Raw genomic sequence first — 144,179 nt, 5'->3', positions numbered from 1 at the left:
ATATATATATATATATATATATATATATATATATATATATATGGGATCGGTACTGATCACCAAACGGCAACATAACCGAAACAGATTCGGAAGGGCATACTTGCGCAAAAGTGCTTTTCACGAAAGGCACTTTCACGTAAGTATGCCTGTTGCAGAGATCGCACTGCAGTGGGGCTAAGGCAAAATTCCCTTTTCACCACTGTAGTGCGGCCTCAGAGTGAGAACATTTAAGTAGGGGGGTGTGGGGGTGCAGGGGGACTTGCCCCCTGCAAAAACGTCAAAGTAATGTTTTATTTATTTTTTTAAACACACTTTAATGAAAGCACTTTTTCAGTGAAAGTGCTTTCGTTAAAGTGTGTTCAGTGATTGTGGATTCGGACTATTGAACTTTCATTCAATAGTCCTAGATCCATATATATATATATATATATATATATATATATATATATGTGTGTGTGTGTGTGTGTGTGTATGTCTATATACAGCACACGAATGATTCCACAAAGCTTTCGCCCTAATGTTGTATGTCTCTCTTGCATGATATTCAAAAACTGAAGAAAAACAAACTGCCAAAAAACAAACCAAAAGGTTCCGAACCAGCAGGTGTAAAACTCCAAAGGTTTATTAGAAAATGTAAAAGTAAAGTGCTTTTCCTCTCCCTTAGTAGGAAGACTTCTTCAGACAAAGGAAAAAAATCATCAAACACAATTTAAAACCCCCCAAAAAAAACACATACACCTTTTTGCATAAGCAACGAGACCTTAATGTTTAGACCCACGGTATTTTTATTTATTTATTTATGTATTTATTTATTTCCAGTTTGATTACCGGGGAAGTCCACTGGGCCAAAACGTACCCATTTTCAGTGGAGGCCCGGGGAGAAAAGCTCCAAAAACAAAGCAAATTCAATCTAAGTTACATGGTGTAAAAGGTAGTAATAAAATATATACATTTGAAATTACATTACATTGATACAGTTAGTAAAAAAAGCAAATACACACAGTATACTTCAAAAAACATCATTCAGGAAGGTAGATAATAGATTTAGTAGTTTCCTTTAAGTAGCAGGTTAAACTGTATGAGAAGAAGGTCTAAGGTTACATGCTATTTACAATATTTACATATGAGGAGAAGAGAGAGAGAGAAAGTACATAGACTGAGAGTAGATTAAGGTTTGATCAAGCTGTGAGCGAGAGAAAAAAAGAGAAGTGAGAAAAAAAAAAGAGAATTAGGATAGAGTAGAGAGAAAGGATATAGAGGGATTCAAGGGGAATTTATTTAAATTTAAGTAGGATGTAAGCAGGTACACTTATGTTTAGTGGACAAGTAAGAGAAAAGTTGGGTTTTGAAGGCTTCAGTGTTAGATGTTTTTCTAAGAGTAGAAGGGAGAGAGTTCAAGTATTTTGAAGTGCTATGTTTACTTATTGTCAATGTCATTGAACACCAACAGCTGTGGATTTACTTAGGTGTTGCGTTTCTTTCTTTTTTTGTCTTCTGCTACTTTATTTATTACCTTTTTCACACACAGTACAAACTCATTTGCAGAACAATGTGCCATATTCATGGGCACGATTGTGAACTGATTTTTCATTTGTTTGGCTATACGCCCTTTTCACATGTTTAGTACCTGCACGGTCCTTGAATGAAGTACCGTCTTGTGAATCCGGCGGTTTGTTTGTTTTGATTTAGACGTGCCTTTCACGCAATGCCTTGCCATATTTTTTCTGAAACAGCTGCATTTTGACTTGTTTTGGCTGCTACAACTGTGCATACTAAAGCTTAGAAAGTGTTCTCATCGCAGCTTGGTGCTTTACCCGTTGCTCAAGGAACATTTAAAAAAAAAAAATTATTTTTCATATACTGTTGTTTGCATTCTGTTGGCGTTGAAATGACAAGCAATTTCTGTGTTAGATTTTAAACACAGAAATAAACATATTCAGTTATTTAATATTAGAAATAACATTTCTTTTATTAGAAACGCCTTTGAAATTCTGCTTATTGCAGACTCCTAGTTGAGTTTCACTGTTTATTTATTCATTTATTATTGATTCTTCATTATGCATTAGAGATGTGTACTCCTTACTACCTTTTCTGTTAAGGAATGGATATTATATTTGGTTGCAAGCATTACTTCATTTTATTTTATTTTTAATCACAAGATTCTGTATGAGTTTTGTTTTACCCTATGAAAAGTTGTTTGCTAAAATGTATTTTAAGGGAAACAAACAGTATTTACACTTGATTAGGTTCATGAATCTTCACTAAGACATTCTTGGTTACTTTTATCAAGTTCATGTTTCTTTTTTAAAAACTTTTTTATGTTTGACACCCTGTCTACACTAAGTGGACATTTATTTATGCTTTTAATTTAATACAACTTTAAATGTGAAGGTATGTCAGTGGGTTCAATTAAGGCAGCTGTTTGTAATTTTGTAACACACACCCCTTTTTTGGGGTTTTAAATTGTGTTTGATGATTTTTTTTCCTGTGTCTGAATAAGTCTTCCTACTAAGGGTGATGAAAAGCGCTTTACTTTTACATTTTCTAATAAACCTTTGGAGTTTTACACCTGCTGGTTCAGAACCTTTTGGTTTGTCTCTTGCATGATATGTTTGAAAAGATAGCATTAATTCTTACAGCTCAGATGGTGTAGTTGTACATTCCTCTAACTGTAGTGTTCAGGGTCAAGGGTTCAACAGTTGGGACTCTTGTTTTTTTTTTTTTTCATTACTGTTAAATGATCAGAATTCATGATATGTTTGTTAAAGCATTAGATGTTTGCATAGCTCAGATGGTGTTGTGGTATTTTGCTGTGATTGTAAAGGAGACTATCCTGGGTTCTAGACTTGGCAGGGCTGACTATTTTGTTGCTGGGCAGAACAAGGTCTGATGGATGCAGAGTGATTAAGGCATGTTTAAGCATATTATACTTATAATTTTATATTTAAAGAAATTGTTTATATACACATTATAATTTTACATTTACCTTCCATGACATCACCCTATGAGCTTTCATTACATTATATCCTTGTGTGACTATACTGTATGGGGCTCTTGTGTTTATATGGGGGTTTCACATCTTTTCTACACTGACATCTCACTTTTCGAACTGCTTCGCTACCCTGATTGACAAAAAGTTGCTACATAACTTAAGTTTACTAAAAATATTTTAACACTACTTTCACATAGGAAAAGAAGTTGTCTGTCTGGGGACTCAAACTGTGAATACCTACATGTAAAGCCATGATACTAGCCACTCTACTACCTCAGCTTGGAAATTTCACCTGTCTATTTGCATTTAGCTCCTATGGGATGTTTAAGCTATGCTAAGCGGACAGCCATAATGTGCATGCCCACTTAGCTGCACTTAAAAATTTCTCCTTAAGCTAGTGAAGGAAACTTGTATATTTTTATTATATTATTAGGTTATATGGGTGTGTATTGTGATGTTCTAACAGCTACTTGGGACTGCAATCATGAAATACTGGCACTGATTTGGCTTTCAGGCTTCAATCCTTAAGGGATTCCTGCTAATACATACATGTTACCTATCAACTTTCTAAGTGTATGAGGGCAATTTTTTTAGGCATGTCCCTAATGTAATATTTATTCCCCCATCATGTGTGCCTTTGTTAACATGCACTCCTGTAAGGGTATATTGGCATACATTTGCTTTCTCACTTCTACCCTTACGTAATCCATGGTAATGCATGACCTGTTCTGTATCAACATACTATGTTTGTGGGCGGGTGTTTGTGCTTTTTCACTTTTGGGGGATTTATTCCCCATTATGTGTGCATTTGCACACATTTCCTGCTTTAGCAGGTTACAAAAGTGTTGTACGGCACTTCAGAAATCCATGGGGTGTGTCACAGAACCTGTCACACACCCCCAGCATTGCTTTCTTGTTGCCATTTAGTGTCCGTGGACACTGAAATGATAATTTTTTCATTTTAGTGCCTGCGGACACTGAAATGCTGGCATAATATTAGAGCAAAACGCTAACATTATGCCAGTTCACTTACAAAGTGCCGTACAGCACTTTTTGAGTACAGGGGGCATGCTTAGTGTCCATGCACTACTCGGACACACTCCCTGCACTCGATCATGGTTCATGTCCATGTAGATTAAACAGCAGCATGCCTTCATTAATATGCAAGGCATGCTACTGTTTTAAATGGACACAAACCACTCCGTGCAAAAATAGTCTTATTCTTGCACGGAGCTTCGTGAATCCGGGGGATTATTTTTGCATTCATACAATTTCTCATTCAAAACCTGCCACATTCCTTCTGCAGTTTTTCCACTGAACACATCACTCCAGTTACATAGTGATTGTTTTACTTCTATATAGTCTTTTATTAAAGTTTTGTGTACTACTTTAGATTTCAGATTGGCAGAATTATGTAGCAGGAATTTAATCTTTATAACTACATGATCACTGCACATTAGTGGTGGTAAAACTTGTCATGAAGTAACAATCATTTCCTGAGGAACACAAACATTGTCTTGTAAGTTCTATTCCCTGGTAGGCTTTCTATAATTTCAAGCAATTATTGTTCCTGAACATATATTGCTAATAATTTCCTTATTAATGTTGTTGCATCAATATTATTCCAGTGTGTTTCTGGTAAATTCAAGTCCCCTGCCACTATTATTGTTCTCTCCTGTGTTTCTGCAAGAAATGTATTATTTTTTCTAGGTCATTAGCATTTGGCTTTGGTGGTCTATACACTCCACCAATTGTTATATGTTCCAAAAATGAAAACACAGGTAGCACTTGAAAACAAGTACTAACACAAAACAGACATCTGTTTATAAAGCACTTTTGTCTTTTCTTTAGATAATGATATTCACAGTCATGTGAGCAAGTTAGATAAACCACTAACACATTGCTATATATCTTCTTCAAAATGTATTAAAACATTGAAATAACTTACTTTAAACATGTATCTTCATGAATTATTAAACTAATTAATAATGAACACACAAAAAAGGCACTAATTAATGTGCTGCACCATAAGTACTCGAAACTAAAATTATGTGGTTATACAAACTATTGTAATCATTAATGTACACTTTCTAGCTTTCAAAAACATTTAATATTAATTGCAGCACTCTGGCCCAGACTTGTACCTGCCCATAGCCTAAGCTGCCATAAAGTTTCCTTTTGTTCCTCGTTGCTTTTAAAATACCCAACTATATGATCTAAATCTAATTCCTCTAAAGCAAAAAAAGAAAATTTCTGTGTTTTTCACTTTCTTCCCAGTCTTTAAATGAAACATTTTTACATGCTTAACCTTGATGCAATACCTATTACAGGTCTCCAGACCAAACAATTCTGCTGGCAAATCATTAATCTTCCACCATCTCATTAAATCTTACGACAAGAACACACCCAAAAATCATTTAAAACTTAACTAAAGTCTTACCTATTCACTTGCCAGCTCTGTAGGTGTGATGTTCCTGGATATTTTTTATATCCTTACTGTTGCAACTCTTTTATGTAAGTTGCCATAATACAGCGACTTCTTCACAATCTCTAACTATCTGACTATCATCTATCCCTCTCCACTACTATCTCTATATTGCTTTTATCTGGATCTCCTCAACGCTCCTTCTTAATTTGCAATAATTTACATCCTATAATTACTTCACTGTCTCCTACTCAATACCTGTTTTAAGCTGATTCCATTTGAAAATAACTAGACTCCTATAAGCTTGATATTTTAATATACTCTTCATTTAACTATTATGTTTTTGCTAACTGTCATATCATTACAATTATGTGTGTGTTCATTTACTATTGTATTTATGTACATTTATTATTTTTAACTGTCAAATCATTACTAGTCTATGTATGTATGTATTTAAATTTATTATATAAATATTGTGTAACTGTTCATTCAATAAAATGGAGCATTTCTCCCTGGGCCTCCTCTGAAAATGGGACTTGTACCCAGTCGGATTTTCCCAGTTAACAAAAGCAATAAATAAATAAATGTCATAATCATGCTTATAAATTCTTTTTCCTAAATTTCTGGTCATCATATCCACATAAAATACATTACACCCATTACATAAAGCAGTATACAACAACCCTATAGCATTACAAATAAATCCTGACCTGGGATATATTGTTTTATTTAAATGAAACAGAAATACATGTTTACCTTCGTAAACATAAGAACAAATTTTGCATCTCCCTTAAGGATAAATTCCCAATGGTACAATGACCTGGAAACACAAGAAGTTTCATCATTCTTCAATTTGCTAAGAAATCTCTTCCATAAAACTTGGGGAAAATACCATATCTGTCAGCAGTAACTTCATTTACAGTGTGCAGCAAAAACTTTTTCATATAACCTATATCTATAAATAAACTGATAATATGATCTATTGCAATAAACTAATAATATCATCTGTTTCTTTCTGAAATGTCTTACTGTCTGTCGTATGTCTCAATGCTTTTATATACTGTCCCCTGGGAATGCTATTCTTAATAAATTTAGGATGCATGTTGGAATATAATAAATATATTATTTTCTGCAGAATCTTTATGACATAGAGTACTACCAAAAATCTTATCCTTAGCATTGTTTTTTTATCATAATGTCTAAAAATCTAACCTTCAAACCACAAGTACCCATTTCAACATTCAGGAAAACAGCAGTATTGCTGATATTGTGAACAAAATGTAAACATTCATCACTTGTACCATTCCATATAAAAATAAGTCAACAACCATGAATAATATGAAACCTTTTCAAAACGTAATGTGAATAGTAAGATTGTGTTTTCCTACCAACCCATAACCAGGTTGCTGAAACCTGGTGCCACAGTGGCACCCATAGCCACTCCCTTTATCTACTTGTAATATTTCCCATTTAAAATAAAAAAAAATATTGTTCAGAGCTTTTTCCATTAACATATAGATTAGGACAGATTCCATAAAGTTCATTAAAGCTATTTGCGGACAGAGCAGAATGCAGAAGGAAGACTTCAGTGCACCTGCTATGTACACGATTTCAGAAGACACGCTGAAAGCAGACCAACTACTTAAGTATTCATTGTAGGCTAATTCAGGATTCTGCACATACCGGTGTGATTCCAGAGCACATCATGCTCACACAATGCAACAAAAATGTGACAAACAGCCTCAATGACTCTGTGTCTGAAATCCTTGGTACGTACATTTCTGATCCCAAAGAATTCATGTAATTACTATGGATTATGGTGAAATCCATGGCAAATTTGAAAAAAAAAACATATAATAATGCAACCTACTGTTAATATACTGCAACAGGCAGCAATGATGCAAGCCAGAAATGAAGATGTGGCTGTGTGCCCTAGAAGGCAGACAGCTAGAGTCACAGCAAGATTGCAACTAAACCAGTTGTCAGACCAAGAAATAATTAACAGATACCGTTTAGACAGGCAAATGGTGCAGGCTGTCTGTGACATGTGTGCCCTACACATATCTGTGCAGACCCCATCTCTCTTGAAATTAAAGTGTGTCCCAGCCTGGGTGTACTTGCATCTGGAACATTCCAGATACTCATGGGGGATGCTGTGGGAGTATCACAGACTGATGCAAGTCATATCCTGGCAACATTCCTGGAAGCAATGTGCAGCAAGGTGGATGACTACTCATGGAGTGGAGAAATGTAATGCACCAGTTCTACAACATCACAAACTTCCCCCATGTACCTGGTACAATAAGTTGCACACACAAACCTATTAAGGCACTAGTACATCCAGAAGCAGACAGATATATAAACAGAAAGGGCTGACCATACATCAAATGCCAAGCTGTATGTGCAGCTGATGGCAGCATAACAAACATCATGGCAACACACCTTGGAAGTGTCCATGATGCTACCATTTGGAAGGAAAGTGGACTCGGGGCTACAATAGAGCACATGCAACAGCCAGAAACATTACAGAGCATGTGTTTGGTGTACTGAAAGCTAGGTAGAGATGTCTGGACACATCCAAGGTTGCACTGCAATACAAACCCGAGAAGGCAGAACAGACAATAATGGTATATGCAATGCTGTACAACATGCTAACCCATGCACACGGCAGTCTTCCATCTGCAGGTGTGGGTGAGCTACCCCAAGAACCACAGACATCTGAAGAGGACATATCACATGTATCAGAGGAGGAGTAGGAGGATGCAGGGGACAGAAGTCACAGGTGTAGACAATGTAGGGTGCGACCCCAAGTGCAGACCAAGGCTATACGGCAGCATCTGACCCAGACATTTGAGACATGGCAAGCCACATGTTCATGAGTACACAGATTGAACATTGATGTTCAGGTGTTGCCCTACCACAGCAACACACATTGCATCTAATGGCAAGTATCCACTAGAGGTACACACCGAGCATCACACATAACATATTCCATCATGAACATATGCAAATGTGTCAAAAAAAAAACAAACAACTCAGGGCGCAACTGACACAGGCATGCATACACACTCAGTTTGTTTTATCGCTGTATGGTAAACAAAAAGGGACACAGGGACACACATCAGTGCTTCACTTACTTATATGTGCAATACCATAACACGAAGAAAGAGAAATTATGCACAACATCATGCAGGCATTTTTACTTCAGAAATATATATCACAATACATTGGTATTGAAATAATATGAGAAATAATATGAGTCAGCTATGTGTATTACACTGTTGGATACACTCTAACAGATTTTTGATTGACCTTGCTGATGTCTCACACCATGCTCCACCCTGCCATGACCATGTGCAGATATATGTTGCCCTGGTTGCTCCACAGAGGAGATGGATGGGGTTATAACACCATGTTGAGATGAAGTAGCATGACTGTGGGTTGAAGGCCTTGTGACTGGCGGGACAACAGCAGATGGGCCACCAGTTGAACTCTGTGCAAGTTGGACCACAGACAGTGATTCTCATTGACTGCTGGTGGTTCTGCAGACAGCCGGCCTGCCTCTCACAGGTTGCAATCTGCTGAGCAGAGAAAGGGAACACAGAATCCTGTGGGTAATATGACACGGCTGCAGTACTGTACAGGCCAGAGTTTCCACTGACCGTGCCACAGCTAATAGACTCTCATTCTGAGAGACCAATGCACTCTTGTCTTCATGCATGATACATAGCTGGTGTGTCACATGATCTGTGACATGGGCAAGTGCATGGATGTCTGAGCAATGTTGTTGCTGTGCCCCTTCATTATCCAGCAGCAGGACATGAACACCCTCTGGCATATGGCCATACATACCATTTGTTCACCTATATCTACCATGATGCCCTGTTTTAGGCTGTTTTGTAGAAATGTCATCAGTAGTGCTCCCAACTGTGGTGTGTTGGTCAACATCCTCACCCTGTTCAACATCCACAGTGGCAGCATTCTCTGAATGGCTAGACAAGTGGACCTCCACATCTGAGGCTACATCTGCTGCAACATCACTGTCAACCTCATGGATGGACTCTTCAAACAACTCAAGGTCCTCTGTGCCAGGAGCCATAATGCTATGCTGAAACACATCATAAACACAGTCTTGATCACTGGATGGGCTGATTAACAATACAGATAGTTGATGTGCTACAAGATACAAAGACAAAAATCAGGGCAATGTGCTTACATCACATGATGGACATCTTTAAAATCATATGGCATATATATCTCACTGTAATGTTACAAATGGTAATGACTTTAGATGCAGTCTACTGTATGCATGTTTTACAGAATCTACATAAATGACGTATATAATCTGTTTACATGGCCAAAATACATGGCATATGTGATGAGTAAAAAGAGCACACACCTGGCAAAAACTCATGGGAAGATGGTGGTGTTGAAGAGGGATGAATTTCAACTAATGCAGGGAAAAAACAGTATTAGTGATTACATCATTTACACCATTAACCAGGTGAACAGAGTTTAAACATACAGAAGGTGTGATGTACACATACCACTCATATTTCACTTAAGGACATTGATGCAGACTGGAGTAGGAATGGTAAGAAGGAAACTGCATTAATGGAGGTCAACTAGAGGATTAACAGCAAGGACAGGTATGAAACATAATTAATAGCATACCACTGACAGACTCCTGCTGTGTAGAGGTTGTGGGCTGTACTGTGAATCCTGCAGCTGGAAAGTAAAGAGAAAGACAGCACAGTCATGCATTTAGCAAAATGAGTACTGACAACATCATATATACAACTTAGCAAGAAGGGCTGCAAATACTAACATGACAGACATTACAACTGTGCACCAGATGGTCCTGTACTGACAAATACTGACAGAAATATCAGGTTTTACACATACTACACCTTGTTGAAAGCTCTGACAATATTTCACGTAACACGCTTTATCTGTCTCCACTTGAAAGTGCATTGCTTGGCCCTCCACTGGATGTACCTGTAGTGTACAATGGTAAGGAAACAACAATATAACAGTAAACAGTAGTGGCATGAAATAAGGTTGAGACATTAGCAAGGTAGTTTTCAGAGTAACAGTATAAAGGCACTCACCTACCGATCCCTGTTTTAGTCCCAAAGCAGGTGGACCTGTGCATATTAATGCAAATAGCATTACAAGGGTTGTTTGGACTGGTCTGTCTGTACTTCATTTGTATGAATACATATCATTCGACTTACGTTCATCATCCTTACCCTGTGTGGATGTGTGTATGCATGGTTCAACTCTGCTGCTGTAAATCAAAAACAGCAATACATGAATATGCATACTGCAGCAATATGCAGTGATTCACTCAATACACAGCCGTGTAATGGAAAGAAAGAAATTCATGTTCATCTTGGAACTCCAGCTTCAAGCCCACCACCAGAGATACACTGCTCTCCTCTTTCTGGATGCAGTGAGGCCAAAAATATTATGATGTCATCAGGGGGTGTCAGTGGTGGTCCACCACTGGTGGCATCCCTCAGTCTCTCATAATGTGTCACACTGTTGGCTGCATGAAGAATCATGTCTGAATCATCTACAGGCCTCATGGGATTGGATTTGGCCTCCGACTGCATTGATCATGTTGATGAGGTCCATCCAGCTTTCATTTCTTCAAACAGTGTCTTCTTCCATGTTACTGGACAGCATCAATTATGATGAAATTTTCTTGGGGGGAGAAGTTGTCATCCCTAGCACAATTGGCTATCTGAAGGACAATGATACACATATGATCATATTCGTGATTGAGCCCATTAATGCATTTCATTCTATGAACAGCATGTGACAATGTAAACAGTATACATTCCTGTGCAATGAAAATATTTGCATAACACTGTGTGTGATAAATAGTAATATGATATATTACAAGTAACAATGATGCCTTCATGCATAACATTGGTAAAATCAACATAACTTATAATATCCTTACAGATTATGAGTGAGACTAGAACCCCTGAAAATACACTTAGGTTGCATGGAGGTCCAAAGACAACATCATGCCATAGGAATCTGTTTGCATGGTTAATTCAAATACTACAAGTAGCAATTTGAAGAACTTACGGAAACCTTATGATTCATAGCCAGGCCACAGACAGTACAGATCCTTAGTATATTGAGCCAGTATTGATAATACCTATGTTAAGAAACATCATTGAAGACATATCCATAACAGCAAAAACACAGTTTTGTTAGGAGACATGAATTAAGAAATATCCATAATATCAACATCACATACTAAATACTGATAGTGTTGGAATCCATATGTTTCCATAATTACACCACAGAATGCAAGGAATTACAAGTAAGAATTGTGGATGATCCATAAATCAGCCTTCATTTATTTTATTTATTTATTTATTTAACATTTGTTTACTGGGTAAGTCCGACTGGACACAGGTTCTTTTTCAGCAGAGGCCCGGGGAGAAAAGCTCCTTGAGTAACAGTATATTTTCATGCACACATTACAATAATCAATAAAGTATAAAGTAAACAAAATATAGTATACATAAGAACGTACAAATTTGTTACATCTTGACAACAAAACCTGGGCTTTGAACATAGCTAGAAATATTTGTAGGTATGACTAATGTCAAGATATAAGGTTAAGATAGGTCGGTAGGAACAAAGGATATATATCATAATGGATTCATATACTGTTAACATCTGCAGTGGAATTCAGTCTATACAACTGCATATGGTACTGAATCAATTATTTAAAATAACATCTGTATGCATAAAGTTCTACACAACATCACTCCAGAAACTTATAACAACTTCTGTTAAAGATAACATTTTGAGTAACAAGTAATTTAAACATATACCTTTCGAAATTACTAACTTTAAGCGATTTACTAATCACCTAATCAGAAATTCACCTTTAGTACCATTTGCACCATACTAATTAATGAGGTTCATTAAAATTCAAGTTTTTGGAATCCCATTCTCACACATCCACATAAATTGGATTCATGCACCAACTATGTCTACTGCATAAACACCCAATAGGTATTTATAAATGGTAACATGTGCGACATGTCCTTATTATCTTCCAGTGATCTGATAACATGACATCAGTGTCACTTTCAAATATTGATTTTGAAACATTTACTGATCAGATCATTGCTAACTTTGAACTGAGTGGTGCTTTAGAGAGCATTTCTCTGTGTTTGTATTTTTCAGACTCCTTCAACTTGAGGATCATGATGACTAATTCATGGATGGTGAGACATGTCTGTGTGCCTAACTGGATCGATGAAAAGAAAACCCAGATGTTGAACATGTGTGCCAGACTGGAGCAGAGGATGACAGCCAGACCCAGTAACTTTGCCATGATTGACGTATGGAACTGGATCGTGAAGGAGCATCAAAGGAGGATGGAGATCTACTATACTGGAGTGCAGGTTCATCACCATTATGATGAACTGCATCAGACTGACACGGAGGAACTTCAAAGGAGGGTTGCCAAGTTGTGGAGGCAGCTCTTAGATCCTTACAGTAAGTGACAATATTCTATGCATACCAAGCCATTGCTAGTGATTTTACAAATATTTTTCTGTCCCAGATATATCAGATAGATGTTTTTATAAACATTTAGTAGCAGCTGTGACAATTAGCTCATGGGAATAATTAAGTGGAGTTGGTAAAAACTGTCCTATTAATTGTGGTTTCAATTCCTATGTTGTTAATTTTTTAACAATGTGTATAATATCCATAATTATGTCCTTTGTAGATATACATATGATTTACAACATCTAACTCCATAATTTCCCATAGCCATTGTCCTAGTGCATCACAGATGTTTATAGTGCCTAGGCCGCAGATAACTGTGCACTTCATAGTTTTCTGTTATAGTCCCACAGTATCACCTACTGCACTATTATATGTTACAATAAAAATACATATATAACTTCATTAATCATTCCTCCTAAAAAATTACAGACATGTTTATTTAAGCTGAAAAGTAACGTCTGTCTCACTGCTTACACATATGTTTTCAGTTATGTGTTGATAACTGTTAATTATTTACAGTAAAATGTCAAATAATTGTTGGCAGCTTCTGCATTCATCCATTCTCTGTAGAACTTCCAATAAACACCTTCAGCACCTGTTTTCTAAAATGAAGCCCTTGTTGAATGCTAGCTTGGCCTGTAAAGCAATCAGGTGGCATGTCTAAATTTTGGTATATCGTCAGTTCCAATCCTCATAGGGGAAACATGCATCTGTACCTGTTATCTTGGTTAAATTCACCCACAACTTTTTTTGGAGGATCCATATTCCTATACTTGATATTACTGTTTATGTTTTGCATGGTTAAAACTCACTGAGTTAGTCTTCAAATTCTTACAAATAGGGCTATAATCCATAATGCTCTGATAACATCAGCTGTTGAACAATGGGGTTTGTAGAGTAGTACCTGTTTGTTTAGAGATCACATGTGCTAGCTGTTAACACAGATCCTAAGGAAGCAGGCCAGCATGTCTACATGTTGACTTGCTGTGATCTCAAATCCAGAGAGGGGGCTTATATCTAAAAATGTTTTCTTGCTTTAATATACTGATAGCATTTATTTACAGAAGCATATTAGATTTATTGATATTAAAGTATATTTTGAGCATGGTTGTGAATAACTCAGTTATTTGTCAAATTCCTACCAACATATCTGTAATCCATATTGTTCCATTAACATCAGTTATTTAACAGCAGGGGCAGTAAAGCCTGTTAAATCCTGTTATATATTTTATATATCTGAGCAATTCTTTGGTTAATATTGTATACTTTGTAAATGTGTTATGAAGGTCTGTTTTCTCATGAAATATTAAAGTCAATTCTCGAACAACATCTTTGATGCTCCTGCACTGGCCCAGTAATCAAGGAGTCTCAGTCCTCACCACTAGCAACAGTGAGGGATGTGCACATTGCGAGGATGACAAGTACACACACAATAGAGTACAATTTCCCTTAAGAGTACACAGAGATCACAGTCAGTCTGGGGCTGATTTCTCCCTCTTTCTCCAGATCCCCAGTAAGGCTCCCCACTGGCACAGCTATAGGGTTAAGATCTCAGCCGAGTAGCCAAGCTAAGACCTCAAGCACCCTCTCTGTCCAACCAGTGCTTTGTGTCCCTGCCCATGTAGTTGACACACACACACACTTTGAGATTTGATTGATATACAAACATACACACACCTGGAAAAGGCTGACACAGGTTTATTAGCTATGCCCCCCTTCTGCCCAGACTATAAAGTAGTACCAGCTGCCACCAGCCACCCTTACTTATCAGCTCTATCAGTTCTTCTATCTATCAGTTCTTTTTAACATTATAATTTAAACAGTCAACATCAGACAGTTTGGAAAGAACAGTTACAGCTTTACCATGTAGTAAGGGGGTCAGGAACCATACCCAGAGCCCTTGGTCAACATTATACTGTTTACGTACCCTCTCAAACATATGAATGAAACTATCAAAAATATCCTCATTTGTAAATTGTAGAAATGTACTGACCTTTGTTGCTTCTGGGGTTCAGTTTCTCCCTTCGCCATTACCTCCATGACTCTGGTGAAGAGCCAGCATCTCCTTTTCATGTTGCCTCTGCCTCTCATTCTCCTCAGCCTGCTGAAATCACAGTTTCTCATTTTCCTCAGCCTCCAGATGTCACAGTCTCTCTGCTGCTTCTATTTCTAAATGTTTGGCCTCTAGCTTGAGTCTCTTTAACTCCACATGGATTTTTAAGTTCTCTGTGTAAAGGTTGAGCTGTCCATACTCTGAGAGTTGTACATCTCCAAGGCCAGTCTGATTGTCCTCCTGGTTGTTATTCTGTGATGCAGCTGTGACTAAAGCTGCAATCATGTCTCCTTTAGTCAGGTTGGCATGCACCAGTCCTTTAGCAAGTCACATTTCAGCCAACTGGCTCCTTGTCAGCTTGGCATACTCCTCTGCTGACATACTTGCCTGCTCTCCCTGACTACCTAAGCTAACAAACAAAATAAAACAATTGTGATATGGACTCTGAATGTTCACTGCATGGCTGATTGAGAGTACAAACACCTTCAGTGACCACTGTACACAGGCTACAAGAATTCAATATCCAAACCACTACAAGCCAATTAATATGTGATGTGGCTATCTCACCACTATCAACCAATTAATATGTGATGTGGCTATCCCACCACTGCCAAACAATTAATATGTGATGCCCCTGCACTGGCTCAGTAATCAAGGAGCCTCACTCCTCACCACTAGCACCAGTGAGGGGCATACACATTGCGAGGATGACAAGTACACACATAGTAAAGTACAATTTCCCTTAAGAGTGCACAGAGATCACAGTCAGTCTGGGGCTGGTTTCTCCCTCTTTCTCCAGATCCCCAATAAGACTCCTCACTGGCACAACTATAGGGTTAAGATCTCAGCTGAATGGCCAAGCTAAGACCTCCAGCATTCTCTCTGTGCAACCAGTGCTTTGTGTCCCTGCCCAAGTAGCTGACATGCACACACTGAGATTTGATTGATACACACACACACACACACACACACACACACACCTGGGAAAGGCTTACTAGCTATGCCCTGCTCTGCCCAGACTATAAGGTAGTACCAGATGCCACCAGCCAGCCTTACTTATCAGATACTATAAGCCCCTTACCAAAGGGAGATCAAACCTACTGTGTAATGTTACTATTATCCAAATGGTAAGTGTGACCAAGGCCAAAGCTATTTAGGAGAAGCCTATACAGTGTCACCAAATACATATGCAAGTACTCTAAGAGCTCAAATATCACTAAACAAACCAGCCACAATTAAAAGGTTTAAATATATTTAATAATAAATAATAAAAGAACAAGACAATAGTCAATAACTCAACACATTGACTACAGAGTTCAAAATCACAGGAAATATTTTAAAACAACATTTCAGGACAGTCTCAAATAAATACAGAAAACATCTAAACTAATTTTTACTATATTCCTAACTATCTCTAAAAGAAATACTATACCTAAATCTTACATACAGAGCAAGGCAAATGCAGATGAGAAGTGTTGAATGGATGTTTGTAGATCTAAGACTGGATACAAAATGCACAGTCTCTAAGAGAGTTCCTAAATTAATATCAAAACATTACTGCTGGGTCAGCTTTGGATGACATCACTCTTTGTCACCTGCCCCCAGTTCCCAGGCTAAACAGATACTTCAAATTTACCACCTCAGTGTCAAAAATACTTCTCTCTCAGATGTGCAGCTGCTAGGAAGTCACAGAGCAATAAACATACTTTACATTTTAAACCTAGTAATTATTTCTGTTTCAAGACAATAGGAAACCCTGTAGCTCTAGACATTGTGTCTGCTTGCTGCACTGAAACAGTCGCAAAACACTTTACTTTTCAACTTATTTTTTGAGGGTTTGCAAGTTAACTCTGTATGTTCCAACTATAGTTTATATACATTTCTGTTCTTTTCCAGTAGGTTACAGTGTGGTTACATTTGTGAAGCTCAGTACATAACATACAGTTCAACATACACTTCTGCACCAGTAGGTTAATATCCACATAACATATATTTCTCTTACATTTGTAAGACAAGCATATGGATCATATTAATATTCACAAATGCCATATGATTATTTACAAAATTCCAGCTAGCTGGGATGGCAGCCTCACAACATCATCCTCAAATTTTGAGGGAGTGGGATGGACAGACTAACAGCTGAAGTGCAGAACAGGAAAGTTGTATGTATTCTTCTAGTGAGGTGCACTTTTGCAAGGTACATCATGATCCTCATACATACTTTACTGTATCCATTATGTACAGCAACATGTATGGTTCTGTTCACAGAAGTTGTATGCTACATGACACTGTCTTACTATCTGAGGAGTGAATGGTCTTCATTCCTGTTAATGTGTCTGAACACACTGATGACATGAATGTAATTTCCAAACTGTTTAGCTACATGAGCAGCACATTTTCAGTCTTTGCAATCCTAACCCAAGATCCTTATTAGTTGACCATCCCCATCAGATGATGTCATAACATAAAGTTGTTTAAGAACTTCTTGTCAGGTGAAAGTGGGGCATCGTCAGTCGAGGAAGATGAGAGAGATGTGGAAAATTTTCCGGACTTACCAAGAGCCGCTAATTCGGAAACATTTCGGAAAACATACTCTGAGTATAATGGACAATATTCTAACTCCAGAAAAAGAGGATGGCAGAATTCAGAACGCCAAAGAGACTCGGGCGATGGACGCTACAAAAAAGGTAGATGGACATGATTTATCTACAGGGACTTTAATTACTGATTATGTAGTTAATTTGTCTGACTATAATTTTGATAGCATAGAGCAATCTGTTCTTATGAAAGGACTTAAATTTATTCCCACTTGTCTCCCTCGAAGACATGAGTTAAAAATTGAACTGTTTAATTTGTATCGTAAAATGAACTTAAAGGAATATTTTTTTAGGAAAACTGAAGAAACATCTAACCAATATGGCAATGTTAATAATGAATTGTTTTCAGTTAGTGATATTGACAGTGATGACACATATTACTCCTGTATTTCAGAGGATGATAGTGAAAGCAATGCTTATAGCTGGTTAAATACCAGCAGTCTTAAAACAATAGTTTATTTTTGCCTCCATGTAAAAATGCTAATATTCAAAAATTTGATAATATGCTCAATATTATATTAGAAAAAGAACTGGAAGAATTTTTAAGTAAAAAACAATGTTTCAATCTAACAAAGGAACAATGGAATAAGTTACAACTATTAAGCAGAAATAATGACATCATTTTTAAACCTTCCGATAAGGGAGGTAAGTTAGTTGTTCCTAATTCATGTGACTATTTTGATATGTGCATGAAACACCTTAATAATAATGAAGTATACCTTAAAGTAGATGTTCCTTTCCTTATGAAAGCTGAACAGCAATTTTTAGCCTTATTAAATAAAGGCGTTAGACTACATTATTTTACTAAATTTGATGTAGATCGTAAAATTGTTATTAAAAATAGTAAGGTAGCAAAATTTTTTTGTCTACCTAAGATACATAAAAACTTAGAACGACCGCCTGGTCGTCCGATCGTATCTGCTTATGGATTTTTTACTTCTAATTTGTGCAGTTTGTTACATGAGTATTTGTTGAAAAGAAGTCATTGCATTACCTTCATATATTAAAGATTCATTTGATTTTCTGTATAAAACCCAAGATATCTGTTGGGTAGAAGGCATGTATTTCATTACTATAGATGTGGTGAGTCTTTATACGAATATTGCCCATAATTTTGGTTTAGAAGCAATAATGTTTTTTATGGGTGATAGTCCCAAAACACAGTACTTATTAGAACTTGTTGAATTTTACTTAACCCACAATATTTTTGAATTTAATGGTGTTTTGTATAAGCAATTAATGGGAACAGCTATGGGGGCTGCATTTGCCCCTGCTTATGCAAATTTATTTATGGGTTTTTTTGAAAATAAATATGTATATAGACATCAATTTTTTAGAAAATATGTAAAAAGTTATTATAGATTTATTGATGATTTAATATTTATTTGTTATGGTGGTTATGATTTGAATACTCAATTCATTAATGAATTAAATAATAACAATTTAGGTATTAAATTTGATGACATACAAATAGGGTCACAAGTTAACTTTTTGGACATTGCTTTGAGTGGAGTTAATGGTAAAAAAATACAAACTAACATACATAGAAAATTTAACCAGATTAACTGGAAAATGTGTGGTAGTAGCTGTCATCCTGTCCACACTTTAACAGCTGTTCCATATGGTGAATTCCTTAGAATTAAAAGACTAAGTACTGACAATAAATTAGCTTTTGAAGAAGCCTCTAAAGTGGCTGCTATGTTTATTGAGAGGGGTTATAATGAGTCTCATGTCATTAATAGTCTTAATGAAATATTTAATAAAAAGAGTAAAATAAAAAATTCTATAGATAAATATAGGCATATTAATTATAATAATGATCAATTGAATAAGGAGAAATTATTTTTTGTAACTAAATATATTAATTTTTCTCATATCACTAATGGTATAATAAGAAAGTATTGGGACTTTGTAAAAAAAGAAATCAGTTCCCTTAAGGATGTGGATTTGGTTATATCTTACAAATGAGGTAAGAATATTCAAGATTTTTTAGTACACAGTGTATATAAGGAACCAAGAAAAATTATGTTAACTAACATTATTGAGATAGGAACTTTTCCTTGTAATAATTGTTCTATTTGTAAATATATAACCACTGAAGTGAAGGAAATTAATGGAAAGAAATTTACTAACAGAGCTAAATACTCTTGTTCAAGTTTGGGAATAATTTATATTATTTTTTGCTCTTGCAAAACGTATTATATTGGTGAAACCAAGAGAGCTTTGTCTGACCAAATAAAAGAACATATCAGGGATGTTAAAAATAAGAAAATGAATAGCCCTATTGCAGAACATTTCAATAATGAACATCATGGGAAAATGGATTGTATGAAAGTGTCTGTATTGGAACATGTACCATTACAATTTAATAATGTTGGACTTCAAAAAAATGTATTGAGACAGAAAGAATCTGTTTTGATTATGAAGTATAATACTTTGTTTCCACATGGACTGAATAAGGAATGCAACTGGCAGAGTTTTATTTGATTATTGTCCCTTTAAATATTTTAAATTGTGTATAATTGATTCATTATTTAAGTGCGTTAATTAATAGATTTCTATATATACTGTTTTTTGCTAGTTAACATTTTTTACTCTGTAAAGGCTGTGGCCGAGGCGCTAGAGAAGTTGGATTGTGCTTATTAAATTTTTAAGTAAGAAAGTAGAGCTGTTACTCACTGATTTTTTGGTCGTTGCTTCATTATTTGCTTCTACAGTTGTTGGTATCTAATAAAGTTGTTTCACTGTATGAAAAACATGTCTTTTTTCAGTCAAAATGCATTAGCTAGACAGGTAGTTATCAAAGTTAAGGCTTGGATGTAAATTGTGGTTGTAGGTTTGAATCAAATGTCTTCCAATCTGTGTTCAAAGATGATAACACTTGAATATAAACAATGCCAACTGTGTATTGTGATTTTTTAATGTTCGTCAGAAATAAATGTCTATAAATTGTGTTGAGAAATATGTATCAGTGTTACTTGAGGAGTACATTATTCATACATTCTATTTTTTAATTTCAGGTGAAAGGGAGTGCAGCCAGAACAGAGCCATGTGCACTGAGCATATGTATAGGCTTGAAGAGCAGCAGAGGGAGAAAGTTATATTGATCATTTTACCTGTTTTATGAACTGAAATACATCTTCTCCTGTTTACAGGCCTGTATTTTTCACAATAACATGCATATTGACAGGAATTCAGGAATAGCTATCAAGCATTAGTAAGGTAAGTGAAATCATTACACTGCAGCTATGTTTATAACTGTGATTAAAACTAAAAGTATTGATCTTTTGTTTAGCATTGTGCCATTGTTTCAGCAGAGAGTTTTTGAATTGTACTCCATAACCTAAATAACAGTTGGGTTGGTATATCTGTCACACATCTGTTTATGTGCTAGCTTTGCATATGAGTCAAAGTGCTTTAACTGGTGCTTATGGTGTATGGTATGTCACACTTGTATGTCTGGCTGTGTTTTCCAGTGATTGATCTGTTGTGCATAGCTTGCCTAGTCACAGAGTGAATTGACATCTGCTGTGTTAGTGTTTGCATGGATGTTTGGAGACTGTGTGGCATGCCCTTCAGTTCAACATTGGTATTGTATCTATCTATAAATCTTTGAGTGTTTGTGTGAAACAGTTATAACCTAGGTTTAATGATACTTGAGCATATACCCATTTGCTTGCAGTAGTTTACATTCAACACACCTTGCAGGTCAACACTGGAACTGCATATGTCTCCAACCCCTTGGTTCTTTTTGTAGAAACAGAGTTATAGCCTAAGGTTACTGACACTTGAGCAGATACACATTTGGTTACAGTAGTTCAGTACTGGCAAGCATATTCACAATTATTTAATTTTTCAGGCTACTGATTGCTAATTGTTTTGGTAGATAATGCATACAGTTGTACACATTCAATATCGTTACAGATTTATTAGATTCTCATATGTCACAAGCTGTGTTGATTAAATATATCACATTGTTTTTACTACTGCACTTATTGCATTGATATCTGTTCAGACAATTATCACACTATCTGTCTTGGATGTTTGTCATATGGCTTTCCTGTTGTCCAAAATATTGTTGTATCACTTTCTCCTCATATTAACAATGAAACTTTGTGGCTGCTCATATAAACTATTGAATGCAGACAGTGCAATCTGTTGATTTGAGCATTCATACATTCTTACAAAGCTAATGACCCATGTGGGTGTGCCTATGCATATAGAATTGTTCAGAAAATAACACTGACATCCTTTTTATGAACAGGACATATAGGGCCATAGGTAACGTTTTCCATAATAGGCATGTGTCAGTCCCTGTGTAAATTGTCACCATAATCATATTCTGTTGTGCTATAGTATTTGTGGGACTGTTCTGAATGATAGACATTTGCTTTTCTTTTCTGTTGTGTTTTACAAATAATCTTTACGGAGCATGGGACTGGCAGACGTTTTCCAATCTGAAGATGATGATGAACACATGCACAGCCCCTGCCAGAGTCTTCTGAGGATGACAGTGACAATGATGATGATACCAGTGCTGAGGAACCTGGTCCTTGTCCCTGCCTGAGCCATTCTGCCTCCACCCTGGAGGAGAAGTCAACAAGACCAGAATTGAAATGATTATCAGGAGAAGATCTGGGAGGTCATAACCAGTGTGTTCCAAACACAGATGAGGGTCATGATGGCATCCTTGTTTGAGGATATGGTGTGGATTATACAGGATTCATTCAGGGCAATAGCTCATGAGGTCATGCAGGAGTCTGAGTCCCATCAGCCTGGTCCCTCTGGTCTGTAAGTACTGCCGTTGTGCTCTACTTGTGTTATGCTGCCAACATGGTGATTGTCATTTCATTGACTGGACTGTATATGCACTCTTATGCATGCATACCATGTATCTGTCATGCTTATGTGTTATTGTCATGTGACAATTACATTGCTTTGAATGTGTACATGACACACACTAACACATTACATTTTCTACACACATTCAACTGTCCATGCATTGTGGCAGTTAACCTGCAGATAGTGTTGCAAGAGGTAGCTGGTAAACATGTGTTTTACTGGGGTGACATATAGACAACATATGTTGTCTGCACTCCATCACTAACAGTGTGATATGCCTTTGATTTTTGTTTTGCCATATCAGGTATGTGCAACATGCAGACATGTCATTTCACGTCTTTTTGGATGACAGTTTCATGATGTCTCACTGTCATGATATGGTGTTGTGTGACATGGACTGGCAATACTGATGCCATGTGGGATCATGTACAGGTACATCCTGTCTATATGCAGATCTCCTTTTCTGACTGCATCAAACAGCAATGTAACCTTAATCTGTACACAGTGTTACAGATGACACATTCTTTAACAGTACATTATGCCATATTTGCTGTGTAGCATTTCTACACCCATTATGTACTGACATCAGTGTACATCTTCCAGAAATAGTTGTACACATTAAATGACTGTGTGTGTGTGTGTGTGTGTGTGTGTGTGTGTGTGTGTGTGTGTGTGTGTGTGTGTGTGTGTGTGTGTGTGTGGATGCATGCTGACACACAAATGTACCTTTGACATGTGAGCATTCCCTGAGTTACTGCTGATGTGCTGTAATGATGCCTACAATAGTAACCTCTGCTCCTTATTGAGAAGAGTGGTTGACATAAACCTGCATTTCTTTATTTGACATTTGCATGACAGTATATGTGCACGTGTTTGTAATTTTTAGCTTGCTTACCTATGTTGATATGACATGATTGCACATTATTGTGCATGTGTGTTTTATACATGTCCAGTTCTGTGGACATCAGGAATCAATCAATCAGTCCATTTGACATACATTTTTTATTTGGTTAAATGTATTTCTGTATGGCTTCTACAGCACCCTATGTGTTATACACATGCATTTGCAATGGGTCAACTTACCTTGTCCTGCTTTACTCTTATGTAGGCCCAGGTTTTCCACCTCCCTCCTACCTTCACATTTCACTATTATTTTTTGCAGGTGTGTTTGTCCTTGTTAAAACTACTGACGAGTGCCATGTATTAATTTGACACAGTGAGCATGTGCCATATATATGCCCATTGTACAATGCAGGATATGTGTACACAATTTGCTAGCTAATGCTTGCAATGTGTCCTTGTTTTCATTATACTTATGTGTTACCTGGTGTAGTCTTTTCACATCCATGTGCACAACCTTCTATATTTATTATGCTGTACTATTACATTTCTGAACATATCATTACATGCCATTGGTGTATGCATGTGTATTGACTTTGATTTCATGTACATTCCATTTATACCACTGACATGTATGCATACAATTATACACCTGTGTGCTGCCTTTGATATGGTTTATACATGTAACATAAACACATTCACTTGCACATTTGTTTGGGTTTTGAACACCTACTTGTGTATGTAACAGTCTTTTTTACTGTTTTGCAATGCTTCTGGTTGGCACTGTGCTTGGCTGTTTGCCTTTCACATGCATGGTTGTAGGTTTGGTTCTGTCCACTGGTGGAGTTATCTACCATTGTTAGACCTGCATTTGCTTATTTGTGAAGTTGCTTGGTTTACACCTGCACTGCTGATGGCCGAATTGTATATGTGTATATTTATCCAATGTGTACTGTGATCTTACTTTCTTACCCTTGACACACATCTACCATTGGTCATACACATCCAGGTATGACTGACGCACAGTTTGTGACATGTCATAATGTGATGATGCATAGGTAGATTTGTTTTTCTGCATTTCACCATGGCTTGTATACATCCCCATCCTGTTTGTCAACTTTCCATTGCACATGTTATGCAGTGTGCTGCCTGTGTAACCTATCTGTCCTTACTGTTTTTCCAGCCTCTGTCTGTCTTGTCTTGAGCTATTTATTCTATGGGTATACTTGCTGTGATAACCATCTACTAGTCTTTCCCTAAGTATACCTTTCCTTCTACTCTTAAAAAAATTGGGGGCCTATTCCCACCACAAAATAAATAAATAAAATGTCCATGCCCCTCTAACTTTCCCACAGATTTTCCTATTCAAATATCCTTCTTCTGTGTCCATGTTCTTCACATATATCCCACATCTTCTTTTCTATCTCCCACTTTGGGAATGTGTGTTACTTGTGTTTCCCACAAAAATCCTGAGCCCATTTTTAGCAAATGTTAGCTATGGCAATGTGGCCATGATTGCCCTTTGAGTTTAATTTTTTTATTAGAAAATTTACCAATTCCATTGGAATCCATAAGTCCAAGTTGACATATTTATTAATACATGTCTTATGGAGATATCTGTAGTTCTGCCTGAGCTTACTGTAAAGAGTGCTGTCAATATATGTATTACAAATAGCACTGCAGCTTTGAAAACCATATTTTAAGTTAGTGGATGAAATCTAGAAATATCCATAGCTGTCAGTGACATTTCTGTGTCTATTCCTGAAAATTTATGTTATGAATGCCATGCATTTTACATTGGGATAGTTAGCATTTTTAGTAATTTTTTTTTTTTAGTCAGTTGCATTGCATAGTTGTCCTTAACCTTACTGTACAGATTCTGTGTATATATATATATATATATATATATATATATATATATATATTTATGCCAATGTAACTATCAGGATGCTGGAAATGAGATCATCTTTCCAACTTTGTTACTGTGCAATGTAATCTAGCAACCATTTTTTATTACTTACCGATTTCTTGCGCATTACTATAGTGCCCTATTTATAGTGCAATACTGCAATGTGCACTAAGCTATTCTGAGTTTCTTGCCATACATTTACATATTGCAACACCGGTACATTTTGCTCTAATACTGGCGTAATGCTCCAGATTCTGCAAGCTTTACAAAATCCAGCCTAGAGTCTGACTTTGAGTTCAGATATTTTGTAAGTTAATAAATTCACTGTAAATGATTAAACTAAATTTCCCTTTCTCTAAATGTATTCCACTGTCATTTAGTAGTTAAACTGGGAATGTATATACATTATAAGAGGAATATGGAAAATTTAAAGATAAGATAAAATACCAGTACACAGCAACAGCTATTAAAACATAGTAAGGGTGAACAAAGAGATGTATGTTATTTAAATGCAAAATATACCCCCAGAAACATGACTTGAATTATAGATTCATAATAGAAAAGAAGAATTCTATATAGTCATTCAGAACTATAGTGATGATGCTAATGAACGATTCCTAATTATTTAAAACTGAAAAAACAATGAATGCAAATATAGTGAGCTGTACAGTTTCTTAAACTAAAATATAACCCATAGAATGGGTATAATTATTTCTGGAATTAATAACAGAATTAACCAAAACACAAATTTACACAGCTTATGCTTATACCACCCTGATAAAAAAGGATGAGCAGTAATGAGGGGAATGTAAGAAATAATAAGCAACTTTTAGACAGAAAAGTTACAAACTAAAACTATGATGAGCAGTAACATCTCTAATAAAAAGGACTAAAATACACCTGGGGATTTAATAAAATCCATGTAGGAATAGTAGAAGACCTACACAGAAGGAGCCATGGCCATGTATGCTGATCCCCCTTGCCAACATACCTCTCATATTAATGAAGGCATGTTACTGAGGGAGAGCCATGTTACACGGTTAGTGAATCAGCGTAGGGAGTGTGCTACTGTGTTCGGAGATGATTATCATACTCCCTACACTGCCAAAGTGCTGGATAGCAATGTATTTAAAAAGTATTTTAAATTTCATTTTTTTTTCGGTGTTTGCACGGCATGTAATGGACACGTGCCAGACATCTAAAAATACAAACCGTATACATTTAGTTATTTAGGAAAGGTCAAGTTTAAGCATAGCTGAGCGGGTTTGCTTGGCGTGCCACAGTGCTTAAAAGTAGTGGAGAGATATATTTATAAGTATAACAGCATTTCATGTGGCCATGTAGCCAAATGGTAAGAGTGACTGCCATATGTGCAGTAAGTGCAGAGTTCAAATACACGCAGTGGTTAATACAAACGAACAAGCTGTTCCGAGAAAAAAAACAGTGTGCTGCTGAAAAAAAAAAAAAGTTACTGAAATGAGGTTGCAGGAACACTTAGCTACTCTCGATACCAAGAATCTTCCAAAACTCAGCAGTTAAAAGAACAATAACTCCAAATAACCAAGCACCCATAAGGGCTTCTTCAGACTGTACAAAGTGTAGCATAAGGCACAGCCTTAAATAATCATGACTAATTAAGCAATCAACATCCAGTTTAAATTTTAAACAGAAAGGTTGCTATTCAAAAAGATTATCAGACTACTATACATTGCTAAAACTTCATAAAAATATTTCATTAAATGAAACTTTTGTTCAAAGTAAAATACTTATGTTACCATATGTTCATAAGTGTTAAAAATATATCTTACATTAACATAGTTAAATTATCTTACATAAATATATTTTATTAGAATTTCATATATAATCTTCCAATATTAGATGTTAAGACATAATTTCTATTGTATTCATATTCTAGTGAAAATCTATGCTTATAATATCTCTAAAAGGATAGATGTTAATTTTATCATTATGATCCATCTAGTTATTCAAGAGTGGTAGTCTCTATGTCCATACAACATTTTCAGTCCTACAAGAGGTACCAGTGTGGAATGTGAAAATGTGTCCGATTATTCATAGTCTTATGGCATAATGTCCTCTTCAAATTATTCTTGTTCTTATAACTAAATCTAGGTAGGTCACCCACTAAACTACCAATGTCCTCATCTATTTTGTATAATGCATGGATATAATTCTTAGCATCTTGTATATTATCTTCTCCATCTGTAGTATCAACATTGTCTCTCTTAGTTTATAGACATCATCAATTGTTTTATCGATGTCAATATCTCTAGTAATCTATCCTTAAGTTCTGCTATTTCTTCTATTAATAATACCATTACTTAACTTAATTATATTTACATCTAGGAAAGATATATATTCCATTGAATATGACATAGTAAACTTATATATAATGCTTCATTAAAGATAAAACATTATTTTCTAGTATAATTTCCAGAAACATAGTAAGTAGTTCTATAAACTGATTATCCATGTCTGTATATTAAGAGGCTTTTACATCCAAGGTCACTAAACAGAGTTCTTCAACATCATTCTCCTTAGAGAGATACTCATATAATTCAAGAAGGAACTGCTTACTGTCTTTCAAGATGTTGACATTACAGAATGGTTCTGTCAACCATCCACTTCATTGATGTTCAATACCTGATAACTACCATCATTAATCAACATATCATTCATGTTCCTAATATAATGTTCCGTGCTCATAACAACTAGTGGTCCTCGTCATCATCTTTAAGTTTCGCTTAAAGGTCAAGTTATTCGATTATCATTATGTCTACTAGGTATTTCATCCTCATTTGAATTGATCTTAGTAGGTTCAGCAGTAACATTCAGTCTTAAACTAATGGTATCACTATTATCAGCATTAACCTTCCTAACATCCGATCAGATCAGACGCAGTGGTTACTTTGTAAATACACACTATGATGCATCTTTTAAATCCCGATTTAAATTTTTGATTACATAGACAGGTTATTAAAATTTAGTTTGCAAATACACATGTATGAAAAGTAGTATTAAACCTTAACTGAATTTTGTATGAATACACAGACAGGGTATGAAGCATTTATTTTGCAAATACACAATTATGACAAGTGTGTGTAAACCCTTGATGGAATAATGTATGTATGCACAGACATGTTATTAAACATTGTAGTTTGCAATTACACAATTTAAAATGCATTATAAAATCCTGCTCTGCTGCACTTAGCTAAGCTCTGCTACGCACAGCTAAGCCTTGCCAAACGCTTTAAACAAGGACTGTTTTAGCTTTGCTTAGCTGGTTTACACATTGCTTAGCAGTGTGAAGCACTGCTTGTACAAATAATGGGAAAACTGACAGTGTACTTGGGACTGTGATTCAGTTACCAAACCAGCACACAGCCAAATAAATAATGATGGATGGATGTGAGGCCTAGGATATTAGGTATAGCAACAGACTGTTGCAGAATGTCCACAGTTGTGCCATCTACTGTTGGCACAGTTGTCACAAAACCTATTCTGTGTGTTGAAGTACTGGCAAGTCAGTACAGATCGCGGTTACAAAATCATGACAGGCATTTCGGTGTTACACGTCATATCCATCTGAACACACAAGCTAATGCCAGTCCTCTGTAACAGACTGTATGGATGCACATATATCTTGCAAATACCCCTGCTGCAGCACTGACTCAGTAACTCAGTCTGTTAAATTCCTAGCATGCTGTACATTTGGCCACCCACAGTCCTGGGTTTGAATCCACTGTGTTGTACTTCAATTACATGATTGTGAATACAACAAATGCTGCCTGGATCATGCAATTTTAACCAAAACAGGTTGCTGCTACTGCATTCATTGCTACCCTTCTTTCCACATCAAAGGCCTGTAGGTAGGGACACACTGAACAAACATGTGTAGGCTACCCATATGTCATGTAAAACTCTCCAAATGGTACTGTTACATAACATATATACCTTAGTGACTGCTGTGGAGACTTGGTAGCAATACAATGGCTCAGGATGGCATGGTAGCAAATCAGAAATATGACAACAGCAAGGTAAGGCTTTATATGTGCATGGTTACCTAGGTACGTCTGTGTAGAGCAGTGTGTCAGAGGCAATGGGGTGGATAGTGTAATCCTGCATGCATACCCAATGACAAGGCATGCTACCCTTGATACATGTCATCTGAGTGTTGTGTACCTACCAATGTAGGTGGTGGCTGTTAGCATTTATGCCTAAGTAGATGTGGGCTATTTAGGGGCAGCAGGTACTCACATGGCCTTTAAATGTTTAATCATTGCACACACATAGGCAAGAGAGACACGCTGCTGTAGGGGGGTATACTTACACATGCAAAAATGGCCTTTTTGAGATTAGAACCCCTACTTACCTAGTTGTAGACACTATGGTACTATGTAGCAATTACATGTGCCACGGAGGTTATGTGGTGTGGAGTGTCTGCCAGTGCTGTTAAAGTGGATGGCATCAGGAGGGCCTGTAAAGTAGGCCGGGGGGGGGGTTGATAGAACCTGAAAATGTATAACCATTATAAACAGATAGGTGAAACAGACTCACTGCACCGTGAGGACATTTTATTATTTATTTTACATTTGTTGACCGGGATTGTCTGACTGAGCTGAAGAACCCTTTTTCAGCAGAGGCCCGGGGACAAAAGCTCCAACATATTATACAATTTTCATTATAAATTAGCATTAAACAGCAATGTTACAGGATTATTACAAGGCATTAAATAGCAATACAATGCTATACATTGTCAGTAATCAGGATGTATAAAAAGAAATATGTCATTAAGATGAGTATAGTTTTTGGGGTAAGTGGTTAAAAAAAACCCAGTTTTATCTTGATGTAGTTGCATGAAGGCAAGACAATTGCAATGGAATGTTTCTCTGAGGCAATTTGCTTAATAGATTTTACAGGACAGTAGAAAGAGTAGTCAAGGAAGATTAGAGAGAGCTAGTGAGAAGAGTGAGTTAAGGGCAGAAAGTAGATTAAGGTATGAGAACTAGGGGATGTTAAGGAGGGAGAGTGCAGTGGCAGGACCAGTGACTTTTAAAGTGCTCTTTGGTGGCTGTATTAAATTGTTCAGGATGTGTAAGGGTCCTAATTTCTAGTGGGAGCCTATTCCAGGCAATAGTGGGGTGATAGCTGTACATGCTGCGTCCAAATTTAGACTTGGGTTTGTAGGTTTGTAGTAGGTCTTGGTTAGAGCTTCGGAGAGGTCTGGAGGGAGAATAATGGGAGATGAGAGGGGATAGTGCTGGGCAGTAGAAAGGCTGGTATAGGATAGAATGGATGATCTGGAGCTGAGAGAGAGAAGAAGCTGGTGGGGTAATTCAAGCCAGTTTAGGTGTTTTAGAGAGAGAGAGAGAGAGAGACAGTGATGGGATTTGTAGGTTTGTTGGGCAGCAAATCTAGCTACCTTGTTGTAGGTAGATTCGAGTTTGGTCAGGAGTGCTGAGTTAAGATTTGTGAGAATTTGAGAATTGTACATTAGACTAGGTAGAAGGTAGATAAGAGAGAGAGCAATCTTGGCTTCAGAGGTAAGGAATTTCTTGTTACGGTAAAGGAGCCCTAGTTTTGAATGTCTCTTTTTGATACAGTTATTAACATGCAAGTCAAATTTAAGCTGACATATTTACACATATACACTGACAGAGTTACCCTTACTGAGGGGAGAACCCTACCTATCTAGTCATGTACACTATAACACTACACACGTTTCGCATGCACTACACAGCTTATCTATCTTGAGAGTGTCAGCCAGTGTTGTTAAGGTGAATTACTTCAGCAGGCCTTGCAAAGGAGGCCAATTGGGAGGTTGACAGGTAGGCACAGGGCCTTAAAAGGTTAAACCATTGCAACCAGGTGGGCACACTTCTGCAGGGGATATATTTACACACACACAGACAGAGTTATCCTTACTGAGAGTAGAACCTCTACCTATCTAATCATGCATACTCTAATACTACATACCTATTGCATGCACCACACAGCTTATCTATTTTGAGAGTGTCAGCCAGTGCTGTTAACGTGAATTACATCAGCACACCTTGTAAAGGAGGACAATGGGAAGGCCGACAGGTAGGCACAGGGCCTTAAAATGTATAAGCATTACACATAGATATGTGAAACAGACACACTGCTGCAAAGGTGCATATTTCTACACACACACACACACACACACACACACACACACACACACACACACACCCACACACACCCACACACACACACACACACACACGCACACACACAGTTGCCGTTGTGAGATTGGAACCCCTGAATAATATGTCTACACACACACACACACACACACACACACACACACACACACACACACACACACACACACACACACAAACACACACACACACAGTTGCCTGTTCTGAGATTAGAACCTCTACCTAATATGTCTACACACACACACACACACACACACACACACACACACACACACACACACACACACACACACACACACACACAGTTGCCTGTTGTGAGATTAGAACCCCTACATATCTAGTAGAATAAACTGCAACACTATCAGGTAATGGAGCCCACAGAAAAGTACTGACACAGTTAAGTGATGCCCTTTGCATCCTGCTGCTAATTTGACTTGTTGCAACCTGCTGTTATACTCGCCACTTACTAGGTTACTCAGAGCATATGTATAATGTCTGTTTGGCCCTCTGCCACCCATTGTCTCTGCCTTTGTCCAGCTTTCTAGCATGAACAGATTGAGGCATATTGACAGTCTGTAGGACTCCTACCATAGGAATACCTCACATGCAAAAGTTGTAGGTGCAGGCAGCTTCAAACCATCAACACCATTAACCATGTTAATGTACTTAGCCCAGTGAGCCACCAAAAGGTGAGGTTTAATTCCACATGCTATCAACAGCAGACAGACAGACATACACTGTGTGAGCCCTACTGTGACCCCTGCATTTTGTGTAAAATAGGATATTTGGGCAGGTTCTTTGTGACCTCCCTGAGCATGTGTGGTCTGCAAATATATCCTTGCAAACATATGCTGTTACTACAATTATATGGGAACACTGGTGCGTTGGGGGTAGTGGACTCTGGCATTGACAGTGTTGCATCTGTCCTATGACCCCCACTATTTTCATTGCCCTTGCATACTGCAGTGGGTTTTCCAGCCCTGTGACCTCATGCATATTATGGGGTACCCAATATTGGACAGAGGACCCGTTGTCCCAAGTAGCTGTTAGTTTTCTTCATGTAGCCCAGCAACCCGATCTATTCCCTTACAAGCATTCAGCAGGTCCATACATATGCTACCATAGTCTAGTACCCCATACATTTGTAGTAAAGGAGAGTGACTTACCTTGTGGATGCAGCAGTTGAGAGGCCTGTGTTTCAGGGCTGACTCTGTCTGATGCACACAGTACACAGCCAATACATGGTAAGGTAGAGGTTGTGTGGTGTGGCTGGCATCCTTTTTACTATGTAAGGTGTCAGTCCCTAGGACCCTAGGTTTTCAGTGCATGTGCTATGTGTTGCTTCTTTGCCAAGGCCAGGGCATACTGGGCATACCTACATCTGCCTACAGGGACAGGCTCAGGAGATTCCTCCTCCGATTCTCCCTGTGCCTGTGGGGACCTAGGCTCTGGTGGGGGGGTTGTGTGTCCTTTTCCTGTGATGATCCTGCCGCAGCTGTTTCTGCAGGATCATATTGTGTAGCATGACACATATTGTGAACATCTGTGCACATGTTGCCTGAGAGTATTGCAGAGCTCCACCTGACATATCAAGGCACTGGAAACATGACTTAAGCAGCCCAAACACATGCTCTACGATGTTCCTAGTTTGTGCATGTGCCTCATTATGGCATTCTTTGGTAGGTGTTTGTGCATTTCTGATGGGTGTCATCATCCACAGTTCCAGTGCATAGCCAGCATCCCCCGGTAGATGGCCGTATGGGATGTCCCCCCCGGCAAATGTCTGGTACAGCTGTGATGCATGCCAGATATGGGAGTTATGATAGCTACCACACACACTCATGATAATGTCCTGGGTATTGCACACAACATGGCAGTTGATGGAGTGATATCCCTTGTGGTTGACGTAGATCCCACCCTCTTCACCAGGAGGTGCTTTGATGTGTACATGAGTGCAGTCTGGCACCCAGCATCTCAGGGTAGTGTACTACACCATGGAAGAGATGCATACTACTGGCCCTCTCCTCAGTGGTGCAAGGTAAATAAATGCGCTCACTGGCATGTGTTTGCATGGCATCTAGGAACTAGTGGAGTACCCTGGATGAAGATGCCTGTGAGACCCCCATTATGTCCCCAGTTGGTCTTTGAAAACTACCTGTAGCTAATATTCTAAGGGCTATACATACCTTGTTTCCACTGGAATGCATTCCCCTCTGTTGGCTCTGAGTCTGAGTTGTGTGCAGAAAAGCTTGGTGAGTTCTTGTAGTATGTCCCTGTCCACCCAGTAGTGCTCTACAATCTCCAGCTCATGTAGCCCCTGGAAGGTTACCCTGGGCCTGAACACTCTTATCCTTCTCAGTCTAGGCCTGTTGTCAAGAGCACCATCAGCACTGCCTTCAGCCTCTACCACATACAGATGTAGCAGATCAGCAGCAGTCCCTAGCATTCTGTCAGTTAAAATTCCCAAGTGTGTACTCCAATGGTGCAGAGTATGTGGGAAAAATCAGATTGTAGGATGTATGCATACTTTGGAGTGGTGTGCTACAGATGCAGCCTGTGTGATTGGATAACTATGATGCATTCCACCTGACAGGTATATCATTGAGGGGTGTGAATGGCCCAGTGTCTGTGGAACAGAGCTTAACAGTACTTTATACATGATTGGCTTTCCCAGGCTATTATCTTTTTTGTTTTTCTAAATACCTTCTCTGCTAAGAACATTGGCACAGCGAGCAAACCTGTGGTCTGGTGTAAACACTGCTCAGCAGTCTGGACACACCCTCATGCATGGGCATGCTCAGCAATAGCTTAAACCAGCTAAAACATGCACCCCGAAGCTAAACAAAGCTTAGCAGCACTAGACACCTCCCCCTGCTTAGCTGAGCTGTGTGGCAGGCAAACGGGCGCTGCTCAGCTCCAATCCACTTAAATATAATGTGACATACCCCCTTTTGATACCAGCTACCTCTTCTGTGGACACCAACATGGTTCAGAGGCTACACCAGTTTTATCTGTGGACACAGTAGCCTATTTTTGCTATTCAGTAACTCCAGCTCATTTGCATACTGATCAGTGCACACAACCTGGATACTTCACTATTCCAGGTCCTGCCTCCTTAGCAACCATTGAAATCTAGCATTGTACAGACTGCTTACAGGGCCCTATAATGCATTATTCTGACATATGTCTGGTTTTTGGATTTTACAATTTTTATTTTTTTTTCCATACTGGCATGTTTGTGGACAAATGTGATATGGCTATTAAAAAAACATTTTTTATTATTTTTCATTATTTTATGCACATACAGGGCATAGTTTTGAACATATCTAGCCCTAATATGCAATCCCTGACCTTCTATATGGGCTTTTACAGCACCTGTTCTATTTTTACTTTCTTGAACATGGTAATTTTCTCTGTACACTTTGGATACCTACACAGGGTCTGCATGACTACCTATCTCTTCTGGAATGCTCCAGCACTCTCATTTGACCCCATTTGGATGAAATCCACCTCCTTATGAGGTGATTTGCAAGGGTCTATATCATATGAGCGAATCGCACAAATTGCGAACGGTCATAATATCGAACCTCGAAGTGCTTTTTTTGAGATTGTGGTACAGTGAAGAATGGAATATTTACCCTTTCCTCACTGTAGTGCGATCTCGGAGTTGTAATATATATTTAGGGGGGGGGGCTAGGAAGTTCAAGGTCTGGTACATTCGATATTATGAACGTTTGCAGTTTGTGCGATTCGCTCATATGATATAGGTCCGATTTGCAACACTCGTGCATGCTACTCCGCTCTGTTTACTGGATCACACAGCTGCTGGTTTCTGTGTTGGGGCAATGCCTCTCTGCCTACATGGAAGATCACTCCATGTAGGCTTTATTGAATTCCCCCCACAATTGATGGACTACAGTACAACAATGGCCCTAATAAAGGGCTAATGGAATCTATAAGGTCACACAAACCAAAATCCAAACTGCGAAGTATACAATACTAAAAGCAAAAACAAATAACCTCAACTGCTCCAAAACAGTAATCACAACTGTTTTATTAAGATGACAAGCACTTTTATCGACTTAAATACACAGTGGACTTCTTACTGCTTTTGGGCACCTGCGGTTATTTGTTTTCATTTTTGGAATCTATAAGGTAATATTCAGTTGAAAATCCAGATATTGGATCAATTCAGGGAAAGAGGTATGAGGTGAAAACATTCAAAGCAGAACAAACTATTGTAGCTTTAAGAATAAGTAGTTCTACAATCTTCCAGAAAGAATCTGTGACTCGAAAGGCTGTACTGTATATGGGATACTGAGACAGATACATACTAAAAGCTATTTATTTATTTTTGTATGTACATATATGCATGTGTGTGTTTGTGTGTGTGTGTGTGTGTGTGTGTGTGTGTGTGTGTGTGTGTGTGTGTGTGTGTGTGTGTGTGTGCATGTGTATGTTTGTTTGCTAAGTGGATAAACACAATGGTCCAAGGACTTTTTACAGCCACAACAAAGGCCAAAAGGGAGGAATAATAAGCACTTAAGGGAATAACGTGTGTTATACAATTCCTCCGCTAAAACGTGCACGCTGATTGGCCAGCCCAACCAGCGTGCCTGTTGTAAATCCCTCAATATACTAACGGAAAAAGGTCCGGTCGCCCGGACTTTTTCCGTTAGTATAAAACACTGTCTCGCTATGTTAAAAGAGTTTAACATAGCGACACAGGTTTAAAAAAAGCAACGGAGATCTCCGTTGCTTTTTTTAAAGCTGTCTCGCTATGTTAAACTCCTTTAACATAGCGAAACAGTAAAAAGAAACGGAGATCTTGCGATCTCCGTTGCTTTTTTTTTTAAAGCTGTCTCGCTATATTAAATGGGTTTAACATAGCGAGACAGCTTTAAAATAAGCAACGGAGATATCCGTTGCTTATTTTAAAGCTGTCTCGCTATGTTAAACCCATTTAACATAGCGAGACAGTTTTAAAAAAAAAAAGCAACGGAGATCGCAAGATCTCCATTGCTTTTTACTGTTTCGCTATGTTAAATGGGTTTAACATAGCGAGACAGCTTTACAATAAGCAACGGAGATCTCCGTTGCTTATTTTAAAGCTGTCTCACTATGTTAAACCCATTTAACATAGCGAAACAGTAAAAAAAAGCAACGGAGATCTTGCGTTCTCCGTTGCTTTTGCCCACAGCTCTGATGTACTGCGCAGGCGCGCAGTACATCAGAACTGCCGCAGAATACCAGACAGCTGCAGAAGGGCAGTAAAGAGGCATTATACAATGCCATTATTTAAGAAAAGTAATTATTTCTTTTCTTAAATAATGTCATTGTATAATAGCAATAACCCACTTCTGGGTGTGGGTAATGCTGGATTTACCCACGGTTGGCTTTGTTTGGTCCCTTGGGCTTCGCCCTCGGCACCAAACCACGCCAACCGTGGGTAAATCCAGCATTACCCACACCCAGGCGTGGGTTATTGCTATAATATATGTACAGTGGCAATAAATGTACAACAACAATTAGTATACAAGGAAATAGCATGCAATACATATAGCAGTTCAAATGGTGACATGCTTATAGAGTGAGCATAAATAAACGTACATCAGGCTATACAGCAGAGAAAACATGAGTCTAAACATATATACATACATACAAACTAGGAAATTGTCCTTCTACTGTTTTAAACATCACTGAAAGAACTTCCTTAAGATTGTGCTGGCCCACAAAAAGTCAGGAAAGAAAAGGATATGATATAGAAACAGTGATTTTTATTAAACTCTTCTTTGATTACCTGTGAAGTTTGAGTAATTGTGATATTTCCAGAGAAAGAAAACCAAGGAAATAAAAAAAGAAGTAAAAATTAGAAATGCAGAATATGACTGATCAACCAAATGATACACATTTAGATTGATTTGTCTACAACTGCAAATGAAATAAAACTGGCACAGCTATTAAATAGCGTTCATTGATTCATTCTAGGTATTACTATCGATGAATGTGCTCACTCTTTAATTAGTTTTGGTTTCAGAAATGGGATAACTCCCACTAAAGAATATGGTGGAAAAATATGTGTGCAAACCAGAAGAAAACCATAAGTAAGTATAGTATACATGGAAATTACCAGAACTTTACCTTGTGTGATATTAGCACAATTTGGGAGAATTTCAAACTAGGGTGTTGATGCTTATTGTAAGTAGGTCAAAGATGAACCATCAAAAGTACATGAAGGAAAGTAAGAAGAGGTGCAGGAAAAAGCTATCTAACCATACTAATAATCCTGCATTATGCTATTAAAGGCTACTTTGCTAATAATTAGAAGCTGGCACGGGAAGAGAGAAGGAGTGAAAGAAATGCAACAAAATATGGCTGCAGAAAATAATCCAATGTTGTGCTTCAAGGCAAACTTAACACAAGTCTTATCCCCAGCAGCCCTAAAGGGCATTTGGCCACAAAGGAGATGAGCTGTGCCAGAATGTGAGCCCCAAGCATCTGTGAGAAATTAGATAGCCAATGTGAGGCAGAAACAAAAGCAGCACTCCTGCAGGAGATGTGCTTGTAGTAGAAAGTGCTGAGTGAACAGCAGCATGGATAAATATGAACAAACTGTGTGGTCATGGGCACCATACCTGACCCTTCTGTAGCATAAAGGGAGCAAAAGCATTATGTGAAGTTCATAGGTGTTTACTAGGCCAACAACCACAAATGTCGTTTTAAGCCTAGTCATGCATCCTAAATCTCTAACAAGTTCTGGTACCCTTGAAAAGTGTATTCGGGGGCTTGGGATGTGAAATATTTACAAGCATGGGCATGGGAGATGAACAATTTACAGGCTGCCTGTGTCCATTAGAAACATAGGTGCTAAACCAGGGATGAATTTCCTGTACCCCATCTAATTGTCCAAGTTATACTTGAATTGGGTTAGGGAAGAACTCTGCTTCACATGGATGGGGAGCCTGTTCCAGAGAAGAGGTAGCCTCTGGGTTACATGCCTGTCTCTCCATCATGTCCTATTTATATCACAGGCAGAGTTAAGTCTTTAGAAGAGGTAATTTTGATGTTGTGTGTTTTGCGGATATGCAGGAGGTCCAGCAGAATGGGGTCTGACAATGCCTTGGATGCCAAGCATAGATCTCCCCTCAAAAGCCTGTAGGAGATGGAATACAGGGACAGGGCCTTGAGGTGGTCTGCAGAGGACATGCTACTTACACTCTGTATTCTTTCACTAAGGAACCTCTGTGGACATTCCAATTGTTGGAGATGTCTAGTTAGTTACATACCAAAGGGGGCATTGTACTCTATGATAGGTCTGATGAATGCCAAACACAGTTGTACAATGACTTCCTTGGAGCTAGACACCATACCTTTGTGTATAAGTTGCACAGTATAGAATGATTTCCTTACTACTGTAGACACGTGATAGTCAAAGGTTAGATTAATATGTGTGTTCCCAAGTCCCTGACTATTGTATCAGCTCTGAGGGGTGTGTTGTCAATATGATAGTTATCAGGGATAAATGACTTCATGAAGGATACTATTATGTTCTTCTTGGAATTTAGTTTTAGTCCATGGCTCTGACACCAGTTTGTCTATTTCATCCCTTTTTAGAGAACCCTTGTGTTAGTGGGTGATTCAATGACACCTCCTAATTTGCAATCATTTGCAAATTTAGTAAGTCAGAGGCTACTGAATTGGTCTTGACTTTAGAGAAATAAATACCAAAAAGGAACAGTCCCAGGACTGATCGCTGAGGGACACTGCTTGTGACCGGCCTCTTTGTAGAGATTTACTCCCCAGTTCTAACTTCTTGTTTCCCGTCTACGGGCCAGCTGGCTATCCACCTATGACATAAGGATTTGTACCTACAATCTTAAGTTTGTCAACAATCCCTGAGTGGGGTATTGTGTCAAATGCCTTGGCCAGGTAAGGGTAGGCAGTGTGAACCATTTTACCTTCATCCACTGCTTTGATGACCTTCTCAAAAAAGTCCACCAGGTTGAGTAGGGATGACCTGCCCTTGATGAAACCAAACTGGGTTAGGTCCAGTGTCTGCAGGTGTCCTATAACATTATTGATAATTTCCATAATTCTTTCTATGGCTTTGCATATGACACTAATGAGACTTATGGGTCTGTAGATGGACCTACCTTTGTGCAATGGGGTGACTGTTGCTGTTCTCCATTCATGGGGCACAAAGCCTGTTTGGAGGCTAGAGTTAAATAGTAATTCCAGAGGGCCTGATAGGTCATGTTTCATGCTTTTTAGAAGGCATCCTGGGATATTTCTCAGCCCATTGATGCTGTGTTCTTGACCTTAAAGACAGCATTAAGGACCTGTTCCCTAGTGATAGTATGTGGAGAGTTATATTTGATGGTATTTCCTGAGGGAGGGTTGAGGGAGAGAAGGAGTAAAGTTGTAGCAGAATTTTTTGGCCAGTAGGTTTGGTATATCGTCTGGCTCAGTATAGGTGTCTCCATTTACAATGAGCTCTGCACAGAATTGTGTAATGCCTTTGAGGTTGTGGACACAGCTAAAGAATATAAATAGATGTAGGTACACAAACACAACATACGCATGAACTGTTCAGCCCTCCTAACATGATAGTTCACAGTTTAGTCAGCTCATCATCACCTGAAGTTGTCTGTCTCTATTTTATCATATGGGATAGTCAGCAAACCTCCACTAAATGCTGATAATACCACAGGTTTTGTTTATTATGCATTTATTATATCTATTTTAAAGCAATTCATAATAAAAACTAGTAGAGAAGAAAATATCATAGTAATCTTATTTTGTTTTTAACTGTTGATCCATGATTATAGTGTTTTTGTGAGCACTGGCACTTTAAAATGGGGATTCCTGTTAGTAATGTGACTGTTTTCTGCTGTAAATGTGATATGAACACTCTTTCACTTTTTTTTTCGTTCTGATGAAGTCATATGAGTTTAAAGGATGAAAGCACTTCACCACACTTGACAACAATTTACTTTTTGATTCTAATAAATTGATTAGTTTTACTTGGAACTCCTCTGCAGTATTTGCCTTACTCTTGTCACTATGTGAGCTTTTTTTTATTATTTGTGTCATGTTATTCACTCCCTTTTAGGCTTCTAGATGCAAAGGTACATCAAACACCTGGTGTTCTGTGCAGAATATCTTCCTATCTGCTCCATTAATCTAAACCACTCATCAAATGGACTATCCTTATGTATTCTGTTACACATAGCTCACAAATTTGTAGGTTCATAGGTAAGTACTGGGCAATCAGTCTGCAAGCCATTACATGCCTAGCCAATAAATAATATTCAGACATTCCCTCAAATCATGAGGTGGGCAACATAACATAGAGCTTGGGAAAAAATAAGGTTGCCCACCCAATTATCCAGGTAATTGAAGGTGGCAAGGGCCATACTGTGTCTGACACATAGTGGAAGTTTGTTTCAGAGGAGGGAGATACTTTGGGATATGAATTTATCAATTCCAGAGGTGGAAATATTTTGGGATATGAATCTGTCACACCAGTATGTCTTACGTATCTGTTGATCAAGATGTAGGTCATTTAAGTGGGCTTTAGAGGAACAGTTAAACCAGCAGGTCTTTCATGGTTGGAAAAGTTATTCACAGATTACAAAAGAGGACCCTAAAATAAATTAAGTGGGGACAGAGTTACTAGTTTGCCCTGATAACTGTGGATCTTGAGACCATTGACCTTTTCACTTAGAAATCTCTGAGTTCATAGGTTCACAGGTTCACTGTTTCATAGGTAAGTACAGGGCTAACTGCCCTTGCATGCCATTTTAAGCCAAGCCATGCTTTTTGTGCTCAAAATAATCTAGCACAGTTGCTCATAGACTGGCTTTACTCATCCCATGGTTGATAATTATATATTACCCCTAAACTGAATAACTGGAATCATACCATAAATAATTTGAGATGACCCATGGATGAGATAAAGCATTTAGGAGCTGCATCTGTACATTGGTAGTACAGAGGGAAGGCCTGTGGTAAATGTTATGTTTCCCCATCCATATATCTAACTTAAGTTTGAAAATGGACAGGGATGAACTTTGATTTGTGCAGATGGGGAGTCTGTTTCATAGCAGCAGTATCTTCTGTGAAATATACCTGCACAAACCATTCTGTTGATGTTGCGGAAGAGATTTAGATCCCTAGACAGAGTATTTTTTATGCCATTTGACTTGCTGATGTACAGTATATCCATCAGTAATCCATTGGAAGATGTTTTGTATACCAGATAGAGGTCACCTCTTAGCAGTCTGTAGGATCCACAGTATAGTGACAGAGCTTTGAGTCAGTCCATGCAGATCATGTTGTTGAGGCCTTGAATCCTTTTAGTAGGATATCTCAGTTGTTGCATGCATCTGGACAGATAAACATCAAATGCGGAATTATATTCAATGGCCTAATGAGGGCAAAGTAAAGGGGGGAATGACTTCCCTAGATCTAGATACATTCCCTTTGTTTATAGGCCATGCAATATCTAAGGACTTTCTTACAACAATAGACACATGTTGGTCAAATGTTAGATCACTGTCCACATAAGTTCCCAATTCCTGATCAACTGGATCAACTCTTAGGACGATATTGTCAATACTGTAGTTTCCTGGGGTAGATAGCTTCCCAAAGGATATGATAATGCATGTTTTGGCATTTAGTTTCAAACAATAATTTTGACACCAGTTATTTATTTGAGACAAACCTTTGCAGGATGGCTAAATCATTTGGGGATCTGATAACTGCTCCTAACTTGCAGTCAACTCCAAACGTAGTCACCCAGAGCCCTTTGATATAGACATTTACTTCAGAAAAGTAGATGCCAACAGGAGAGGTCCTAGCAGATAACCATGGGAAACTCCACTGGTGAATAGTCTTTTTGTGGAGGTAACTTCCCCTCTTTTGATTATCTGCATCCTATCTGTGAGCCACTTATGAATTCTCTCAAACTAAGTGATATGTTTTAAAAATAAATGACAAAAGGGACATTTTATTCAATAATGAGTATGATACTAGATGTACAATGATGGATTACAGCTTCTTTGGAGAAGATGCCTTTGGAAATCAGATGAGCCAGACAGAAAGATTTCCAAAGAAATGTGGAGGCACAATGGGCAAAAGATAAAAAAATGATCAACAAGGGTGACTAGATGCCTTATAACAGTGTCTCACTCAAAGGGTATGTCATTTATATGGTATGATATGGAAATGTTTTGTTCAACAAAATAAAAGTATACAATTTATCACTTTTAGTTTGAGAACATTGTCCTTGCAGCAATTGTTCATAGCCTAGCCTGTGTTGGAGCAACTATGATTCAGTTGAAGAATAAATAACAATACGCAGTTTACACTCATCCAAGATCTTAAATAATCACAGGAAGGAAAGCTGGCTTGAATGTTTGAGAAACAGATCCCAAATCACTGAGAATCCATTGCTAAGCTCTGTAATACTCCGCTGGTAACATTTTTGCTTTCCGAAGTGGTACCTGCAACTCTGATCAAATAGTTCTCTCAGAGACCCATTTAGCCATTATCCACACAACATATGCAGATTTTGAACACTGTCAATAATACCTGTACGGGGAATAATGTCAAAGACCTTGGTCATGTCCAGATAATCTTGTTGTATATCACTATCGACTGCTTCTGTGACCTTTTCAAAGAAATTAATGAGGTAAAAGAGGCAGGATCCACCTTTCAAAAGAAAAAAATGTTGAGTCCAGAGTTAGCAGATTTTCAACGTCCTGATTAACAAGGTTGAAGATAATGCATTCCAGTAACTGTTAATCTTCCTGAAAATTAATCTTATAATGTTTCTACCTACTTTATTTTACTTTTGCATCATCTTAAAAGTACTCAATTGTATTTATTACTGCTTGGTGTAACTCATTCTAAACCTTTTGGTTTAAACACTTGGGCTTCGGACCAGTTATTTGCACTGAGAGGGTTTGTGGTCTGTACTGTAGTGGCAGAACAGGTAGCTTACATCCTTCTAGGTTGGGAACTGCTGACTGAGGGCTCAGTGTCTGTTATTCTAAAAGTGTATTAATTCTGGTTTAAGCACTTGGGCTTTCAGGCCAGTTATTTTACATTAAGAGGGTTCGTGGTCTGCACTCTTGTGGGAGGAGAGGCTGGACTCTGCCCTTCTGAGCTGGGAATTTCTGGTTAAAGGCTTATAGTGCATGCATATCTGAACTGCTTCTTACTGAAGTTGGTGCGCCTTGTTTGCTGTGGCATAGACTGGATTCGGGCCTGCTGGATCTAGTTTTGTTTGTGTAACTTGAGCACTAATCCAGGCATTCTCTAAAGTATTCAATTGTATTTATTACTGCTTGGTAGTAACTTGATTAAAGTGTAGCTATCATTCTAAGTCTTTTGGATTAAGCACTTGGGCTTCAGACCAGTTGTTTTACATTAGGAAGGTTTGTGGCATGCACTGTGGTGGCAGGACAGGTAGCTTTCATCCTTCTAAGTTGGGAACTGCTGATTGAGAGCCCAGTGTCTGTTATTCTTAAAGTGTATTAGTTCTGGTTTAAGCACTTGGGCTTCAGGCCAGTTATTTTACATTAAGACGGTTCGTGGTCTGCACTCTTGTGGGAGAAGAGGCTGGACTCTGCCCTTCTGAGCTGGGAATTTCTGGTTAAAGGTTTATAGTGCCTGAATATTTGAACTGTATCTTACTGAAATTGGTACACCTTGTTTGCTGTAGCATAGACTAGATCCAGGCCTGCTGAATCTAGATTTGTTTATATGCGTGTTGTTTGTTTGCTTGTTATTTCCCTGGAACGCTAAATCCACCTAATACGCGGCTTCTCAGTGCTTCTGTGGATCACTAGTGATATCTGCATTGCTTACTGTACTTATTTCCTTGTTTCACTTGAAAGAAAGTTACTGTTTTTCATTATTGCAATTAAGTTATCTGTAACACATTGCACTTAAGTTACCTGGCACTTGCTCACTAAAGCAATTATATAAGTCAGCACTAAAAATTAAAAGCACTACACCCTCACTCCCCACTGGCCCTTGTTTTCAATTATTAAGGAATTCCCAATATTATTTTAGCATGTCCAAAGGTCAGTTGTCAATCTCCTCTCCGGTCCAGCTGGTGAATCTGGGAATCTTGAGGCAATGTTACAACTGCCTCATGTACACAGACAACCCTCTCCTCCTCCCAACAAATTCCAACACATGTGAGAGATGCAACCATATAGCCAAACTGGAGGCTAAGCTCTCTCAACTCAGTACTGGCATAACCAGTCAGGAGGAGAAGGAAACCACACTCACTACAATTCCAGTCTCACATAGACCTACCACGACAGCAAACCAAACACATAATCACACAAAAACATACTCGGAGGTTCTAAATAAAGATCTGCCTAAGCAGCAGAGACCTCCAAAGCAGACACCCAAGCAACCGCTACCCCAAAACAAAACACGTGCAACACATATCTCACAAAGCCAGTGTGCTGAACAGTCACAGCCCTTAAGACTAAACAACACACCTGATACACTTGTAATAGGTGACTCTATCATCAGGCACACTGATGTCCCGCTCACCAGGCTGAACAAGGAGAGGGTCACGGTGAGCAGCCTGTCGGGCGCTAGGATCTGCCACATAACACAAGCACTCAGGTCACTCCAAGGCAAGTACAAATATGACTCAGTCATTGTCCATGCTGGTGTGAATGACCTGAGACGTACCTCCCTGGACTACATGAAAAGAGATATAAAGGAGCTCTCTGAGCATGTAGCCCAGGCCAGTATGACCCTGACCTTGAGTAGCATCTTACCCTCACCAAGAATGATGCCACAATATGAAGACAAGATGATCAATTTCAACAATTGGCTTAAGTACTGGTGTCATTCAAAGGGGATCCAATGCCTCCCAGCTTGGGATGATATGCTCGACAAGCCACGATGCTTCACTAGGGACGGCTTGCACCTGTCACCCCTGGGCTTTCAGATATTGGCAAAGGCTCTTGCTACCCCCATAGTGCCTTTTTTAGGCAAGGCTCAGAAGACAAACCCACCTCCATAGGTATCACAAGGGATAAGAAACTAAGAGTAATGCTACTCAATGCCAGAAGTCTAAACCTCAAGATGCACGCACTCAAAACTCTCCTTAGCATGGAGAACATCGATATCTGTGCAGTAACAGAAACCTGGTTCAGGGCTCCTGAGAGCACCCCAGCACTACCAGGTTATACCTCATACCATGCTTTTCAGCCCCAAATCTTGGGCCGAACCACAAAAGGAGGGGGAGTATCGATATTCATCAAAGATACTCACGCCTCCAGGTTGGTGGCAAAGCACGAAGCATCAGAGACTATCCATGTGCAACTAACAGTGGGTAAAACTGCCTTCCAGTTTATAGCCTGCTACAGACCACTCTCCCAAACCCAGGAACCCCATTCGGCCTTCCTGAGAACACTGGAAAATATGAAGGTCTCTCCAAACACCATTATATTGAGTGACTTCAACTACCCAAACATAGACTGGGAGCATTACTCTAGCTCCAACACCCTATCCCAAAGGTTCCTAGAATTTATAAACTCAAATGCTATGGAACAACTTGTTACCACTCCCACAAGAGGGGAAAACATACTGGATCTGATCATCACCAACATGGGGACTCTATGCTCCAGACCAGAAGTGTATCCCTCACTGGTAAGATCAGACCATAAACTAATCTCACTGGATATTCACATCCCGACCCCACCCCCTGCCCAGAAAATCACAGTGAAAAACTTTTCTAAAGCAAATTTCACACTCCTCAAAACCAAGGTGGAATCCTTCAAAGCCCCTGGGCCTGTGGAAAATACGGCTCAGACCGCAGAATCTTTTATAACCGCATTCTATGAACACCTTCAGGAATGCATAGATCATGCGATCCCAAATAAAACCAAGACCCAATCCTCCAAAGGCAGACGTCCTGTCTGGTGGACCCCAGCCATAAACAAACTATACAATAGAAGGAGGAAGCTACTAAATGATAGAGCAAAATCCCAAAAAGGGAAGGCATCACTGATCAGTATTAGCAAAAAACTACGGGCACTCATAAAATTGTCTAAGGCCAGCTTCGAGAGAATAATTGCACAGGACACTAAGGATAATCACAAGGCTTTCTTTAGTTATGTTAGGAACCTGGGTGGTAATTCCCAGATATGCTCAGAATTAGTCCAAAATGACAAAAAATACACTGAACCCACAGACATTGCCAACATCCAAGCTGGCAGGTTCAGTGCAAACTTCTCTCCCCCCCCCCTTCCCCACCAAAAGGGCAAATATCTATCCCAACAGAGTGCTGCCCCCCTGACATCTCAGATGCTCAGGTAAGAACCGCCCTCTCCAAAGCAAAAAACACAGCATCAATGGGACCAGACAGTGTCCTGGGCTGCGTCCTACATGAACTCCAAGAAAAGCTAAACCCAAACATAAAACTACTGTTCAATCTCAGCCTTACTACAGGATATGTGCCCAAAAAGTGGCGTACAGCAACAGTGGTCCCTCTCCATAAAGGTGGTGCCTCAACGGATCCTGGAAATTATAGCCCCATAAACCTGACTAGCTTGGTCTGCAAAACTATGGAAAGAATCATCATGGACCTCATAAATAAAGATATTGGGGACCTACAGACACTGGATCCTACCCAGTTCGGCTTTGTTAAGGGCAGATCCTGCCTCTTAAACCTGGTTGATTTCTTTGAAACAGTCACCAAGGCGATTGACGAGGGAAAAGTGGTCCACACAGCCTACCTGGACCTCGCAAAAGCCTTCGATACAATACCCCACTCGGGCATTATAGATAAGTTCACCAGCTTAAATATAAACCCCTATGTCACTAGATGGATTGCAAACTGGCTCAAGGACAGAACCCACATGGTTAGAATTGCTGGAGCCATGTCAGACTCCAAATCAGTTATAAGTGGTGTCCCACAAGGCTCAGTCCTGGGACCTCTCTTGTTCGGTATATATTTCTCGGAGGTACAGGCCAACACGGAAGGACTGTGGCTGACCAAGTTCGCAGATGACTGCAAAGTGGGCGCCATAATCGACTCTCCAGCCGACACATGCATCCTCCAAAAGGACCTCATAGAAACAGACAACTGGTGCCAGAGCCATGGCCTCAAGCTAAATGCCAAAAAGTGTATAGTCATCCCCTTTGGCAAAAACAAACTTCCCACAAATTACCACATAGGTGGTAATCCATTAAGTACAGAAGAAGTAATTAGGGACCTGGGGACCCAAGTTGATAGCAATCTCTCATTTGACAACCACGTGGCCAAAGTGGTTAGAAAAACATTTTATATAGCCTACCTAATCATGAAGGGATTCACATCTAGATCAGGGGAGGTCATCGTGCCTCTTTACTCATCCCTCATCAGGCCCATAATTGAGTACAATGCCCCTTTTGGGATGTACCTTACCAGACACCTGCAGCAACTGGAAAGACCCCAAAAGTACCTCACCAAGAGGATCAAAGGGCTCAAACAGATGCCATATGCTGCCCGGTTAAAGAAACTCCAGCTCTACTCAGTGGCATACCGCCTGTTCAGAGGCGATCTGTGCCTGATGTATAAAGCCATGTCCAACCCGAAATTAATGGACATGCTGCACCTCAGAAAATCCAAATCCCATCGAGCTACGCGCTCGAGAGACTTGAACCTCAGCACTGAAATAAATAGGACATGCTGGAGGGACAGATTCATAACCCAGAGGCTCCCTTCACTCTGGAATAAAATCCCAGTCCAGGTTAGGCAGAGTCCCTCATTGACTCTCTTCAAGAGGAATATTGATGAGTGGATGGGAGATCGTAGGTTTACCCCAGGTATCACTTCTGTGTCACTGTTAGACAGAGGCACAGTATACTAACCTCGAAAAAGGCCATAGCAAAATAAATTTAAAATTAGTGGCGAAAGCCAAACACATTCTGGCTAGGCTTATAAATGCCCTAGGGCAGATAGCCTAGTATGAACCTATGAACCAATGAACCTATATAGGACAAAGCAGTAATATTACAATAGGCCTTGCTTCAATACTTGATGTTTGTGGTTCACTGAGCAATGCACAAATTTAAAAACACCAACCATGATGATTTGTTTCACCTAGGGTTACTTGTTTCTGGATCTGCAGAAGTACTTTTTTACTGAGGGATACTGGCCACCAGAATAGACTACCAGAATGAGTGGATGAGATACTCAGAAAACATGGGAAAGATACAGAATTTTGTGAACGAAGGAAGAGAGGAGGAACTGTAGATTGTTAAAGTCATTTAAAGGGTACAGTAACTAGGCTAATTGTATTAATCTGCTTTCATGTTAGAGAAATGCAGTTTTTATTGTTCTCTTCACTTTGAGATACAGTTACATTTAAGCTTCAGAGCCTAACAGTGATAGCATCATAAACCGCATGCGATTCTTAATAAAAGTATGATTATGTCAGTAAAAGTTAATGTCAGGGTACAACAGCCTTCAGCTCAGATAAAAGTATTGCTGTTTCCACCCCTGTGACAATTCTCCCATGGATATAAATGATGCATTTTGCGGTTTCTTTAGTTCGTTTGACATTGGAGACAAGAAATGGTGACAATCTGAATAATCTATGAGTTTAATCTACAAATGCAAACAAACACCTGCAGGATTCTAGTCTTACCTCACTATCTGTAGAATTGACTTAGCTTAGTTGATTCAATTTAGAAAAGAACAACGGAGTACCACAATTTGCATTAAAAATAAATGCTGGAACTGGAAACATCTGCAGAAGGGTGTTCTAACTGTGAACGTTTAGCGGATTTACTTTGTGAAACTTTGGAATGAACCTCAAAATATTTTCTTTATCTCATTTGAGTTTGCCAGTTGAACTCCTGGGCTTCCCAGGTAAAAAAAATGAGAATCAAATGTCAAATAAATAATTTGTATTTTTGAACTAGGTTTATACCTGCTGACACTTTAGAAGATGGACTGTGCACCATGGATAATCATAGTGCTATGTTTGTGAATAGTAAGTAGACAAGAATCATAGTGCTATGCTTGTGAATCATATCTATTTGCCAACTCAGTAGGCAAAACTTGGAATATGTTACCTGCTGAAATTACTCACCAATCCTCCTTAACCTAGTTCAAAAAAACCCTTAAACTACACTTACAACAGCATTGGCAGTGTCCCTGCTTAAACCCCGGCTAATCACAACCCGCTGTTCCTACAAACTCTCTCTAAGCATTTCAATCATATACCCTAATAAGTGTATGAATTCTTGAAGGGACTTAGCCCATGACTGCATGTATTATTGTCTGAAATTGAAGCAGCATGATTTTGATGTTGTCTATTATGTTTTATCTATGTTTGTAACCCTACTAAAATCTGCATATTATACTTGTCTCTAAATGTTTCTATTGTTCCTAATGTAGTTGTACTCTGTTTTTTGGAGCTTTTCTCCCCCGGCCTCTGCTGAAAATGGACATATATCCAGTCAGAGTTTCCCGGTAAACAAATGTAAAATAAATATACAAGAGTCATAGTGTTATGTTTGTGAATAGTAACTAAAGAAGAGTCATAGTGCTATGTTTGTGAAGAGTAAGTATACAAGAAAGTATTATTCTATGTTGTGCAGTTGTGCAGACAGGTATATGAAAACATTTAAGGAGAAAAGATCAAATCCTGGGTGCAGGAATCATATATACCAGTATATTTTTATACTGACATAATAAGCTACTCTTTCATCAAATATAGTAAGTACTGTATATGCTAAAGTTATACATTTTTGTCTCTATTGTTTAATACTTAATGCAGTTATAACAATAACTCAAAGTGTGATCTGATTACATTAGCTCTAGCTATAACCACCTGCTGTTTACCAATGTCAGCTAAAAGGTATTGCATATCTATATAACTGTGAACTCCATGTCCAGTCCAAGAATTTTTAGTAAACAATATGAATGTTAAGCAGTAACTATTTGAAATGTCAGGACCTGTTATAGTGAGTCCTGAAACACTGAGACTGAATGGCCAAAAGAACGGACTTACATATACTATCCCCAGGATTCATCACGCTCCGTATATCAAAATCCATGTAGGATCTGTGCAGAGCCTATATGCAGTGTATCCATGTATGCAACCCCGATCAGTCCTCGGCAGTGTGCAATGTATATTAATGAAGCGCAGCATGCCTAACTGACATTTCGCAGCTCATGCCACTATTGCTGGCCACAAAACCTTGAAGCCCAACATATATATCACGTCCGTGTAAAGGAGAGAACAGACGGTCTGCCCCAGCCCCAAATGAACAGTACACATCACATCATGCACACCATTCATCTCAACCTCTTAGGGCATGGGTGGGAAAGGGGCAGAAATAAGGACACTTTTTGAATATAGTTATTACAAACTTAAAATTGCAAAGAGCACTAGGCTTGCAGAAAGTAGCTGTGCTGCCACGCACCCAAGGCACAGTACACATCATAAGTCAGGCAGTCCTCTCAACCTGTTAGGGCAAGACATCTGGACAAAGGCATCAATCATGGGATGGGGAAAGGGATACTTTTTTAAATATTGGTCTTATACACTTAGAAAGTGGATGCACCATCAGGTTTGCAGAAAGCAGCTTGCCTGCCATGCCCCCCCAAGGCACAGTACAGACTGTAAGTCAGGCAGAGCCATCAACCATGGCTCTTAACCTCTTGGCACAAAAAATCTTTAAAAGCCAAAAATAATGGTGGGGGGAGCTTCAAAAATAGGGACAAATTTTAAATACTGGTCTTATAAACTTAGAAAATTGCTAGAATAATAAGGTGTTTATGATTCATTTTCTGAAGCATACAAAGTCTGAAACTCAAATGACTGTCATTATTTATTGAATTCAAACCTCACTGATTTGCCACTGAAATCCAGAAAATCACAAATTTAATGAGGAATACACCAAAAATATGAGGCAAAAATCAGGACATTCTGCAAAAATCTGCATAGTTGAGACATATACTGTCAGCTTCTTAGACCAAGACATCTGGACAAAGCATGGCATAATGTGGAGACAATGGGCCAAATATAGGGACACGTGTTAAATATTGCTGTTATAAATGTAAAAGTTGATAAAACAGAATTTGTGTAAGCATGCATTGTCGGAAGGATATGGAGTCTGAAACTCAAAGACATGTCATTATTTAGTCACTGTAATCATCATGACCGTCTCTTAGAGCAAGAAATAGAGAAAAAAGTCATAAATAATGTGAGGGCATTTAAGGATGACAAGTACAGGCCATACTTCTCAATCTCTTGCCAAAAGAAATCTGGACAAAAAGCATGACATAATGTGGGGACAAAGGCACAAATATAGGGGCACATGTTAAATATTGCTCTTATTAATGTAGAAAGTTGCTGGAATAACAGAATTTCTGATAGCATACATTGTCTGAAGGGCATGAAGTCTGAAACTCAAAAGCATGTCATTATTTATTCACTTTAATCCTCAGATCATAGTAGTGATTTGTCAGAAAAACATACAGTTTATGAGGAACAGGCTAAAAAGCTAAACATTCTGTGAAAATCGGGACAGTTGACAGGTATGATAAGGACACACATTAAATATTGCTCTTACAAACTTAGAAAGTTGATAGAATAACATGTTGTGCATTCTCATGATTTATCAGAAGGGTTTGAAGTCTGATCACTATTTTCTGACTTCAACACTCAGTCCTTTACAATTATTTGCAGAAAAAAACACAACTGTATGAGAAATTGAGCAAAATATGAGGAAACATCTGGAAATTCTGAAGAAATCTGTATAGTGGAGAGATATGGCTGTACAAATACTGTACATGTCATTCTGTCAGTGCAACATATCTGCACAGAGGCCAACTTAATGAGAGGACAAATAACCATTAGCAGGGACATATCTGACAGAGATGTCACATGGGAATGTGTTTTAATATAACACTCTCAACCTCATACAGCGGATACATGTGGACAAAGCCATAAAAATGGGGGGACAAAGGGTCAGAAATTGGGATAGATTGTCAGCATTTCAAGTCCAAACTTATGAAGTTGATATATAGGCTGTACATTATTATGAATTTTCTGAAGAGCATGAAGTGTGAAACTCAAATGTCAATCATCAGTTACTGACTGCACTCTGCAATGACATGCCACTAGTTTGCCAGGAAAACATATTATAAGGAAAATATTACAAATATGAGTAAAAAATGGATATTCTGCACAGATCAGGACAGTTGAGAGGTGTGCACCCAAATGTCATTATGTCTAAGTCTCAGCAGTCCAGAGATCATCCCAGTGATGTGGCAGAAAGCCACATATTCGAAAAGGAAAATATCTGGACATACTGGGAATATCTGGACAGTTGACAGGTATGAATGTGAAGTATATGGTCCAAACACAGCACAGGACAGTGAACCTATATTGCATAGTATTGTGATGTCCAATTCCTGCAATTCTGTAATGAAGATGAGTTAATGATCTGTAACAGGACATGGGACTGCCATGTAAAATTTTCACTCAGGGGAAGTGTGTATTGAATAGGGACACTCAAATGAATTGTAGGAATGAATACAGGGAAAGACTACAGGTGAAACTGCCACATGTACAGCCAAGAAGGGCATTTCAATGGAAGATGGTTGTAACAGCAACACCAAGCACATATCTTTGCGGTACAGGATGGACTGAACAGTGAAAATGTGTTGTCTGTGACTGTCACACATGGTGGCATAATTGTGAGGATGTGTGCGTGAAATAAGCATCCTTACATGAATTCTACAGAAGATATCTATCAGGGATCTGACATACAACTGAGGTAGGGTGCATATTGAGAAGCTGTACAAAATGATATACCTGTATATGACTAAACTCTCAGCAGAGGTCTCCAGTATTGTGACCTCTGGGAAATGATTGTGGTAAACATTACAATAACCAACCACAATCATGGACAATATCTGAATAATACCACCACTAATTCCTTGCCTCTGACAGAACATATGTGATGTGGAGTGATTACAGATGAGCCTGCACACATACATTGGACAACTAGTATGAGACATCCACGACTTATGGGGGTAATGACGCACACTGTCCTGATACTGTAATATCTGTAGGAGGTGTGTGAAGGGACACTGCTATACTTATATGTGACAGTATGGGCACTGCAATCTCATTGCCTTGTGTGCATGGCATATATCAATGGCACAATTCACACTGTCACAAATTATATACATGCCATTAATGTTAACAAACATCGATGTATGCAGTGTATGCATAAGGTGAACAGGTAGCACACATGCTTCTCGTGTAACACTTGATTGGTGCTCAGCACCACCAGACAGTCATGTATATTCCACAGAAGCAATACCTTGGTATTGACAATAAGTTGTGTGATAGCGCACTGTGACAAAGGTGGTACCCTTCAGTTACACATCACTGGAACATGTGTAAGGAGGTATATGGAGAAGGGTGCATTGTACTTAGTTATTGGTGTGATGAACACTGGAAACCATGATGTTATTATGCCCTCTGATGTGTATGTCCTTCACATACCCAGTACTTGTCTTAAAGTCAATAGAGGAGTCAGCACTTTGACCACATATTGGTCATACATCACAATCTGTTCACGTAAAAAATCAGGACAAAGTCTAAAATAATGGGCGGACAAAGGCTAAAAAATATTGACAGATTTTAAAAATTGATCTTACAAACTTAGAAAGTTGCTATAGTAACATGGTTTGTGTTAGCATGCGTTTTCTGAAGGCTATCAAGTCTGAAACTTAAATTTATGTCACTATTTAGTCACTTCAATTCTCAGTGATTTACTACAAAATCACAAATTTTATTTGAGAGAGATCAAAAATATGAGGCAAAAATCTGGTTATTTTGCAAGGATCTGGACATTTGAGAGGTTTGATGCTGATGGATGTACCACTTATCCTCTACCCCAGGAAACAGGTCACATACCTATTGGTGTGATTATAGGGTGTGATGTCCACATTATACCTGGTGTTGTGTCTGTTTCCTGATGCAACACATCCCTTCATGTGCCTTGTCAATGCAGGTGTTATCATGGCTGTGGCATCAGTCTCTGGTATGTGTTGATATTATGTGTATTATACTAATATCACAGTTGTAGTCAATGATTCTCCACAAGCTGTAGTCATTCAGGCAGCTGTTTGGACACAGCATGTGTATGTCATCTGTGATGTCTATTACTTACCTAAGGGGCATGATAGGACCTAGCAGTCACCCCTGATGTACTGATCAGATCACTGGACCTGAGATATATGTCACATCACACATTTCAACATAGTGCAATGCCACATATGTCATACACTGGTCTAACCATTTGCAGATATAGCTGTTTCTGTCCACACGTGACAATGTTGATTAAATACCACAGTGTGACTTTTTGTCAAATGCCTTTACCTGTTCAGGCTACACAAGATAATATTGTTATCATGCATGCCTTGATGACCTCTTTGAGAACATCTATCAGATGTAAGGGACCTGATGTAGCAATAACAACTCACAAAGGTCTGTTGCATATACCTGGAATATTACTAGTATACACATAGAAGAGGTTCATGATGACATGTTGGTGTACTTCACAGTTGAGGACAGTCAGGATGTCTCTATATATGCATGCATCAGGTGCTGTCCCCCCAACGCAGATGGATGCATGTTGATGTACACACTTGTATAGGAACATAGGCCATGTGGAGGGGGTGTTGAAATGTATATTCCACCGTATCAGGAAGGTGTATGTGCTTGGAACATGCTACAGGTGATCTGTGATGTTGGCACATTGATTTCATGTGATAGGTCTAGAGTAAGGTAAGACAGTGTATACTGCCTATTGTGATCTTCCCTAGGGTTTTGACACAATCACACATACTGTTATTATTGACAAAACCCCCAATCTGGAGATTAAGCCTTATGTCAGTTGATGGGTAAACAATTAGCTCACTGACAGAACACATCATGTGACAGTTGGTGAATTAACCTGTACCAGTAAAGCTCTCACCATTTGCAACCCCACAGGGATCTGTTCTTGGCTATTCACTGTTTGAACTGTATTTCTTGATAGTTCAGGCTAAAGAAGATGGCCTTTGGCTTACCAAGTTTGTTGATTCATGCATGTTTTGCGCAATCATTGAGTCCACCAATGGTGATAACATAGCACAGGAGGAGTTAACACACACAACTGAATGGTGACAAAGCACAAGATCTAGAAATAAATGCAAAAATGTGTGCTTGTAATGTCTGTCTGAAAAGTGGAGTTCCATGTTAATCACAGCATTGACAAAAGTCCTGCTATGCAGAAGTCCAGTGATGCAAGCACTAAGAACACATTTAGATAGCAATCTGAATTTTGACCACCAAGTGTCCAAGCTGCTAATGAAAGCATCTGTTGTGCACATCATAAGTCAGTCCATCTTACTGACATCTTAGGATTGTATGCAGCACTGTAGTCAAACTGCATTCCAGCACTAATAGAGTATAATGCTTTTTGTTATATGTACTTCACTAGACACGTGTAGCAGCTGGAGAGACCACTGGGCTTTCTCAGCGAGATGACAAAGGGCCTACATACTACGACATATTGTATGTGAACAGATTAAAGCCATGTCACTGTAAACTTTATTGTATAAGATGGCGTGACCTCTGCCTGGCCCCAAGGCTAGTCTCTGACCCTGCATCGGTGAGAGTACTGCATATCCTGAAATGTAATATAGCTGATGACATCAGCAGTGTCTGTTGAGGACAAGATAGCAGTGTCCCACATGCTGGTGTAAAATGCTCTTTCTAATGTCAAGCAATAGCTCACACACAAAAACTCCCCCCAAGCTAGCTGCATTGAGAATAGAACCCCTACCGAAGTACACAGACTACAGTACTTAACACACATGCCACTGCTCAAGTCTAATTTGCAGTGTGTCAAACAAGACTTTATAGCTGATGACATCAGCAGTGTCTTGGGAGGAGAATATAGTAATAAATAACAAAAAGGCACTCTGTAAAGTCAGACACCAGCTTACACCTCCCAAAGTTAGCTGCATTGAGAACAGAACCCCTACCTATTTAAGTACACCAACTACAGAATATAGGACTTAATTAATGTGCCATGGCACAAGTCTGATTTAGACATGACTGCTGCTGAACTTATAGTAGATGACATCAGCAGGCCGTGTGGGAGACAAAAGGTTGTGAAGCATGCAGAGGCGCATAGCTTCATAGGTTCATATAAGGCTAATAGCCTATGAACACTAGGGTGTGTAGAAGCCTAGCTGTGTAAAAACACCAGTACCCTTATTGAGCATAGTTGGATGGTTGTTTTTAGCAGAACATGTTTGTGGGCAGCACCAGCTGGTCCTGTCCATGAAAGACATAGCTGTGAGCTCAGAGGCAACTCAACTAGTAGTCAAGGTAGCTATTGAACAGGGTCATTGAGGAGTACTACTTGACACGCAGTGTAGCCTAGTTCAGCCTCTGCATGGCATATATGTCCCACACAGACAGGCCCAGTTGGTGCTGCTCACAAAATTGCTCTGCTAACAACAACCATCTGCATATGCTTAATAATGGTACTTGTGTTTTTACACAGCTATGTTTCTATGGCTTCATGCATAGTGCTAACTATGTACTCCTACAACTTACCAATACAATACTGTATGTGAGAAATGCAAGTATACAACGACTCTAGAGTAAATGCTTTCTCTCTCAGGTAACAATAAACCAGATATCAAACAGGATGTCAGCACACCCTTCACCTCCTCAACAAACCAGATGCACAACACATAAACCCACATATGCAGAGGTACTTTTTAGAAGCTAACCAAAAGAGCAAAGACCTCACAAATGCAAACCTTCTGCACACATTACAGTCCCAACAGAACCCACTACACATAAAAACAGACATATCAGTGTCTCACCCATTACACCCTTAAGGCAAAACACCTCAAAACCAATGTCTTGGTCATAGGCAAATCTATAGTGAGACACACAGATGTCCCCCTCACCAGGTTGTATAAGGACAAAGTCATGGCCAGCTGTCTGTCAGATGCCAGGATCCACAAAGTCATGCATACACTCAAGTCACTCAACAATAAAGTACAGTCATATAAAATGTCCTTGCCTTCACTGGTGCAGTATTCTAACATATGGGATTCACTGCCATAGAAGCACAATGTCTGGCCAGTGTACCAAAGACTCCTGTAATGGTACGGTGAATGTCATCCAAATGCTCCTTGCATCGCATATGGCATAAAATTGATGTTTAGACCTACCAAAAACAGAGCTGATTGCCCCAGTAGGAACACCCATCCAAGGAACCCAGGAGTTAATCCGTGGACATCTACTGTTATGGTAAGATTTTACACAACTGTACTATGTCCTTACATTCACTGCTGCAGTATTTTAACATATGGGAGAGTGCCAAAACTCAAGAAGAAACTTGGAAGGGGGAAGGAGCAGAAGAGTTCCCTAAAAAGCCCTGAAGAATGGCACTAGCAAAACCAGCTCTAGGTCTGTAGATAACATCTAACTTTTAGTGCTTGGTAAAGTTATGCACACAAGTGCAGGTAGCTGCTTCAAGAATTGAAGCAGTATCTAAGCCCTTGAAAAAAAAAAGCACCAGAAGCCACAGCTGTAGCAGAATGAGCATTAAGTGAAGAAGGAAGGCTTTTGCCATGAAAAGTGTAACAAACGGAAATAGCATTAGAAATCCAAAAAAAGTTGGTTTGCTTGGATACATCAAGTCCCAAAAAGTTTGGATGAAAAAAAAAAATAACTGATCAGATTTTCTCTTAGCTTTAATATTATCCAAATAAACTCTGAGTTGCCTATGCACATCCAAAGTATGCAACAACCCCTCACTGTCAGCTTGTGTAGAAGGGAAAAAATAGGCAGATTAATCAGCTTAGGCATAACAGAAGGGTTAGTGCACAAGGACACTCTGTCCTCATGAAAGATCAAAAAAGGATGTGGGAGGTGTAATATTAAGGATGCATTTAAGAAATTGTTTTACTTCAAATCTAGAAGCTAAAGGAGAAGAAAAAGGCAGACAAACAGAGATAGCTGATAAGTGGGCTTTAATAGAACAGGCCAAACCAGCATTGAGTAACTCGCACAAATAAGAAAGAACCAAAGGAACATCCATAGTAAGTGGGTCTAGGTTATGAGACAGACACCAAATGGAAAATCTCCTCCATTTTGATAAGTAGAATTTCCTAGTAGTATATTTCCTGACCTCCTGCAGGATTTGCAGCACATCCTCAGACAAACAGTGTCTATGAGGAATCAAAATCCTATTGCCCACAGTGTCAGATGAAGCATGGACAGGTGCGGATGGATAAAATCGCTTGTCTTATGTGATTAGATCCACCCTGTGAGGTAACTTGTGATGACTGCCATTGGCTAGATGCAAACGTAGAGGGAACCAGTGCTGTCACAGTCAAAGGGAGTCGGCAATAAGATTTTGGGAGCATCCTGTTAAATTTTGACCAGGACTTTCAGAATGAGAAGAAGGGGAGGGAATGCATAAAGAAACATTCTCTTCCAAAAAAATAGAAGACCTGCGACTCCGGCACAAAACAGAAGAAGTTGTCTGTTCAGAGGGAAGGCAAAAAGATCCACTTGAGGAGTACCCCAATGGTGGATAATGTCCAGAAACACATCCCTGTGAAGCATCCATTCATGGGACTGAGTTAAGGACCTGCTCAAAGTGCCTGGCACAATGTTCTGACCAGAAGGGAAATAAACTGCCTGAAGCCACAAGTCACTTGATTCTTGACAGCAATATCCCATACCAACCATCAAAGACAATAAAATCTCATTTTTCCCTGTTTGTTTATATACCCCATCACTGTGGTATTATCTGTGAGCACCTTGAGAGGCCCTGAAGAGAGAGAGGATGAAAGGCCTGAAGAGCCACCTAACATGCAACCAACACTTAAACCCATATATGTGGAGATCCTCTCTAAAAATTTACCTAAAGCATGGAAACCATCCAGACATAAGCACACCAAGCATAATTCACTTGCAGATAAGCACAGGGCATATGAAAACTCACATGACAGTACACTAAACCAAATACACTAGTCATAGGTGACTCTGTTATGAGACACACTGATGTGCCATTCACCAGGTGGATAAAGAGAAGGTCACGGTCAGCTGTCTGTCTGGTGTCAGGATCCGCAACATCACACATGCACTCATGCCTCTCAGCAGCAGGTACTGTTATGATTCTGTCATAGTACATGTTGGTGTGAAAGACTTGAGATGTACCTCTTTGGATTATGTGAAGAAAGACAGGATTGAACTCTCCGATTATGTGTCCCAGGCAGGTACTGTATGTCCCTAGCCTTAAGCAGCATATTACCCTCACCTAGGATGATGCCACAATACAAGAAAAAGATGATTGACTTTAATGACTGGCTTAGTTTCTGGTGTAATTCCAAGGGGATCCTGTTCCAGTCTGTCTGGGATGATATGGTTGACAGACATCAATGTTTTGCCAGAGACAGTCTCCACCTGTCACCCCTAGGTTTTCAGCTTCCAGCAAAGTCTCTTGCCTTCCCCATAGTGCCTTTTGTAGGCAATGTCACAAATACAATATTTTCAACACCAATTGTTCCTCAAAACCCAACATCAGGGTCATGCTGCTAAACAATAAGAGTCTTAACCTAAAGCTGCACTAGTTGGAAGCTGCCATTACCTTGGAGAATGCTGACATCTGTGCTGTCACAAAAACTTGGTTCAAGGCTGCAGAGATCACCCTGGCTATACCAAGTTACAACACCTTCCACTCACTGAGACCATCAAAGGAGAATGAGAAATCCAAAGGAGGAGGAGTATCAGTTTTTATTAAAGACAAATACTGTCTAGTGTACAGCAAGACATCCATCCTTCATGTTCTCCCCCACAGATCACTAAGGAACAACTCCTTAATGCCCTTTCTAGGGCTAAAAATATGGCCCCTCTGTGGGACCAAACAACATCCCTGGCTGCATTCAAAATTGCTTAAAGCAAGAATTAGTTGCACTTCTGAGTGCCCTCTTTAACCATAATCTAAGCACTGGGTTTGTGCCTGCTGATTGGTGATCCTCCTTCACAAATGAGGTTCCTCTTCTGACACTGGGAAATACAAACCTATAAGTCTGCCCAGCCTCATAAGCAAGGCACTGGAGAGAGTTATCATGGACCTTATCAGCAAGGATCTAGGTGACCTCTATACAGTAAACCCATCCCAATTTGGCTTCTTCAAAGGTAGGTCAATCTTACTAAAACTTGGTGGACTTGTTTGAGACAGTCATCATAGCCCTGGATGAAAGCAAATCTGTGCATAACACCTACTTAGACCTAGCGAAGGCCTTTAACACCATTCCCCAATCGGGTGGGTATCATAGATAAACTTTAAACCAGTACATAGTCACGTATGTAACAAACTCCTCACCAGTAGAGCACACACAGTTAAAATAGGGACTCTTCATCATCCTTCAGACCAGTAACCAGTAGTGTACCACAGGCCTCAGTTCTGAGGCCCCTATTGTTTGGAATCTACTTCTCTGAAGTACAGGCCAATAAAAAGGTTGTGTTGTTAACAAAGTTTGCAGGTGACTGCAAACTGCGTGTGATCATTGACTCACCTAGCAAAATTGTCACCATCCAAAAAAGTCTTACTCAAACCAACCACTAGTGCCAAAGCCATGGGTTCAAGTTAAATGTATCATCCCCTTCTGCAAGGGAGACATCCCTGCAAAGTATAACATTAACAACACCACCTTGAGTACCAATCTGTGGTAAGAGATCTGGGCATACACTCTCCTTTGACCACCATGTCTCCACAGTGGTAAGGGAAGCTGACTACATTGCCCATCTCATCAATAAGGGCATTGCTTCCAGAAAAATAGAGGTTATAATCCCCCAGTACTCGTTCCTCATCAGACCTATTATAGAGTACAATGTACCCTTTGGTATGTTCCTTGCTAGACACCTGCAGAAATTGGAGACACCTCAGAAGTGCCTTACAAAGACAATTCAAGGTGTCCAATACCTGTCCTATGCTAATAGATTGAAATCCCTGTCACTATACTCTGGGTCATACAGACTGCTCAGGGGTGATGTCTGCCTAGTGCAGAGGGCAACTGTGGATCCCACCATGATGGAAATGCTACACATTAGCAAGACAAATGGTACCTGCTGTACCCACACCAGCAACTAAATGTGAGAAGCAATATTAACATAACCTGCTGGAGAGACATGTTTATCTCCCAGAAGATACCCTTACTTTCGAATAGGCTTCCAGTCCAAATAAAGCAGAGCCCTTCCCTGACCCTTTCAAATGAAATCTGGATGACTGGATGGGGAATCACAAATTTACCCTTGGCATGTCACCCGTCTCCATTCTTGACAGGGGCAGCAGGTGTTGGGCCAAGCCTACTTATAGCACTATTACAAGAGGACAAAACTCAGCTAGGCTTGTAAGGGTCTTGAGGCCAATACCCTAGTAACTTCCTATGATCCTATGATATGAACAGTTCTCATCTCTTTGACATTGATGTGCTCCTTCTGCTGATGAGGCAACAAAACCTTCTGTACCTTTATGGGGCCAAATGTCCCCTATCCCATGTCTGAAGCATCTCTAAACAATTCCTGAGAGGGAAGAGGGGAAGAGGGTGATGAAAAGGGATTCCTGGATTCAGCGACAACTGCTGAATCCACCATTGAAGTTTCTGTCTGAGACAGGGAAGAAGAGGAACTGCAAAGTCTAGAGTATGTGCATGTTAAAGCCACACTGACTTAAGAACCCACTGAAACTTTCTCATGTGAAGTTTGGACACAGGGAGCATTAAACTAGTGGATGCCATGAAAGCCAGAGCTCTCAGAAACTCCCTGGCAATAACAGATGTTAGAGAAAGAAGAGTGCAAAAGAAAGAAATGGGAGTTAACACCATTGGGGGTGGCAGGGATGCAAACATTTGTACCATCTGAATTCTGCATCCCAGGAAAACATAATCCTGAGAAGGATTTAGAGAAGAGTTTTTGAAAGTTATAGTGAACCACAGGCTCTGAAAAAGGGAAACAGGAACAGGAAGATTTGGCAAAAGGATCTCTGGAGGGGACACCTGAATCAATAGGTCATCTAAGTAAGGAAATATTTGTATCCCTTGAAGCCAGTAAGGAGCAATCACAGGGGCAAGGTATTTGGTGAACACCCTTGGGGCAGTAGAAAGGCCAAAGGGCAAAGCAGAGAACTGAAAATGCCAGAAAGCAACAGAGAAACAAAAACTTAATGAAAAGAGACTGGATTGGAATATGGAGATAAGCATCCTTGAGATCCAGAGACACCATATTGGCCTGAGGGGGCAAGATATTAAACAGAATCTGAAGGGACAACATCCAAAAGAAAGACACTTTTAAAAAAAAATTTATATGAGAGAAGTCTAGATTAGGTCTACAAGTGCCCTCTTTTCTGTATTTTAACAAGAGGGAGGAGCATAGGGTGACATACAAGAGTGGAGGAAGATGCACACAGGTGGATTATATCTTATGTAGAAGGGCCAGTCTGAAGGAGACTGGAGACTGTAAAGTGGTGGCAGGGGAAAGTGTAGTTAGGCAGCATAGGATGGTGGTTTGTAGGATGACATTGGTAATCAAGAAGAGGAGGATGAGTATGAGGGCAGCACCAAGGATCAAATGGTGGAAACTGAAAAATGGTAATTGTGTGGTGATGTTCAGGGAAGAGTTAAGACAGGCACTGGGTGGTAGTGAAGAGTTACCAAATAGCTGGGTAACTACAGCAAAGCTAGTAAGAGAGATGGATAGAAAGGTGTTTGGTGTGACATCTGGAAAGAGGAAGGAGGACAAGGAGACCTGGTGGTGGAATGAAGAAGTACAGGAGAGTATACAGAGAAAGAGGTTGGTGAAGAAGAAGTGGGCTTGTCAGAGAGATGAAGAAAGTAGACAAGAGTACAAGGAGATGAGGTGCATGGCAAAGAGAGAGGTGGTAAAGGCTAAGGATAAGGCGTATGATGAGTTGTATAAAAGGTTGGACACTAAGGAGGGAGAAAAGGACCTGTACCGATTGGTTAGACAGAGGGATCGAGCTAGTAAAGATGTGCAGCAGGTAAGGGTGGTAAAGGATAATGAGGGAAACGTACTCACAAGTGAGGAGAGTGTGTTGAGCAGATGGAAAGAGTACTTTGAGGGGGTGATGAATGAAGAGAATGAGAGGGAGAGAAGGTTGGATGATGTGCGGATAGTGAATCATGAAGTGCAGTGGATTAGCAAGGAGGAAGTAAGGATAGCTATGAAGAGGATGAAGAATGGAAAGGCTGTTGGCCCAGATGACATACCTGTGGAAGCATGGAGGTGTTTAGATGAAATGGCAGTGGAGTTTTTAACTAGATTGTTTAATGAAATCTTGGAAAGTGAGAGGATGCCTGAGGAATGGAGAAAAAGTGTTTGGTACCGATTTTTAAGAATAAGGGTGATGTGCAGAGCTGTAGTAACTACAGAGGGATTACATTGATCAGTCACAGCATGAAGTTATGGGAAAGAGTAGTGGAAGTTAGGTTAAGAAGGGAGGTGATGATTAGTGATCAGCAGTATGGTTTCATGCCAGGAAAGAGCACTACAGACGCAATGTTTGCTTTGAGAGTGTTGATGGAGAAGTACAGAGAAGGTCAGAAGGAGCTGCATTGTATCTTTGTGAATTTAGAGAAAGCATATGACAGGGTGCCTAAAGAAGAGTTGTGGTATTGTATGAGGTATTAGGGAGTGTCAGAGAAGTATGTAAGAGTGGTACAGGATATGGACGAGGGTAGTGTGACAGCTGTGAGGTCTGCGGTGGGAGTGACGGATGTGTTTAAGGTGGAGGTGGGATTACATCAAGATTCAGCTCTGAGTCCTTTCTTATTTATAATGGTGATGGACAGGTTGACAGACGAGATCAGACAGGAGTCCCCGTGGACTATGATGTTTGCAGATGACATTGTGATCTGTAGTGAGAGTAGGGAACAGGTGGAGGAGACCCTGGAGAGGTGGAGATATGCTCTAGAGAGAAGAGGAATGAAGGTCAGCAGGACTAAGACAGAATATATGTGTGTGAATGTGAGGGAGGATAGAGGAATGGTGAGGGTGCAGGGAGTAGAGGTGGCGAAGGTGGATGAGTTTAAATACTTGGGATCAACAGTTCAGAGTAATGGTGAGTGTGGAACAGAGGTGAAGAAGAAAGTACAGGCAGGATGAAGTGGGTGGAGAAGAGTTCCAGGAGTGATTTGTGACAGACGAGTACCAGTAAGAGTGAAAGGGAAGGTCTACAAGAGGGTAGTGAGACCAGCTATGTTATATGGGTTGGAGACAGTGGCATTGAAAAAAGGCAGGAGTCAGAGCTTGATGTGGCAGAGTTGAAGATGTTAATATTTGCACTGGGGGTGACGAGGATAGACAGGATTAAGAATAAGTATATTAGAGGGTCAGCCCAGTTTGGAAGGTTTGGAGACAAAGCCAGAGAGGCAAGATTACGTTACTTTGGACATGTGCTGAGAAGGGATGCAGAGTATATTGGGAAAAAGATGCTAAGGATGAAGCTGCCAGGTAACAGGAAAAGAGGAAGGCCTAAGATAAGGTTTATAGATGTGGTGAGAGAGGACATGCAGGTGGTTGGTGTGATAGAGCAAGATGCAGAGGACAGGAAGAAATGGAAACAGTTGATCTGCTGTGGCGACCCCTGATGGGAGCAGCTGAAAGAAGAAGAAGAAGAAACAGTCTGGAGTAGAACCCCTTTCCCCCTTAGATTTTGAAAAACCTCTGGGAAAAAGGGAAGTTGCTCCTGAAGAGGCTGAGAAATGCCCATAAAACAGGATGGGATTTCCACACCATGAAGTAGCCCTGACGAACTATTGACAGAACCCAAGCGTTCTGAGTGATCTAAAGCCAAATAGGAAGAGAAAAAGCAAGGCAAAGAGAAAGAATATTGTTGCCGGGAAGAGACAGATAGTCACACAGCACCTGGCTTGTCTGGAAAAGAAGGCTGTGGAGACCCTGAAAATGTAATACTCTTCTTACCTTTAGTAGTAGGGTGGGATTGCCTTTGAATAAAGGCAGGCTTAGCAGGAAAGTTTCTCTCAAATTTAGGCACAGGAGAAGCAAACACATGTTTAAGCTCCTGTAAGACTTTACCCTTATCCTGAAGGGGGCTTAAAAATAGCAACAGCTCCCCCATCAAAAAGTCTAGAATCCAGAGGAGCATCCATCAACTTAGCTGTAATATCATCAGTGAGAGGTTGAAGCCTAAACCAAGAGTACCTCCTCATCAGTAAACCAAAAATAGCAGCCCTAGAAGAGGTATCTGCAGCATCATAACTACATGTAACATAATGACAAATGACTTGAGAGGAAGTCTCTAGCAAGGAAACAACAGATGTTTTACCCTCAGAGTCTAGAAAATCAGAAATAAGGTGACAGGCCTGAGAAAGAAGAGCCAACACATACTGATACATATGTGTCTGATAATTAATAGCCCTAAAAGGTAGGGTAGCAGAAGTGTAAACCTTCTTACCAAGGCTTTTCATATGTTCTTGTCAGAAGGCAATGACTTGGGCGAAGGAAGGAAATGAAATGGCTTATCAGAGGCTACAGACATTACAGAGGGGTCAGCAGCAGGACATTTATGTAAAAAGTAACAATCCTCAGGTACCCTCTAAAACCTGTCAGGCTTCTTGGGAGCAGGGAGCAGAGAATCAGGTGCATGAGAGGCCTTGGAAAAAGCATCCAGCAAAGCAGGCATAACAGGAGGGGTAGCTACAGGTTTAGGAGATTCTAACTGCAGGAACTCATACTACCTCCTTTGGATATCAGAGACCCAGGAACAATCCCACTTACAAAAAATCCACCATCCTAGAGAGTGTTTCCCCAAAGGAAATTTCCTCAAAAGGAACACCAAGACTAATTATAGTCCTCTGCCTCCTCTGACTTGTAGTCCAATGGAGAAGGACTTTGAGTAGAATAACTCGGAATGATCATCAGAATATGATTTATCCTTAGAAGAATCTTGTTCTCAAGACCTTTTAGGGGAGTAGAGGACTAAACAGGGTCAGGAACCGAAACCCCTTGAGGATACTCTAAGGACATTAATGCAGTAAATGGCCCATGATTGAAGACCTGCCACTCACTTTGTGGATCCTTAGGAGCAAAAGAAAAATGTTTAATTTGTTCTTTATTTTTAAGTGGACATCAGCACCAAAAAACTGAGAAAGCTCAGACCCAGGGCAATAGTTGAGGATAGTAGCAGGAACTTCTTCCCCAACTAAAAACTGAGGAACTCCCCTAGGTCCCTTGGAACAAACAACTGTGGTTCCCCTGAACATCCAAGATGGATGTCTGCAAAGCCACTTTGTACATGCTGCTAACTGGATCCTCACTGGCCTCCAACATGGTTGTGGCAGAGAAATCCAACAACACAGTTGAGAAAGCCTCCAGGTTTGTAATGACTTCAGGAAATACACCTGGTAGAGGCTGGACAGCAGAAGATTCTGGATGTACCTTTTTTTCACCCTCTTCTTCTTTAACAGCTAACCCTTGGGGTGGGAGATTACATCCATTGTATTGTTAGCGAGAAGCTTAAGATGCTGGTTCTCAAGATACAAGGAAAAGGGAGAATGTCTACTGTGAAGAGTTTTCTGGATGAATGCCTAACAAATAAAGCAAGATGTATGGTCAGGAGGAGCTCCTACGCAAATAAGACACTTATCATGGCAGTCTTTATGGGGACTCTGTCTCCCACACTGGCAATTACCCTTCCTGGATGACATTAACACCAAGAAGGACAAAAAAAGCAAGAAAAAACAAAATCCTCAAACAAGCTCCTTAACTGCAGCTGCACAGAAGTCAGAAAACAGGCATAGGTAGTCACTGTAGAATAAAACTGAGTTCAACTGGCAGAAAATGGATGCAGGTAAACAGACCAATGGTGAAAACATACAATCGGATTTGCGGCAAAGAAGTCCTGTTTTTGGTAGGCCTGAACATCACATTGATACCCCATGCTATGCAAGTAGAATTTGGGTGACATTTGTTATACCTATAAAGCAACAGGGGTCTTTGGTAGACTGGTCTAATGTTGGGCTTCCATGGCAGGGAATCCCATATGTTAGAATACTGCAGCAGTGAATGTAAAAACATCCACAGGTACACCTCTGTCATATTCCATGTTGAAAGTAAATTACTTGGGACTTACCTCAATGGAGTATATGAAGAGACATATGACTAACCTCTCAGATTATGTCCCAGACAGATATGTCTGTAGCCCTAAGCAGCATTCTGCTTTCACCCACAATGATGCCTCAATACAAGCAAAAGAATTATTGACTTCAGCAATTGACTTAGTCACTGGTGTCACTCCAGTGGGATCGAGTAGTTGTCAGGCTGGGATGATATGGTCAACAGACCATGGTGCTTTGCCAGAGATTGTCTTCATCTGTCACCTCTTGCCTTTTGCTTACTGGGCAAAGTACTTGCCTCATCCATACTGAATTTTTTAGGCGATGTCATAAGAACACACTTCCTGACATGAAAATATCCTCAAAAGACAAACTCAGGGTTATGCTGCTAAATAAAGAAGTCTGTAGAATAGTGTGTGTGTGTGTGTGTGTGTGTGTGTGTGTGTGTGTGTGTGTGTGTGTGTGTGTGTGTGTGTGTGTGTGTGTGTGTGTGCGTGTGTGTGTTGTATCTTTAAGAAGTGTTTCAAGGTCAGCATATAAATAGCAAGAACGTGCTAGCTTCAGTGCCATTTTGAGAGTGCAGCCAGGGAATGAGCATGTATGAGTGTAATAGCTCGTTTATTTATAAGTGTATCTAAGTTAAAGTTGTTAAGCCTCAATCCTGATGTGTTTGTGCATAATAAAGCTGATTGAACAGAACCCATGAAGGCTCATCTATTTTAGGGTCTATGTTATAAGATCGATGGTTGAAAACATTGAACAACATATGGTCGACACCATATAGTCGATGTCTTCAAACGTCAACCTTATAAAAAGACAAAAGAAAAAAGTACCCTAATGGGTTTAAGCAGGGGGGGACAAGACTCCCTGAACCCCCCACACCCCCCACTACTTAAATATACCAACTTCGAGACCGCACTACATTGCAGTAAATGGAAATCTCCCCTTATGGAGATTTCTGTTTACACGCTCGAGATTCTGGCATTCGATATTCTCATGCCGACAATGTCACATTCGACATTGTCGACTTTCAAGAATATAATATACACCCCTAATTTATCCTGACTGGACAAGTGACATGGTGTCAGAAATAAGATTCCAGATACTGCTATTCAGAGCTACAAGCTGCAGAGTTAACAGTGAAGGTAAACTAAGAGAACTGAGCAGAAAAAAGGGTCAAAAACCAACCACAGAAAATGAAAACCTGAACGAATGATTTATTTTATAAAAAAGATAAAATGGAGCATTACAAGGGCACAAACCCATTATTAAACAAACAAGTGGCACAAAAGGTTTATTAATTAAACAAAATGTTTAAAATTAAGATAGTTGATAAACAATCATGAGAAAAGCACATAAGGGGTTCAAAACTACCTCCGAATTGCAGAACGAGCATGTTTAAAGTAAAACGAGCACATGTAGAGTAAAATGAGCACAAAAAAGTGTAATGGGTATGAAAAAGATTAAACGAGCAAAACGAATATAATAAGGGCAAAAAGGGCACATTAAGCTTAAATAAGGCAAGATGACTGCATGTGTTTTGGCGTAATCACTATTTCACATTGTATTAAGGGCATGACTAGAGTTATTCGAAGTATTTCAAAGCCTATTTGTAAAGTGCTAACAGTGTCTGCTTATTAATGTGCATTTATTCTGAATAGTTTATTTGTGTGCAAAGTGCAACTATTTCATGAAGTACAGTCAGAATACAGCCATTTCAAAAAAGTTTCTTGTGCTGGGTGTGTCTATTCGCAACATGCTGCCATTACAGAGTGTTTCTTGCACTGTAAAGAGCTATTTAGCAAAGTACAGCCATTTTCAGAAGGTTTCAGTGTGCTGTGTACTGTGTATTTGCAAAGTGCAGTTATTTGAAAGGTTTCTTACTCTGGGCTTCTTCTGCCCAGTTTATTCACACAGTGAGGTTATTTTGAAATATTTCTTACACTGATAAGAGGTGATTTCTTACACTATAGTTATTTCAAGTGTATTCCCAGAACCAAAAGTCTTATTTCACAAAGTTCAGTTATTCAGAGGCTTGTTGTGCTATTGGGCATAGTTACAAATACTGTTATAAATGTCTGGCATATGTATATGTGTGTGAGTGTGTTCATGCATACGTGCAAAAGCCTTCATTGGTATGTGTTAATATGGCAGATGGATTTCAAAAACATCACCACATGTATTAGATCAAAATATTGCAGAGAACTGGAGAATATTTGAGCAAGAGTGCAATATTTTTATGCAAGCAGCTTATTTTGACCTAAACTTAGCTGGGTCAAAGGCCATTGAAAGAGAGCGTTCATTTATGTATGTACCAGCAGTATATGAGGGAGAAGGTGAAAACCATCATATTGTTGTATAAGCTGTTGTATAGGCTGAATCAAGGGAATACCCCAAGTATTTGAAATGCAAATTCAGGGAAACGTGTAACCCCCAGACAAATATCACATTAGAGAGCCTTTTGTTATACACAAGAGATCAAAGACCAGGGGAGACTCTTGCAGCTTACATTACTGACCTGAGAAACAAAGCTAAATGTGTCAGTTTGGTGATTTAAAAGATGAGTTGATAAAGGACATGCTTGTGTATGGTATTAATAGTGCTGCAGTGAAAATTATTTTACTTTGTGACAGTGATTTAACACTGAGCAAAGCAATTGAGATTTGTCAAATCCATGAAGTTACAGAAAGGCACACAAGTATGCTTGCAAGTGATAATTTATGATCATGGTTTCAGCAGGCTCTAGAGTAAATGTAGACAGCATGCAACACGTGGCTAGCAGACGCAGGACTAAAAACATGGTACCTGCTACACCTGCAGGCTCCCCAGGTAAAACCCATAGTTTTTCTGCAACTTCTAAGAAAATGGCATGCTCAGTGCAGCACAAGGATGATTCAGCAAAACCCAAATCCAGCTTTATCTAACTGTCACAATTGTGCCAATCATGAATCTAAAAATGAAAAATGCTTAGCATTTGGTCAGCAATGCCATAAGTGTAAAAATGGAACCATTTTCAAAAGTTTTGGAAATCAAGTAAGCCTCACACAGTTATAAAGAAGAGACATTCAAAAAATCAAGTTGATCATATAGATAGTTATAATTCTACTTTCTACATAGATTGTGTATCAATAATTGGTGAAAAGGTTGATGCAGTAAATTTGTTGGGAAAGAGTGAAGTGTTTTGTACTGTACCAATCAATGTTAAATCTACTGAGCTTCATGTGGACACTGGTTAAAGTGTAATGTTATGTCAGCAGACGGGTCTACATTTTATAACCGAACTTCCAATTCACCGACACACAATTTACCGACCCCAAACAACCGAAAACACACAACACTGACAAACACCAACAACTCAAAAAACCGAACACCATTACACCGACACAAAAAACGTAAACTACACATTGCACACAATAACATATCCTCTAACCTTAACCTAAACCCTAACCCTAACGTCCGACACTACCGCACACTTACCCAACCCGCACCCTAACCCTAACTCACTTAACCCACCCCTAAACCTCAACACCGTCACTATCGCACACTTACCCTACCTGTACCCTAACCCTAACTCACTTAACCCACCCTAAAACATTAAGCCCGTCACTATCGCACACTCACTCCACCTGCATACTAACCCTAACACACTCAACCCTTCCCTACACTACACTACGTCACCATCACACACTTACCTTACCGGAACCCTAAGTCCGACACTACCGCACACTCACCTTTCCCACACCCTAACCTAAAATCCCTCACTATCGTACACTTACCTGTCCACTCCCCAATCCTAAATCCGTCAATATCACACACTTACTGGATCGCGCTCACACGTTGCCGTTGTCGGTCTTTCGGCTGTCGGAATATCACCTTTTCGATCATCTACCTGTTCGGTCGTTCCGTCTCGATCTTCTGGGTGTCGGTGAAGTGGCGGTTCGGTTATTCGAAGTAGACACCAGCAGACACATTTACTAAGGTGACAACTGGTAAACAACTCAATGTGGCTAGTTGTGTGAAACATGTTACTTATGGAAGTGAAGAAATTCAAACTGAAGTCTCAGCAGTGCTTTCATGTTATTTGGCTAGGAACTGTTACAACTTGTTATTCTATGTAGTGCAAAGACTTGTACAGTCATTACTGGGTCTGAGAGACAGTTTGAGAATGAATTTGCTTTCCTTTACCAAAGAAGATCATCATATAAGCACATATCCTAATTCCAATTTTACTAAAGCTATATTCTCAGAGTATGCTGATATTTTTGATGACAAGTTGGGCAAATTTTCAGTTGTGTATTCTATGAAGTTAGATCCAGAGGTCAGTCCAGTGGTCAGACCAGCAAGAAAAGTTCTGATAGCTATGCAAGATAAAGTTAAAGCTCAATTGGATAAAATGCCACAGTAGGGTATGATTTGTCCAGTCACAAAACCAACTGAATGGGTGTCATCCATGTAGCAGCCCACAAAAAAGGCACAGATGAAATCAGAATATGTATTGACCCAAGAGATGTGAACAAAGGATTAAACAGACTGCATCATCCAATGCATACAGAGAAAGTTGCAGCCAAATGCCACTTTTTTCTGTCTTGAATGCAAAAATTTATTTTGGCATGTAATGCTTGATCACAAATCCTCATTACGGACTACTTTTTATACTCTGGCAGATAGATTCCTCAGGATGCCATTTGGAATAAATTCTGCAAGTGAAGTCTTTCAGCATGCAATGGAGCAATTTTTTTCTGGTTATCCTTGTGCCATAATAGTAGATGATTTATTGGTTGGAGATAATGGTGAAGCAGAGCATGACAGAAATCTTAAGAGAGTTCTAGACAGAGCATGGAGATTTAACTTAAAGCACAGTCCTCTGAAGTGCAAATTCAGACTACTAGAAGTTACACATGTAGGCCATTTAGTTACTAGCACTGGCTTGCGACCAGACCTGCCCAAGCAAGCAGCCAATCTTGAAATGTCAGCTCCAGAAAATGTTCAAGCTCTACAACACTTTCTTGGCATGGTCCATTTAGGCAAGTTTATACCAGACTTCAGTGAATGGACAGCAGCTTTGAGAGAGCAGACATGCAAAAATGTTACATGGTCTTGGTTGGAACAACACCAAAAAGCATTTGAAGACCTTAAGCAGACAATTGCCACCCCACCTACATTAAGATACTATAGGTTCATAGGTTGGTATTGGGCTATCTGCCCGAAGGCATATATTAGCCCAGCCATGTTGTGCAGTATTCACCGCCTCTTTAATAGTTCCCTAGACCTTTGTAGTAGCAGCTAGTACCCTTGGCCCCTATCTAGTAGTGCTGTTGGTGTGATCCCTGGTGTGAACTTTCTGTTACCCATCCACTCATCAAGGTTCCTCTTGAAGAGTGATAGTGAGGGGCTCTGTCTTATGTAGATTGGGACCCTGTTCCATAGTAAGGGAAGTCTCTGCGAAGGGAATCTATCCCTCCAGCATTTTCTATTCATTGTTGTGTTGATGTTTATATCCCTAGAGCGTGTAGCTCGAGTATATTTGGTTTTGCTAAGATGGAGCATGTTCAACAATTCTGGGTTGGACATGGCTCTGTACGTTAGACAGAGATCACCTCTGAGAAAGTGGTATGCAACAGAGAACTGTCTTAACTTTTTCAATCGTGCTGCATAGGGCAACTGTTTGAGGCCAGTAATCCTCTTGGTTATGTACCTTTGTGCTAGGTATCTATGATGTCAATAAACCAGTAACTCTTTCCTGTGATGCTTAAAAGTTTGGTTTTGGTGCAATTATTTTTCAAGAGGCAGACCAGTAGCCTATGCGTCTAGATCTCTTACCCAAACTGAAATGCAGTATGCTTAAATTGAGAAAGAACATTTGTCAATAGTATTTGCATGTTCAAAGTTTCATGATTATATCTATGGTCGAGCTATTCAAATTGAAACTGATCACCATAGCTTCATAGGTTCATAAGTAGATACTAGGCTATTGGCCCTAGGGCCTATATAAGCCTAGCCAAAAAGTAAGTCAAACGAAACAAAACCGCCAAGTAAAGCACTCTCAATAAAATCCAAACAAGCAAAAAGAAAATGAGAAGTGCACCATATGTCGCCAAACCAACAAAAGCTCTAGAAGTCTTCTTGTAAAACAAATAATCCAAGTTTATTAATAAACACACGACAGAAAAACTGCAGAAGTATGAGCGCTTTCGCGTTGTTCACCAACGCTTCATCAGATATAAATGCAGTGAGATTTACCCCTCCCTTTATACATCATGAAATCAATGAATGCATTTGAATAATTGAACAATTAAAACAATTAAAACAATCAACTACCTTTAAAAAGACATGACTCAATGCTTAAGACTCCTAGATGCTAAAAAGGGTTTAATGGATAGCTTTTCATTAAGCCCAAACTTGTGGGCTTGTAACTTCATTATCCACTTTCCTTCTCTTACTTCTATTTTGTTCTTAATGTTTCCCAATCTTTTATTCACGTTGACCAGCTCCAAGACCTGAAATTTAAAGTCATGTGTATTGCCCTGCTCTATTACATGTTTCGCAAGGGCATTGGTGATGTTTGCCTTGCTGATGGCATAAATGTGTTCTCTTATGCGTTCTCGTAATGACCTAGTTGTCATGCCCACATAAAAACTCATGCATGATTGACATTCAGCTACATAAATTAAGCCAGTAGATTTACAGGTGGCGTAATTTTTGAAGGAATAACATCTCTTGGTGACTGGATGTGTAAAGGTGTCCGAATTGGATATGTATTTGCATTGATTACAGGCATAGCATGCAAAAGTACCTGTTTTCTTAGTAGAGTGCATGTTATGATGGCTATTGTCATAACATAACAGCCTGTTAAGTGAGGGCATATTTCTATATGCCACTCTTGGTTTAACATCTACCAATGACTTGATTGCATCATCTGCCATTAGTATGTCCCAGTGTTTGTTAAAAATGTTCAGCACATAGTTATTCCTGTTGGTAAATGGAATCACTATCCTATTGAAACCATCATTGTTCCTGTGTCTAGGTGATTGTGAGGAATGATATGATCTATTAATCAGGGGGACTCCTTCATGTTGTCTATGATAGTCACTCTTGGATGAGGCTTCCAAAATATGTTTCTTGCTGTATCCCCTGGATAGAAAATTCTCAGCTAGAGTGTCTTTATGTTTGTGATATGCTGCTGTTTGTGTCGTTAACTTGGATACTCTGATCATTTGTTTAGCAATGATGTTTCTATATACATGATTGGGATGCATACTTTCTCTATGCAACAAATTATTCCTCCAACAGTCCTTTCTGTAGAGTTCTGTGTCAAAACCACATGATGTATTAATGATCTTAACATCTAAAAAATCAATACTGTCAAAGGAATATATACAATCAAATTCAAGAAAATCAGTAGTGCTGTTAAGATAGGTTGTAAATGACAGTAGTTGTTCGACTGTTCCTCTCCACAATAAAAACACATCATCCACAAACCTGTTGTAAAATATAAGATGTTCAGAAAATACTGAGTCTCTGTTCAAAACAAAATTACTCTCCCAATGTGCCAACACCAAATTGGCATAGGCGTTGGCACATGGCGTGCCCATTGCGACACCTTTGGTTTGTAAATAATATTTATCCTTGTAGCAGAGTACATTGTTTTCTAATATAATCTCTAAGAGTGATGTGTAACTATGTATTTTCTGTTGGGAAAGTTTAAAGTTCATTAACATGGACCTTACAAAATCCACCCCTGAAGAGTTGGGGATGGAGGTAAAAAGAGATTTCACATCCATCGTAACTAACAAGTCACCTTTTGCGAAGGATGTTTAGGAACTATGATTGGCTAAATTCTCAAGGAAATTAGCAGTGTCCTTTAAAACATGTTTGACCTCTGACAGAATAGGCTTGAATACTTTATCAAGATAAATCGATAAAGGTTCAGTCAACCAACCTCGGCTGGACACTATGGGACGCAAGGGTGGATCCAATTTGTTCTTATGGATCTTGGGTAGCCCCCTGAAGGAGGGTATCAGTGGTTTATCAACTAAAAAATATGTATATAGATCATTGTCAATAACCTTATCTAACATCAAGTCATATAGATGTGCATGTACATCTCTAATTAAGTTATTGAGCTGAACATTAGAGATGCATAAATAGGTCTCTTCATCAGAGAGCATATTTTCCATCTTGTCATAGTAATGAGAACTGTTCATCACAACAATTGCACCGCCTTTATCAGCTTGCCTGATAGTAATAGTTTTATTATTCCTGAGCTCATCTAGGGCTTTCCTCTCATCAATAGTTAAATTAAAAAATTGACATTTAGCTGTACTGTCATTGTATAAATCAAACAAATCTCTTTCTACTGCCCTCTCAAAAGCATCTAATAGGGGATGCTGCTGGGGAATAAATGTGGAAGGTTTCCTGAAGATAGTATGCTCATTATTACTTGAAACCACATTGTGTCCATAAAGCATCTTGAGAGCTATATTTCTTGTGAATATTCTCACATCTGCTATTAGATCAGTAACATCACTACAATTCGAGGGAATAAACCCTAGTCCTCTATTTAAAATAGACAGCTCATTAACATTTAAAGTACAATCAGAAATGTTGACCACTAAACAGTCATTTACCTCTGTATTTAAAGGCAATTCTATTATGTCCTGGGTCTTTGTGCCTTCTTGGTGTATGGAAAGCTGTCCTCTATGCTCTTCCTTTTCGTGGCTCTGCCATTTGGTGACCAAGTTCTCTTTTCGAACGGTCTGTAAGGCAGGGGAAAAGACGGAGAGCCATCCCCTATTGCAAGCAACTCATCTTCACATGAAATGACGAAGGAATCTAAGGAAACCTGTTTTCTTGACGTCTTGATTTTTCGAACTGTTGGAAGCAACATTCGTCGGAGTCTCGACAGTTCCACCTGCATGGACTTGTGCTTCCACCACAAGTAGATTCTTACTAGGAACAACTGCAGGGTCTTGCATGTTAGGATTCGTGAATCCATCATTGCGAACAACATTGCGAACAACAGTGGCTTCTAAAGATGACGTCATCACGGAAGGAGTAACAGTATCGGCAACTGGTAGCAGTCTATCTGTTGCTTTGAAAGAACGGTGATGATCAGTTTTGGGTGGGTTGTTATCCCTGGGCCAACTGAAAACTTGAGACTTATTGAAGTCGAGAAAGTCTCTCTCGAGCTTTCTCTTCTTATCTTGTAAGCATTTGATGTCAAGCGAAGATATCATATGTTTCAAATCATTGTATAATGTTCCCAAACTGTCAGCGTGCAATAACTTGAGAAGATCAGTTTGTAACGATTTGATGTCATTTTTCAAGTCAGTAACAGTTTTTTCATAATGTTCAATTAAAATCAAAATATAGGAGAAACTGGTTTCTAAGTTTAGTTTTTGCCAACGGGCTAAGAGTTCAGGGTTAGAGTCCCCAAATGTTGGCATTTTGAGGACCCTTAAGCCCCTCGGCACTAGTTTAAATTTAATGCAAGCTTCCATGTGCAGTTTCTGCCACTGCACATTACGAAGTCTATGAAGCTTGTTTTCTAGTTTCCTCGTAGTTAACACTATTTCCATATCATTTCTGGTGTCATGTATTGTATGACCAACCTTGTTGAAGTCAGCAGATGTCAATTTGAGTAATGGGTTGATATTAATATCAACGATACCATCCAAATTAAATATTCTCTCTTCATCGGAAACAGAATTAGGCTCAATAGGAGTGGCGGCCATGTCTGGGCGGAAAAGTAAATAAAATCAGCAAGTCAAACGAAACAAAACCGCCAAGTAAAGCACTCTCAATAAAATCCAAACAAGCAAAAAGAAAATGAGAAGTGCACCATATGTCGCCAAACCAACAAAAGCTCTAGAAGTCTTCTTGTAAAACAAATAATCCACGTTTATTAATAAACACACGACAGAAAAACTGCAGAAGTATGAGCGCTTTCGCGTTGTTCACCAACGCTTCATCAGATATAAATGCAGTGAGATTTACCCCTCCCTTTATACATCATGAAATCAATGAATGCATTTGAATAATTGAACAATTAAAACAATTAAAACAGTTAAAACAATCAACTACCTTTAAAAAGACATGACTCAATGCTTAAGACTCCTAGATGCTAAAAAGGGTTTAATGGATAGCTTTTCATTAAGCCCAAACTTGTGGGCTTGTAACTTCATTATCCACTTTCCTTCTCTTACTTCTATTTTGTTCTTAATGATTGACATTCAGCTACATAAATTAAGCCAGTAGATTTACCTGTAAATCTACTGGCTTAATTTATGTAGCTGAATGTCAATCATGCATGAGTTTTTATGTGGGCATGACAACTAGGTCATTACGAGAACGCATAAGAGAACACATTTATGCCATCAGCCAGGCAAACATCACCAATGCCCTTGCAAAACATGTAATAGAGCAGGGCAATACACATGACTTTAAATTTCAGGTCTTGGAGCTGGTCAACGTGAATAAAAGATTGGGAAACATTAAGAACAAAATAGAAGTAAGAGAAGGAAAGTGGATAATGAAGTTACAAGCCCACAAGTTTGGGCTTAATGAAAAGCTATCCATTAAACCCTTTTTAGCATCTAGGAGTCTTAAGCATTGAGTCATGTCTTTTTAAAGGTAGTTGATTGTTTTAATTGTTTTAATTGTTCAATTATTCAAATGCATTCATTGATTTCATGATGTATAAAGGGAGGGGTAAATCTCACTGCATTTATATCTGATGAAGCGTTGAACAACGCTAAAGCGCTCATACTTCTGCAGTTTTTCTGTCGTGTGTTTATTAATAAACGTGGATTATTTGTTTTACAAGAAGACTTCTAGAGCTTTTGTTGGTTTGGCGACATATGGTGCACTTCTCATTTTCTTTTTGCTTGTTTGGATTTTATTGAGAGTGCTTTACTTGGCGGTTTTGTTTCGTTTGACTTGCTGATTTTATTTACTTTTCCGCCCAGACATGGCCGCCACTCCTATTGAGCCTAATTCTGTTTCCGATGAAGAGAGAATATTTAATTTGGATGGTATCGTTGATATTAATATCAACCCATTACTCAAATTGACATCTGCTGACTTCAACAAGGTTGGTCATACAATACATGACACCAGAAATGATATGGAAATAGTGTTAACTACGAGGAAACTAGAAAGCAAGCTTCATAGACTTCGTAATGTGCAGTGGCAGAAACTGCACATGGAAGCTTGCATTAAATTTAAACTAGTGCCGAGGGGCTTAAGGGTCCTCAAAATGCCAACATTTGGGGACTCTAACCCTGAACTCTTAGCCCGTTGGCAAAAACTAAACTTAGAAACCAGTTTCTCCTATATTTTGATTTTAATTGAACATTATGAAAAAACTGTTACTGACTTGAAAAATGACATCAAATCGTTACAAACTGATCTTCTCAAGTTATTGCACGCTGACAGTTTGGGAACATTATACAATGATTTGAAACATATGATATCTTCGCTTGACATCAAATGCTTACAAGATAAGAAGAGAAAGCTCGAGAGACTTTCTCGACTTCAATAAGTCTCAAGTTTTCAGTTGGCCCAGGGATAACAACCCACCCAAAACTGATCATCACCGTTCTTTCAAAGCAACAGATAGACTGCTACCAGTTGCCGATACTGTTACTCCTTCCGTGATGACGTCATCTTTAGAAGCCACTGTTGTTCGCAATGTTGTTCGCAATGATGGATTCACGAATCCTAACATGCAAGACCCTGCAGTTGTTCCTAGTAAGACTCTACTTGTGGTGGAAGCACAAGTCCATGCAGGTGGAACTGTCGAGACTCCGACGAATGTTGCTTCCAACAGTTCGAAAAATCAAGACGTGCGAAGAAAACAGGTTTCCTTAGATTCCTTCGTCATTTCATGTGAAGATGAGTTGCTTGCAATAGGGGATGGCTCTCCGTCTTTTCCCCTGCCTTACAGACCGTTCGAAAAGAGAACTTGGTCACCAAATGGCAGAGCCACGAAAAGGAAGAGCATAGAGGACAGCTTTCCATACACCAAGAAGGCACAAAGACCCAGGACATAATAGAATTGCCTTTAAATACAGAGGTAAATGACTGTTTAGTGGTCAACATTTCTGATTGTACTTTAAATGTTAATGAGCTGTCTATTTTAAATAGAGGACTAGGGTTTATTCCCTCGAATTGTAGTGATGTTACTGATCTAATAGCAGATGTGAGAATATTCACAAGAAATATAGCTCTCAAGATGCTTTATGGACACAATGTGGTTTCAAGTAATAATGAGCATACTATCTTCAGGAAACCTTCCACATTTATTCCCCAGCAGCATCCCCTATTAGATGCTTTTGAGAGGGCAGTAGAAAGAGATTTGTTTGATTTATACAATGACAGTACAGCTAAATGTCAATTTTTTAATTTAACTATTGATGAGAGGAAAGCCCTAGATGAGCTCAGGAATAATAAAACTATTACTATCAGGCAAGCTGATAAAGGCGGTGCAATTGTTGTGATGAACAGTTCTCATTACTATGACAAGATGGAAAATATGCTCTCTGATGAAGAGACCTATTTATGCATCTCTAATGTTCAGCTCAATAACTTAATTAGAGATGTACATGCACATCTATATGACTTGATGTTAGATAAGGTTATTGACAATGATCTATATACATATTTTTTAGTTGATAAACCACTGATACCCTCCTTCAGGGGGCTACCCAAGATCCATAAGAACAAATTGGATCCACCCTTGCATCCCATAGTGTCCAGCCGAGGTTGGTTGACTGAACCTTTATCGATTTATCTTGATAAAGTGTTCAAGCCTATTCTGTCAGAGGTCAAACATGTTTTAAAGGACACTGCTAATTTCCTTGAGAATTTAGCCAATCATAGTTCCTCAACATCCTTCGCAAAAGGTGACTTGTTAGTTACGATGGATGTGAAATCTTTTTTTACCTCCATCCCCAACTCTTCAGGGGTGGATTTTGTAAGGTCCATGTTAATGAACTTTAAACTTTCCCAACAGAAAATACATAGTTACACGTCACTCTTAGAGATTATATTAGAAAACAATGTACTCTGCTACAAGGATAAATGTTATTTACAAACCAAAGGTGTCGCAATGGGCACGCCATGTGCCAACGCCTATGCCAATTTGGTGTTGGCACATTGGGAGAGTAATTTTGTTTTGAACAGAGACTCAGTATTTTCTGAACATCTTATATTTTACAACAGGTTTGTGGATGATGTGTTTTTATTGTGGAGAGGAACAGTCAAACAACTACTGTCATTTACAACCTATCTTAACAGCACTACTGATTTTCTTGAATTTGATTGTATATATTCCTTTGACAGTATTGATTTTTTAGATGTTAAGATCATTAATACATCATGTGGTTTTGACACAGAACTCTACAGAAAGGACTGTTGGAGGAATAATTTGTTGCATAGAGAAAGTATGCATCCCAATCATGTATATAGAAACATCATTGCTAATCAAATGATCAGAGTATCCAAGTTAACGACACAAACAGCAGCATATCACAAACATAAAGACACTCTAGCTGAGAATTTTCTATCCAGGGGATACAGCAAGAAACATATTTTGGAAGCCTCATCCAAGAGTGACTATCATAGACAACATGAAGGAGTCCCCCTGATTAATAGATCATATCATTCCTCACAATCACCTAGACACAGGAACAATGATGGTTTCAATAGGATAGTGATTCCATTTACCAACAGGAATAACTATGTGCTGAACATTTTTAACAAACACTGGGACATACTAATGGCAGATGATGCAATCAAGTCATTGGTAGATGTTAAACCAAGAGTGGCATATAGAAATATGCCCTCACTTAACAGGCTGTTATGTTATGACAATAGCCATCATAACATGCACTCTACTAAGAAAACAGGTACTTTTGCATGCTATGCCTGTAATCAATGCAAATACATATCCAATTCGGACACCTTTACACATCCAGTCACCAAGAGATGTTATTCCTTCAAAAATTACGCCACCTGTAAATCTACTGGCTTAATTTATGTAGCTGAATGTCAATCATGCATGAGTTTTTATGTGGGCATGACAACTAGGTCATTACGAGAACGCATAAGAGAACACATTTATGCCATCAGCAAGGCAAACATCACCAATGCCCTTGCGAAACATGTAATAGAGCAGGGCAATACACATAACTTTAAATTTCAGGTCTTGGAGCTGGTCAACGTGAATAAAAGAATGGGAAACATTAAGAACAAAATAGAAGTAAGAGAAGGAAAGTGGATAATGAAGTTACAAGCCCACAAGTTTGGGCTTAATGAAAAGCTATCCATTAAACCCTTTTTAGCATCTAGGAGTCTTAAGCATTGAGTCATGTCTTTTTAAAGGTAGTTGATTGTTTTAATTGTTTTAATTGTTTTAATTGTTCAATTATTCAAATGCATTCATTGATTTCATGATGTATAAAGGGAGGGGTAAATCTCACTGCATTTATATCTGATGAAGCGTTGGTGAACAACGCGAAAGCGCTCATACTTCTGCAGTTTTTCTGTCGTGTGTTTATTAATAAACGTGGATTATTTGTTTTACAAGAAGACTTCTAGAGCTTTTGTTGGTTTGGCGACATATGGTGCACTTCTCATTTTCTTTTTGCTAGCCAAAAAGTACCCTGGCTTTTGCCACCCAAGAAAATTATTTTCCTGTGCCCCTGTCAAGTAGAGCCACAGAAGTGATCTCCGGGGTGAATTTCCTATCTCCCATCCAATCATCAAGATTTTTCTTGAAGAGTGCTAATGAGGAGCTTTGTTTGATATAGATAGGTAGTTTGTTCCATAGTATGGGAAGTCTCTGAGATAGGAATCTATCCCTCCAGTATGTTCTGTTTATTTTGGTGACAAGGTTTAGGTCCCTAGAGTGTGTAGCTCGGAGGGATTGGGATTTCTTTATGTGGAGCATGTCCAACAGCTCTGGGTGTGACAGTAGTAGACGATATGCGACAGAGTAAAGCTGGAGTTTTTTGAGACGGTTTGTGTAGGGCATCTGTTTGAGGCTGGTAATCCTCTTTGTGAGGTATTTCTGTGGTCTTTCCAGTTGTTGTAGATATCTTGTGAGGTACATACCAAAAGGGGTGTTGTACTCTATAATGGGTCTAATGAGTGATGAGTAGAGGGGAACAATGACTTCTTTTTTCCTGGATGAGAAACGTTTTGTGATGAGGTGTGCCACGTAGAAGGATTTCCTGACTACTGTGACAATGTGGTTATCAAAGGAGAGACTACTGTCCACCTGTGTCTTAAGGTCTCTTATCACACTTTCAGTGTTAAGTAGACTACCGCCTATGTGGTAGTTCATGGGTACAGAGATTTTACCAAAAGGATGACAATGCACTTTTTGGCATTGAGCTTGAGGCCATGGCTTTGACACCAGGCATCTGTCTCAGTGAGGCCCTTTTGTAGGATATCCACATTGTTAGGAGATTTGATTATGGCTCCTAGTTTGCAGTCATCTGCGAACTTTGTTAGCCAAAGACCTTCTGTGTTAGCCTGTACTTCAGAGAAGTAGATACCAAACAGGAGAGGACATAGGACTGAACCCTGTGGTACTCCACTTGTCACTGGTCTGAAGTTGGATTCAGAGTCTGCTACTTTCACAGTGTGGATTTGGTCAGTGAGCCAGTTGGCAACCCATCTTGTGACATAGGGATTTATACCTAGTTTAGTGAGTTTGTCTATAATTCCAGAGTGGGGGATGGTGTCAAAAGCCTTGGCGAGATCTAGATAGGCTGTGTGTACTACCTTACCTTCATCTACAGCTTTGGTGACTGCTTCAAAGAAGTCTATCAGGTTTAAGAGACACGATCTGCCTTTTACAAACCCGAACTGGGTAGGGTTCCGAGTTTGGAGATTTCCAATGTCATTGTTTATAAGTTCCATGATGATATGCTCCATAGCCTTGCAGACCAGGCTCATCAGGTTAATGAGGCAGTAGTTCCCGGGGTCCATGGTGGCTCCCCCTTTGTGGAGTGGGATAACTGTTGCTGTGCACCATTCAGTGGGCACAAAGCCTGAAGTGAGGCTATGATTGAACATGGTACTTAGGTGGGGTGCCAGTTTGTTCTGTAGTTCATGTAGAACGCAGCCTGGGATGTTGTCAGGTCCCATGGATGCTGTGTTCTTGGCTTTGGAGAGTGTGTTTTTTACCTGTGCAGCCATGATTACAGGTACTTTGCATTCTTCCAGTATAGAGATGGGCCCTTTAGGGGATGAGACAGGGGTAAAGTTAGCACTGAACTTATCTGCCAGGATGTTGGCAATATCAGTTGGGTTTGTATATTTAGTGCCATTGTGCTGTAACTCAAAGCAGATCTGAGTGCTGCCATTGAGATTCTTGACAGAACTATAGAATGCTTTGTGGTTGTCTTCAGAATCAGTGGCGATTTTGTTTTCGTAACTAGTTTTGGAGGATTTTATGAAGGATCTCAGCTTCTTACTGAGGCTGACCATAGAGTTCCTCCAATCATGGGATTTTACTCTTTTTTGCAACAGTTTCTTTCTTCTGTTGGAGAGTTTGTTTATAGCAGGGGACCACCAGATTGGCTTCCTTTTTTTTGGAGGATAGCATCTTGGTTCTGTTAGGGATTGCAGGATCCATGTACTCGTGTAAGTGCTTATAAAGTGCAATTGTATATGATTCAGCAGTCGTATCTCTATTGTCCATCAGCATGGGTGTCGTGAAGTTTGCCACTTCTGTCTTAAGAAGCGTGAAGTTGACTTTGGAGAATTTTTTTACGGTGGTTTCCCTAATGGGGGGTGGGGATGGGATGTGGATGTCTAGGGTGATTTGCTTGTGGTCGGATCTGACCAACAAGGAATTGACCTCTGGTGTGGAACACTGGTTGCTCATGTTGGTAATGACCAGGTCTAGGATATTGCTGCCCCTGGTGGGGGTGTGGATAAGTTGATTCAAGGCATTGGAATTTATGAATTCCAGAAAATGTTGAGCACAAGAGTTGGTACGAGTAGTTTTCCCAGTTGATGGTGGGGTAGTGCAAATTGCCCATAATTAGGGTGTTAGGTTGTATCCTAATATTTTCCAGTGTATCAAGAAATGAGGAGTGGTAATCCTAGGGCATGGTGGGAGATCTGTAGCAAGCTACAATTTGCATTGCGGTATTGCCCAGAGTTAGTTGCACTTGGATAATCTTGGATGCGTTATGCTGTGCAATTAGCCTGGAGGTGTGGATATCCTTAATGAATATGGACATGCCTCCACCTTTAGTGCTTCGGTCCAAGTTAGGTGGCCGAAAGGTGTGGTATGAATTATAGCCTGGTAATGCAGGGGTGCTCTCTGGAACCTTGAAGCAGGTCTCTGTCACTGCACAGATGTCGATGGTCTCCATTTTAAGGAGTGCCTCAAGTGAGTGCATTTTGAGGTTTAGACTTCTAGCATTGAGTAGCATTACCCTCAGATTTTGCTTGCTTGTACCTGTTACGGTGGTGAATTTGTCATTTGAATCTTGCCTAAAAAAGGCACTATAGGGGTGGCAAGAGCCTTAGCCAGTATCCAGAATCCCAAGGGCGACAGGTGCAGGCCATCTCTGGCAAAGCATCGTGGTTTGTCGATCATGTCATCCCAGGCAGACAGATACAGGATCCCCTTAGAATGACACCAGAAGCTTAGCCAATTGTTGAAGTCAATCATTTTGTCCTTGTACTGTGGTATCATTCTGGGTGATGGCAGGATGCTACTCAGGGCTAGGGTCATACCTGTCTGGGCTACAAGATCAGAAAGCTCTTCCATGTCTCTTTTCATGTAGTCCAGGGAGGTACATCTCAGGTCATTCACACCAACATGGACAATGACAAAGACATATTTGTACTCGCTGTGGAGTGACCTGAGTGCATGCGTTATGTGGCGGATCCTAGCACCTGACAGGCAGCTGACAGCGACTTTCTCCTTATTTAGCCTGGTGAGTGGAACATCAGTGTGCCTGACTATAGAGTCACCTATGACTAGAGTGTTAGGTACATTGTTATGCCTTATGGGCTGTGGTTGAGTGGCACACTGAATTTGTGGGCTATGTGTCATTTGGGTTGTGTTGGGCGGTGGAGGTTGCTTGCCTTTCTGCTTTGGAAGTCCCTGTTGCTTGTGTAGATTTTTTTTGAGAGCCTCCACGAATGTAGGTGTGTGTTTTGTGTTTCTATGTGTGTGTTTTGGTGGTGTAGGTTTTGAGGGACTATGTGATGAGTGTGGTGTGGTGCAAGTGTTTACCTTCTCCTCTTGACTGTCTAGTCCAGTCTTGGGTGAAGAGAGCTTTGCTTCCAGTTTGGCTATAAAAGTGCATCTCTCACAGGTTGTAGTGTTGGGTGATAGGAGGAGAGGGTTGTCTGTGTACATGAGGCAATTGCTGCATTGCCCCAAGATGCCCAGATTCATCAGGTAGACAGGAGAAAACACTGGAAGCTGACCCTTAGACATGCCTGGATAGGTGCTTATTTATTAAGTACTAAAAACTGTTTTTGTCTAGACAAGTGAGGAAAGTTGAGTGCTGTAGTAATTTGTAGCTTATTTAGTGCTTACAATGAGTTCTGAACAAGTGCTGAGCTCAAAGAAACAGATTTGAGTGCTGAAACTAGAAAACTGGCTAGTTCTAAGAAACAAAATTAAGCTAAAAGGCTTCCCTCCAACACAGAAAGGCTTGGGGGATCAGAAGCTTACAAACAGTCCTGGATACAGCAAATCTGTATCTGGACTAGACAGCTTATAGGAAAGGCAGGAAACAAGCTTAGAAATTTTTATTATTTTTATTTATTTATTTATTTGTAAAGTGGAAAGGGGAAAGGAGGAGCAGAAGCTAACTGGGTTGGCCTTCTCAAATGTTCTCCCTGGAATAGGTAGAATGACACTAGACTGGGAGGAGTGTCCCAGATCAAATTTACAGTAGGGGTGGGCAACTGCAAAGCCACCAAGTATAAAAACTAGATACCAAGAGGAAGGAGGGTGGGAAACAAAAAACAGAACAAACAAACCCAACCAGATGCTTAACAATTGTAGAAAATTCTACTTAATACCTCACACACAGTGAGTAAAATAAAAGTGCTATAAATAACTCAGAAATAAGCAAAAAACAGGATACTTAATGTTATATATCTCAAAATTTGTTAGCTCAGAGCCCTTCCTCAGACTTCCTCCGATTAGCTCAGTGTGAAATGGCAGAAACAGTCACAAGTAACAAAGTTGAAACCTGAAATAACTTTAAAAAAAGCTTGAAAGAACCAATGAGGTGCTTATTCCAAGGCGTAGTCCAGGCAACCCCAGTCAGCCAATGACCACAAACAATTCACTCTCACTGAAATGCTATACTGGGTTTGGCTAAGCTATGATGACCTCTGATGACACACAGCCTCTACTAACAAACAACTAGGCCCAAAACACAAGCCTGAGTATGGACAATACTACACTACCAACACGACAGGTAGAAAAAACTGCAGAAATGTTTAAACAGATAAAGGATCAATGAGACTCTAGAGAATGCTTTTAAATGCAAACATGTTATATGATACACTCCTAGCAGGAAATCAGAAGAAACAAACCCAACCAGATGCTTAATTGTAGAAAATTCTACTTAATACCTCACACACGCACACCAACTTCTAGTTACTATTTTAATGAAGCCTATGCCTTCACCACCATGATTACAAAGAATGATGCTCAAATTGCAAAATACAACTTCAAAATGGTCTATACAAATGGCAAACTTCTTTATCTGGCTGATACCTTATCCAGATCACCCAGAAATATAATTGAACAGCTTTATGCAGAGAATTTTCACTTTGATGTCAAGGAAGTGCGTAATTTTTCTACCACAAGACTTGATGAGCTGAAAGATCATACAATGACTGATCCAATTTTGCAAAAGCTCAGCCATTACATTAATGTTGGGTGGCTGTTAAAGCAATCTAGTGTACCACCTGAAGTGCAAACTTATTTTTCTTAAAGAGATGAGATGTTGATGGAAGATGGCATTTTTTCAAACGTATTAAAATTGTTGTTCCTGCTTCCTTACAACATGAATATATCCAGATTTTGCATCGTGGTCATCCAGATTCTGAATCTACCAAAAGAAGGGTGAGAGGACAAGTATGTTGGCTTCTCTAGAAAAAGACATTGATATTTCTTCTTTCTCGGTATGCAATTGTACTAAACCGCATTTACAAAAAGAACCACTTCAGCTATGTCAAGTTCCTGAACTACCTTGGTCAACAGTAGCCACTGATATATTCGAGTGAAACAATCAGCATTACATAGTGTTGGTAGACTCTTAATTCAACTGGTTTGAGGTTGATTTACTACCTAATCTAATGCCCACTGCTGTTATTACCAAGTTGAAATGTCATTTCTCAGTCCATGGTAGTCCACATAAAGTTATTTCTGATAATGGTACCCAATTTACCAGTCAGTTGTTTCAGAAATTTGCAAAAGAATGGGACTTTGTACATGTTGCTAGTAGTCCAGAGTATCCACAGTCAAATGGACTAGCTGAACGTACAGTAGAGTGCAAAGCAATTGCTGGTGTAATCAAAGCATATTAACACAGATCCCTTTTTGAATTTACTTAATCTCATAAACATACGCTATGATGATTTACTTGGCTCGCCTGCTCAGAGATTTCTATCTAGGCAAACCAGAACAACATTGCCTTTCAGTTCCTGTTTGTTGAGGCCTAAAGCTAAGAACAGCAAGACAATTAGAGATCAATTTTTCAGAAAGCGTTCTTTCCAGAAGTCCAGTTATGATAAGTAGAGCAGATTTCTTTGTCCATTGAAAGAAGTGGAGACAGTGAGAATACAAATGGTGAAAGGTTTTGACCAGATTGGTCAAGTAACAGCTATATGTACTGAGCCAAGATCCTACTTCATAGAATCTGAGAGTGTGTTGTACAAGAGAAATCGCAGACATCTCCTTCCTGTATCAGAATCAATATCGCAGCATCATTCCTGTGATACAGACTCTAGATCTCAGAGCAATAATCTTGACAATGTTTCTGTTGCAGAACGTATCTTACTTTCTACTTCCATTCCTGATGATGTTCCTGATATCCTCAAAGTTGAACATTCAGCTGAGACAGTCCCAGTTGTGTTCCTATCAGCATTTTGAATGTTGATAATGCCAAATTTAATTTCATCGAACTGAAATGTTCGAAATCTCAGAAGAGCGACCTGACGGAACATCAATTTCTTTCCCAGGGAAAGAAATCGGTGGGCCATCATCATCGGAGTTTTCTATTTCCTCCACTGTGGTGCAGTCTCGGAGTTGGTATATTTAAGTAGGGGGTGTGTGTGGGGCACAGCCCCCCACATTGGGGGGTGTGGGGGGTGTAGCTCCCCACATCTGTCAGTGTTTAAAATATTAAACATGTTTTCTTTTGCATGGAATACCGATTTCTTTCCTTGGGAAAGAAATCGATATTCCGTTAGTTGGCTCTTTTGAGGCTTTAGACATTTCAGTTCGATTAAATTACATTCGGCATTTACAGCATTTGATATGCTGATATAGACCCTCCCAGTTGCTAGACCTGATTCCAATTTCTATGTCACACGATTTGGTCATATTTCTAGACCTAGTGTGACATACACAACAACCTGGACATAATTGTCTATATGTGTTTAGTTCTGTATAATTGCATGACAAAGAATTATTTGTACCAATTGCATGTCAATCAATGTCATCAATATTGCATGACATTTCTCAAAGAGGGACTATGTAGAATAGTGTGTGTGTGCTTGACCTTTAAGAAGTGTTTCAAGGTCAGTGTGACAAATGGAAATAATGCCAGCCAAGCTATCTGGAATTTTGTAAACAATTCTATGTCATTTGTGAATATTGATATGATTTATACAGAAGTCCGTGTAAAGTACTGAGCTAAAATGTAACCACAGCATGCCCTATTGGAATAGAACAGGAATGTACCTGACCTGCACTACTGTGACTGTTTAGATGTATATGTTTAATGGAAACTGGAACATAGGAAGTTAACTTAAAAAAAAATTAGAGAAAATAGTTGAACTTAAATTGTTTCATAACCACATAATAAAATAGATGTTATCTCTCAGTTTCAGTGCAGTAGCAAACACAATGTATAGAGCTAGAATTCTTTTGTATTGTCTTGAAAGAGAAGTAATTATTAAGTTTAAGATGTAGACGTGTTTTATTATTGTATGACTTCCAGGAACTGCAAACATCTGAGAGATATGTAGTTTTCACATGGATATGCTAAACTTATTTTAGTTTCTGACAAAGAGGGTTTAGCTTAGAAACTAAAGTCAGGTGACAAAACATGATGTCATCCAAGCTAACCCAGCAGTAATATTTGATATTAATTTAAGAACTCTCTCAGAGAGAGACTGTGCATTTTGTATTTTGTCTTCGACCTAGCAACATCAGCTGGAAACATACTCACCTCTGCACTTGTCTGCTGTAAGTAAGTTTTTAGGACATAGTAACTCTTTTAGATTCAGATAGGAATATAGTAAAGTATAACATAGATGTTTTCTTCATTTATTTTAGACTGTCCTGCAATGTTGTTTTAAATATTTCCTGTGATTTTGAACTCTGATGTAACTGATTACTTACAGAGTAGTGTCTTGTTCTTTTATTATTTATTATTAAATATATTTAAATCTTTTAATTGTGACTGGTCTGTTTACAGATATTTAAGCTCTTAGAGTACTTGCATATCTAATTGGTGACACTGTACAGGCCACTCTTAAATATCCTTGCTCTTGGTCAAACTACCATTTGGATTAATAGTGACATTACAAAGTAGGATTGGACACAATTTGCTAAGGCAGTAAAGTAGCTGATAAGAGTTGGCTGGTGGCAATTGGAACTACCTTATAGTCTGGGCAGAAGGGGGCATAGCTAGTAAACATGTGCCAGTGTTTCCCAGAAGTGTATGTGTGTATGTGTGTGTGTGTGTGTGTGTGTGTGTGTGTGTGTGTGTGTGTGTGTGTGTATGTGTGTGTTTATATAAATCAAATCTCAAAGAGAGTGCATGTGTCAGCTACTTGGACAGGGACATGAAACACTGGTTTAGCAGAGAGGGTACTGGAGATCTTGGTTTGGTCACTCACTTGAGATCTCAACCCTATAGCTGTGCCAGTGGGGAGTCTTATTGGGAATCTGAAGAAAGAGGGAGAAACTAGCCTCAGACTGACTGTGATTTCTGTGTGCTGTTAAGGGAAATTACACTTTACTGTGTGTGTAGTGTGTATGTTCCCCACTGTTGCCAGTGGTGAGTATTGTGGCTCCTTGATTACTGGGCCAGTGCAGGGGTATTACAGTCAGCACATACATATAAATGTCAAGCACATGCTAGCTTCAGTGCCATTTTGAAAGTGCAGCCAGAGTGAGCATGTATGAGTTTAATAGCTAGTTTGTTTATAAATTGATCTAAGTTAAAGTTATTAATCCTCAATCCTGATGTCTTCGTATATAATAAAGCTGCTTGAATAGAACCCATGAAGGCTCTTCTATTTTATCCTGACTGGATGAGTGACAGAGTCTAAGTCAGAAACTACACTCAGTGGAGACACTTCTTACTTGGAAAACTGTTGATGTTTGTGCAGCCACAGAGAGATGGTTTAGGGCCACAGAGAGTACTCTGGCAAGAAAGGCTATAATGCCTTCTACACATTCGGGCAGCAAAAGGAATGTGAAAGAACCAGGGGAGGGGGTGCTTACATCTTCATAAAACACAAGAACACCTCAAGAGTGCTTCAGCAGCAACACTCTGTTGAATAAATACAAGTACAACTAACTGTAGGAGAAACCCCTTCCACATCTTTGTTAGCTGCCGGTCCATCAGCATGAACCATGAAAATCAAGCAGTGCCTTCATGGACCTTCTTGAGTCAGCCATAATACAGCTAGACATCCTAGGCATGGGCCAATGTAACTATCCTTCCATTGATTGAGATATATATGTGTACTCAAACATGCTTGCACTAAGGTTCCTTCATGTTGTAAACATGAAGGCTCTGGAACAGTCTGCACACCTGCAAGGGCCTCGAATGCCCTTGACCTAGAACTCACCAACATGGAAGATTCTGCACCACCCCATTTGTGAGACTCTCACCTGTAATGTCTGACCATAGATCAGTCACGTTCAATGTAACGATCATATCTGACCCCCCCCCCCCCGGATCCAAAATTCTCTGCAAACCAAACTATAGCCTCCTAAATAATGGCATATATAGTTTCAAACCTACTGCCACCACTGGTGGTAAAGACCCCTGTATGGAGATGTACACAAATCAACTGTATAAAGAGTTTTACAAGTGTATAGCCTTAGCTGTACCAGAACGGATCAAAACTTCGTAACGAAAAACAGCCACCATGGTGGGCATCTACCATAAATAGATTATACAACACGAGAAAAAAATGATGTCCAGAAAGAACAGGTAACAGTCTCAGCAAAAGAACACAATCCATAGCTTGAACAAGCAAAGTAGATATCTTGTATTGTCCTCTAAATGTAATTACAAAACTAAATTAGCATCCATGGCTAAGAATAATCACAAGGTATTTTTTAGCTATGGCTGTAATGTAAAGTGGAAGGTCTGGCATTGCACCAAATTCAGAGTGGACAGTACCACTCATACTGAACTGGAGGACACAGCCAAACTGTTAACACACAAGTTTGGTAACAATTTCACACCCCTGACTCCACCAATCATACCCTGCAGTATACCTGTCAACAGTTCTCTACCTATTATCAAAAATAACCAGTCCTAACCATCTTAACCGCACTTGTCAATGCCATAAACACAGCCTCAATGGGACTGGATAACATCCTAGGCTACTTACTAAACAGTCTATAGCAAAAGTTAGCAGAACCACTAGGTATTCTCTTCAACCACACTATGTACTAGATTTTTCCCGGCAGAGGGGAAAACAGAAAGTTTAATACCCTTGCACAGAAGGGGTCCCTCTACCGACCCAGGATACTATACAAAATAAGCCTGACCAGATTTGTCTGTAAGGGCATGATGAGAATCATCTTGGACCTAATCAACAAGACAATTAGTAACCTTCAAACTCTTTACCTGACCCACTTTGGATTTGTCAAGGGAAGATCAAGTCTGTTAAACCTAGTGGAGTTCTTTTATAGTGACATCAAAGCTCTGGATAAAGGTAAATCCTTACATACTGCCTATCTCAACCTGCCCAAGGGCTTTGACACAATCCCCCATTGATGCATTGTAGATCTCACCCAGCTGGGGATTAACACATATGTCATTAGATGGGTAGTCAACTGGCTCACCAAGAGGCATAGGTGGGGATTCCACCTCTACCAGCAGACCTGTTACAAGTGATGTCCCACGAGGATCTGTGCTGGACCCCCTACTGTTTGGAATGCATTCCTCAGAAAATCAGGGGAATAAAGATGGCCTGTGGCACAACAAGTTTTCTGACAATGACAAACTGGGGGCAATCACTGAATTCCAGAACAATGTCAACATACTACAAAAAATGCTTACATTCATAAATGATTGTCGCCAAAGCCACAGACTTAAATTTCACCAAATTAATGCACTATTATCCCTTTTGGAAAAGGAGAAGTTTGTGCTAATTACACTATTATAATACCTCCCCCATGTTCTAACCCAATGGTGAGAGATTTGGGAATGCAAGTTTTTGGCAACCTCACCTTTGATCATTAAGTGCCCAAAGTGGTAATGAATATCCTTTACGTTGAACACCTCATAAGTGATGGCATAGCATCCAAGACTAAGGGTGTTATCACTCTACTGCACTAGTCCCTCATCAGACCACTCAAAGAGTGCAATGCTCAGACCTCAGATGTTTCTCACGAAGAAAATCCTGGGCCTCCAAAACATGACCTAAAGGGAAAGATGGAAACCCAGTCAATGTACTCTGTATCCTACAGGCTACTGAGAGATGACTTGTGGCTGACCTACAGGGCAGTCTCTAACCCTGCCTTTAAGTAAATATTGCACCTCCCCAAATCACAAGAGTCACTCACTCTAGGGACCGTAACCTAGCCTGTGACATCTGTAGGGCATGCTGGAGAGACAGATATGTCTCTCAGAGATTGCCACTCCTATGGAACAAGCTCCCAATTCAAATGAAATTGAGCTCCTCAATGACCCCATTTAAGGGTAACTGAGACAATTGCTTGGGAAATTGTAAATTTACCCCGGGGGTTTCACCTATGTCACTCTAAGACATGAACAACCAGTGCTGATCATGCTTTCAGATATGGACTGCATATCTTATCTTGGTCTATAAGAGAACAATGTTACAACTTAGGTAGGCTAGACAAGGCCCTAGGGCCATTAGTGTAGCAACATCCTATGAACCTATGAACCTAGGGACATTATATGGTAGTAGATTTGCTTGAACCTATGAAGCAATGAACCTATGCAGGCTTCAACCCAAGGCAAAACGACACACTGATAAACACGAAAAAAGGAACTGTAGCAAGCAAACGGCACACAAACAGAAATGTCAAATCCTTTAATACAATGAAGTGCTTTTCGTTTGACAAAATGTACAAACTTCTTCAGATGAATGAACTACCTTACCCAAAGGCTTTAAATGCTAAAACAATTAATCACTCAATTAAACAATAAAACAACGAAAACAACAATAATGCACTTTTAAAGAGAAACAAACACTTTAAACCACCAGTCATACAACATATATATGATCGGTCATTGTAACAATACATTAAATCAATAAATTACATAACATTACACATCTCATATCGCAATACCTACTAAATATAGATTAAAAAGTAAAATAAAAACTTATTAAACTAAAAATTAAGATGATATTATATAAAAAGAATATCATCTTGTTAAACTCTTAAGCTTCAAAATGCTGCTAATAGAGCAGCCTTCATTCAATAAATATTTATGCTATAAGAAAAAATAAATCTGAAAATGCTTTGGCTAAGCATATTTCATCTTATCCTGACCATAGTTTTAAATTCTTGGCGATTGACCAGGTTTGTCAGGATCCCCGAGGTGGTCCTGCAGCCTTAAAGTTAGAAGAGCTGGAATTAGGCTGGCAGATCAGGTTAAATGCGTACACTGTGCCTGGTTTGAATGAAGGCTGCTCTATTGGCAGCATTTTGAAGCTTAAGAGTTTAACGAGATGATATTCTTTTTATATAATATCATCTTAATTTTTAGTTTAATAAGTTTTTATTTTACTTTTTAATCTATATTTAGTAGGTATTGTGATATGAGATATGTAATGCTATGTAATTTATTGATTTAATGTATTGTTACAATGACTGATCGTAGCATATGGATATATGTTGTATGACAGGTGGTTTAAAGTGTTTGTTTCTCTTTAAAAGTGCATTATTGTTGTTTTCATTGTTTTATTGTTTAATTGAGTGATTAATTGTTTTAGCATTTAAAGCCTTTGGGTAAGGTAGTTTATTCATCTGAAGAAGTTTGTACATTGTGTCAAACAAAAAGTGCTTCATTGTATTAAAGGATTTGGCATTTCTATTTGTGTGCCATTTGCTTGCTACGGTTCCTTTTTTCGTGTTTAACCTATGCAGGCCTGCCAACATCTTGTCACACACATGGGCTGCTAATGTAATGAACTATAAGTTCAGCTGCAGTCTTTCAAAAATAAGAGTTGTGTGGTGGTGCTTGCATTAAGTACTTTGCTCTGTAGTCTGTGTACTTAGAGGTTCTATTCTCATTGCAGTGTGCGTGTGTGTGTGTGTGTGTGTGTGTGTGTGTGTGTGTGTGTGTGTGTGTGTGTGTGTGTGTGTGCATATGCTTGATATTACAGAGAGCCTTTTACTGCATTATATGGGACACTGTTATTACCATATTCTCAACAGACACTGTTGATGTCATCAGCTACACCAGATGTCTGGATATGCATTCATCCCACCAGGGCATGGTCAGACAGTGGCCTGGAGGCCAGGCAGATGTCATCTTATCCTATACCAGAAGGATGACAGTGACATGGCTTTTTAATCTATCCATGTACATCATGACATAATTTGTAGGCACTGTGTTATATTCCCGAGAAAGCCCTGTGGTCTCTCCAGCTGCTGCATGTGTCTGTAGAGAGTACATGCAAAAGAGAACATTACACTGTATTACTGCTCTGAAGAGGATTGACTCCAGTGTTGTAATACAATCCTGAGATCTGAATATGATGGTGTGACTTACAATGTGCACCATACATTTGTCCTGGAAGATCATCAAAGAGAGAAGTTAGAAAGTAAGAGTACATTTTGCAGTTTCTGATATCAACACCCTTACAAGAGCATCCAGTATAACATTGTGAAAGTCTGATACTCTCAATTTGTCTAACTTTCAAAGGCCAATATAAGTCAAAGGTACAACGACCAGTTCAACAACACAAATGCAGATATACTAAGCACTAAGTTAGCTATGCACCCTGAGCATCAGACTTAGCTTTTGCATCCCTGACTCAAACTATAGAAAATATGGATACAGCACAGTTATCATCATTTATACAGGGTGTTATGGAAGGGAGGGGGCAGGAATCCTAGGCTGACACAGAAGTCAGTGAGTGTGTGTGAGTAGGAAGGAGAAGATGGCAGACATTGGAATAAAACAACAAATGGCCACTGAGAGAAACTGAGTAAGTGCTGTGTGTGTGTGTGTGTGTGTGTGTGTGTGTGTGTGTGTGTGTGTGTGTGTGTGTGTGTGTGTGTGTGTGTGTGTGTGTGTGTGTGTGTGTGTGTGTGTGTGTGTGTGTGTGTGTGTGTGTGTGTGTGTATGTCTGTAGGGGTCCTCCAGGTCAAACTGGTGCGTGACTGTCTGCATGAACACAGTCAAGCCTGTGCTAGCTGTATGCCTTTGTCTGTCGGACAGTGCATGGTAGAGGTGGCAGTTCATTGTTCTCATCACTGATGGTGAGAATTACCTCTTCCAGGGGTTGCACTAGCAGATCCACACCTATCGTCAGATGCATTGTTGGTACCTGAACTTGAATGATGTCTGCTGGATGAGGTCGCTACAAGGTGTCATGCAGGAGCATGATCCCCATGTCCTGACATGTCTGGGTATGGACAACAGACTCACCGATAGAGCAGTGGAACTACTGCCACTATGGGAGCTTGATTGGTCACTGCCAAGTTGGCTGACAGCATTTGCTGTGGCTGACCTATGGCCATGAGGATGTCTTTCCCCTGCCAGCAGATGTTCCATCACATACACTGCTTGTTCCATAGCAGGCTCTCCTTGGTCCATCACAAACACCCCTTGTTCCAATGTGTCATTCATCTGATGCAGTAAATCAGCAACACAGTGGAGGAAGTCACACATATCAGACAGTGCCACATCCAGAACACTGAGCATTTGTCTGCAGCAGCTATGGGATCATGCCTGTGCCTTCATAATGGCCCTAAACATACATTGGTGGCAGGGGAGTTGATGCCTAGACCAGGCAGAGGAGGGACAGCAGGCCCTCTCCAAGCACCCCTATCAAACCTCCTGTGTAGCACCTTACCCACACTTTGGCTATGGGCAGGCTCAACAGGCAATGAATCCACAGTAAATTCACTTCCATGATCAATGTCTTTGCCCTCCACCTCTACAATATCTGTGGCCTCAGTGGACTGGGTTGGTGTAGGCCTACTGGTTGTGTCCAGTGCAAATGCAGGTGATTGCTGTATGTCAACCTCTGTGTCAAATTCAACCTCTGCACCCCACAAACATGCTTCCATTAGTCCACCATCATCATCAGAGTCTGTAGATCCACTGTCATTGGGTGCTACAGGGCCCACACTCCCACTTTCATGATCATATGTGGTAAAACCATGAAACACAGGGATACATTAACACCTGCACTACTTTAGTGTAATATATGCTAACAAACTAACAGTGCTGCTACTATTACAGAAAGTACAGCAATACACAAAACAGGCCGCAGATCAAAATCACAAACTACAATATTTCTTTTGATTGCTCAGCACTACTGACATAAAAAAAAATTGGCTTTCCATCTGCAAAAGGCATACTGCACTGTATTCCAGATGGTCTGGGAAGTAGTTAAGGAAGAGGTAAGGGTAATATCATCACAATTAACAGTAATACAGGGGGTAATACATTTACCCCTGTATAAGTGCATCAATGGTACTTTGAACAAGAACATGGCTGACATCTACAAAGTAAGGTTATAACTGTCACAATCTTCAATTCCCCACCCAAAACAAGACATATTCCTTTCAATTGTTTTACTATACAACAGTATTCAATTGTTGAGATAGCAAAGCTTACCTGGAAGCTCCTCCTTGGGATGTGCTTGCTAACTCTGAAGGTGTTGTGCCTCCATCCAGGACATACTGTACTAAACTCTGCTGAGATCTGTCTGGATCTGTCAGATTGGCCAGGAAGTCTTCACCGGGGGTTAGTGGCGGTTACCTAGTAGGCCCTTCACCAGTAACCATTTGGTCATGGACCACTGCAGTTGCTCACCTCCTTCCAGATGTTATCATGTTAGTGGCCCTGTGGCGCACCTGTTCATATGTTTTGTAATGCCCACCCACAGCACTGACATCATGAACAATCTGTTGCCATATTAACATCCTACTGGCCATATCTCCCTGTCTCCTTTCAAGGAGAAAAGCAACATGTTGCCAAAACCCATTGACTATAACTTGATTTTCAGTATCCTTAAAGGGGGCCTCCCTAGATTGACACACCTGAGTAACATACTTGTAGGTGTCCTAAAAGACAACAGAGGTATAATATGCATAAGTATTACATAACTACAAAATAACTGTTTCCAGATAAAACAGAAAAGGTAGCCAGACTGTATTACCCACTGGAGAAACATAAAGCAGTCCAGAGATGAAAAATAGTCACACCAGGCAGGATGCAAAACAAGGAGAGTAACAAGAGCAAGATATTCTTGTTTGTGCCAGAACAGTGAAGTCATCTTTGCCAGTCACCAAAAGAACAGTCCATTCTTGTCTGCGCCATAAAAGTAACTCATCCTTGCCCCTCCAAAAAAAGAACAGGCAAATGAGCCATTTTGCTAACAAAGCATCTTTGAAATGCTAAAAGTGCTATCAAAGGACATATCCCTGACACATTTTCATATATTTAACAAACAGCATTCCACTTTAACTTTCTAGTCTCCCACCAGGACACAAGTGCTCTTCAGCAATTACATTCTGCTAGCCGAGCACACTCAAGCAAATCTGCAGTCTGCGGCTACCACTCCATCTATACAGTGTAAGAAGGAATCAGTATTGCAAACTAAACAAGGATATACATTTTGAGCTTCAAGAGCAGGAGCACACTCAAGCAAATCTGCAGTCTGCGGCTACCACTCCATCTATACAGTGTAAGAAGGAATCAGTATTGCAAATTAAATAAGGATATACATTTTGAGCTTCAAGAGCAGGAGTACACTCAAGCAAATCTGCAGTCTGCGGCTACCACTCCATCTATACAGTGTAAGAAGGAATCAGTATTGCAAACTAAACAAGGATATACATTTTGAGCGTCAAGAGCAGGAGCACACTCAAGCAAATCTGCAGTCTGTGGCTACCACTCCATCTATACATTGTAAGAAGGAATCAGTATTGCAAACTAAACAAGGATATACATTTTGAGCTTCAAGAGCAGGAGCACACTCAAGCAAATCTGCAGTCTGCGGCTACCACTCCATCTATACAGTGTAAGAAGGAATCAGTATTGCAAACTAAACAAGGATATACATTTTGAGCTTCAAGAGCAGGGTCAGTCCACCCAGGCATTCTACTTGTATGTTTTATGACAGTGAAGCTATTACATTAGCAGTATTTCTTAGTAGTTCTCAGCTTGCTAATAAAACTGACTGTTGTAGCCTTGTGTCCCCCCCGATAGTACAGTAATCCTAACTGTCCAATAGACAGTATAGATTTTAATTCACATCCCTGTGACTAAATTAAATTAACCATCAAGCAGCCCTCTCAGTTCTTTCTGCCTTAGTTTGTATCACTTGGAAGATCACTTGCTTATTTGCATCTCTATCATTGCTAATGTATCTCCCTACTCTAATCTGTGCACAAACTGGTTACTAATCAGCAAGTCAATGTAAAGACACACTCCCAACCTTAATAAACTTTGCTGTCTCTTCTCTCCTTCACTTTACAGGTAGTTTGAATTATTACTTACCCTCTCTGAGGCCTTCACTGATTTCCACTGATTGCCTCTCTGGTTTCTTTGCATTCCACCTGGTTTACACCCCTTGTGCTATCTCCCACCCCCAATACAAAGTCTATATTAGAATCCTGCTGAGCATGGAGCCATCTTTAACTTTCTAGTCTCCCACCAGGACACAAGTGCTCTTTAGCAATTGCATTCTGCTAGCCGGTAAGCCATTAGACCTCAGGAATTTCTTTTAAAAGTGTTCAGATTTGTAAAGTAATACTTACTTTTTGCTGTATTTGGATTTATACAACTAGTATTCATTTTTCTGATTCCTGACTACTGATCTGCCGTTGTTACCTGCTGTTATTATACCTGGCTGATTGTTTCCTCTCAGCAATTTCCTACTCCTTTGGCTCTGCCCGCTTCGTTCGCCCTTCGGGCTCACTCCGCTCCCCTCCCTGCCCCCAAATCTCACCCGCTCCTGGGACCTCTACATTTATCCACGCATAACCACACCCACCACATTCCCTAGCCAATCAGAACATATTCTTCTCTCCACCCACTCCATAGCAGTCTACTCCCACACCCACCCTTTCCCTCTCTGAACACATACCTACTGTATACAATCCCCACTCATCTCAACATGTCCTACACTCACCTTCCTCTCCTACTACTAACTCTTCTAACTATTCTTACCTCTACCTACCTCATAACCTACTATGAGCAACCTTTAAATCCTACCTTTTGTACTCCACACAAACATACCCTAGCTACCCCCCTAACTACACTCACAACCCATCACAGTCCCATATACAGCAACTCATATCTTGAACCTAAATATCATCGTCTCTCACACATCAAATACCTTATTCTTCGACTCACAAAACACTTGCACAGCATCAAAACCTCACAACTAACTAACCTTATTCATGGTTTATCATTAATTGATGGGGACATCCACCCCAACCCAGGCCCAAACACAGACATACCATCCCCTAATTCCCAAACTATGAAACCTATGTCTACACCACAAACTAAACCTCCCAAATCTCTCACAATAGCTCATCTTAACATTCGTAGCATATGTAACAAACTTCCTGCTCTTCATGCCCTACTAGAAGTCCAACAGTTTGATATTCTCTGTCTTACTGAAACCTGGCTTAAACCCACAATAAAAGATAATGAAATTATCCCCCCTGGCTATAACATCCTAAGACAAGATTGTCTTAACAAAAAAGGTGGAGGAGTAGCTATACTCTTCAAAACTGGACTGGAAATAAGTAAATCAGCCCTTACCCCACCACATGACTCTAATGTTGAAATGATTATTTCCAAACTCTCCCTAAACTCACACAAAACTATTAATATTATCTGCACTTATCTTCCCCCAGGCAACAATTCCCCCATATTAGAAGACCTACTAAACTGGTTTTCAATTAATCTCCTTCAAGAAATAATACTACTAGGCAACTTTAATATTGATTGGAACATGTGCAATCAAACTAATCCGTCTACCATTATTAACCTGCACGGATTCCATCAAACCATTAACTCCACAACTAGAACAAATAAAAACAATAACAAAGAAACCATTCTCGACTGGATCTTGACTAATAGTCCCCAACAAATGTATTCAACAGGTACCCTCCCAGACGACCTTAGCGACCACTCTCTCACATACATCATTAGGCACAAAACTCATCTAACAACACCTCCCCTAATTCGCTCATCTCACAGCAAAAAACATTTTAACCTTCAGCAGTTTCAAAACGAACTCAGCTTGATTAACCGGTCACCTCTAAAAACTCTCCCAATAGATGAAGCTGTTAACCACTTTAATAATACCTTTTTTACTGTTCTCGATCATCATGCCCCCATCCGTTCTATACAAATTAAATCTAAGACAGCTCAATGGCTAACAACCATCACCAAACAACTTATCCTTAGTAAGAATAAAGCTTGGACTAAATGGAGAACCACGAAAGACTCTTTTGATCACCTTAGCTTCAAACAAAAAAGGAACAAGACTAAGCTTGCTATCAAACAAGATAAAAGGAACTATTACACCAAGCTACAGCAATCCTCCCACCGTCAACCACAAAAAAAATTTTGGAAATCAATTAACGCACTACTATCCCCCGGCAAGGTTGAAACCCCCAACCCACTAGGCTCCTGCCCTGACTCTCCCCTACAAACAGCTAACACATTCAATAACTTCTTTACTTCAACCATACTTAAACTGGCCAACCAACAAAGCCCTGACCCCTCTTTACTAGGTTATACTAACTGCACTCCACCTCTATTTCAACTTAAACCCATACCTACTTCCTATATTCTTAATTTACTTCAGAAACTCAAACCCTCAACCCCCTCAGCTGACAAATTGCCAGCGGAATATCTCCAGCTAGGTGCTAAAGCTATTGCCTACCCTATCTCTATTCTAATCAACAGAACCATAAAAGAAAGTACTATACCCTCTGGAAAATCTCCCACATCATCCCTCTCTTCAAAGGGGGCGATTCATTTGAGTACTCGAACTACCGCCCTATAGCACTGCTATCTCCTATTGCTAAAATAATGGAGAAATGCATCCACAAACAGCTTTTAAATCACCTCCTATCTAATAACCTTCTAGCTACTTGCAAACATGGCTTTCATCCCTACCATAGCACCACAACAGCCTTATTATCCTTCATAGACTCCATTAATATAAACCGGAATAACAATCTTCTTTCATCTGCATTCTTTGTAGACCTGTCAAAAGCCTTTGACATGGTGAATCACCAACTCCTCCTACATTGTTTAAAATCTCTCTCTCTCAATAATCTTGCTTTAAGCTGGTTTACTTCCTATCTTCAGAATCGGAAACAAGCTGTTTTATGGAACAACAATCTTTCTGAACTTCTCCCTACCACTTTAGGAGTACCTCAGGGCTCCATCTTAGGTCCTCTTTTATTTTCCATCTTTATTAACGACCTGTATCTAGCCACCCCACTAACTACTTGCATTCAGTATGCCGATGACACCACCATCATCTGCTCTGCCACAACCCAAGCTGACCTCTACTCACTTACTCAAAAAACTTTTACCACCATAGAACGATGGTTCTCCAATCACTGCCTTCTCTTAAACCCTAAGAAAACTAAACTTCTCCTCTTCTCACCCACACACCTGTCTCCCCTATTAGTTTCACACTTACTTCTAACAATGGCACCCTTATCTCTCCTGACCAAACAACCAAACTTCTAGGAGTTACTATCGACAACCTACTAAAATTTGATTTTCATATCAACTCTATCATAAAAGCAACTAACAAAAAATTAGGTTCTCTCTACAGAATCAAATCTTTCTTAACTCCTGAAGCAAGAACTACCATAGCCAGAACATATCTTATCTCTACTCTACTATATGCATCCCCCATATATACTAATCTTTCTAAACATAACATCAATAGGCTTACAACAGCCTATAACAACATTGCCAAATTTGCCACTGCCTCTCCATATAAAACACATCACTGCCTGAACCTCCTTAACATAGGGTGGCTGGAGTTACCTCACCTAATTCAATACTATCAGCTTACAACTGCCCATAAAGCCCTTCACCAGCCAGAAAAGATACCAATGCTCTCCACCCTGATAAAACCCTATAACAACCTAAAAACCCTACGCTCTTCCAATAAAATACTGATTCAAACCTCTCTATCAAAGAATACAGCAGGTGACTCGATATTTTCCAACTCAGTTGGTAAAATTTGGAATCAACTTCCTACAGACCTCTTAGCCCAAACTTCTATCACACCATTTAAAACTCAACTGAAACATTTTCTAACCAATCACTGGCTTTGCTCTTGCAATAACCCTAGCTGATCACGTACCTCCTACCTTCTCCTGCATCCTTTGCACTGTCTCCCAACTCTATTTCTCCATTTTATTTTTCATCTCTACCTAAGAAATTGACTCTCTCAACTTCAAACTAAAATTTTCTAGTAACTCTATCTTTTGCTTTTAAACTACTTAATTATTTCTGTCTCACATTTTATATACCTGCACTGAAGAAATTTGATAGTCTCTGTTTTCACCTTTTGAACTTACTGAAAAGATAGCCTAAATGCCTGTTTTAGTTGTGTCTTAAATTCCCTATGTAATTATGAATGCCTGTTTTAGTTGAATCTCAAATTGCCTATGTACTTTGACCTGTACTGTAGAAATTTGATAGTCTCTGTATTCACCTTTTTGAACTTACTGAAAGGAAAGCCTATATGCCTGTTTTACTTGTGTATTAATTCCCTATGTAATTTTAAATGCCTGTTTTAGTTGTGTCTTAAATTACCTATGTACTTTGAATGTATTTTTGTTATTATGCATTAGATAGTGGAGCTTTTCTCCTCGGGCCTCCACTGAAAATGGACATGTATCCAGTTGGACTAGCCCGGTCAACAAATGTAAAATAAAATAAAATAAAATAAATGTTTATATATTGTCAATCATGTGTACCTGTGAAATGGATTGATAGACAGGCCCATGACATCAGTACACTTTTCAGTAATGCATATAGATAAAAGTTTAAAAGCCTTTGGTTCACACTAGTCTTAAGTACTTTTCAGCATATGCAGTTTGCAGGTGACAAAAGGAGATCATATCTTCTGAGGTTCAGTACTCCTCTATACAGATTTATCCTGAAGCAAAAGGATTTTTGCAGCCTTGCAAACATATACATCTCTGCTCACCATCATTTTGGCTAGCTACACATTTGTGTTTTTTATAATGGTGTAGATTATTAATGGATTGCACCTGTCTTTGTCTGTGTTTCAAAGATGCAGATTACAGCATAGGCAGTTGAGTTGCATTCTAATCAAACAGTCTAACACAGTGGAGCTATTCAACAAGCTATATAGCATCCATATAGATGCCATTGTGGTTTCTCCTGCAGATGTCAAAACTTTTGGAGTTTAATTTTGGAAAGTCTACACATACAGAATGTTATGGCCTGCTGCTGCTTAAATCCATTTCTATGTGCAAGAGGCTAAAGTCAATGCTATTTCTGCTGCCAATGAGCCTAGGCCAATAAGGAGAAGAGTTATCAGGCCACATTTAACTTATCACAGCCTACATGACATAGAAATTGTAGAGTGCTACAGGGTGGACAGGGATATAGTACAGGAACTCTGCAACATCTGGCACCCTCAATTGCGAGCCAGAGCCAACCGCAGGGATCCCATCTCAGTGGAGACTGTGGTATGTGTAGCCCTTAGAATCTTAGTTACAGGTACCTTTCAGAGACTGACAGGAGAAATGCTGGAGGTGTCACAGGCATCAGCATCTGGGATCCTCCACCAATTCATTTATATATTTTCCCCATAGTTTTGAGGAGAGGGCCAGAGAAATGCAACAGTTGTAGCAGGTAGTACTGGGTGCTATATACTGCACTCATATAGAAATTAAGGCACCACCTGGGGAATAGGGTAGACTACACATTAACAGAAAGGGCTACCAGTCTATCAAGTGGCAAGCCATGTTTATTGCCAAGGCAATCATGATGAACATGTATGCTGGCAACCCTGACAGTTACCATGACTCACATATCTGGCACACCTCCCAACTGTACCAGATATTTGCTAGGGGAGATATCCTACAGGGTCATCTACTGGGAGATACAGGCTATGCACTGGAACCGTGGCTGATGACACCTATCAGAAATGCACACACATCCATGGAAGAAACCCATAATGATGCACAAGTTCAAACCAGAAATGTCATGCAGTGTGTGTTTTGCCTGCTAAAGTGACAGTTCTAGAGCCTAGATACATCTGGGGAGCCCTGCAGTACAATCCGCAAACATGTACAGAAATCTTCACAGTATGTGCCATATTACACAACATAATCCTGAGGGAACAGCTGCAGCAGATCAGCATGGGCAAGGGGCACACATCCCATCACCAATGCCAAAGTCATCACAGCCACAGGCAGATGAGGAGTCAGAGGGGGAACCCCCAGCTGCTGTGGGTGTAGGCAGACATAGGCATGCTTAGTATGCTCTTGGCTAAGAGACAATGCATACCACACTCACTCACCACCTAGGGGCAATAAACCTTCCTCCTACTCATGAGTAACATTGATGCCAAGCAACTCACAAAACCTTTACCTCCCCATGAATTGTCTGTGTACTGTTTGCATCAGACATAGTCATCCCTGGACTAACACTGTGGCAACTGCTGCATTTACAAGGTAAGTCCTGAACCTGGAGTGTGTTGTTTAATAATAATATGGTATATCCTTGTATTTCATCAGTTGTTACAATAAGCAAGTACAAGGTGGGAGGGCTGTAGAGACCTTACCGTAACACGTGACAGCAGATACTTATTTGACTTATATGTGTCCATTAATAAGTAGTAGGCCTTGGGCATCACCGATTCTTACAGTCATGCCTCTGAAAAGTGCTGACAATCCTGAAAAGTACTGACAATCACTACAATGCCCTCAGTTTAGCTCCATACATTTGTACTAGAAAACAATTGAAGAGAAAAGCTAGAAAGTTATGATACACATTGCAGTTTCTGACTTTGCAACCCTCACATGATCAAAGAAAAGGCAGGATGCAAAACAAGAAGAGTAACAAGAGCAGAATATCCTTGTTTGTGCCATAACAGCAAAATCCCTTTGCTTGCAGCAAAACAACAGTCTATGCTTATATGTGCCATAACAGTAACTCAGATTTGTTCCCCTGCACAACAGGACAGTTGTAGCCTTGTATGTGGCATAAGAGTAACTCATCTTTGTCCCCCCAAAAAAGAACAGTCTATACTTGTTTGTGCCATTCAACCTGGCCTTCAATTGTTGGCAAATACATATCATATTACTGCCAGTTAATATCCTCACACATTTTAAGACCAATGATATAGCATGGCTTACAGACTTGCATTTATCAGAGTACTTGGCAGATAAATGATGAATGACTAGGAAGAATAGAAAGGTAAGACAAAGTTGTAGATATGTCAGTGACAGCACAGTGGTGCAGCAGTAGCATTGCCGCCTCACAGCAAGAGGTTCCCTGGTTCGATTCTCCACTGGAGTGCCTTTTGTGTGGAGTCTGCATGTCCTCCCTGTGTTTGTGTGGGTTTCCTCTGGGTGCTCCGGTTTCCACCTATGTTACAAAGACATTTGTCTGGAGCATTTCTTCCTAGGCCTCTGCTGAAGATTGGCTTTTTCTTCCAAGCCGAGCTTTCCTAGTAAACAAATGTTAAATAAAATAAAAATAACCATAACAGGTTGTGTGATGACTAAGTGCACTACATCAACATATAATAATACATGTGAAAATAACACTTCTATGGTTTGATATCAATATACATTCTGTTGTAGCTGGTTGTGTGAAGAATGACATCAGGTCTTTGGTGCAAAGTTGTTTGTGTGGCAAAGGGGATAAGGCCACCATACTGTTTTCTGAAGGTGCATGGGAGTGAGAGCTGAAATGTAGACCTATGTACACATATCTCATGTCCCTTTGCCCAAGAGTTGTACCATTAACAGGTTTAGATGCATGGTTATGTGGCTGTATTTGAAAAGTTTTCGAACACAGCCAGAACAGCAGCACTGAACGTAGACAGTTGCTTCCTACCATGTTGAATCACTCCAGCCTCTTTCCCTGCTTCATTTGCATGCTAATCAGCTGCTTATGCAGCCAATTAGCATGATACGATGTTTACATGGTGTCCAAAGGGTCTCTATGTTTTCCCCTAGGATACACATCTCTACAAGGCATTTACTGAATTTAAAATCTCCTGGTCGCTGATGCAGACATGGGAAAAATGACAGTGCAAGCTTTACTGAATTACCCCCTATGTCTGAGATGACATTTCTTGGAATATTCTCTTTCCTGTGAGGTATGGTGATCACAGAATTGTTATATATAAGATTGGGGGTGTGGGGAGGTTTGCCCCTTACAAAAAGAAGTTTTAAAAAGAAGAGTGATTTTTCAAGATTTGCTTTTATCTGGATTTTTTTTTTCAGCTTTTCGGTACTCAGCATTTCTGTAGGGAGCCAGATGTAAGCAGTAATACAATGGTCTCTGAGTAGCATAGGAAAATGGTTTTTAGTATACTTCAAAACAGAACCTGGAATATGCTCTATGGAAACCCTGGAAAGTATTACAAGGGCCATTTAGCGACATGTATCATTTATCTGCCCTCCTCTGGTGGTAATATACCTCCCAGTATGCTTGAAAGTAGAGCCATTACCAGCATGGTAAACTCTTGAGAAGATGGCAAGAATTCTTTTGGGTGTTTTTTATGACTTGGGAGGAGAGAAATCTGTCCAAGATAAAAAAACCTAGAAATGCCAAATTTCAGATTTATATTCAATCTGCCTATCCATCTATACATTCATCTGCTTATTTTTGTGTGTACCTATTAGATAGGGTCCTTGGTACTGGGGTCAAGCTCATTGAACTTCCATTTTGAACCCTTATTTTTTGAGTCTGCACACTTCTCCAGAAATGTGCAATCCTGGATGAAGTTTATATTAGTTGAGGGGTGCGGGAACAGATATGCAAAAATCCATATGAATCCCTGTGAATAACCACATTTGTTGAGATCTGCAAAAATCAAACTCAGCTACATGGGGTGTTGATGACTTTGTCTCTAACATTAAGTATCAGATGTTCTTCGTTCTGCCTACTGTAGTAGTCTGTGGTTAGTGTCCTGTCAACACACAGCACTCAGCCAGCTTGCCAAAGCTGAAACACCCCTCCCTCTCACTCATTCTGGCTGCTGATAGGCTGCACCCCTTTTGGAGAGAAGTATATCAGCAAGCAGAGTGAGGTAAATCTTCAGATTTTTCCTACCACCTTGAGGAGAAGTAACTCTGGATCCAAAGGAACACAAGTCATTCCAAAGCTTTTGCCCAACAAATAAGACCCATTTGGGGACCTCTTCCTCTCATGTATGTGTCTTTCGGCTTTTCCCAGGTCGCCACAACAGAACTCCAGTCCGCTAATGATTGGTAGTTGATTTTTACATACCGGCTTGCCAGGCCTGATGCACAACCTTCAACGAAGGTATGCCCATTCATGCATGTCTCCACGCAGAAGACGCTCTAGCTGAGAATCGAACCAGATAGCGTCTTACTGTGAGGTGACAACGCTACCGCAGCACCACCACCATGGGTGACCTCTTCCTCTCATAACTGCTTTTATTGAATACTTGTGTGCATTTGTTTTGATATACTTTAACATTTATATGCAGTATTCCACCTTAAGACTACAGACTATTGCACTGTTTACTTGGCTTATTTTACAATTTTGTGTAATAAAAATGCTATTTTATAAAATATTAAGTATCTGGGCTGCTGGGGTGCCTTCTGTCCAGAGTATGCATGTCATCCCTGTGGTCGCGTGGGTTTCCTCCAGGATAATATTCCCAGTCCTGCTTCTTCTGCTCTGCTTGTGTTTCAAAAGAAACAACAAGCAGTGGCATGGCCAAGATGTGCTCTAGATAGCAGCAGTTCTCTTCAGCTCTGCCACATCAGTTTCTTATATGACAGGATTTTTCAGTTAAAACTATCCTAAACAGCTTTATTTTTTTGCCAAGTGTTTTATTTAAACATATTCTAGGATACTATAAAAAATCTTTTTGATTTTGAGTTTTTCCTGTTAAAACTACCTTGAATTCTCTTATCACTGGACATCAAAATGAGCTTTCACTAAATCTGGTCTCCAGGAATCAGCTCTTTAAAAAAGATCTTCAGTCTCTGCTCTCTACAATCCAGAAACCCTCACTGAAATTTGACACAATGGACTTAAAGCTTGATAATTGCAAAGAGAAATGTACTAAACAAATGGAAACTTTACATGAAGATCTACAGCAACAAAAAGCACAAATTACAGGGACTGAACAATCCTTATCAGACACGGACAGCAGATTACAAGAAGAAGAAGAAAATAATATAGAGTTCCTACTTAAACAAAACACTTTACTCCAAACTAAAATAGATGATTTTGAAAACAGGTCATGTCAACACAATATTAGGAGTTTTGGTTTACCTGACACCATAGAGGGCAACAATATGGGTAAATTCCTGACAACATGGCTATATGAAACTTTAGATCTCCCAGAAGCTCTGTCCTATGGCATAGAAAGAGCTCATAATTCATTAATTACACCAAAAGCTGGTAAGAACAATTTTTCTAGATCTGTAATAGTAAGATTCCTTTCATCTCATGACAAGGAAATGGTCCTTAAAACAGCTTGGGCTAAAGCCCCCATCAAAATAAAAGACAATCGTATTTGTTGTGACAATGACTACTCACTTGCTGTCATAAATGAAAGATTTTTCTGCCCTTAGTAAAAGAACTTAAGAAATGCCAAATAAAAAGTCATTTGTTGTTCCCTGCCAGATCAAAATATTTTTACAAGATGGAGTAAGAATCTTTGATGACTTAGATGCTGCTCTTACCTTCATAAGATATAATAAAATCCTAGGTAAAAATTGAAGAAATGGAGTGGGCTAATGTCAGTTTGAAAAGAATAGCTGAAAATGGATCCTAGAAATTGTCTGACAAGAAAAAGAAATTAAAGAAATGATCACCCCTTTACATCATAAACCCACTTTTCAAATATTTTCTTTATTGTTTTACTGAAAACTAATGGTCTTTACATTAATGAAAGTTTATGGACTTTTTTCTATGGACTTGACTTTCAGGTGAGCTTCTTATCTTAAATATGATATTCATGTAGAATTCTAAAAGAAAAGGAAGGAAAAAGAAAGATGACATAAGAAGGCTTTATCTATATACTACTTCATGCTAATATGCTTATTTAAAAGATGTTTATTAATATACATGTTTAATAATAAATCTGTTTAATATAACATTTGACGTTAGGCATGTTTCTCAATGTTATTTTAATATGATGTAACTGGAGGCTTTGTTTTGGCAAGTTTTTGCCTGTCCATTGTGTCATCTTGGCTGCCACAATTTACAGAGCTTAAAAAAAAAGGCTCGAGACATTTAAGCCTATATATGTTCATAGGTGTGTACTAGGCTAATAGCCCTGAAGCTTTTACAAGCCTAGCCAATAGAAGTGCCCTGCCATCGTACCGCCAGACGTTAGTTCCCAGTGCCTCCACCAAATAGAGCCACTGGAATGATCCCCGGGGTGAACTTTCTATTACCCATCCACTCATCAACATTTATCTTGAAGAGGGACAGTGAGGTGCTCTGCTTGACATGTATGAGAAGTCTATTCCAGAACATGGGCAGTCTCTGGGTGAGGGGTGAGAAACTTGTCCCTCCAACATGTTCTGTTGATTGTGGTAATGAGGTTGAGGTCTCTGGAGTGTGTGCTGTGGAGGGATTGGGATTTCTTTAGATGTAGCATTTCTAAAAGAGCTGGGTCAGACATGGCTTTGTAAGTCAAGCAAAGATCGCCTCTAAGTAGGTGATATGAGATAAAGAATAGCTGGAGCCTTTTGAGTCTGTCCGTGTAGGACATGTGTTTAATGCCTAGGATCCTCTTCATGAGGTACTTCTGTGGCCTCTTCAGCTGTTGCAGGTGTCTAGAGATGCAATATGGCATTATACTCAATGATTGGCCTAATGAGGAAAGAGTAGAGAGAGACGATGACCTCTTTCTTCCTGGATGCAAAAACCTTGGTAATGAGATGTGCCAAATAGAAGGACTTTCTGACCACAGTGGCAATGTGGTGCTCAAAGGAGAGGTTGCTGTCAACCTGCGTCCCCAAGATCTCTTATAATGCCTTCAGTGTTCAGTGTGCTCCCATTGATGTGGTAATTAGTGGGATCTGAGTTTTTACCAAAGGGGATGATGACACATGTTTTGGCATTAAGCTTAAGGCCATGGTTTCAACACCATCATTGGTCTCAGTGAGGCCTTTCTGCAGGATGTCTGCATCACTTGGGGAGTTAATAATGGCTCTCAGCCTGCAGTCATCTGTGAACTTGGTTAGCCAGAGTCCCTTTGTGTTGGTCTGGACATCTGAGAAGTAGATGCCAAACAGGATAGGACCCAGGGGGTGATCCCTGTCGGACTCCCCTCATGACTGGTCAGCAGTCTGACTTGGAGTCCGCTACTTTCACACTGTGGGTTATATCTGTGAGTCAATTTGCAACCCACCTAATAATATAGGGGTTGATGCCTAGTTTGCTGAGTTTATCAATAATTCCTGAGTGAGGAATGGTATCAAAGGCCTTGGCCAGATCGAGGTAGGCTTTATGCCCTGCCTTACCTTCATCCACAGCCCTGGTGACTGACTCAGAGAAGTCAACCAGGCTGAGCAGGCATGATCTCCCTTTCACAAAGCCAAATTGCGTGGGGTCTAGAGTTTGGAGATTTCCTATATCTTTGTTAATCAGTTCCATGATGATGCGCTCCATAGCTTTACATATGAGACTCATCAGGCTAATGGGGGTGATAATTCTCAGGGTCTATAGTTGCTCCCACTTTATGGAGAGGGATGAATGTAGCAGTGTGTCATTCAGTAGGGACAAAGCCTGAGGTGAGGCTGTGAATGAACAGAGTACACAGATGTGGTGCCAGTTCACTTTGTAGTTCATGTAGAACACAGCCAAAGATATTATCAGGTTCCATGGAAGATGTATTCTTGGCCTTGGACAATGCAGCTTTAACCTGTGCCGCAGTAATGCTGGGTGCCTGGCATTCTTCTGGTATTGTGATTGGTCCTTTAGGGGGGGGGATAAAGTTGGCACTGAAACTGTTGGCCAGTATGTTGGCAATATCTGTTGTCTCAGTATAGGAGGTACCATTGCGCAGTAACTCAGAGCAAATCTGGGTATTGCCGTGGAGGTTCTTGATGTAACTATAGAAGGCTTTGTGATTGTTTTTAGTGTCTGCTGTAATTCTTTCTTCATAGCTGGCTTTAGAGGAGTTGATGAGGGATCCCAGCTTTTTGTTGAGGCTAATAAGGGAGTTTTTCCAGTCTTGGGACTTCACCTTTTTCTGCAACAGTTTCTTCCTTCTGTTGTAGAGTTTATTAATGGCAGGGGACCACCAGATTGGCTTTCTTTTTTTGGAAGAGAGTGCCTTGGTTCTTTGGGTATGGCTAGTTCCATGCATTTATGTACGTGTTCGTACAGTACATTGGTGTATGATTTGGCAGTCATGCATATTTTCCATTGGCATGGGTGCTGTGAAATTAGCCACCTCTGTTTTCAGGAGCCCAAAGTCAGCTTTGGAGAAGTTTTTCAAGGTGGTTACCTTTGCAGGGGGTGTGGTTGAGATGTGGATTTCCATGGTGATTAGTTTATGGTCAGATCTGACCAGGGAGGGATTGACTTCTGATGTAGAACAATGGTTGCACATTAGTAATAACCAGGTCAAGGATGTTGCTTCCTCTAGCGGGGGTCAGAATGATCTGATCCAGGGCATTGGAACTGATGAATTCCAGGAAGTATTGGGCCTTTGTAATGGTGATTGAGTAGTTCTCCCAGTTGATGGAGGGGTAGCTGAAGTCTCCTAGTATGAGAGTGCTGGGTTGGACCTTGATAGATTCCAAGGTGGTTAGGAACATAGAGTGAGAGTCTAGTGACATGGTTGGACACCTATATCAGGCTATGACCTGGATCGCCATCTTACCCAATGTTAATTGTACCTGAAGTATCTCAGAGGCATTATACTGGGTTACTAGTCAGGATGTGTGCATATCCTTTATGAATATGGAAACACCATCGCCTTTGGAGCTACGGTCCATGTTTCGGGGCGGAAAGGTGTGGAATGAGTTACAGCCTGGTAGTGCAGGGGTGATTTCTGATGCTTTAAACCAGGTCTCTGTTACAGTACAAATGTCAATGTTCTCCATTTTGAGGAGTGCTTCGAGTGAGTGGATCTTGAGATTTAGACTTCTAGCATTGAGCAGCATGACCCTCAGATTGCATTTATTTATAGCTGTTATGGTGCTAATTTGATCTTTGGAAGACCACCTGAAAAAGCACTATAGGGGTGGCAAAAGCCTTAGCCAGTACCCAGAAACCCAGGGGTGACAGATGCAGGCCATCTCTGGCAAAGCATTGAGGTCTGTCAATCATGCCATCCCAAGCAGACAGATACTGGATATCCTTAGAATTACACCAGAAACATAGACAATTGTTGAAGTCAATAATTTTTTGTTTGCATTGCAGTATCATTCTTGGTGATGGTAGGATACTGCTCAGGGCTAGGGTCATACCTCCCTGGGCCACATAATCTGAGAGCTCCACCATGTATCTTTTCATGTAGTCCAGGGAGGTGCATCTCAGGTCATTCACATCCACATGGACAATGACAGAGTCATACTTGTACTTGTTGTGGAGTGACCTTAGTGCATGTGTTATGTATCAGATTCTGGCACCTGATAGACAGCTGATTGTTACCTTCTCCTTATTCAACATAGTGAGTGGGAAATCTGTGTGCCTCACTATTGAGTCAACTAGGATTAGTGTATTGGGCAAGGTGTTTAGCCTTAGGGGCTTAGGTTGAGAGTCACACTGTGGAGGTGAGCTATTTGTCCAGTGGTTTTTGCTGTGTTGTGGTAGTTGAGTGTATTTCTGTCTTGGAGTTCTCTGCTGTTTGGGTAAATTTCTATTGAAAGCCTCCATGAAGGTGGGTGTGTGGTTTGTGTTTTTATGTGAGAGATGTGATGGAGGGTGTTCTGGAGGGCTATGTGTTCCATGTGGTGTGGTGCAGGTGTTGACCTTCTCTTCTTGATCAGCTAGTCCGGTCTTGGTTGAAGAGTGCATAGCTTCCAATTTGGTGATATAAGTGCATCTCTCACAAGTCTTTTAGCTCTTTAACTTACATGTTTCCTGCTGGAATTGCTAGATTTTCAAACTGTACTTGTTTTTGGCATGAGAGCCTTGTTTCATGATGCAGAAATGCAGGGTGGCCTGTTCACATGCTACAGCAACCTAAATTAACATCTTGTGATCTTTGAACTTCATACTGATGTCAGCAACAAGAAAAGAACACTACAAAGATAAAATCAGCACTGGATGGTTTTCAATCATTCATCAGACTCAGAAAGCTTGTAATATGAGTAAATATCTTTTTTCTTTACTCCTTTATAATGATATACCATTTCTTTTCAGGTTTTCTATGATTAAACAACCAATTTTATTCCCAGCAATAAAGACAAAATGTAATACATTGTTGGCTACTTACAGAAAGGTCGTGGCTGCAACTATATGGTTCATGTCTTAGAATTACTTAGACATATATATTGGATATAAGTAGCATATAGTTGCTATTGGTTACACAGCTATTAGCTTTACTTTATTTTATGGGGGATGACAATCTTTGTACAATGCACATCTGTTAGTCCCTCTGATTTTTTTTTAAATGCTTATCTTGCTGGCCTTATTTAAAAATGTTTTCTAAGCTGCAGCTCCTCTTGGAAGAATCAGAATGAAAAGTCATGCAGTATTTAATTATCAGCTTACAATTTTAAGTGCTCGGTGCTGGCATGGAAACTTTAATAGTAGGCTCTGAGCTTTTTCCTATTTTGAATTATATGTAAAGAAGTTTTTTTTTTCTTTTATTGTTCTATAATTGGTTGTTATATTGGACAGGGTATGAACATCTTTTAAAAATGTAAGAACATGTTTAAAACTTATAGGAGAAAATGGAGCTGTCTTATGATTTCTGAGGTTAAAAATGATTATCTGAGCCATTTCTCCTCACATACATTCAGTTTAATCATTATAATGTTTATAGTTGATGAAAGAAGAATGTATGGGTCAATAATATTACAACGTGGAAGAACACTATGGATCAGATATCTCTCAATAAGTGAATAAAGCAGTTGACTAAATCTATATATGACTAACAACACGTAAGTCATGATTAAAGTTTATTGCTATTTCATAAAAGTTTTAGTTGGATACCCTGTCTATATATCAAGGAATATCCAGTATAATGCAAATAGATTACTTCTTTTATAAAATCTGAAATTTAGTACTACAGTTTTTAATAAGCTGTAGTTATTGGGAAGCAGTAGTGATAACATCTACATATTAGCAAGGAGCTTTGATAACATGGTCTATTAATTTCTTAATGAATTACATGGTTTAAGCTAGTTGGAACTATTAGAATACCAACATTTTTTTTTCTAAAGTACTTAATTTGACTAATCTAAACATGTTGCATTTATTCTATCATCTTAAGAGTCAGATAAACTAAAAGTTTTCATTTAAAGTTATTTACTGTTAGAAGTATACATATAATAATATGTTTACATCAGTTCCTCTATACACACATACACATACATTTACACATTCTTTTTTGGAATCATATTTGTAATAGAAAATAAAACGGGATAGTGAATTTTCCATTCATATAAATAAAGTTTTTTTCTAGGAGAATTGAAATGGGGGAAATGAGAGCAAAGATAGACAGCATACTAATTTTTATAAAGTGATGAGAGTTTCTATTTTCTTTTTTTGGAAACTTTACATTAAATTCAATTCAGTTGGCAGTGGCTGTCAGCTGCTGTTATGGGGTGAAAGGGTAATTTGGATAGGGAATGCTACTCAAATTGGAAGTTTTAAACTCCAGAAAGGGTTTAGGTTTTGATAACTATATTTATTCTATTATATTTCTCATTTATTGGTTACTGTTTATTCAGATGTTCAATATGCTTGTGTATTTGGAATTCATTGTTTGTTGGATCCTATTTGAATTCATGTTTTTTGCAATATGCAGTGTCTTTGATGGACTAATGCAAACAGATTTCACACTAGGAATGTTGAGGGTTAATATAATCTTAACTATTAAACTGACAATATGTTTTTAGTAAAAGGTATTTCTATAAATATCAATGGTTTAAACAATTGTTGTAAGAGGGGAAGTTTATTTAAATATCTTAAACTACATAAATCACATTTAATTTTTCTACAAGAAAATCAACTAATTAAAGAAGACCTCACCAAACTTAATAATGGATCATACAAAGTACTATGAAGTTCTGAACATACACAAAAGAAAAGAGGGGTAGCAATTCTATGGAATAATTCTTTACCTCTTCTTAAGATACTACATACTTATTTGGATAATAAGGGAATGTTATGCTTGGTTACATTATTGTTAAATAATAAAGTATACATCTTTATTAATATTTACTGGATTTCAGGTATTGGGGCAAACATAGTTAAACAACATTTAAATCAAATAGTTCTTCTATCCAAAAGTGTCATTACAATAGCAGGAGACTTCAACTGTATATTAGATGACAAAGACACTAACACCAAGGGTAAAAGGAAGATTTCATTGTCAGCTAAACTATTAAAAGATTTTATTGACACATATTTTCTAAATGATACCAACAAATTTGCTGACCCAAATAATTTATTGTTCACATTTTATTTGCATAGACATAATAACCACTCTAGAATTAACATAATTTTTTATATATAAAGAGTTGACTAAATGCTTATCCAAACACAAAGTCATATCTTGCCCTTTATCTGATCACAACTCCATAGCATTTGAATTATCAATTAACTCATCCCATAATATTCATATTAAAATAATCCCTGCAAACATTACTAATTTAAAGGACTTTAAAGAATTTATTTCCACAGAGATTCAGAATTTCATCAATATAAATACAACAGAAAATTCTTCTGAAATATATATATATATAGGATGCATTAAAAGCTTATCTATATGGGAAACTTATCACTTGCTATAATAACAAAATGAAAGTATCGGATAAAGAATTACATGATATACAACTTAAACTAGACAATCTAAAGCTCAAGTATAAGGGAGATAAAGACAATGATGAAAAGAAAAAAAATCCTTTCATTAAATAACAAATATTTGGAAATTTTAAATTGTAAAATTAATATTAGCACAGAAAAGTTTAAATTCTTAAATTTTTCGACTAATTCTAGATCATTAAATATATTGGCAAATAAAACTAAAATACTTAGTAAAACTTAATCACATTAATGTAATATTCTTCTCCAAAAAAGAAAGGTTTATGATATACAAAATATTTGACTGAATTTAGAGATTTTTTCAATAATATAAATCAGGAACCTCAAACAACTGATCTGAAAGAGGAAATTAAATATTTCATTACAAAATACACTAAAATAGATTGCATCTAGAACAAACAACTTTATTAGACAAACCTATTTCCCTTGCTGATCTACAAAATCAAATGAACAAACTTAAATTAAACAAAGCTCCTGGTAATGATGGTGTCATACCAGAAATTTATAAGAAACTGCCCAATTTAGTGTTAAAGTTACTTTATAGAGTCTTCACTATCTCACAGAATAATTTTCTCATACCACCTTCTTGGAAATATACATTTATAGCTCCCATACTGAAACCAAATAAAAATCCATCAAAATGCTCTTCTTATAGATCAATATCCCTACTAAATATCGATTATAAAATGTGTATGTCCATTTTTGCAGATAGATTAAAAACTTTTCTTCCAAATCTGGTAAATGAAGATCAGATGTTTTTTTTTGTGAAAAGGAATACATATGATAATACTAAAAAAGATCTATTTGATTGACATGGCAAAAAAATTAAAAAAAAATTAACCCTAATAAGTCTTGATATTACATTTGACTCTGTCAGTTGGGATTATTTATTTTTATTAATGGAGGAGCTAAAATTTTCAGACAGCTTTATAAATCTTATTAATTCCTTACATAAAGATAGTCAAGCTTACATTAAGATAGGTACTAGTATTTCTCAAAATATCCTTATTACAAAAGGGACTAAGCAAGACTGTCCATTATTCCTATTACTTTTTACTTTAATAATTGAACCTTGGGCCAATCTAATTAGGATGGACAATAATATTAAAGGTTTTAAGTGAAATATTTCAATTTGACAATAATATTAAAGGTTTTAAGTGAAATATTTCAAAAATTTGAGGTAGAAAGAGGTAGAATGGATAAATTCAAACCTACTAAGGGGATTAGGAATAACAAAGAAAAAAATGAAATGGAAACTAAAGAAATAACCAACAATAACAAGTATCAAAAAGCATTAGTGTTAGAATACAATGCAATTAACTATAATGCTAAAAAGATTTTCCAGAAGGAATGGGATAGGTTTGGTTCATTAACAGATTTGGAAAATATATCTAGTATAGCTTCTAAAGTTGTATATAAAAATTCCAACAGTATTAAAGATATACTGGAAAGTAAAAAAGAAAAAAAAGGTAGAAAAAAACTTCTTGGAAGATCAAGAAGAAAATTAGGCACCTAAAATGTGGAAGGTGCAATCAGTGTGAATACATCATAAATTGTGGTGAAGTTTTCTTAAAAAGCAGGGAAAGGTGGATAAGAAGTAATGGATATTACAACTGTGAATCTAAGGGATTGGTATATCTTGTTATATGTAAACAATGTAATTCCTTTTATGTAGGAAAAATGGAAAGAACTTTAAAGAGGAGAATTTATGAGCATATTTGCAATATATCAAAAGGAAAAGAAACCAACACACTTTTTAAGCATTCGAAAGTGTGCATAGGTTACAAATATTCATTTTTGGTTTTGGAACAAATTAAAAAAGATATCAGGGGTGGCCCTTGGGAAGAGCAAATAGAATATAAAGAACTGTGGTGGAAGATAACCCGGGAAGTGGGTAAAATACCAGGCTTAAATGAGTATATTTCTATTTTGCCACTGCTAAAGTTAAGGGCAGCCAAACTGTGAAAAAATAAAAACAAAACTTAAGGGTGCAATAATTATTTAAGACACAAGATGGCACTGTTTGCTCATTGATTTCAGAGTTTTAATGTCAAAAAGAAAAATATTTTAATGTTCGTTTCTTATATATATTTTTCATATATTTTTTAAATGATATTTATGACATTTATAAATTCATTGAGCTATATGTTTTTACAAACATAAGGAGTACTTATTTTTAGTAGTTTTATTTATTTAAAATTATTTATATAAAAACAATGGAGTGTTTTTTAGGGATGATGTAATAATTAATAATTGATGAGCCCATATAAAATGTTCATTTGTCTATTCGAAACATAATTGATGAATTTCATTGGTTGTATATTAATTTAATAGTATAAAAGTAATTAGATAAGGAGGTGTGGCATCTGATGAAGTCCAGTTAATGGGGATGAAAATGTGAGTTTATACATAAAGCGTTTATGGTTTTAACTTTATTTTAACTTTATTCAATACCTGCTGTTGGATTCAATAAACTTTGGATTTATTTTGGCATTCCGCTCATCCGCTCTTCTAGCTGTTGCACTCTGGATATTTTTTAAGTGAAATACCAATGAAACCTCTAGACTACAACTTTTTGCAGATGATATACTTATTACCCTGGGTGGAAATTATTTATCTATATCCGTGATTTTCAGTAATATGGAAAACTTTCAAAGAAAATCAGAATTCATTTTCAACAATACCAAAACTAAAATACTTCCTATCTACCCAACTAATTATAAATTGTGAAAAAAGTTTGTAAAATATTTATCTCCAGCAAATCAAATAACATAGTCATTAGAGCAAGTGACTGAGGAGTAAGTGCTCCAATGCTAAAAAGCAAAGATAAACCCAAACAGAAAGCTCAGAGACACTCCAAGGCTGTGGATGTAAATAAAGTTCTCAGATAAAAAAACATTCCAAGTAGTAAACTCCAATAAAACCAATGGGCAAAGTTTGAAATGAAGAAAGATTTATTGTGCAGAGTTAGGTTAGCGCTTTCTCCCTGTTGGGCTTTCTCTGACCTTTAATACATACAAAAAAGGGGACAAAAAGAATATATAGCCACCTAGATATGACATCACTTCCTACAATTAATCTATTTAAAAACTAAACAGAAAAAAAAGTAATCGCATAAACATGCCCTAAAAATAGAAATAAAAACATACATAAATGCATTCATAAATATAAAATGTAAACATAAGCAAGAATACATACATGAATTCAACTTAAAAATAAAATAACACAGTTTTTGAAAAATATTTAAATTTATAAAAATGTATTTAAATATGTTCAAGTTTTATGTAATTTAAAAATGTATAAAAGAACATATCTAAGTTCAACATAAAATCTCATCAGAAAGGGACATTAGTTATAAGAATATAAATTGTGTCACCTGACAGGCAATCTCCTATTTTTCAAAGCTGGCTTAATGGAGACTTCATCATTAAGACCTGGGTTCTGGTCTACCCTTAGCCTGATGATCCAGTCAACTTCCATTCTCTCTGTGTAATTTCTAATGTCTCCACCTCTGGTACTGGGTAAGTTCACTTGTAGGATCTGGAATTTGAAACTATGCTGGTCATTAGTGTGTGTGGGACTCGATAGTGCATTGTTAGGAGATTGTATACATATATTGTACAGGTGTTCCCTAATCCTGTCCCTTAGGTGTCTATCAGTTTTTCCTACATAAAACGCAGTGCAGGCTATGCATTTAGCCAGGTGAACCACATGTTGTGTATTACAAGTAGCAGTTACTCTAAAATCAAACCATTGTAGGGTGATGGGATGTGTGACATGAGGTTCTACACAAACAAATTCACAAAAATTACATTTGTTACATGGTTGCATACGTATAGATGAGTAAAGCTCCTTCAGACCACTAAGCCCTCAAGGATAGCATAATAGTCTCTGTAAATTCATCTTACTCCTGTAGACAAAATGAGGTTCAGTACCTACTAGTCCCTTTAACTCAGGATCTGCCATTAAGACTCCCCAATGCCTATGAAAGACATTTTTAACTGGGCCAATGTCCTATGTGTAGTTAAGGGATACTCTGACTGTAGATTTCCAAGTGGTTGGACACTCTGTTGTACCAAGACAGGTGGGATCACTCCTGTCTGAAAAATAAGGTTGTGCAACATTGTCTCTCAACAACTGGGCCCTCTCAATACCTGCATTAATATCTATCAGACTGTAAGACCTGTCTGCTTACCTTTCACATAGATGGGATAGTTCTCTCTCAAACCTTGTCTGTGTTGGATTCAAACGTGATGCACGCATGGCCTGCCCCTTCACTATGTTATTAAAAACATAAAAAGGATGCATGAAGAAGGGAGTTCTTATAGTCTTATTTCACACATCCCATCACCCTACAACGGTTGGATTTTACAGTAACTGCTACTTGTAATACACAATATGTGGTTTACATGGCTAAGTGCATAGCCTGCACTGCGTTTTATGTAGGAAAAACTGATAGACATCTAAGGGACAGAATTAGGAAACACCTGTACAATATACGTATACAATCTCCTAACAATGCACTATCGAAGCATGTCACACAAACTAATCACCAGCATAGTTTCAAATTCCAGGTCCTACATGTGAACATACCCAGTACCAGAGGTGGAGACATTAGAAATTACACAGAGAGAGAATAGAAGTTGACTGAATCATCAGGCTAAGGGCAGACTAGAACCCAAGTCTTAATGATAAAGTCTCCATTAAGCCAGCTTTGAAAAAATAGGAGATTGACTGTCAGATGACACAATTTATATTTATTTATTTTACATTTTTTGACTGGGATAGTCTAACTGGATTTATGTCCATTTTCAGTAGAGTCCTGGGGAGATAAGCTCCAAGAGATTACTAGACTAATAACATATAGGTACTAGTTGTTATACAGTTAAATATTGCAAATTTTAAACAGTTCAGGAATCTTCACAGTTTATACAAAAAACATGTTACAAGCATTAGATAAGATATTTTAGACTTTATGTACAAGACTTCATTAGTAACTAGAAAGTAATTGTTACACAAATACATACTTCAAATTTCAACAGTTCAGCAATGCTCACAGTTTAAACAATACATTTTGCCGGCCTTAGGTAGGATGCTTTAGAATTATATGCAGAAGAATTTAACTAGGTATTTTAAATTATCTCTATTAGGATAAGATATGTTTTTGCCAAGGATAGGCCTTGATCTAAAAAGACACAGATGGAGCAGGAATTTGGTCTTAAGAGAGGGAATTTGGGATATAGTATGAAATTAGTCTGGATTTGTACAGAGACATAACAAATGGGTTTTAAGATAGAGTTTCAGATTGTGTTTAAAAAGTGTAAGTGAAGACAGTGATGTAAGTTCATGGGGGAGTTGGTTCCAATACTTTCCAGCTGCATTTGAGAACAGAGCATCTCCTGCCTTGTTATTAGATTTACATGTTGATACTAGTAGTTTATTAGATGAGTGCAAAGTGGAAAGGTTCTTATACTGGGTAATGAGACTAGCAAGTATTGGGGTAATGGTAGGTTGGAAAAGGGTTTTGTGCGCAATGGTGAGTTGTTTAAAGTGAATCTGATTCAGAAGCTCTAGCCAGCCTAATTGTTTCAGGTTATGGCAGTGACGGGTCGTAAATGAGGAAGCAGTAGCAAATCTGGCAATGCTATTGTAAGCGTTGGCTAGCTTGTTAAGGTTATTTTTTGACAAGTTAGTATATATGGAAGAAGCACAGAGAACTGTGTAGATAAGGTGGGAATAGGCAATAATGGTTCTGGCTAGTGGAGAGAGAAAGGGTTTTATCCTATAGAGGGAACCTAGTTTCCTGTTGACAGTTTTTATGGTATTGTTGATATGGGTTTCAAAGTTCAGGTTATCAATGGTTAACCCTAGAAGTTTAGTTGTTGGATCAAGAGATATGAGTGTACCATTATTGGATAAGACTAAAAAGTTCATTGGGAGTGATTTATGGGTAGGAGTGAAGAGGAGGAGTTTGTTTTTGGGGGGTTCAAGAGGAGGCAGCGTTGTAAAAACCAGTTTTCTGTTTTATTGAACATTGTCTGAGTTAGAGTCTGTAGTTGGGATTGAGATTTAGCTGAGCAGATTATTGTTGAGTCATCTGCGTATTGTACACAGTTAGTTAAAGGAATAGCTAGGTTGAGGTAATTGATAAATATTGAGAAAAGAAGGGGCCCCAATATAGAGCCCTGAGGAACACCTAGGGTAACTGGGAGATGGGATGAGAGGTTGTTGTCCCATAGCACTGCCTGCTGTCTATTATCAAGGTCGGACTGGAACCATTTTATAGTCTTTGTGTCCAGAGAGAAGGATTTTAGAATATTGAGAAGTACGTGGTGGTTGACCATGTCGAATGCTTTTGAAAGGTCGATAAAAAGTGCTGAAGAGAGAAGATTGTTAGCCATGTTGAGATTTGGCCAGTAAATTGTTCTGGTGTAGGTGGTCTAGTAACTGTCTGTGGATGCACTTTTCCATTATTTTAGCTAATGGGGAAAGTAGTGCTATGGGACGATAGTAAGAATATTCTCTGGAGTTTCCACCCTTGTGTAGGGGGATAATGTAGGAGATTTTCCAGATAGAGGGAATAGTGCTTTCTTGTATGGTTCTATTTATCAGCAATGATACAGGATATGCTATGACTTTGGCTGCCTTTTGCAGGTATTCAGCAGGTAGCTGGTCAGCTGAGGGGGTAGTAGGTTTTAGTTTACTTAAGAGGCTGCAGATGAGGGAAGTTGGGACAGGTTGCAGGTTTAGAGTTGGGAGAGAGTTAGAAGTATTGGTTGGAAGGGCAGAGCTATCGGCTGTTAGTTGATTAGCAAGTGTTTGGATGGTCTCAGTTAAGAAGGTATTAAAAGAATTAGCAGTCTGCTTTGGATTGATTATATTGTTATAACTAATGTCCCTTTCTGATGAGATTTTATGTTGAACTTAGATTTTTTTTATACATTTCAAATTACATAAAACTTGAACACATTTAAATACATTTTTTATAAATTGAAATATTTTTTAAAAACTATTTTTTGTGAGTCGAATTCAAGTATGTATTCTTACTTATGTTTACATTTTATATTTATGAATGCATTTCTGTATGTTTTTATTTCTATTTTTAGGGCATGTTTATGAGATGACTTTAGTTTTTTTTTTCTGTTTAGTTTATAAATAGATTAATTGTAGGAAGTGATGTCATATCTAGGTGGCTATATATTCTTTGTGTCCCCTTTTTTGTATGTATTAAAGGTCTGAGGAAGCCCAACAGGCTGAAAGCGCTAACCTAACTTTGCACAATAAATCTTTCATTTCAAACTTCGTCCATTGGATTTATTGGAATTTACTACTTGGAATTGTTTTTATCTGAGAACTTTATTTACATCCACAGCCTTAGAGTGTCCCTGAGCTTTCTGTTTGGGTTTATCTTTGTTTTTTAGCATCAGAGCACTTACTCCTCAGTCACTTGCTCTATTGACTTTGTTATACGCATATTTTTAGCCAGTGACCGAGGAGACATGGCTGACTTAGCAGGAGCGAGTATTGAACTACCTTACAACCCAGAAACAGCCTTACACAGTAGACCGTAACTGTGTAGATTTGTGGAATGTGTTTCAGGAAAAGACAACCCCTTCATGACATTTGTTGTAGAATGAGAAGGAACGGAAGGCAGAACACCTATGGAAGAACTGTCGGGTTTGACCGAGCACTTTGAAATCCTAGAGGCGGACCTACTAAAATTAAAGAAACTACAAACTCAAATTCAACATTTTGAAGTGTGCATAAGCTGGAGAATTATACCAAGAGGACTACGCATTCTAAAGATGCCTACCACAGGAACGCTGTACCCTGAATTGCTCTACAAATGGCAGCAAATCAATCTTGAGGTGAGCATGAAGTATATGATGTTGCTTAATGAATTTTTTCTACCTCAAGAAGTGGAACTAAAGGATAAAATAAGAGCTTGTCAGAATTATGTAGTAACTAAATATCCAGCAGCAATAGTGGACAGACTTATGGAAAAGTTGTTAGATAATGTCTTTTTATTTGAAAAGAAGCTTTTAGGACAAACACATGTCAAGATTCAACATGACACCATTGATTTTAAGAATAGAGATGTGTTTCAATGGCCTAGGACGTATCCTGTGAGGACTGACAGGGCCCAAGGATGTGGCATGAGTACTTTGAATAGACGTCCTAGCTTTGTCAATGATAATGTAAATAATATTGTCAATACTGTTAACACTGGACTAGCAAATGACGATGCTGCAGGCATAAATGTAAATAAACATAATATTGTTTCCCTGGATACTGTGTTACATGTCTCCATGAATGTTAGCCCAGCTTTATCCATCCCTGAAGAGGGAAGAATTTCTAATATGGTGGACACCTGTGATGGCAGGGCAGATGCTTCTAATGAATCAGGCACACATGCCATAGTGAATACAGTTAACGTACAAATTCCTGATGGTATTTCAGCTATTAACTCCCAATCAGTGATAGAACAACTGCCTATAGTTAGGAGGAAAGTCCCCACAACAGGACAGTCAGATAGAACCAGTGAGCATATCCCTTTCCCCATCAACGAGGTTTACAGGAGAAGGAGAAACAGGTCTGTAAGCAGGGGCAGGCCGAAATGAAAGGTATTGGGAGAAGAGCATATGGGCCAGATACTCAAGAAGATGTGGGAAAAAATTCCCAGACAATAGTCTGGAATATCTCAAATAGAATACTGACTACAGATGAAGTGAGTGTTCTTAATAAAATGGTAGAAGAAGATCTACACAAACTGAATGCTGAGAATAAGAAGAAGAAATGGTTTGGCAACTTAAACCCGAGCCAGAGGACTGCCCTAAATACATTGAGAAATGATGACAAAATAGTTATTAGACCTGCAGACAAGGGGCGACCGGTGGTGGTACTTGATAGAATTCAGTATGAGGAAACCATGTCACAGATGTTAAGTGATGGAAGGTAATATTCCAGTATACACATGGACAAAGTGGAGAAACACATTAGGAATATATTTCATATGCTAGAGGATTTACTTATGAGCAGAATGATAGAATATGATATTTTGGGTGATGTTTGCCTTTTCACAGATTTAGTACAGGCATTGCCAGAGAGTACTATGTGTTTTTAGATGATGAGGATTTTGACAGAGATGGAGGTATTCAACTTAGGAATACATCACTCAGAATTAGATAGCGAACCTGAAGTTGATTCTAGATGTTTTTTTTTCCTTTCCTGAAATAGTTTCTAGACTCGGGGTTGTTTTTGCTTGGGAGCAAATAAGGGCTCCTCCAAAACAGGGCAAATTTTCTGATCAATTAGACAGGAGGTTCCTATTTCTGCACTTATTCCCTCCATTTTGCCAACTCTAGAAGACACCTTCAAATCTGCCTACAGGGCTCCTGACTCACTGTCGACATTTCCAAAGAAAGCTGATAAGCAGTATAGGGTCTCTTCAGATTATACACATCTTCATTCTTAACTGTCAGCTGAACATTCTCCAAAAACCCCAGCAGCAACAGCTAAAAATACATTTTTAGCTTTCTGTATCACAGTACCATCTGATAAGGAGGACATGATTAGGCAAACAAGTTAAGGGACTGTTTGTTTATATGATAGCCTTTAGGGTCTTTAATTATCAGAGCTATATGTGAACATTTGTGCTAAGATATGCCTATAGTTTGCAAGAATTTGCTGCTTCATTGTCTCTAGAAATCATGTTTGAATCAGATTGTTTATAGCTTGACTCAAGTTTTTAGAAGATGCTCTGAGAAGTGTGCATGATTGTGCTGACTCTGTGCCTGGAGCTTCTTTTTCTACTGTGGTGTCAAGATTTGTTTGGCTGTGTAATCAGAATTTGTCTGATGATTTGAAGTCTGGAATTCTTAATTCTCCACATAGTCTGGTTCTGGTATTTGGGCCTGTGGCTACACAAATTTTTAAATAGTGGGATGATAGAGGTAAAGTGATGCATGGAGATTCTAGTTTTTTCATATAAGCAAGTTCTACCCTAACAAGGCTGTTTCTCCATCTTTAGAGGGCAGAACAAACAGAAATCCCAGCCTAAGATTTTGCGGGGTCCCAAAAGAAAATAGCAAGACGATAACTCTTCCAAACCAAATGACCGAAGTAAAATTCTCAAAAAGAGTCAAGCTCCATCTAATGATTGACAATTCTGGGAATTTTATCATCTTAATCAGATCTCCTGCCCCAGTTTCCCTACCTCTCTCACACCAACTGACCCCCTTTGTCTAGGGTCAGACAGTTTTGGATGGATGGTTGATTCAGAAAGGATTCACTTGGCAGTGGGTGGACTTTCTTCTGCCTTTCCAGGGAATCCCCCAAATCCACCCAACAATCACAACGGCTTTCACCAGTGCTACAACATATGTCATAAAGGGGATTATAGAACCAGGACCTGCAAATCAAATTGGAAAATATTTTCATTCCAGGATATTTTTGGTAGCAAAGAAGGGGCCCATTTGGAGACCTGTGCTAGGTCTGTCTTTTCTCAACCATAATGTGAAAGTTCCAAAACTAAATATGCTGACCCTATAGTGCTTGCAGTACTTCCAGAGCATTCTCTTCTGGTAACACTCGATTTCAAGCATGCTTACCATCACATACCCATTGCTCAAGGTTTCAGAGAAGGCCTAAGGTTTGCTATATCTGGGTCACATTTTCATTCTCTACATTAGTCCTTAGGGTCTCCACTGCACCTTGAGTGTTCACAATGCTACCAGCCACAGTAGTGGCTAAGTGCAAATTGCAGGGAATCCACATTTTATGTCATTAAGGCAGCTTGCTTATTAGTGCAGAGTTTTCTCCCAGATGTTTTGAGTTATTAACAAAGGTGTCCAACCCCCTGTGAGATGTGGGATTGGGTGTCTGATAGTTATGCTCAGGCAAAAGACTTTTCTTTCAAACGAAGAGATAATAGCTTACCAGGAGAGCATTCTGAGTCTTTCTTAACAGCTTCACGTTCCTGCAAGATGATTTTGCAGTATTCTATGCCACATGACATCCATGATCCTTACGGTACCACTTTCCAGATTACACATGAGAAAAATCCAGAAATTCTTTTACCCAGCATGTACACCCCTTGAACTTTCAGATTTCTATGCTGGGGTTTGTAAGGCAAGAACTGCAGTTGTGAATGGATCAAATTGATCTCTATCCCAGACTCTGTTCAGTCTTCCACCCCAGTTCAATCTGTCCCAATGGGGTCTTCAGATTATGCTTGGGCTGCAGTTTGCATGGGGATAAAAATGCAAGGTCTGTGGGACTCTTCAGACAGGCCAAAGCACATAAGCATAAAGGAAATGCTAGCACTGATTTATGACTCTAAACCAGCTTTGGCCTCCAGGCCCTTTACAGATGGTTACACACAATACCACAGTGATGTGGTATCTCAGCATGCAACAGAGCACAAGAACATATGCTCTTTACTGGTTGGGTGTGATGGCTTGGGATTTGGTTCTTCAGCATTCTCTAAGTTTTAGGCCTATTTTGTGTCTGACAGAGCAAAACATTGTGGCAGACAAACTCTGTAGATCCTAGGCAGATTTTCATGAGTGGAAACTCAATGCAGCCATGTTTAAGGACTTGATCCAAAGTTGAGAAACATGATCTGTTTGCCTCCTTACAAAATAAACAAGTAGAAAAAAGTCTGTTCTAGATAGCCTTGCAGCCAAGCATAGATAACATATACTCTGTCATTTCCCTTGGTCAGGAATTTTCTTGTATACTTTTCCACCCTTTCCAATGATTTCCAAGGTACTTATAAAGATTCAGGAAAAAAAACAACAAAAATCATTGTGACAACTCTTTTTTGGCCCAGGCAAAATTGATTCTCCTGCCTTATGGAACTGGCCAAGGGCAATTACCATAAGCTTCCTCACAGACTTGATCTACTCACTCAGCACAGACAGAGTTTAATACACCCCATCAATCAACTATAACTGGCAGCCTGGATGATTCAGTTTTAATATTCAATTTTAATACCTTTTAGGCACCTTTTTCATGAGGACATGCAACCGGTACTAAAGGAGGCAAGAAAGCCTGCTACAAGAAAGTCTTATGTTGGCAAACAGAAGAGATATTCTCATTGGTGCCTTCTCAATTAAAGGAGTCCTGAAAAGGACGTAACACCTCTGCTCCTCAAACATTTGCATGAGCTACTTAAAGATGGCTTTTATATGATTCTGTTAAGATGCATCACAGCCATTCCTGCTTGTCTATCTATGGATCCCTCTCTTTCTTCTGTTTGTGGTCAGTTTTTGAAAAGAGTGTTGCACATGAGACCTTCTAGCAAGCAAATTCCTCCTCCTTGGGATCTCAGTTTTGTTCTAGAAAAAAAATACCTAGATCTGTGCTTTAGGCTGACTTGTAATCCATTCCTTTAGAAACCGTTTTACTTGTTGCTCTGACACCTGCAAGATGAGTATCCGATTTGCAAGTTCTCATAGGAGTGATTCCTATCTGGTTTGCATTATACACAAATTCATCATTCCTGCCCAAAGCTGTTTCTGATTTTACCTTGAATGAAGCCATCAATCTCCCACTTTTTTCCCGGAACCAAAAAACAAGGAAGAATAGATTGTACATACATTGTATGTGCACAGTCAGCTCACATATTACCTTGACAGAACCAAAACCAAATACTTTAGGAAGGCTGAACAGCTGTTTGTTCCCTATGCTCAAATTTAGAAAGTACAACCCATGTCTAAACAGATTCTATGTAGATGGTTGCCCTCTGCTGTTGCTTTCTACTATTCCCACCATGGTATAACTATTCCAGACAAAGTTAAGGCACATTCTACCAGGGCTTTATCTTCTTTGATGGCGTGCTGGACAGGGGTGGGCTCTAGAAATATTGTAGAGGCAGCAAATTGGTCCTCTGATCATACCTTCACATAAGAGCACAAGCTGAGTTCCTTCTCTAGGTCCTGGACAGGCTTTGCTAAGACCATTCCTGGGAACCTGCCCTTCCTCCTCTAAGGTAAGATAAGCTTTGGGACCTACCCATAGGCTACTGCAGCAGTGAAAATGAAGAATGCAGTACAGTTCTGTAAGTCCTACTTGCCCATAATAATAGACATTCAAATTTCTTCACTGCTGCAATAGCTGCTCCTGCCCACTACCCATCTTGTAGGTAATTGATGGACACTACCTTTTTTGTTATGGTTTTATTGTTGTTGTTGTTTGGATAATTTTTATGGTGATTACTGATTTGTGTTTTTTGGGTCAGGATGAATCTCCTTCGTTTTACAGAGCAGTAAAATCCTGAAGATTTACTTCAATCTGGTTGCTAATATTCTTCCCTCCAAAAAGGGTGAAGTCTATCAGCTGCCAGAATGAGTGAAAGGGAGGGGAGAGAGCTTTGGCAAGCTGGTCTGGTGCTGTGTGCTTTGCAGGACAGTACCCACTGGCTACTGCAGCAGTGAAGAAATTTGAACATCTGCTATGATGGGTAATTAGGTCTACACAACTGTACCTTCCCTATCTATCTGCCTATCTGTATGTCTATCTATCTTTCTGTCTATCCATCCATTCACCTGTCCCTCTGTCTACCTATCAGGTAGGGTCCTGAATACTAGGGTGAATCTCCCTGAATTCCTGTTTTGTAGAGGTAGTGATAGGGAGGATTAGTATTAGTTTATTAATTTAATTAGATAGATAACCACAAACTGGTACACCTCTAGGATATGTAAAATCAGTAAATCCAGGAGGAGAAAGGTCTAGCCAGATAGCCAAAATCATAGTGCTATGCCTAAATCCTAGCAGTTGAAAGGTATGGAAATGTGTAAATCCAGACAGGATAATGGATATTGTTCTAACCTTCCTTCAGTAAATGCACAGAATGTATTGCAGTATAGGGCATCTGTCTTCATCACTCTACCCGTCCGTATCTGCAGTGTCTAGTTACAGTCCTTTCATTTATTTCACATGATCTCTATCTCCCACTGGCTCACAAGCCTGTCTAAGCCGCAAAATGGGGCTGTCCCTGGGGAGGGGTCTCCTTGGGGTGGAGGCCTCACATTCCATAGCCTAGAAAAGAAAGTTAGGCTAGTCTTAGTATAACACCAGCTTTGGTAGCTTCTGGGATTTTTGTATGCTAGGCCTACAACTCATTCCCTGTTGGTCACCGAGCTTGGTGTAATGTCTACTAATGCAGAGGCCAAGACTGATATATGCAGTACCAAGCTAGAGGCCAAGACATATGCAGTACCAAGCCAGAGGCCCAGACTGGTATATGCAGTACCAAGCCTTCCTCCACATCGTACCCTGGTGGTGCATTGAAGAAGGCTTCCTAGCCAAAACTGCTATGCAGTAATAAAGTGTTTTAGCACAAATATCATTTGGAATATGTGTTTTCCATTGGAGATGTGTGCTGGCTTTTGTGGTTCTTTTTGTGACTTTTGAGATTTGGCCATGTACCTGGAGCCATACTGGCATGAACTAGTTTATTTGGAGCATGTACTTATAACCCATTCCACATTTACATCTCAGGCAGTCATTCATGCCAATAAGTTCTATTTTAAACATCAGCACATAGTCTATTCTCACATGAGGGCACATTTGATATGATGAAAAAAATCAATAAGCGGCCACTCCTTTGTATGTTTTCAAAGAAAGTTTCAGATATTTATCTCAATCAGTTTGAACTGAACCAGGCCACTTGGTTTTCACTAACCTGCTCAAGGAAGAAAAAACATTCAAATTTTTACAGGCATCAACAGCTCTAGTACATTTGTGCTAGTACAAGAATCTGCAAAGTTGTGGGTTTTGAAAAGGGCTATATTTGTATACGCAGGTGGTGATTTTACAACCAGAGAAAAAACTGCTTTCATTACACATCTGTACACTGTACTGTTGGACATCTGTTTCCATGAAGGCTTTGACGACATGTTTTGACCGAGTACTTGTTGAGGGAGAGGGCAACAAAAGTAATAATGGAGAGCTACATTGAAAGGAAAGGACAAGGGCAACACCAAGTAGCTACTAGAGGTCATCCCTCAGTCCAACCATCAAAGATATTTTCTTCAGGTCATTTATAGAGAAAGATACAGCAAGAGAGAGAGCGAGAGTGAGAGCATGATCAGTTAACTTTTTATCAGTATTATGCATGCCAGAACTCCAGTCGTAAGAGCGGACTTGTGAATCAGAGCTGTACATAAGTTGATCATACCATTTGTCACCTGGGTTCACGTATGTTAATTTCTTATTCACAGTCTATAATATCAGTGATGTCACACGCTGGGGATTGCTTCATTTTTTGCTCACTCTGCTTTTACAAGTGAGTTTAATTTGTCAGGGCAATTAATAAAAAAAAAAAAGTTGCATGCTACTTTTTATATTTGTTTCCCTTCTTCTAGAAGAAGCTTACACATCTATACACAATAGAAGAGGCACCATCCTGCCAAAGATACATTGTTGCATTATGTTACTGGTAATGCACATGGGAGAGGGCTGCCCTACATTCTCTTAGTTTCCACAAGGACCATGTATATGTATGTATTTATTTCATTTTCTGATGTAGGTTTGTCTTTATTAGGACTTGATAAGGTGGCCCGTAAGACTTACCTCATGCACATCTTTATTTTTACCTTTATCATTTTCAGCTCCTTATTCCAGACATAACTATAACACTTAGACTGGTATATGTTAAAGTTGTACATCACAGCTGATATCATGGAATGAAGTAGGGTAGGGTAATGATCCTGTACTGCCTGCCTTCTGTGTGTTTCTACTCTGTTCTATCTGTGTATTTCTTTATTTCTCTAATGCAAATCAATATGAAATACTTGACAGCTTGAATGTACTTTTTGCAAACTTTTATTTTACCGTTCAAGCTGTGAAGTATTTCTTATGGATTTGCATTACAGAAATAAAGAAATACACATATAGATCAGAGTAGAAACACACAGAAGGCATTTGCACTGATTCCCTGGTATTGAGAGATTTCTTCCATCATAGAATAGGTGTGACCATGGAGTTGGTATATAAATTTTTGGTGGGTGTGGGGGGCTTGCCTCTCACATTGGGACGTGCATTTGTTCATACCCTCTGCAAAAACCCTTGAAGTTTACTTTTTCAGAAGCTCACAAACTCAGCAATTATCCTTGTTGAGTAGTATGATGTTGGTTTTATTTTTTCTGACATATTTTGTTTAGAGCATTTATATTTGCACAAATGTGCTGTTGAGCAGCTGTGGTTTAAATAAGTTTGTTTAGAGTAATTACATGTCAGAGAAATGTGTAGTCTACTAAATTATCCACATATATGGCATATATGGATGTGGATAATTTAGTAGAAGGAGAAAGGGAGAGAAAGAGAGCGAGAAAGAAAGAAGTTCAGATGTATAGATACATAAATATAAATAAATACAGACATATTAAAGTACATACAGTATTATAGCCTTAAGGATAATTTACTATGTTGAATAAGAAATAAAATACAATACTTACTATAGGACTCTGGCCTTTTGTGCTCTGCCTCCAAAATCCACCCTGCTAGCTGATCATTTTTCACTCTCTACAGGTCATCATACCTCTGACGTACTTACTCTCTGGAGTGAGGGATACCTTTGAGGGTTGACATGGTGTCATTTGTGCACCACATCAGTGTATGATTGTCTTATGCAGAAAGCAGCAGATGGCAAACATCCCAAATGTAGTAGCAGGGTTTACTGAAGGGCACCATCAAACCCATCTAGGCAATGGAAATGAGTTTTGAGCAGGCCAGACACTCAAAGGCAATATGCCAGATTTTTGCAGAATGCCCAGATGTTAACCTTATATCTTTTGTCTGTTCCTCATAAAATTTGTGATTTTTCTGGCAAAAATCACTGAGTATTAAATTCACCAAATAATGACATACATCTGAGTTTCAGACTTCATACCCTTCAGAACATATATAATATCGCAAAACCTGTTATTCTAGCAAATGTTCATGTTTATATGAGCAATATTTACAATCTGTCCCTATTTTTGGGCCTTTGCCTCCCCCCATCATTTTAGGCTTTGCCCAGATTCCTTGCACTAAGAGGTTGAGATGTATGCTGTTTGTCTGAGGTAGGGTGGTGCTGAAGTGCTTTTTGGCAGTTTCCTAGTGGTTATTGACTGGTGATATTAGTCAACATTTGAGTGGTTGCCTGTGTCACCTGCAAAACAAAAGACAGAGGAGAAACAAAACAACATAGAGGGGGACATTACTCACTACTACTTATACGCCTCTACAGATACTGAAGTACCTATTGTTAGAAACAGTAAAATGCTTTGCACTTACCAATGCAGGAAGAGTTGGTAGAGTGTACTTGTGTGCTAAATGTGGGAATCATGACCACTCCCAGGATGCTGGACCAACACATGATACACTGCCATGCATAATATAGCACCTGACAACTGGTGAAATGGTAGACTTTCCCGTTCCAATACTGCTCACCCCATGGTCAAGGTGGGGACTTAATGGCAGCAAGGGTGCAATCTATTATACCAAGTACCTCAGGAAAGCAAATCATCCTGTAGAATGTATGCATGATCCTGGATCAGTACTGAGGTGATACTGGGAAATAGATGTGCTGATTCATATGTACCTTGAGTATGTCAAGGAAATGTTGAAGTATCCTTGAGACAGAAGCCTGTGAAATAGCCAGCATGTTCCTAGTTTGTCTCTGGTAGGTCCCCATGGCAAGTATATTGAAGGATATGCATATCTTGGTATCCACTGGTATAGGAAGGCCATGCATCTCCTTCTCCTCATTTGTTGGCCATCCAAACTCACCAAAGTCTGTATAGTGTCCTTGTCCTCTTTAAATGTGTCCAAGAGTTCTTGAAGAGCAAAATTCAGATGGGTCAGCCTTTGTATCTTCTTCTTCTTATTTGGTGCATGCTGCTTGGCATACCTGTTTTACCAAGATAAGCACTTTGGAAGAGGAAACAACTAAGCTGGCAGTGAATATAAGCATCTATCTGGATTGCAAAGTAGATGATAAAGGCATTTTATAAACATTATGCACATGGTGCAAATGTGCATCAAAAATGACTGACTCACACAAAGGAGGGAGGATATCCTTCTTAATCTTTCTACCTATCCTTTATTGACAGAGTTACTCCAATTACTCTCTTTTCAGGGGAGATGTAAGGTGGCATTTATACTATTAGAGGAAATTTTGCCAGGGCTTCTTAGGACTTCCCCTACTCTTTTCAATAGGTGCCATGGGAGCTTTTACATCCACCAGCTCTGGCAGATGTGGCCTTGGTTTAATATCTCATTCAAAGAATGATGCAGTTAAAAGCATTACACTATAAGCAATACATTTACCTGGTATGGGAATAGAGCCTACAGCCTTCAGCACTAAAGGTGAGTGTGCTACCAGCTTCACCACTGACACTGCTTAACACAAGGCAGAAATATACTTTTTCACATACTCCTCATTTACATCTCATTCTACTTTAATTTGCATGCTAGTATTTTATACTGATTCAAACAGCTGTGCCTCAGTGCATCTGATGTCTCTGAATCATGCCTTGGCTGCACTTAGATGTAGCCAGTCCAAATTCCTGCTACACCTAAGTGCATTGACTATGAATATCACCCTTAATCTCCCAGACTATCATAGTAATTAAAATAAAAACCACTAGTTGTACAGGAGTCTCTTTTCTATTCCATGTTTAATTTAAAAGCTTGAGAAATCACCTCTGGCTTTACACAGGTTCAATTCAGTGGTGATTTCAACTGGTAGAGAATAAAACAAAACCTCCTGTCATCAGCCATTTATTTTCATTGAAGTTCTTCTAATGTTGATTGAACAACTACCTCTAAGTTAAGAACCAGGTACCCTACATGCAGCCCTGTAAGACAGAATCCATCAGAATGTCAGCAAGGTGGTATAATTAAAATGGCACAGGATGGGGACAGGGAAGCATTCCCTAGGTATAATGTCTACAAAAGATTATGCATAGGGAAATTAGGTTTTAGTTTCGACTTTTATGTACCCTTGAGTTAAATAGCACATTAACAAATCCATAAGAAATAAGACCAATATATATTATTCGATTTATTTTGCCATTTACCAGTTTTCCTTCTATGCCAAGACTTTTCCGTTCATCCACAAAGACAACCCTTACCACTAAATGACTCGCATGGTCAAGGCCACCTACAAGGTGCCTAAGCAGACCGGTAGTTAAACATAACTGGTGATGTGGATGCACATGTATCATGGAGTGGTACTGTGACAGCTGACTACAAGTATGGAGTGACAATAATCTGCTGAGAGAAGCAGACTCTGTAGCAATAAATGTATTTAGAATATTTCTTGCATGTAACTGATGGTATTTCTGCATTGTATTATTTCTAATTGTCATACTCTGTGGTTATTACATACTGTTGTCTGGTCTTAGCCTGGATCATGGTTGAAAAGTTTCCTTGATCAGTCCACTTTCCATGTTAACAAATATAAATAAATAAGGAAGCCAAATCACTAATAACCGACACCTGTACAAAAATGTTTTACCCGTGACACTTCACTCACTATAAGGATTCTTCTTTTTCCATGAGAAGTAAAACACTTAAAATACATGTACCAATCAAATCTTTTAGATATTCTTCTGTCAATTGTACAATGAGCAGGCTGCCCACATACTTCAGATTCTCTGCCTCCTAGTTGGAGCTGCCATGCATGTTCAGTGTTCTGTCAATCACTTTTTGCAGCCTGATTCTTAAGTAAGCTGTTCTGAATATTATTGGTATTATATGTGTAGTTTCTGATATTGTAGCAAATCCCAAGTAAAGACCATTGGCAATGGTTTAAAAACAGCAAGAACGTTTATTCAATAACATGAAATGAGCGCTTTCGCATAGCCAAGCTATGCTTCTTCAGATATCAGTTCAAAATGAAATCTGTGATGCTTATATACAACTTTTTGGCGGGCTCATTAAGCATACAAATACTATTAATCAATTATTAATTAGTAGTCATAGAGACAAAAAACAAAAAACAGTCTAGAAAACAGTTTAAAAACAGTTTAAAAATACATTACCTAAAACTGTTCATATGAATTATACATATAGCAATGCAATTGTAAATCGTTGTCATCATTCAAGTCAAACAGCAATAATGGTCTAAGAAGTTAGTTCTAAGTTGTATATAAGCATCACAGATTTCATCTTGAACTGATATCTGAAGAAGCATAGCTTGGCTATGCGAAAGCGCTCATTTCATGTTATTGAATAAACGTTCTTGCTGTTTTTAAACCATTGCCAATGGTCTTTACTTGGGATTTGCTGCAATTTGTGCCTTGCTGACAGATTCGTGGTGGTTGCTTTCACATTTTTACAGTCTTTTCTTCTTTTGTTTGGTGAGAGCACCTTCAGCAGTGAGTAGTATTCCTAGTACTGTTATCTTCATTTTGCTTTTTGTCTACTACTCTATGCCCACGATGGATAATCAAAATGTTGGGAATGCTTCTACTCCAGGGTCGAGGGAAACGTCTCGCTTGTGGACAGGTCTGTTTGCACAAGATCTTAACCCTTTATTGTCACTGGATTTGAATGAGGCACCAACTTTAAGAAATGCTACTGATACTGGTGAAAATTTACAAGAGTTTCATGACCAACTGAGAATGCTAGAGAACAACCTTTATCAATTACAAAGATATTTGTGGCAAAGACTACACCTAGAAGCGTGTTTGCACTATAAGGTAGTCCCCAGAGGCATGCGGGTGTTCTGCATGCCTACGTATGGGGACTCCCATCCGTCTCTGTTAAAACAATGGCAGGACTTGAATATTAATCTAGGGTTTGATTATGTGAGACTTTTATTGTCCTATTTTTCACCATTGGAAATTGAACTTCGGAACAAAACAGATACTCTCTATCAGTACATTCTTGATAATTTCCCTTCTGATTATTGTAGTGAGAAACTATTTGCAGTTTTAACACATGTTAAAACTTTTGGTGAAAGGTTGAGTAAAACCAAGCAACATAAATTAAAGAGAGACCATACAGACTTTCAAAATGGCCAAGTGTTCGTGTGGCCTAGACATCAGGGTGAACAAGTCAATACCATTCGTAATACAACCAATCAGGCACATGTTATTGCTGGTTCAGAAGCTGCTAATGACCCATTACCACCATCTCTAGACATCCACTCTACGGTGCAGACAGCAACTGTCTCCAACAGGGTTCGGGATTTGGACCCCATTGAGATCCAGAGTATGGACACACCACCACCAAACCAGGAAGCCCTGCTGAACCATCACTGTACAGGAGCCATATCCAAAAATAAGAATGTGAAAGATATGCAGAATCCCCCTTTTTTACCCTACCAACGGAAGTTTACCCCACAAGGGAGGGGGCGGTCCAGCAGCAGGGGAGCGAGAAAACGCAAATATTCTGTCGAACTGAATATGCCCAACAGAAGGACAAGGTACTGACTCTGGTGTTTAATTTTTCTAACGTTGCTATTGATCCAGCTGTATTCAGCCTTCTCAACAGAGGTCTTTCCTTTATTCCTGCCGCCAGAGCTTTACTAGAAGACACACTATTGGACTTAAGACTTTTTTGTAGACGTGTTTGTCTCAAGCTCTTTTTTGCCAATAATGAATGCAGTACCAATTTAAATGAACCACTACATATGTTTAAGAAAAAGAGTACTTTTTCACCTCCATTACAACCCATGGTACAATGTTTTTTGGATCTGTGTGAAAATGATTTATACATATTGTTTTCCTCAAAATATAACAGGAAAGGGAGGTTCCACAATCTCAATAGAGAAGAAAATTGTGCCTTAACTTGGCTTAAAGGCAATGATAAATTGGTTGTGAAACCTGCAGATAAAGGGGGGGGGGTAGTATTAATGGATTCAGAGGAATATAAGAGATGCATGTTTGAACTGTTATCTGATCATAACACATATACTCGTATTTCTATACACCATGTTTCTATTATCATAAACACTGTTAAGGATAACATCTATGATCTACTGCTATGCAGGCAGATCAGTATGGAGGTATATGAATATCTGCTACAAACTGACCCGATTATACCTATTCTTAAAGGCCTCCCGAAGGTCCACAAGGAGACATGGCCCATTCCCATGAGACCCATTGTAGCAGGAGGGAGTTGGGTTACGGCCCATATATCTACCTTTCTAGAGAGCATTTTACGTCCAGTGGTAGATAGCTGCAGCAACATACTTAGGGATACCTACCAATTACTTGAGACCCTGAAAAGTGTACATTTAGAGAAATCTAGGGGAAGTTACCTACTTGTAACCATGGATGTTGAGAAACTTTTTACATCTATCCCCAATGAGGTAGGCATTCAATATATCAGAGAACTATTGCATAAGGAAACTCAATTCTCCACTGATAGAATCACTTTGGTTACGCAACTGTTAGATATAGTTCTCAGTAATAACGTCTTTATGTTTGGAGATGAGTACTTCCTGCAGGCATGGGGGGTAGCTATGGGGACCCCCTGTGCCAATACATATGCTAACCTCGTAGTATATTGGTGGGAGAAGCAGTTTCTGTTTGGTCATACATCCTTTAACCAGGTTAAGTATTATAAAAGATTTGTGGATGACATACTCCTAATTTGGGAAGGACCTAGGACAGATTTCTTAACATTATTGGAACATCTGCATACTACCACTAACTTTTTGAAGTTTACGGTAGATAGCTCCCACTATCAGGTAAATTTTTTAGATGTTACAATACGGTTGACTGATGAAGGGTTCATTACTACTACATTGTTTAGAAAAGCTGCCTGGAGAAATGCATTGCTTGCTGCTGATAGCATGCATCCAGCATATACATTTCGTGGGATAGTAACCAGTCAATTTATCAGGGTATTTAGACTCTGTCAGAATATGAAAGATTTACAGGAGGAATCCATCAAGTTAGAACATCTGTTTAATGAAAGGGGTTACGATATGAAGATGGTCAGAGATATTAGAAGGAAAATTATTGGTGACATAGATTCTGTCACTATTTGTGAATCACATACAACCCATGGGTTTAGAAATAAAGCATCTGTGGATTTGACTAGTGATGGTAATACCTTACAATATGTTATTAAGTATACCAGTGAAGTTGAAAGCATTAGAGGTATCATCAGAAAAAACTGGAATGTTCTCACTGTGAACAAGCAGATTAAGGATATAGTGGGTTCTACACCCAGATTCTGCTATAAAAACAGTGATAACCTAAGGAAACAACTTTGTAATGATCAACATATTACTAATGTAAGCAAACCCACAGGTTTACTTTTGGGTGATATAACAACTAAAGGGACTTACCCTTGTTTACATTGTCCCAGGTGTAATAGCCTTAGTAAAATGCAGGAATTTAAGCACCCACATATGGATATAACATTTAAACCCAAATTTTATGCGGATTGCAATACTAAAAATGTCATCTATTTGGCTACTTGCTTTTTCTGTTCAGCTTTTTACGTAGGCTTAACCGAGCGGAGATTGCGTGATCGCATTTATGACCATCTCTATGAAATTAGAAGACAAGATGAGACTAATGCCTTGGCTAGACACATACAAGAATATCCCTCCCATTGCTTTGTCTTTAGAGTCTTACAGACTGTTAGACCCACAGCTAGGGGAGGTAGTACTGAACATATGCTAGCCAAGGCTGAGTTACATTGGATACTCAAGTTAGCAGCACACCTTCCCCCTGGCCTGAATAGCTCCATACCCTTAAAACCTATACTACTTGAACGTAGATAGGATTGAATAAGTGAGCTTTGTGCCTTGTGCTCTATGGTGTCTTTTATTTCATTTTATTCCCCTATATATAGGGTCCTTCAACTATTTTACTGTTTAAACATGATGGTTTTAACACCCATATATCCTTGCATGGCATCGTCTATTTTCTAGCCATGGTTTGAGGGTACTCTCCACTCCACTAATATCTCCTTCCCTGAGGTTTATACATTACGCACCGTATATTTATTAATAATCAGATTGTCTCATGGCACGAACATTATCCCTACTTTAGAGGAGTTATTCAGCGGTCTCATAATTCTATAGTTCTATGACTTAATATCTTTACTTTTTATACATGGAAACTATTTATATGATGATTCCTCTATATTCTTTTTTAATATAAGTCAAATATAGAGCAGCATGAAGGTTTGAGGTTTTATGCACACATCTTGATGTCTTATAGTAGATACACCGCTATGTGGTTTTTAGCTTATGTTGGTTTGATACACTTTCAGTAAGCAAATACAGGTTACTCATTATATTTATATAAGCAAGTGCTATATTCGATATTCAGAGAGGTTCTACTGTTTAGCTGTTAATATGTAGAATTTGGATTCACTACTCTACACATAGGCCATTATGCTTATATATTTTTTATATATGTATATACTTCTTATATACCCATGTATTTTTTCTTTATTTTCTATTAGCGATGCATTCAGTTAAGGTCTTCTAATGTTTATAGAAGGGAGGCATTTAGTTACGATATATGAACTAATGCCTTGTCTATTGATATGATTAAGTTTCAAGCAACTTCGATAGATAATATAAAATCATAGCTTAATGCTTGTAAAGATACGTATGCTTTAGTCATTAGGACCCAGAAGAAGCTTTGTCTTCTTCAAGTTATTTTTTAGAAGCATGTGATTCTCCGTATAGCCACGAACGCTTTTGGATGTGCTTTGTATATAAAGTAGAACTGGCTTGTAAACATACCCATGGTTTTGGATCGGGAGATGTTTTATTGATGTGAAGTAAGCTCCATTATTATGCTGCACGCTTGGTCATAGATTTTCAGCGTTTTTCACGTTCATTAATGATAAATTCACGTTAGTGAGTAGTGAGTTATTTCATCTAGTTTCACTATGCTGAATACTGCAATGGCTGATATGCTTGACGAGAATGAAGGTTAGCATAATACTGATTTAAAATAAAAATCTGAGGTTCTAGGATCTTTTGGAGTTGTTCTTAGACCATTATTGCTGTTTGACTTGAATGATGACAACGATTTACAATTGCATTGCTATATGTATAATTCATATGAACAGTTTTAGGTAATGTATTTTTAAACTGTTTTTAAACTGTTTTCTAGACTGTTTTTTGTTTTTTGTCTCTATGACTACTAATTAATAATTGATTAATAGTATTTGTATGCTTAATGAGCCCGCCAAAAAGTTGTATATAAGCATCACAGATTTCATTTTGAACTGATATCTGAAGAAGCATAGCTTGGCTATGCGAAAGCGCTCATTTCATGTTATTGAATAAACGTTCTTGCTGTTTTTAAACCATTGCCAATGGTCTTTACTTGGGATTTGCTGCAATTTGTGCCTTGCTGACAGATTCGTGGTGGTTGCTTTCACATTTTTACAGTCTTTTCTTCTTTTGTTTGGTGAGAGCACCTTCAGCAGTGAGTAGTATTCCTAGTACTGTTAGTTTCTGATATTGTCATGTTGCCAGAGATAGTTATACCATTTATGTCTGATAAATAAAGCAATGTATGAAAAAGAGTGGACATCACAGAGCCGGCTGATTTAGTAGCAATTCTTGTCCATAATTAAGTAGTAAAAAGCATTGTTAGTTCATTCTATACCATGTAATGAATCTATTGAAAATTATCAGCACAGTAAGTCTGAAATTACTAAATTTAAAACATATTTTTAACTTGAGTTAGGCTTCTATTTTTTATCAAAAACTTCTAATGTTTTTCAAGCTTAGCCTTTAAATAAAGTTAATGTACATTTCCATGTTTTATTACTACATGCCACATACTACAAGGTCTATAGTTATTCATTAATATTTCCAAATGGTAAAAAGTGCTGTGGTCTTTTTTTTTTTTTTTTTTTTTTACCTAGGGCTAAGTTTAATTATAGCCCACCTACATAGCCATTTTATAGCCTAAATAATCATGGTCACAACAGAGGCACATACAGAAAAGAGTTTAAGCGATGGACTTTCAACAACAGATATGTTAATTGGATTGGGGAAAATTGATAGGTACTGACTACAGTGCTATCAGGCAGAAATGTGAAAAAAAAAACAGAAAACAAGTTTATGGTAGTCTTCTGATATATGTAATCACACGATTTGTAAATTACAGTAAAATGCTTCTATCACATTTTGTACAGTCCAGAACTTCTAGATGCTTCACACTGGGAAATAGTATATTTTGTGTACATTTTTAGGGGTGCAGCCTACTACAATACCCTCTGTTTTTGACAGGTTGCATAAACCTCTTTACGGAAGTCCTGACGTAATGATGATGTACCACTGTGGCAGCTAAGATATGGTATGGTCTAAATCCAGGGGAACATTCTACACTAACTCTGTAGACAGCTGTCTAAGAACTGTGCAGTCATTCAGTGGTTTACCAAGAAAGTAGAGTCATGTCAGTCTTATTTACCCATAGCAGTAGATGTTTGAATTTCTTCACTGCTGTAGTAGCTTATGGGTAGTGTCCTGCCAAGGACACAGCACTCAGAGCTCTAACTCCTCTCACTCACAGTGGCTGCTGATAAGCTGCACCCTTTTTGAGAAATTAATGTATCAGCAACCAGAGAGAGGTAAATCTTCAGAAATGCACTACTCCATGAAAGGAAGGTATATTCATTCTGAGCCAAAAAGCATCAATCAATATTCAC

The sequence above is a fragment of the Protopterus annectens genome, chromosome 12.part0 (genome assembly GCF_019279795.1).
Source record: "Protopterus annectens isolate FY-2018-M chromosome 12.part0, PAN1.0, whole genome shotgun sequence".
In the NCBI taxonomy this organism is placed as follows: domain Eukaryota; kingdom Metazoa; phylum Chordata; order Ceratodontiformes; family Protopteridae; genus Protopterus; species Protopterus annectens.
Note: the sequence above shows the minus strand (reverse complement) of the source record.